Here is a 142,047-nt window from a genome sequence, read left to right as displayed (position 1 = left end):
TGAGCTCAAGCTTGGTGGGGAGTTGTGTGCTTCCTGTGAAAGGAGTTCCCAAAAACCAAGCTCTGCAGCAGGGACCGACCAGCTCCTGCCAGCTGGTGTCCTGTGCACAGGGACCTGCCACGGCCATGGCCAGCACACCTGGCCGTGGGGACAGAGCCAGCAGATCCAGCCGGGTGGATGGGCTTGGGGCTCCTGCAGCAGGTGGACAGGAGCTGGCAGGGACATGTCCCTGCAGGCAGCACTGCCAGTCCCCTCCCTGGCACAGCAGGGTGGTGCCCAGGGTGCCACAGGGCTGGGCACTGAGGATCCTCTGCCCCATCCCACAGGAGGCAGTTGGTCAATGGCAGGGTCCCCCGTGTGCCGCAGAGCTCTGGGGACCATCAGAGCCGCAGCTCCACCATGCAGAACATCAAGGCTTCTCCATATACAAGTGCAGAGCTGCAGCGTCTCCTGGTACTCCACAACAAGGTAGGCATGATGAAGGTGGGGACACAGAATGGCGACTGAGGCTTGATGGCATTGCTGACTATCCAGCGGCAATCTGTGCCTTCAGTTCCCAGGGAGACCTGGGCTGGGAGGTTCATTGGGGGATGCTGGATTGGGCCCTGCATTGCAGCCAGCTGCCCTCTCCTCCTCAGCCCAGTGTGACCCTGCTGCAGCCCAGTGACGGACACATCTCCAGGAGCCGTAATGACCAGCATCGTATGGCAATCAGGACAGAGGATGCATCAGGTATGGCCCCGTTAGGGCATGGGGGATAATGAACAGGGGGCTGATTATCTGCTGGGTACGGGCTGTAGAATGAATAAGGCTCTGTGTGCAGATCTGGCTAATGTGGCATGGGTATTTTGCGTCTGGGGTAAGAAAGAAGGGGCAGAATGGATTGGGAGGACTGGTACATGGGGTAACTGAGCTTGGAGCTGGAGTGAGGTGGGAAAATGGCCATGGCCAGTGTGGGACAAGTGCTTGAGTTCTGGTGGGTGGGGCCAGCACCTGTGGTAGCTCACCCTCACTTCACCCCCAGGCCCTGCCGCCTCACGAGAGCACCAGCCACGAACAGCTCCCCGACAGGTCTCACGGGCCCCAGGGCTCGACCAGCCTCTCCAGTCCTGCCGGACATCAACAGCCCCCAGCCACATGGACAGGACTCATCACCCAGTCCTCGACCTGGGACATCTTGTCCGAAGCGAGAAACACCTGTAACAACAGTCATCAGAAAGATGATATTTTAGTTGTATTAAGTTAGTATATAATTAGTTAAGTAGCGTTAAGTTATCTTGTTAATAAAAACCTTTAAAATTACAGGCCGGGCCTTGTCTCACCAGCCTCTCTCTTCCCCGCTCTCCCTGGTGCTCCTTCAGCTCCTTGCCCCTGCTGTGGCTCTGCCTCCGGGCCAGCCCTGCTGCTGCTGCTGGTCAGGGCAGAGAGTCTCCGTGGGTGAATCCCAATAGTAGTTAGAATGCATAGTAATGAAGAGAATTATGTGATTTAGAATGGATGACCATTGATACCTTTGTTTATAAAAAACAGATAACTAAGTCAAAATTTTTTCTGTGTGTGTGGCACGAACTATCCACTCCACTCGTCCTGAGAAGAATAAAGTAACGCCCAACTTGCCAAAACTAAAAGGATAGTGTTTGAGGATTTCATTTATCCTGGTTTTGGTGACAGTTGCTAATGACCCAGGTGGAACTTTCCTCCTTCTTTTGCTCCATGGATTGATGGGATCGAGAGGACTCCAGTGCACTCCAAAGATTTTTCCGGGAGATCCTCTGATGCCCTAATCCAGTGAGTTCAAGGCAAAGAGCCCTGGGATTATAGGAAGGACGTTCAGACACACTGTTAACTCCAGGTGGAGGAATTGTGGTAATGGCAAAAGTGGGGGAAGAGGCTGAGAGAGGGCATGCTCAGAATGTTCAGCAGGGAAGGCTGGACAAGTATTTCCCTCCTGCACATCCCTGGTGGGAGGAGGGGGAAAACACTGTCACTGTGTTGGTGTGCACCAATGGAATTCCAGGGAAATCAAGACACTGGAACCAGTAAGGATTCAGTTGGAGCCTGATGGAAGACTGGTCAGGCAGAACAATTATTCTTTGAAGTTAGAAGGTAGAAGAGGGTTAGAAGAATGAATTGCTAAATTTTGGAAGATGGATCACTAAGGGAATGTGAGTCACAATATAGCACTCCTCTCCTGCCAGTAAAGGAAGCACACACTAAGGAACACAGGCCAGTACAAGATGTCAGAGCTGTCAAGGAAATAGTGTGAGACTGGTGTGAGACCCAGTGGCAGCAAGGCCTTATGCACTCTTCACCTCAGTTATGGAAACTGATGAGTCCACTGTTGTGGATGTTAAGGATGATTCTTTCTGCATTGCCCTTGAAACTGAAAGTCAACTCGAATGGAAAGTTCCTTGATGGGCCATGAAAACCAATTGAGGTGGACTGTTCTTCCTCCAGGGTTCAAAAATCACCCCACATTATTTGAGAAATGTCTCAATTTGAGACAAGTTAGGAGGAAACATCTCCTCTAAAGAAAACAGGTTTTGGCACGCCTTGCCTCCCACAGCAAGGAATTTTTTTGGAGGAATTTGAAAAAAGCTGTTTATTTAACACACAGAGTGCAGGCAGGCATGGGAAAAAGAATGAATAATGTTAGATATTCAAGCCTTCTCATTGTGGGGTAGGATGGTGGATTCAGAGCTCTTTCTGTAGGCGTGGCTCGGCTCCTCCCGAGTCCCGAGCCGGGCTGTGCATCCCAGGGCCTCCCCTGCGGGCCAAGGCACAGGGCTGCCGGCGATGTTCTACTGCTTCAGACCAGGGAAAAGCAAAAACCGTTCCAGGAGAAGAAGCCACAGTCCTGGAAAAACTTCTGCCATTGTCAAAGAAACAAGAAGCCAGCTGAAAGCCGAGATGTACTCCCTCTGTGCTGCACAACACAGCTGAGGGAGCCTGGGGCAGGATGTTGGAAAACCACACCAAAAGAATTCCACTGGCTTTGCACCCCTCTCTCAGACCTAGCTTAAAGTTATAGGACCCATGTCTGGGCATAAAGCAGACAATAGGAGACACAGTATCATGCTGTCACCCTGTCATGGTTTGACTCTGCCACAGTGCCAGTGCCTCCATGAATATACACTTTCTCTGGTGGCTTCTGTGTGATGTGATCAGGAACAGAGCAAAGTAGGTTCCAACTCAGGAATAAAGGAAACTAATTTTATTAATTACAACATTTAAAAAGGAACAAACACAAAACTAAGAATGAAAACCCTCCAAATCCATTCCTCTTCCTCCTCCCCTCCATTTTCTCCACAGAATGAAATAACACCATAGATTTCCACCACATCACGATCTCTCACATAATCAGTCCATCATCACCCCTCAAGTAATCAACCCTCAAATCCATCAGAGAGAGAGGAGTCCCCCCTTGCACCATAGGCTTCCCCCAGAAACACAATTGAAACTTCTTGTGTTTCCGCGTCACTCGTGGCACCACCCAGAGAACATCGGCCCTCGTGACTTCTTCCCTCCATGTCCAGGGCTCTCACCACTGCACATGGGCCAGGACTGCTTTTAGGGTTCCCCGTTTAAGGATGCTCCACTCAGTTTCAAAAGCAGCAGTCTCTCAAATTCAGGACACCAGTCCCCCCCAGATTTAAACCCCTGGGGCCGAGGGGCCTCATGAACAGAGATCTTCCCCTCCTGGAGACAGAGGGCATCCCACACCCTCCTCAGCCATCTCTGTTCCCGCCACTGCTTCACTCTTGACTCCAAGGCATTGCCTCCCCCTAAATACAGTCTCTGAGTCACAGGAAGAACATGGGTCTGTCCATGGCCATACAAGAAAGAGTCCAGCTCAAGGCCAATTCATCATCTCTGCCCACCTAGGATTCTTCTCACCTCTTCTGACATCTCTCACGTGCACCAACTTTCCTCACACTTGCCCATTTCTTCATACTTCACCTTTCTCTCCTCATTCTGATTCAGGAGGATCAGTATTTGTAAGGTTTCCATTATTTTACAAAGGGGTTAAAATCTGGGCCTCTGCCTGCCCAGAACTCCCACAGCTGCCGGGCACCTTCTCTCGCCGCATCCCCCACTTCTGGCCGGCCGTGCTGCCAGTCCATGATATTGAATTCCAAGGCAGCACAGGCACTGGCTCTCTCTCTCTCTCTCTCTGTCTCCCGTGGGGTAGGAGGGGGGCCCGATGCTTCTCAGGCTCCTCCACCCTTCCATCTTGCAAGGCCTTCACTCCCCTCCTCTGCCCGAGGCTCCGGCCTACCTCACCCGGCCGCATGGCTTCCCTCCCCCAGCCAGCCCCGGCTGGGCAGGGGAGCTCTGAGCTCCTTTACAGACTGAAACTAAGAGAGAGTTCTCCTGGCAGTTCTTGCTTTTAACCCCCTGTGTTCTCAGAGGCGGTCCATACCTTCGGTGGCCAAACCAGGTGCCAATATTCAAATCCAAGCACTGATTGGTTTGACCACAACCTCCCAAAAAACTCACTTCCGTCTTAACCCACGACACACCCCAAGACAAAAACCAATTGACAAAAGAATTGGAGGTACGGTGTTGCGCTTTGAATTTATCTTATTGATTCCTTTTTACGTGCGTCGTTCTGTCCTCGTGCCCTCATGTTCTCCCTGAGATGGTTTACCCCTGGGTTTTACCCTCCCTCAAAGCTGCCCCTCATGTCATTCTCCACCCCTTGTTCCAGCTCTTTCCCTGCCTGTCAAGGCAACCGAGCCCCTTATTCCTGAACCTTCTCTGCCCCTTAACTCTCGGGCCAATCCCTGTTCGCAACATCCCATTGGAATCCCCCTACTCCTGGAAGCCCCATTGCACATGTGAGCCATCCTCTGCACCCTCCTACCCCAACTGGCTCCAGATGCTTGATGTAATCCCCTCACTCCTCCCCTGAGGATTCCCTATTGGTTTGCTGTTTGTATCCACCCCCTGATTTGTATCTGTACAAAGCCCCTTGCACAGGAGTGCCTGGAGCTCTTTGTGTGAGCTCCTTTCACCTGGAATAAGCTGTTCCTTGTGGAACATCTAGACAGACAGCTTTCTCCTCTGCCTGGTTCCTGATGTGGCTTCTATCTGGCATCTTAGAGCAAGTGGCTGTAAAGGTTCTGTCTCTGGTAAATCCCCATACCCAGGCAGATCCCTATTGCTGGTGGGGTGCTGGAGTTCTAAGAGCTGGCCAGGGCTCTGGCAGTCACTTCAGAATGGGAAAAGGAGAATGAAGATACCCCTTTGCTGCAGTATGCAGGTGATACTTTAATTGCTAATGGAACTCAAGCTGGATGCATTGAAATGACTCTTAAGTTTCCTGAACATTCTGAGACAAGCCAGTTACAGGGTATCCAAGAAGAAGGCCCAAAGTGTCAAAGAAGTGCCCTAATGCCAAACCTACCTGAGGCTCATTTCCCAGGGATAGCAAAGCCTTGCAACCAAAAGGGTGGAGGGGATTTGTGAAACTCCAGAGCCAAGGTCTGTTTGCAAGTTAGGAATATTTCTAGGAATGGGTGGTTGGTGTGGGCTCAGGATTTTTAATTCTGGCCTATGGGTAAGACCTTTATATGAGACCCTGAGAATCGCCCAAGGAGGTGCTACACCAAGGAGGTGCTACAGTGGACCCCAGAATGCCAGAGGCTTTCAGAGACCCCAAGAGAGCTCTAATGCCAGCCCAGCACAGGCATTACCTGACTTGAGCAAGCCTCTTGAGCAGATTGTTCATGAGCACTGACGTGTTGCACTACGGGTGTTAGCTCAGAGGTTATGCACATGGAAAAGGGCCATAAGATATTTTTCCAAACAAGTGGACAGTGTAAGTTAAGGGATGTCCCTTAACTGCCTTTGACTTGGAGCAGGAGCTGCGCTTTAATCCAAGAAGCCCAGAATGGACCATGGGCAGATAATGACTGCTCATGTTCCCCCCTTGGTCCTCTCTGTTCTAGGACAAAAAGGAGGCCACTGGTGACCCCCAAGTCGAATGCTGAAGTATCAAGTTGTCTTGTTGGAGCAGGATGATGGGGAACTGCAAACAACTCCTTTGCCTTGCACCCAGCCACGTTCCTGGAATCTGTACCAGAAAGTCAAGAAGCCTCACAACATGCCTGTGTTCCAACGACTGAGCAGCTTCACTCCAGCAGAGGAGATCCTCTGGTAGAAGATCCGGCCTGGGAATTGTCCACAGGTGGGAGCAGCTTTGTGAGCAAAGGAAAGCAGGAGTTTGGCTGTGCAGTAGGGCCCAATCCAAGCCGTCCCATTACCTCTTACCACCTCTGCACACAGGGCTGAGCTGCTCAGTCTATGGCAGCCTGGAATTGTCTCAGGGGAAGAATGGGAACACATGGGCTAATGCTAACCGTGCCTTTGGAGCAGTACCTGCCCACGGAGCTCTCTGGAACAAAGGAGGGCTCCTTTCAGCACAAGGATCCTCTGTCAAAGGTGGAGACATTACCAGACAATTACTAGAAAGTGTTCAGGCACCAGCCCAAGTGGCTCTCATGCATTGTAAAGATCATCCATTAGGAAATACATCAGTTAGGGTTGGAAACCGACTGGCAGATAAAGCTGCTGAAGGGCTGGCAGAGAAAAGCATCCCAATAGTTGCTGCAACAAAATGTGTGACCTTTCTAATGTAACCCCTGAATAACAAGCCCAAGATAAAATGCTGGTAAAATTGAATGGCCCTGGATCTAAAATAGTATAGGTTTTGCCAAAAAGTTTTACTTAGTAGTTTAATAGGAATTATTGCATTTTAGTGTCTTAAGTCTTTCTAAATATCCAATGATTTAAGTGGAAGTAATCCTAAAAGAAATAAGGTCACTTATAAAGGGGGGATGTGTTGGAAATGATATAACTTTCTGTCCTGGTTTAGGGCAAGTTTGGGAGATAACCCCCAAAGGGGCTTCTCTACAAAAGCAGATTCAATTGCCCCTCCCCCCTCCAACCGGTTCGGGAGAAAATATCTCCTTGGAGAAAAGTGGAAAGAAACCTGTTTATTAAACAATAGAAACCAAACAATATTAACAATAAAACTTCTCACTGCTCCAAAGAAAGCAAACTCAGAACAGTCCCCTCCCCAGGTTGCAGCTCGGCTCACTCAGTCTCTGATCAGTCTCTCTGGTGCTGGAAACGCCGTGGCCCAGGCCCGGCCAGGGGGGCCACAGGTGGAGCTGCCGGTGCTCTTCTGGGTGTTCAGTCCAGAGCAGGCTTGAACAGGTCCAAGAAAAAAGGAAAAAAATCACAATGCAGAGAACTTCTTTGCCTCAGCTAGCTAAAACTAACTAAAAGCAAGAAAAAGGGAAAAAAGGAGCTCTGTCCGGCTGTCTGTCCATCCGCAGACAACGCAGTCCAGGAGCAGGAATGTGGAGGAGTGAGAGCAGTCTGAAAACAAACTGCGCACTTCTTCCCTCCCCTCCTCACTGTCTGGAAGAGAGTCTTAAAGGTGTAAAACTTATTATTCAGTATAAACAGAACAAGACGATTGGGGATAAAAGCATCATATAGTCAACCCAGGACATTCCACCCCTTATCCCCATATCGTCACCTTACTACTAAAACTAATATATATATTCTAACTCTACAAACACATACATTATACATCTAATATACAGCTATACACAGACAATGGTGGCAACATTCAGCAAACAGTGATATTTATACATGGTTCTCACCCAACAATCAGATCTCCCTGAGGTACACATCGTGTTCTTCCATCTTTTTGCATTATCCACCATGTGCAACCTGGTCCCTGAGCAAAAACAACCCCGCGAATGGGTTTGTCTGTACTCGAGGCAGGATTGATCCAAACTGTCTTCCCTAACAAACCCCTGACATGTACCACTGGGACTTTGTCTCCATCTACTCTATGCAAAGGCTCTGATTGGGCAGGGCCCACTCGGTTAGTAGAGCCTCGGGTATTAACTAACCAGGTGGCCTTTGCCAGATGCTGCTCCCAATTTTTGAAAGATCCCCCACCTAAGGCTTTTAAGGTGGTTTTTAGCAGCCCATTGTACCTTTCTACTTTTCCCGCAGCTGGTGCATGGTAGGGGATATGGTACACCCACTCAATGCCATGTTCTCTGGCCCAGGTGCTGATAAGGCTGTTCTTGAAATGAGTCCCGTTGTCTGACTCAATCCTCTCCGGGGTACCATGTCTCCACAGGACTTGCTTTTCAAGGCCCAGGATGGTGTTACGGGCAGTAGCATGAGGCACAGGATAGGTCTCCAACCACCCTGTGGTGGCTTCTACCATTGTGAGCACGTAGCGCTTGCCTTGGCGTGTCTGGGGCAGTGTGATGTAGTCAATCTGCCAGGCCTCCCCATACTTGTACTTGGACCACCGCCCACCATACCATAGGGGCTTCACCCTCTTGGCCTGTTTGATGGCAGCACACGTCTCACAGTCGTGGATAACCTGAGAAATACTGTCCATGGTTAAATCCACCCCTCGGTCTCGTGCCCACTTATAGGTGGCATCTCTACCCTGATGGCCTGAGGCATCATGGGCCCATCGAGCTAGGAATAACTCTCCCTTGTGCTCCCAATCTAGGTCTATCTTGGACACCCCTATCTTTGCAGCCTGGTCTACCTGCTCATTGTTTTGGTGCTCCTCATTGGCTCTACTCTTGGGCACATGGGCATCTACATGGCGGACCTTCACAGGTAGCCTCCCTACCCTGGTAGCGATGTCTTTCCACTCTTCAACAGCCCAAATTGGTTTTCCTCTACGCTGCCAATTAGCCTCTTTCCACCTCTCCAGCCATCCCCACAGAGCATTGGCTACCATCCATGAATCAGTATAGAGGTAGAGCTTTGGCCACCTCTCTCTTTCAGCAATGTCCAAGGCCAGTTGAACAGCTTTGAGTTCGGCAAGTTGGCTTGATCCACCTTCTCCTTCAGTGGCCTCTGCAACCTGTCGTGTGGGGCTCCATACAGCTGCTTTCCACTTCCGATTCATTCCTACCATGCGACAGGAACCATCAGTAAAAAGAGCATATTGTGTTTCTTCCGCTGGCAGTTGGTTATATGGAGGAGCTTCTTCAGCACGTGTCACTTCTTGTTCCTCTTCATCAGTGAGACTGAAGTTTTCACCTTCTGGCCAGTTTGTAATTATTTCCAGAATCCCAGGGCGATTCAGCTTTCCAATACGGGCGCGCTGTGTTATGAGAGCAATCCACTTACTCCATGTAGCACTGGTGGCATGGTGGGTAGAGGGAATCTTTGCTTTGAACATCCACCCCAGTACTGGTAGTCGGGGTGCCAGGAGGAGTTGTGCTTCGGTGCCTATTACCTCTGAGGCAGCTTGGACTCCTTCATAGGCTGCTAAAATTTCCTTCTCTGTTGGAGTATAGTTGGCTTCAGACCCTCTGTAGCTTCGACTCCAAAATCCCAGTGGTCGGCCTCGAGTCTCCCCAGGCACCTTCTGCCACAGGCTCCAGGACAAACCATGGTTCCCGGCTGCAGAATAGAGCACATTCTTCACATCTGGTCCTGTCCTGACTGGGCCAAGGGCTACCGCATGAGCGATCTCCTGCTTAATCTGGACGAAGGCTTGTTGCTGTTCAGGGCCCCAGTGGAAAGTGTTCTTCTTACGGGTGACTAGATAGAGAGGGCTCACGATCTGGCTGTACTCAGGAATATGCATTCTCCAAAAACCTATGGCACCCAGGAAAGCTTGTGTTTCCTTCTTGTTGGATGGTGGAGACATTGCTGTTATCTTGTTGATGACATCAGTGGGAATCTGACGCCGTCCGTCTTGCCACTTCACTCCCAGAAACTGGATCTCTTGAGCAGGTCCCTTGACTTTGCTCTTCTTGATGGCAAAGCCGGCTTTCAGGAGAATCTGGATAATTTTCTCTCCTTTCTCAAACACTTCTGCTGCTGTCTTCCCCCATACAATGATGTCATCAATATATTGTAGATGTTCTGGAGCTTCACCCTTTTCTAGTGTACTCTGGATCAGTCCATGGCAGATGGTAGGACTGTGCTTCCACCCCTGGGGCAGCCGGTTCCAAGTGTACTGCACACCTCTCCAGGTGAAGGCAAACTGAGGCCTGCATTCTGCTGCCAGCGGAATGGAGAAAAATGCATTGGCAATATCGATAGTGGCATACCACTTCGCTGCCTTGGACTCAAGCTCATTCTGGAGCTCTAATATGTCTGGCACAGCAGCGCTCAGTGGTGGAGTCACTTCATTCAATGCACGGTAGTCCACCGTCAGTCTCCATTCTCCTTCAGATTTACGCACAGGCCAGATGGGGCTGTTGAAGGGTGAGTGGGTCTTGCTGACCACCCCTTGGCTCTCTAGCTCTCGGATCATCTTATGGATGGGAATCACAGCATCTCGAGTGGTTCTATACTGTCGACGATGCACTGTGGAAGTGGCAATTGGTACCTGTTGCTCTTCTCCCTTCAGAAGCCCTACTGTAGATGGATTCTCAGACAGTCCAGGCAAGGTATTCAATTGCTGGACGCCCTCTGTCACTACAGCTGCTATCCCAAATGCCCACCTCAGTCCTTTTGGGTCTTTGAAATACCCACTTCGCAGATAATCTATGCCCAGGATACATGGGGCCTCTGGGCCAGTCACAATAGGATGTTTCTTCCACTCATTCCCAGTCAAGCTCACATCAGCTTCCACCAAAGTGAAGTCTTGTGATCCCCCTGTCACACCAGCGATAGAAACGGATTCTGTCCCCACATGTCTTGATGGAATTATGGTACACTGTGCACCAGTGTCGACCAAAGCTTTATACTCTTGTGGTTCCGATGTGCCAGGCCAACGAATCCACACCGTCCAGAAAACACGATTTTCCCTAGCCTCTACCTGGCTAGAGGCAGGGCCCCTCTAAGCCTGGTTATCCTTCTTTCCTTGGGCATATGTCTTAGAGGTTCCTTCAAGGGGATCAGACATGTCATCATCATCATCATACCTGGCAGTTCGGCTATGGGCAACTGGAGCTGCTTTCCTTGTGGTGGAACTTCCTCTCTGAGCCCTGTTTTCCTTCAATTCACGCACCCTTCGGGCCAGAGCAGCGGTGGATTTTCCATCCCATAGCCTCATGTTTTCTCCACAATCACGCAGGAAGAACCACAGCTCAGCTCGTGGGGTGTACCTTCTCTCTCCATCTGGGGAACGTCTGCGTTGGGTACCAGAACCTCTGATCTGTACTGCCGAGATTTGGAGAAGGTTTTCTTTAATCTCCTCTCTGAGCTTCTTATGATTCTCCTCTATCTTATCTTCTAATCTCTGCAGACGTGTTTCCACTGCTGCGATTCTGGCATGTGTTGGGCCATGTACAGCATCTGCATAAGCTCGGAGCTTCCTTGCCATGTCAAGCACGGTCTCATCTGTGTCATCCCGCTTCATAATAGCTAGAGCAGAAGAATATTCATGTGGCCCAAGTCGTACCAGTTTTCGCCACATCACAGATGTGCATGGTACCAAGTCTGGGTTCCTAGTTGTTATGTCATCTGAGAATATAATCTCCGCCACTGCCATTTCCCTCAAGCGTTGAATCCCTTGTTCTATGGTTTTCCACTGTGTTTGCTGCATGTAGAGATCATCGGCACACAGGTATCTTTGTGCTACACTGTCCAAGACCCGTGCCCAGAGGCTGTGAGGGTTAGCCCCCCTCATCATGCCTTGGTCGATGACAGGATCATGTGACAGGGATCCCAAATGCCTCGCTTCTGTGCCGTCCAGAATTGTAGCCTCGCCTGCAGCATCCCAAAGACGGACTAACCAGCTAATTATGGATTCATCAGATCGTCGGGTGTAATCCTTCCTTAGGCCACGCAGGTCCTTCAGGGAGAAGGACTCAATATTGGCTTCTGATCTTGTGCCAGTTGCCTTGACTCCTGATTTTATGTCAGGAAATGTTGAGGGTCCTTCTCCTGCATCATCATCATCATCATCCACTGGTCGATCGGTCTTGTCTGTGCACTTCCCACTTCTAGTGCTAGTAGCAACAGCCATTGGTTGAGGCTTATTGTCTGGTTTAACTGCTGGCTTAGGCTCACTATGTGGTTTAGCTGCTGGCTTTGAGCCTGGGGTGTTGGCTGCAACCTGAGCGACTGGGATAGCTGATGATGTATCTCCCTGCCCCCCTTCCTCTGTCTGCTGCCCTACAGTATCTAGCAGTGTGCGATAAGCATATGCCAGGGCCCAGCTCACTGCAATGATCCTTTTCTCCTTAGGGTCATCATGATATTTCTCTTTCAGATATTTCCCCACCTCAGCTGGGTTCTGAATTTGTTCATGGGGAAAGTCCCAGACTATAGGGTCAGAGAATTCTTTCAGGATTTGGCCCATATTTTCCCATTTTCCACCCCACTCAGGATTCTCCACACGTGGGTCTACTTCTGGGTCAGGGGTCTCATCAGCTCTTCTAGACATCTCGGCCCTCATTCTAGAGAAGCTGCAGACCATATAGAGGAAGCTTACGAGATTAAATACCAGAAAGATGGTGTCTTTAACATTCAGGGGAAACTGAACATTCTCCAAAAGTGACATAACAGATTCAAAGGAGAAGAAGGAAAGGAAAGGCTGGAAAGCCTCATTCCCTGCTCCTCCTCTAACTAACTGGGTGTAATTACTAATAAATTCCCAAAACATACTGCTAGAACTGGGATGCAGGGTAGGACGAAGAAACCATAAACCATACATATCGTAAACAGACGCCAGTATCTTTGTAAACGCCCTATAAATCATTATCACCAAGGCCAGCACAATAGCTAATCCAATCCGTGCCCCTTTACCGCAAAAACTACGTGATAGGGACAATAATCCTAGTGACCAGAAAGGTATTGAAACCTCAAAAAGGTCTAGAGACCAGAGCCACATAAAAGCCTCCCCAAGAGACATTACAAATTCAAATAACATGGCTACTGGGTACTTTAACCTACTGCACAGCAAGCACAACCAATCTGCAATCAATAAAGGGTTTTTTTCCACTTTCTCAAGCCACGCGTTGGGCGCCACTAACTGTATTTGTCCTGGTTTAGGGCAAGTTTGGGAGATAACCCCCAAAGGGGCTTCTCTACAAAAGCAGATTCAATTGCCCCTCCCCCCTCCAACCGGTTCGGGAGAAAATATCTCCTTGGAGAAAAGTGGAAAGAAACCTGTTTATTAAACAATAGAAACCAAACAATATTAACAATAAAACTTCTCACTGCTCCAAAGAAAGCAAACTCAGAACAGTCCCCTCCCCAGGTTGCAGCTCGGCTCACTCAGTCTTTGATCAGTCTCTCTGGTGCTGGAAACGCCGTGGCCCAGGCCCGGCCAGGGGGGCCACAGGTGGAGCTGCCGGTGCTCTTCTGGGTGTTCAGTCCAGAGCAGGCTTGAACAGGTCCAAGAAAAAAGGAAAAAAATCACAATGCAGAGAACTTCTTTGCCTCAGCTAGCTAAAACTAACTAAAAGCAAGAAAAAGGGAAAAAAGGAGCTCTGTCCGGCTGTCTGTCCATCCGCAGACAACACAGTCCAGGAGCAGGAATGTGGAGGAGTGAGAGCAGTCTGAAAACAAACTGCGCACTTCTTCCCTCCCCTCCTCAATGTCTGGAAGAGAGTCTTAAAGGTGTAAAACTTATTATTCAGTATAAACAGAACAAGACGATTGGGGATAAAAGCATCATATAGTCAACCCAGGACACTTTCTAATTTGAGATTCCTATTATTTGTTTTCATTAAGTCTGTTAATAATGGTTTCACTTAATCATAAGCAGTGCAGTTTTCCACAGGAGCATGTAGCAAGACTTTATACAAACTGCTGTTAGTGGAACACCATTTGGGAAAATCACTGAACTTTTAAGTTTTGCTAGATAACCTTGACATGATTCAGTGAACAAAGATTGGGGTAGAGAAATGGGGCTAAGAACTGGACACCAGGAATGCAGAATTTGTAGAGTGTGAGGACAAGGTGTGGAAACCAGAGGTAAAGAAGAAATGAACAAGGAGAATTCTGCTCTTAGTGTCGTGTAAACAATATCTGGAAAAAAACTATACATAAGAAAAAGACTGAAAAGTGGACCAATTAACATTGTTATCACAACCAGAAAGAAATAAATGCTTTAATTTTCATATTAGGGATTTTTTTCATATTAGGAATTAGGCATTCTTTACTGCAAAGCCAGATGTATGGGGGTTGGCTGCACAGAGAGTACATGCTGTGAACACGAAAAGTATTTCAACATACATATTTCAAAGTATGTGGAAATACTGTATTTGTCATCATATTCATAACTATTCTCAGAAGAAACATACATATGGCAATAATTTCCCCCAAGACATGACTATACATTCCTCCCCTCAGCACATGCACACTTCTGCCCTGGGAGTCTCCTTGGCAGTCTCGGGTGGTCGGTGAACCCACAGTCATACCTGACCATGTGGTGAAATGGTGCTTCTTTGCAAATGAGGAGAAAAGTTGGTACAGCTGGCCAGTTATTTAATTAGTGAAAGCTTAGATCGATGGGCTGTAGATTGACTCCCCTCCTTGGTAAAAGTTTATCCTGCTTTTGATGGTGTGGTTCCATGGACTTGGCAAAATGAGCATAGTGTGGAGCCCGCCAGGAGCAAGCAATTGTTCATCTGGCAGCAGCATGAGAATTGAGAAACCAATAACAAATGGATGATAGGAGATTAATGAATGAAGAGAAATATGTAATTCATAGGCAATGCCCATTAATTTGTTTGCTGAAAATACATAGTGAAAAGTTTAGAGAGTGGGTGTGCATTCTGAGTGGAGCTATTCCTATGTACCCCAGTGCTGGGAATAAAGTAATGCCTGATAACTAATAGTAAAAATTGTGTAGGACACTTTGATTTATCCCAGTGTTTTCAGATGCAGTGGGAAAAGGCTCTGCGTGTCTTTCAGGAAGGTTTTTATTTGCCTAATAGAAGGAAAATGTTATTTCTCGGAAAACAATTGTCCCAGAGTTTACTCTCTGCTGAGACGACGTCCCTGGTGGAGCACTGGGTTCCCAGTCCTGTCCAGCTACTTGAGGGCTGTCGAAGTCTCCCGGGGCTGGAGTGGCTGGAGGAGCCCTGGTGCCCTGGAGACGTGTCGGGGGGCCGTGCCTGGCCGGTGATGCCGAGAGGTGGCAGGGCCTGGGGGGAGAGGCAAGGCTGAGCCCCCAGGCCCCGGGGCTGCCCCGTCTGGGTCAGCTCAGCCAGCTCAGAACGGGGCAGCAGGAGGGTCACCTGCTTGGCCAGAGACCCGCAGGGAGCAGGTGCAGACCCAGCAGACAGCCAGTCTCTTGTCCCCCTGCTCCCCGTGCCCTGACAGGGCCACACCTGGCTCATCCAGTGTCCTGGTCACCACAGGAAGCTGGTCATTGCGGCCCCTCGGCATGTGTCCACCCCTGCCGAGCAGCTGGGTCACTCTGGGCTGGGAAGGAGAGAGCAGCTGGCTGAAAGGCAGGGTCCAGTCCAGCATTCCCTAGCAACCCTCCCAAAGCAGCTGTGCCCAAGGAAACTGAAGGCACAAATTCACCCAGGATCCTCAGCATCGCCCGGCCCGCCCCCAGTACACGTGCCATGTCCTCACCTTCATCATCCCTACCTTGTTGGGGAGGGTCACGAGTCCCTGCAGAAATGCCTTGTTCCGCAGACAATCCTGAATTGGTGGCAGTTTGAAACTGCTGCTCTGATGGTCCCCAGAGCTCTGTGGCACATGGGAGCCACCGCCACGGACTACTGGCCTCCTGTGGGATGGGGCAGAGGATCCTCAGTGCCCAGCCCTGTGGCACCCTGGGCACCACCCTGCTGTGCCAGGGAGGGGACTGGCAGTGCTGCCTGCAGGGGCATGTCCCTGCCAGCTCCTGTCCACCTGCTGCAGGAGCCCCACGTCCATCCACCCGGTGGGATCTGCTGGCTCTGTCCCCACGGCCAGGTGTGCTGGCCATGGCCGTGGCAGGTCCCTGTGCACAGGACACCAGCTGGCAGGAGCTGGTCTGTCCCTGCTGCAGAGCTTCGTTTTGAGAACTCCTTTCACAGGAGGCACACAACTCCCCACCAAGCTTGAGCTCAAATTGAAAACAGACACAGCTCATCAGATGTGCTTTCAGCAGCCTTGGGACAGAGATGTGGGTGAGACAGGGCAGGGCAAGGCAAGGAATGCAAAACCCCCCAGGCCTGGGGCAAGCACTGGCCCTCCACAACTGCCTTCTGCTCCCCAGCTCTGCCCAGCCCCGCCAGGCTCCTCTGCCCCAGCCCAGGTGCAGAGCCCTCCTTGCTGTGGCAGGGCTACGCTGCACCCCAGGAGCCAGAGATGTGTCCTCAGGTGTTGTATTGTGTTTATCGGGTATGGTTTTGTTGAGCTGTACATTTGGTTTGCTCCACGTACCCCTACAGTTTCTATGGTTCTGCCCTGATCCCCTCTCTCCTTTTGATCGCCCCGTTTGTCTAGTATCTCTCCTCCCCATCTCCCCTGGCAACCTATGTATCCATCCCTTGTTCCCTCCCTGGTGCCCTGTCCGTCACTCGATGGCCCAGCCTTCCCATCTAGAATCTTCCACCCAGGGCATCGAGTGATTAGTTCAGGGACCAAGGCCCCTCCCTATGCTCTCTCCTATTGGTTTTCCCATTGTGTCTGTCACCCACACCTGACATCCCTCTGTTTCCCCATTGGTTGTTCACCCATCTTTAAAAACCATTGTCAAGCCCCAGTTCGGGGTCTTCAGTTGGTAGAATTCCCTGGTGACAATAAACCGGACTGAGCTACCTCTGAAGTCCGTCTCTTTACTCCTGCGGGTTGCAGCTCTCTTTCGCTACTGCGGGTCCTCATCATCCCAAGGCTGAAAGCCTTAGGCGCTCTCCAAACGCGACCCGGGAACAGGGCACTGCCCCAGTGCTGCAGGCAGTGCTGGCCGCAGCCTGCTGGGATTTGGCTTGAGGCCAGCCGCCGCTGCACTCAGGGCCCATACCTTTGGCTGTGCTGTGGCTCCTTGTTGGGGGGCATTGGCTGCAAATACGGCAGTGTCTCGGGGTACCTGGGGAGGGCAGGAGTCACAGGGGTGTGACAGGGGACCAAGAACCTGTTCCTGTTGGAGGCGGCACCCACAAACCCATGGGATTGTACCCCATGGCATCCCGCTGCCTGTAGCCCTTGGGATGAGTGCCCACAGCCCCTGCTGATGGGCAGGGCTGCAGAGGGGGCTCCCCACATCAGCCCCTCCCCAGCAGACACTGGCACCCCTGTGCCCAGCAGGGTCACTGCTGGCACCCATCTCCCCCATGCCAGCCCCGCTGCCCCATGCCCTGGTGCTACTCACTGGCCAGGAACCTGCACAGTGAGCATGCGGTCACAGGACAGGCACGTGAAAGGCACTGGCAGCTGCCTGAGGAGGGTGAGGGAAGAGGGCTGGCTGAGCTCCTGGGGCCACAGCCCTGCAGCACACAGGCAGCAGCTGGCGGGCAGCAGCCAGGCGCTGGGCAGCTCACGGCACAGGGTCACGGTGTTTGCAGGCTGAACCGTGGGTCTTGAGCCTCTTTCTCCTCATCCCCAAGGTGCTGGCTGAGGCCAGGGGAAGGCCACAGGCACCCATGTCACCATCCCAAGCAGCCCCTGCAGCGCTTGCAGCCCCTCTCGGGCACCAAAGTCCCCTGTGTGCGTGGCAGGAGGGCAGGGCATGATCCAGCTCTGGGACACGGCGTGTCACAGCCCTGCCTGGGAGGAGCAGTTGCCCTCTCCCAGCATGGCTTCTGGGAGCCTTTGCACCCACAGCCCCATTTTGCTTTGGGAGGGCTCTGTCCTGCAGGTGCCCTCTCCTTGTTCTTCCTTGCCTGTGTGCAACCTGCTGCTGGTGGAAGCAGAAGGTGCAGCTGCTTCATCTGCATCTCTGAGGTTCATTTAGCAGTGGAATTGGTGCCGTGGCAGGGGACCAGAGGGGCAGTGTGTGGGAGAGCTGGAGGGAATGGGACCATCACTGTCCCCAAAGCCATCAGTGTCTCCATCACACTCACTTCTTAATCCCAGCGGCGTTTTCACGCCTCAACCTATTCCCTAGAGCCTCCATGTTCCTGTTCCAGGAGCCAGCTGGAAAGGACTCGACCAGCCTCTCCAGCCACACCGGACATCAACAGCCCCCAGCCCGATGGACAGGACTCAGCACCCAGTGCTCGACCTGCCACATCTGGTCAGAAGCAAGAAACGCCGGAGACAGCAGTCATCAGAATGATGACTTTTTAGTTGTATTAAGTTAGTTAATAATTAGTGTTCAGTTATTTAGTCAATAAAAACCCTTAAAATTCCAGGCCGGGCCTTGTCTCACCAGCCTCTCTCCTCCCCGCTCTCCCTGGGGCTCCTTCAGCTCCTTGCCCCTGCTGTGGCTCTGCCTCCGGGCTGAGCAGGTCGAGCCCGGGCCAGCCCTGAGGCTGCTGCTGCTCCCGTGGCGGCTGCGGGGCAGCTCCGAGGCTCCGGGCCCGCTGCGGCAGCAGGAGCAGCGCTGCAGAGCCCGCGGCCCTGAGGGGCTGGCAAGCCACGGGCAGATGGCCATGGGGCCCGGCGGGCACTGCTGGCGCTGCTGCTCTCGGCTGCCGCCTGAAATCCTTACAGGCAGCCCTGACGCCGACTCAGGAGCCGCCTGGAGCCGTGCCCGAGGGCTGGCCCCGGCCCCCAAGTGCGCACTCGTCCCCTCATCTCTGCACTGGCACATCCCGAGCTCGTGTGGCAGCTTCCTCCTCCTCCTCCTCCTTTCTGAGGGACAGCGTCAGGGGCTGGCCCAGCGGCTTTCCTCCCGCACTGCGGCAGCCCCTTGCCCACAGCTCCTGTCAGCAGCCGGAGCTGCTTTCCTTTCCAGCCGGGCAGCCCCGCCGTGTCCCGCAGCCTGCGCCGGATCCTGCCCAGTGCCGGCGAGACCCGGCGGCTGGGCCCGGCCGTGCCGGGCAAGAGCAGCTCCCTAGGCGGGGGAGCACAGGGGGACATGGGGGGACACACGGGGGACGCACGGCGGGCAGCGCTTCCCCGTGTCCCCATTGCCGCAGAGCAGCGCCGTGTGCCGGGGCTGGCACGGAGCCCAGCACCCAGGAATGTCTGTGCTCTGACGGGAGAAAGGAGACACTGCAGGCATGCTTCTCACTCACCATGGCGTGCAGCAATAAAACCTTCGGCCAGTTCATGGCAGTTCATGGCAGTTCATGGCAGTTCATGGCAGTTCATGGCAGTTAATGTGGCAGTCAGTGGTACCTTGAGAGCGCAGTAACAAATCAAGGCGGCCCAAGGTATTGATGGGGCTCTGTGGACACCTAAAGTAGAACGTGTCATAAATGCTTATGGGTAATAAAGAAATAAATAAATGCCGTGGGTAATAAATACTTATACCATCTGGAACCATGCCTGCACTTTGGTGGAGCTCTCACCTCTGCATCCACAGCTGTAGTTGGGCTTCGCAATAAAGAAATGCCTGATTCTGAATACTGCATTTTTGTTAATTTTTATTCCTGAATTTCGGTGACAGGTGACCTGCACCACAGTCCATCCTGTAGCAGGGCCAGGGCGAGGGACAGTGCATGCTGCTGCCCTGCCCAGAGCTGGCTGGGTACTGTACATGTGCACATAACACCCGATGTCCTGGGATCCTACTATCATTTTCCTTCAGAACACTCTCTGAAGCACTAGAGGGAGATTTCTTGAAGATGTTTAGGCTTTGTGTGTGCACAAAACGGCCTGGTGAAGCCAAAATGAGCAGGAAAGCAAGGAGCAGAAGACACTGAGCTGGTAGAAAGGGACAAGAAGAAAAGAAGAAATGTGACCATCCCTCCCGTGGCACCAGCACCGCAGTTAACAGCAGCCTGTGAGCTGCAGGAGGGCACCGAGCATGCTGGGCAGCATCAGCCTGCTCCCTGCTTGCCAGAGGGGTCGACAACCTGCCCTTTCCCCCTGGATCTGCTGTGGACAAGTCAAACACGGGGTAGTTTTGGGCAGGGCAAAGCAGCCAACGACTGCGTGAGCCAAGTTTCACTCCTGGTCCCTGGGGCAGGGGCCTGGCTGGGCTGAGCCAGACGACAGGGCATGAGCAGCTGGTGCTCAGAGGTGGCAAGTGCCCCTGAAGGGCACCGGTGCCACTGCTCCCCATCAGCATGCAAGAACCAGAGCATGGAGCCTCTCCCTCTTGCCGAGCTGCTCCCCCTTTGCTCTCCCCGTTGCTGGCAAGGAGCCCACTCCCTGCCCTGTACTCACCCACTGCTCCCTGTGGAAATGCCCTCTGGAGCGCAGAGCTCTGCCCTGGCTGGTCACACAGAGGGATTTGTAGTGCCCTCTGTGCTGGGCGGGCTGAGTGGGTTCTCTGAATTAACTCCATCCTGTCCTTCTTTCACCCATACAGAAGACAACATCCACAGCCAAGGTCTCCAGCTGGAATGGAGCCTCCAAAGAAAAAAGTGAAGAAGGCAGACAAGCCAGCTTAATTCATGTTCTCCATTCTTAATTTATGTTCTGTATTAATGTTCTAAATTATCTTCTTTTTTATTCTAACTTCCTATTCCTATTTCATTGTTCTTTATTCATTGTTCTTATTTCATGTTCATGATTCATTGTTCACTTCTTGTTCTTGTTGTTCTTCACTGCTCTTATTTCATCTTCCTATGTCTCTTACAAGACATATTTGAGCAATAAACAACACAGCACTGAAATGAACTTACTTTGCTCTATTTTTCCCTAGATGTGCTGCTTATTACAAGCCTTGTCATGTCCCTGGAGATTAACTTCACTTGGTCACTACTGCAGACAGTGCCTTTGATACTGGTTTTCTTTCTCATACTGTATGCAATAAACAGCTCAAGAAATTAGGGACAAGAAAAAATCTTGAAAGGGGAAAAAAACAAACGAAGGCAATAGTGATTAGAGACCTTAAAGCTAAGAAGATGTGCCAGAGAGGATTTGCAGGCGTCTCCCATGTTCACATGTCGGACAAAGAAACAGCAGAAGGTGGCTGACAAGGTCAGGGTGCAGGAAATATATTCCCTTTCCATGTTGTCAGGTTTCCCAATGCTTGAAAGCCGATTTGAGAGTCCTCAATGGTTTATTTCCTCTGCTGGCTCATAAGTCAGCTCTGTATCCCCTCACCCAAAGGTTGCTGCTGTAGAGTTTTGAAGCAGGAAGGAGAAGGGGTGAACGGAGCGTGTTTTGGAAAGGGGCAGGTGGGGGTGGATGGCAGGTGTTCAAGGGAAGAACTTGGCTTGTCTTCCCACACAATCTTGGGGACATTGGCAGGAGAAATGATTTCATTGTCTTCTTTATGGACTGTCAAGCTGACATAAAACCTGATTTGGAGGAAATGGTACAAAGGCTTCAAAACCTGACTTGGAGGAAATGGTACAAAGGCTTCACCCACGGAGACTCTCTGCCCTGAACTCCTGAGGAGAAAGGAGTCTGTGCCCCAACAACCCTACAGCTCAGCCAGGGGCTCACGGGGCTCCTCCTGCACCCCCAGCATGAGGAACAGCACCCCACTGCTTCCCTGGCAAAGGCTGATCCCAATGGATGCTCCAAACCAGGCCCTGGCTTTGCAGCAGTGAAGCAACTGGCTTAGGTGTAACACACATCTTCAACGGATAAAAAAGAAAGACAATGAGGCTGTACTCTCCTGGGAGACCTTGGAGCATGTTTTGGCAAATAAAAGGACTACAAAAGGGCTGGAGGTGGACTTTGCACAAGGGCCTGGCATGGGAACAGCTTCACACTGAGAGAGGGGAGAGATCGGTGGGATATTGGGAAGAAATTCTTCCCTGTGAGCGTGGTGATGCCTTGCCACAGTCTGCACCATTCCTGGAAATGTCCAAGACCAGGTTAGGTGGCACTTGCAGCAACCTGGTCTAGCAGAAAATGTTCCTTGACCTGTCCCTGACCGGGGCTGAAACGAGATGATCTTTTAGGTCCCTTCAGCCCCAGCCATTCCAAGGCTCCATTAATCTATGACTTCATGAGTCTGGAACCCACTGTTCCCAGGAATGGAGTGGGGTGCGTTGCCTGGCAATGGAACTTGTGATGAGGTGGGCCATGAGCAGTACAGGCTCCAGTCCTGCAAGGGATGGGGAAGGAGCCTGCTGGCTACGCCACCTTTTCTTTATTGCTTTTGCTCATTGCTTCTATCACGCCTTTTGTTTAACCCATTTGTCACCAATTTTGCTCATCCCTGACAGACCCAACTAGGCAGGAAGGCTTGTGACAAATCAGGGACAGAGTGTGTGCAGTCATGGCAACATCCCTGGACACACTCAGCCTCTCCCAGATGCTGGATCTCGCCATTGGGACACCCCAGAAGGGATCTGTTCACTTTGCAGCCTTGAGAAAACTGCTGCAGGCTGTGCTGGAGCACCTGGACGTGCAGTACCTGACAAGTGAGGAGCCATGGCCAGGCCAGCTGAGTGGCCCCTCACTTGCTGATGTGGCCACTTACATAAAACAGATGAAGAAAGAGATGGAAGACTATAGGAAACACACGTCCAAGGTAGAGGCTCTTCCCCGCCCCTGGGCACTCCCCCAGCAGACAGCCCCTCTCTGCTTCCTCACACAGCCGTGCTTGGCTCTGCCCTCACTGCCCTGGCAGAGCCGCTGGCAGGGGCTCTTTGCTGTCTGGATGGGCTTCAGTGCTCTGGCACTGAGCCCGGCTGGGGCAGGTGGCACTGGGACTCTCCCTGCTCACCTGGCTGTGCCATGGGCTGCCCGTGGCAGGGTAGGGCTCTTTGGGGTGTTGCTTCCCAGGCCATCACCTCTGACATCCCTGATTCTTGAACTGCTTTACAGGTTCTTCGCGAGGAATTTGGTGGGATAAAGGCAGAACTCTCCCGCATATCAGAGGACATGAAGAAATTCCAGGAGGCACAGGTGTGTGGTTCTCAAGGTCATATTTCCAACATGTCTGAGACAGAGACTGTCTACAGACAAGTCTCTGACAATGCTTTCTCCTAGACCCTGATGGTTTCCCAGCATCAGGAGGAGATTGAAAAGTTAAAGGCTGGCCAGCGTCATGTGTCGGAGGAAATGAAGAAGGTCCTGATGTCGCGGGACCAGGTGAGCTGCTGCTGGGAGCAAGTTTTGGGTCTGAGACTGCAGCCCGTACCCTCTGCCCTGCTGGTTGGAAGCTCAGCACTCTTGGCCCTGCTAGATTCATGGACCGTGCTGCCTGCAGAGCCCTGCCAGCCTGGCTGAGCTTGGCCCTGCACTGTCCCTAGTGCTTGGCAAACCACAGCAGGGCTCGAGGGCTTGCGGGTCCCCACTGACCCTCCCAGAGGCTCACTGCCACCACTGCTCTCTCCTAGGACATGACTCTCATCCAGGATCTGCGTGAGGAGGTTGACAAGATAAAGACAACACAGCTCCTCATGGAAGGAGACATAAAGAAGCTTAAGGAGTCTCTTGCCTTAGTGAGCTGTTGGGTCATGTAATCTTTGGGCTCTCATGGGGAACTTCAATGTGGCTCCACAATCAGTTTTTGGTGTCAGGGCCTCAGGCCCAGGTGGAGGACCGTGGGGCTGCCCATGCAGCTAAAGGGCCCACACTCTGGGACAACATGATGGCTGGGCCCTGACTCTACTGTCACTGTCCTTTCCAGATGAAGAAGCTGGAGGAAGACCTTAAAAAGCTGAGGCAGGATATAGCCAAGTGGAAAGAAGAGAGCAGTAAGGAGATCTCTCAGCAAATTGAGTAAGAGGACAAGAGTGGGTTTCATACCCTGGGGGGCTGCAAGGGAGCCCAGATGGTCTGGCTGCATCCTGGTTTGTGGGCACAAGGTGCCCAGCAGCCCTGCAGGGGTAACCCTGCCCTTGCCCCCATCCCGCTGGCCAGGGCTTTGCGGCAGGAGACAAAGCGTGAGCTGCAGAAGATGGGAGAGCAGCAGGAGAGGAGGAATGCCATGCTGGAGCAGATGCTGAATGAGACAGCCGACCAGCTGAATGAGCAGGTGAGGTCCTGGGGGAGCACTCCCACCACTCCTGGCACGGTCCTGTTGCAGCTCCATGCCACATCTTCCTGCTCTGTTGTGCTGTGCTGTAATCTTATGGGAGAGCCAAACTGCCCAAATTGGCCTGGACCAGTCAGTGGCATGGACAGTAATTAAAGCCTTGATGCAAATGTCCTCTTGACATGGTGGGCTCATGGCCACTGAGTCGTGTGTGTTTACCCCTGTGGAGCAGACAGACCCCCCCTTGGGTCAGCACCTTATGTTCTTTCATCCTGGGAGCAGGATCAGGAGCTGAGACAGCAAATGGAAGCCAAGTTTTTGGAGATCCAAAAAGACTTTGAGAAACTCAACTTTACATCAAAGAGCCTCCAAAAGGACTCTCAACAAAAGCAGAGGGATATTGAGGTGTGTGGCTGAAACTCACCCCATTTAGGGTCAGAGCATCCACCAGGAAGACTCCAGGTGGGGGACCACAAGGAATCTCCTGCTGACGACCTCCTCTCAGCACTGTGCTTGTTCCAAGTGCATTTCCCCGATGTTTTCTGGGTACGGGGAGAGGGGTGTGCTCCCGGCTCCTGGGGTGTGCCTCAAGAGGCAGCTCCAACCTTGCTGTGTCATGAGTTCCTTTCTGTGCTGAAAGATGCTGTTCCAGTCTCTGGAGAAGCTGCAGAAGGAGAAGGCAGATCAGCAGGACATGCTGGCAGCAATGGACATGGTACAGTCTAGAGGGGCCTCTGTACCAGCCCAGGGGCTCCCGGGCAGGGTGACAAATGCCCCTTGCCCTTGGGGGATGGGGGGCAGAACTGGTGTGGGGAGGGAGAATTTCCTGAGCTCAGGGGGTCCCTCACCCTCCAGATGGTGGGACCAAGCTCACCAGGCTGACGGGGCAAATGGGGCCACAGCAGCCTGAAAGGGCCATGCTGGCCTGGGGGAAGCACTCCTCCCTCTCCCCTCACACACGCTGGCCCTGCCTGTCCTTCCTCATCCCTTTCCCCACCGCTCTCCTGCTCTTCCCTTCTGCTAGAAGGCGGACAAAGCTGCCTTGGGCAGCAAGGTCAATTGCAGCCAGTTTGAAGAGAACATGGAGGAGCTGGATGAGAGGATGGAGGAGTTGCAGAGCCAGATTTCAGGCCAGGAGCAGCACTGGAATAAGATGCAGCAGCAGTTCAGTGATTCAATGGAGGAGAAGGTGAGGGGTACCTCATCCCCACCTTGAGGAACTGGCACCTTTGGGACTTGGCAGCCTGAGGCAGCATCCCTCTGAGGATCCCCCTCCAGGCTTTTCCCGGGAGAGCTCCATGTCACCTCCTGGGGCAGCTGGCTGAGGCTGTGCACCTGTTCACAGCTGGATCGCCTGGAGCTGAAGACTTTCCGCAAACACCTGGAGGAGTCCTGGAACAGGAACATGGAGGCTCTCGAGAATAGGTTGAGGCGTGAAAACGCCGCTGGGATTAAGAAGTGAATGTGATGGAGACACTGATGGCTTTGGGGACAGTGATGGTCCCATTCCCTCCAGCTCTCCCACACACTGCCCCTCTGGTCCCCTGCCACGGCACCAATTCTGCTGCTAAATGAACCTCAGAGATGCAGATGAAGCAGCTGCACCTTCTGCTTCCACCAGCAGCAGGTTGCACACAGGCAAGGAAGAACAAGGAGAGGGCACCTGCAGGACAGAGCCCTCCCAAAGCAAAATGGGGCTGTGGGTGCAAAGGCTCCCAGAAGCCATGCTGGGAGAGGGCAACTGCTCCTCCCAGGCAGGGCTGTGACACGCCGTGTCCCAGAGCTGGATCATGCCCTGCCCTCCTGCCATGCGCACAGGGGACTTTGGTGCCCGAGAGGGGCTGCAAGCGCTGCAGGGGCTGATTGGGATGGTGACATGGGTGCCTGTGGCCTTCCCCTGGCCTCAGCCAGCACCCTGGGGATGGGGAGAAAGAGGCTCAAGAGCCCACGGTTCAGCCTGCAAACGCCGTGACCCTGTGCCGTGAGCTGCCCAGCGCCTGGCTGCTGCCCGCCAGCTGCTGCCTGAGTGCTGCAGGGCTGTGGCCCCAGGAGCTCAGCCAGCCCTCTTCCCTCACCCTCCTCAGGCAGCTGCCAGTGCCTTTCACGTGCCTGTCCTGTGACCGCATGCTCACCGTGCAGGTTCCTGGCCAGTGAGTAGCACCAGGGCATGGGGGCAGCGGGGCTGGCATGGGGGAGATGGGTGCCAGCAGTGACCCTGCTGGGCACAGGGGTGCCAGTGTCTGCTGGGGAGGGGCTGATGTGGGGAGCCCCCTCTGCAGCCCTGCCCATCAGCAGGGGCTGTGGGCACTCATCCCAAGGGCTACAGGCAGCGGGATGCCATGGGGTACAATCCCATGGGTTTGTGGGTGCCGCCTCTAACAGGAACAGGTTCTTGGTCCCCTGTCACACCCCTGTGACTCCTGCCCTCCCCAGGTATCCCGAGACACTGCCGTATTTGCAGCCAATGCCCCCCAGCAAGGAGCCACAGCACAGCCAAAGGTAAGGGCCCTGAGGACACATCCCTGGCTCCTGGGGTGCAGCGTAGCCCTGCCACAGCAAGGAGGGCTCTGCACCTGGGCTGGGGGAGAGGAGCCTGGTGGGGCTGGGCAGAGCCAGGGAGCAGAAGGCAGCTGTGGAGGGCCAGTGCTTGCCCCAGGCCTGGGGGGTATTGCATTCCTTGCCTTGCCTGCCCTGTCTCACCCACATCTCTGTCCCAAGGTTGCTGAAAGCACATCTGATGAGCTGTGTCTGTTTTCAATTTGAGCTCACGCTTGGTGGGGAGTTGTATGCCTCCTGTGAAAGGAGTTCCCAAAAACCAAGCTCTGCAGCAGGGACCGACCAGCTCCTGCCAGCTGGTGTCCTGTGCAAAGGGACCTGCCACGGCCATGGCCAGCACACCTGGCCGTGGGGACAGAGCCAGCAGATCCAGCCGGGTGGATGGGCTGGGGGGTCCTGCAGCAGGTGGACAGGAGCTGGCAGGGACATGCCCCTGCAGGCAGCACTGCCAGTCCCCTCCCTGGCACAGCAGGGTGGTGCCCAGAGTGCCACAGGGCTGGGCACTGAGGATCCTCTGCCCCATCCCACAGGAGGCCAGTGGTCCGTGGCGGTGGCTCCCATGTGCCACAGAGCTCTGGCAACCATCAGAGCAGCAGTTTCAAACTGCCACCTGTTCAGGATTCTCCCCGTACGAGTGCATTTCTGCAGGGACTCGTGACCCGCCCCAACAAGGTAGGGATGATGAAGGTGAGGACATGGCACGTGTACTGGGGGCGGGCCGGGCGATTCTGAGGATCCTGGGTGAATTTGTGCCTTCAGTTTCCTCGGGCACAGCTGCTTTGGGAGGGTTGCTAGGGAATGCTGGACTGGACCCTGCCTTTCAGCCAGCTGCTCTCTCCTTCCCAGCCCAGAGTGACCCAGCTGCTCGGCAGGGGTGGACACATGCCGAGGGGCCGCAATGACCAGCTTCCTGTGGTGACCAGGACACTGGATGAGCCAGGTGTGGCCCTGTCAGGGCACGGGGAGCAGGGGGACAAGAGACTGGCTGTCTGCTGGGTCTGCACCTGCTCCCTGCGGGTCTCTGGCCAAGCAGGTGACCCTCCTGCTGCCCCGTTCTGAGCTGGCTGAGCTGACCCAGACGGGGCAGCCCCGGGGCCTGGGGGCTCAGCCTTGCCTCTCCCCCCAGGCCCTGCCACCTCTCGGCATCACCGGCCAGGCACGGCCCCCCGACACGTCTCCAGGGCACCAGGGCTCCTCCAGCCACTTCAGCCCCGGGAGACTTCGACAGCCCTCAAGTAGCTGGACAGGACTGGGAACCCAGTGCTCCACCAGGGACGTCTCATCAGCAGAGAGTAAACTCTGGGACAATTGTTGTCTGAGAAATAACATTTTCATTGTATTACGTTAATAAAAAACCTTCTGAAAGACACACACAGCCTTTCCCCATTGCCTCTGAAAACACTGGGATAAATCAAAGTGTCCTACACTATTTTTACTATTAGTTATCAGGCATTACTTTATTCCCAGCTCTGGGGTACATAGGAATAGCTCCACTCAGAATGCACACCCACTCTCTAAATTTTTCACTATGTATTTTCAGCAAAACAAGTTAATGCTCATTGCCTGTAAATTACATATTTCTCTTCATTCATTAATCTCCTATCATCCATTTGTTATTGATTTCTCAGTTCTCATGCTGCTGCCAGATGAACAATTGCTTGCTCCTGGCGGGCTCCACACTATGCTCATTTTGCCAAGTCCATGGAACCACACCATCAAAAGCAGGATAAACTTTTACCAAGAGGGGAGTCAATCTACAGCCCATCGATCTAAGCTTTCACTAATTAAATACCCAGCCAGCTATACCAACTTTTCTCCTCATTTGCAAAGAAGCACCATTTCACCACATGGTCAGGTATGACTGTGGGTTCACCGACCACCCGAGACTGCCAAGGAGACTCCCAGGGCAGAAGAGTGCATGTGCTGAGGGGAGGGAATGTATAGTCATGTCTTGGGGGAAATTATTGCCATATGTATGTTTCTTCTGAGAATAGTTATGAATATGATGACAAATACAGTATTTCAACAGGGGCTTTTCCTGTACACAGCATGTACTCTCTGTGCAGCCATCCCCCATACATCTGGCTTTGCAGTAAAGAATGCCTAATCCCTAATATGAAATTCAAGTCTTTATTTCTTTCTGGTTGTGATAACAATGTTAATTGGTCCACTTTTAATTTAATTAGTCCAGATATTGTTTTCAGTACATGAAGAGTGGAATTCTCCTTGTTCGTTTCTTCTTTACCTCTGGTTTCCACACCTTGTCCTCACACTCTACAAATTCTGCATTCCTGGTGTCCAGTTCTTAGCCCCATTTCTCTATCCCAATCTTTTTTCACTGAATCACGTCAAGTTCATTTAGCAAAACTTAAAAGTTCAGTTATTTTCCCAAATAATGTTCCACTAACAGCAGTTTGAATAAAATCTTGCTACATGCTTCAGTGGAAAACTGCACTGCTTATGATTAAGTGAAGCCATTATTAACAGAGTTAACGAAAACAAATAACTGGAATAGCGAATTAAAAAGTTATATCATTTCCAACAATTCCCCCTTTTGAAACTACTCTTAATTATTTCATTTAGGATTACTTCCATTAAATCATTGGATATTTAGAAAGACTTAAGACACTAAAATGCAATAATTCCTATTAAAATACTTAGTAAAACTTTTTGGCAAAACTTATACTATTTTAGATCCAGGGCCATTCAATTTTGCCAGCATTTTGTCTTGGGCTTGTTATTCTGGGGTTACATTTGAAAGGTCACACATTTTGGTACAGCAACTATTGGGATGCTTTTCTCTGCCAGCCCTTTAGCAGCTTTATCTGCCAGTCGGTTTCCTACACTAACTGATGTATTTCCTAATGGATGAGCTTTACAATGCATGAGAGCCACTTGGGCTGGTACCTGAACACTTTCTAGTAATTGTCTGGTAATGTCTCCACCTTTGACAGAGGATCCTTGTGCTGAAAGGAGCCCTCCTTTGTTCCAGAGAGCTCCGTGGGCAGGTACTGCTCCAAAGGCACGGTTAGCATTAGCCCATGTGTTCCCATTCTTCCCCTGAGACAATTCCAGGCTGCCATAGACTGAGCAGCTCAGCCCTGTGTGCAGAGGTGGTAAGAGGTAATGGGACGGCTTGGATTGGGCCCTACTGCACAGCCAAACTTCTGCTTTCCTTTGCTCACAAAGCTGCTCCCACCTGTGGACAATTCCCAGGCCGGATCTTCTACCAGAGGATCTCCTCTGCTGGAGTGAAGCTGCTCAGTCGTTGGAACACAGGCATGTTGTGAGGCTTCTTGACTTTCTGGTACAGATTCCAGGAACGTGGCTGGGTGCAAGGCAAAGGAGTTGTTTGCAGTTCCCCATCATCCTGCTCCAACAAGACAACTTGATACTTCAGCATTCGACTTGGGGGTCACCAGTGGCCTCCTTTGTGTTCTAGAACAGAGAGGACCAAGGGGGGAACATGAGCAGTCATTATCTGGCCCATGGTCCATTCGGGGCTTCTTGGATTAAAGCGCAGCTCCTGCTCCAAGTCAAAGGCAGTTAAGGGACATCCCTTAACTTACACTGTCCACTTGTTTGGAAAAATATCTTATGGCCCTTTTCCATGTGCATAACCTCTGAGCTAACACCCGTAGTGCAACACGTCAGTGCTCATGAACGAACTGCTCAAGAGGCTTGCTCAAGTCAGGTAATGCCTGTGCTGGGCTGGCATTAGAGCTCTCTTGGGGTCTCTGAAAGCCTCAGGCATTCTGGGGTCCACTGTAGCACCTCCTTGGTGTAGCACCTCCTTGGGCGATTCTCAGGGTCTCATATAAAGGTCTTACCCATAGGCCAGAATTAAAAATCCTGAGCCCGCACCAACCACCCATTCCTAGAAATATTCCTAACTTGCAAACAGACCTTGGCTCTGGAGTTTCACAAATCTCCTCCACCCTTTTGGTTGCAAGGCTTTGCTGTCCCTGGGAAATGAGCCTCAGGTAGGTTTGGCATTAGGGCACTTCTTTGACACTTTGGGCCTTCTTCTTGGATACCCTGTAACTGGCTTGTCTCAGAATGTTCAGGAAACTTAAGAGTCATTTCAATGCATCCAGCATGAGTTCCATTAGCAATTAAAGTATCACCTGCATACTGCAGCAAAGGGGTATCTTCATTCTCCTTTTCCCATTCTGAAGTGACTGCCAGAGCCCTGGCCAGCTCTTAGAACTCCAGCACCCCACCAGCAATAGGGATCTTCCTGGGTATGGGGATTTACCAGAGACAGAACCTTTACAGCCACTTGCTCTAAGATGCCAGATAGAAGCCACATCAGGAACCAGGCAGAGGAGAAAGCTGTCTGTCTAGATGTTCCACAAGGAACAGCTTATTCCAGGAGAAAGGAGCTCACACAAAGAGCCCCAGGCACTCCTGTGCAAGGGGCTTTGTACAGATACAAATCAGGGGGTGGATACAAACAGCAAACCAATAGGGAATCCTCAGGGGAGGAGTGAGGGGATTACATCAAGCATCTGGGGCCAGTTGGGGTAGGAGGGTGCAGAGGATGGCTCACATGCGCCAATGGGGCTTCCAGGAGTAGGGGGATTCCAAAGGGATGTTGCGAACAGGGATTGGCCCGAGAGTTAAGGGGCAGAGAAGGTTCAGGAATAAGGGGCTCGGTTGCCTTGACAGGCAGGGAAAGAGCTGGAACAAGGGGTGGAGAATGACATGAGGGGCAGCTTTGAGGGAGGGTAAAACCCAGGAGTAAACCATCTCAGGGAGAACATGAGGGCACGAGGACAGAACGATGCACTTAAAAAGGAATCAATAAGATAAATTCAAAGCGCAACACCATCCCTCCAATTCTTTTGTCAATTGGTTTTTGTCTTGGGGTGTGTCGTGGGTTAAGACGGAAGTGAGTTTTTTGGGAGGTTGTGGTCAAACCAGTCAGTGCTTGGATTTGAATATTGGCACCTGGTTTGGCCACCGAAGGTATGGACTGCCTCTGAGAACACAGGGGGTTAAAAGCAAGAACTGCCAGGAGAACTCTCTCTTAGTTTCAGTCTGTAAAGGAGCTCAGAGCTCCCCTGCCCAGCCGGGGCTGGCTGGGGGAGGGAAGCCATGCGGCCGGGTGAGGTAGGCCGGAGCCTCGGGCAGAGGAGGGGAGTGAAGGCCTTGCAAGATGGAAGGGTGGAGGAGCCTGAGAAGCATCGGGCCCCCCTCCTACCCCACGGGAGACAGAGAGAGAGAGAGCCAGTGCCTGTGCTGCCTTGGAATTCAGTATCATGGACTGGCAGCACGGCCGGCCAGAAGTGGGGGGTGCGGCGAGAGAAGGTGCCCGGCAGCTGTGGGAGTTCTGGGCAGGCAGAGGCCCAGATTTTAACCCCTTTGTAAAATAATGGAAACCTTACAAATACTGATCCTCCTGAATCAGAATGAGGAGAGAAAGGTGAAGTATGAAGAAATGGGCAAGTGTGAGGAAAGTTGGTGCACGTGAGAGATGTCAGAAGAGGTGAGAAGAATCCTAGGTGGGAAGAGATGATGGATTGGCCTTGAGCTGGACTCTTTCTTGTATGGCCATGGACAGACCCATGTTCTTCCTGTGACTCAGAGACTGTATTTAGGGGGAGGCAATGCCTTGGAGTCAAGAGTGAAGCAGTGGCGGGAACAGAGATGGCTGAGGAGGGTGTGGGATGCCCTCTGTCTCCAGGAGGGGAAGATCTCTGTTCATGAGGCCCCTTGGCCCCAGGGGTTTAAATCTGGGGGGGACTGGTGTCCTGAATTTGAGAGACTGCTGCTTTTGGAACTGAGTGGAGCATCCTTAAACGGGGAGCCCTAAAAGCAGTCCTGGCCCATGTGCAGTGGTGAGAGCACTGGACATGGAGGGAAGAAGTCACGAGGGCCGATGTTCTCTGGGTGGTGCCACGAGTGACACGGAAACACAAGAAGTTTCAATTGTGTTTCTGGGGGAAGCCTATGGTGCAAGGGGGGACTCCTCTCTCTCTGATGGATTTGAGGGTTGATTACTTGAGGGGTGATGATGGACTGATTATGTGAGAGATCGTGATGTGGTGGAAATCTATGGTGTTATTTCATTCTGTGGAGAAAATGGAGTGGAGGAGGAGGAGGAATGGATTTGGAGGGTTTTCATTCTTAGTTTTTTGTTTGTTCCTTTTTAGATGTTGTAATTAATAAAATTAGTTTCCTTTATTCCTGAGTTGGAGCCTGCTTTGCTCTGTTCCTGATCACATCTCACAGAAGCCACCAGAGAAAGTGTATATTCATGGAGGCACTGGCACTGTGGCAGAGTCAAACCATGACAGGGTGACAGCATGATACTGTGTCTCCTATTGTCTGCTTTATGCCCAGACATGGGTCCTGTAACTTTAAGCTAGGTCTGAGAGAGGGGTGCAAAGCCAGTGGAATTCTTTTGGTGTGGTTTTCCAACATCCTCCCCCAGGCTCCCTCAGCTGTGTTGTGCAGCACAGACAGAGGGAGTACATCTCGGCTTTCAGCTGGCTTCTTGTTTCTTTGACAATGGCAGAAGTTTTTCCAGGACTGTGGCTTCTTCTCCTGGAACGCTTTTTGCTTTTCCCTGGTCTGAAGCACCAGAACATCGCCGGCAGCCTTGTGCCTTGTCCCGCAGGGGAGGCCCTGGGATGCACATCCCGGCTCTGGACTCGGGAGGAGCCGAGCCACGCCTACAGAAAGAGCTCTGAATCCACCAGCCTACCCCACAATGAGAAGGCTTGAATATCTAACATTATTCATTCTTTTTCCCATGCCTGCCTGCACACTGTGTGTTAAATAAACAGCTTTTTTCACTTTCTTCCAAAAATTTCCTTGCTGTGGGAGGGAAGGCGTGCCAAAACCTGTTTTCGTTAGAGGAGATGTTTCCTCCTAACTTGTCTCAAATTGAGACATTTCTCAAATAATGTGGGGTGATTTTTGAACCCTGGAGGAAGAACAGTGCACCTCAATTGGTTTTCATGGCCCATCAAGGAACGTTCCAGAAACAAGAGTTGACTTTCAGTTTCAAGGGCAATGCAGAAAGAATCATCCTTAACATCCACAACAGTGGACTCATCAGTTTCCTTAACTGAGGTGAAGAGTGCATAAGGCCTTGCTGCCACTGGGTCTCACACCAGTCTCACACTATTTCCTTGACAGCTCTGACATCTTGTACTGGCCTGTGTTCCTTAGTGTGTGCTTCCTTTACTGGCAGGAGAGGAGTGCTATATTGTGACTCACATTCCCTTAGTGACCCATCTTCCAAAATTTAGCAATTCATTCTTCTAACCCTCTTCTACCTTCTAACTTCAAAGAATAATTGTTCTGCCTGACCAGTCTTCCATCAGGCTCCAACTGAATCCTTACTGGTTCCAGTGTCTTGATTTCCCTGGAATTCCATTGGTGCACACCAACACAGTGACAGTGTTTTCCCCCTCCTCCCACCAGGGATGTGCAGGCGGGAAATACTTGTCCAGCCTTCCCTGCTGAACATTCTGAGCATGCCCTCTCTCAGCCTCTTCCCCCACTTTTGCCATTACCACAATTCCTCCACCAGGAGTTAATAGTGTGTCTGAATGACCTTCCTATAATCCCAGGGCTCTTTGCCTTGAACTCACTGGATTAGGGCATCAGAGGATCTCCCGGAAAAATCTTTGGAGTGCACTGGAGTCCTCTCGATCCCATCAATCCATGGAGCAAAAGAAGGAGGAAAGTTCCACCTGGGTCATTAGCAACTGTCACCAAAACCAGGATAGATGAAATCCTCAAAGACTATCCTTTTAGTTTTGGCAAGTTGGGCGTTACTTTATTCTCCTCAGGACGAGTGGAGCGGATAGTTCGAGCCACACACATAGAAAAAGCTTTTGACTTAGTTATCTGTTTTTTGCAAACAAAGGAATCAATGGTCATCCATTCTCAATGCCATCATTCTCTTCATTACTCTGCATCCTAACTGCTGTTGGGCTTCACCCATGGAGACTCTCTACCCTGAACTCCTGAGGAGAAAGGAGTCTGTGCCCCAACAACCCTACAGCTCAGCCAGGGGCTCACGGGGCTCCTCCTGCCCCCCCAGCAGGAGGAACAGCACCCCACTGCTTCCCTGGCAAAGGCTGATCCCAATGGATGCTCCAAACCAGGCCCTGGCTTTGCAGCAGTGAAGCAACTGGCTTAGGTGTAACACACATCTTCAACGGATAAAAAAGAAAGACAATGAGGCTGTACTCTCCTGGGAGACCTTGGAGCATGTTTTGGCAAATAAAAGGACTACAAAAGGGCTGGAGGTGGACTTTGCACAAGGGCCTGACATGGGAACAGCTTCACACTGAGAGAGGGGAGAGATCGGTGGGATATTGGGAAGAAATTCTTCCCTGTGAGCGTGGTGATGCCTTGCCACAGTCTGCACCATTCCTGGAAATGTCCAAGACCAGGTTAGGTGGCACTTGCAGCAACCTGGTCTAGCGGAAAATGTTCCTTGACCTGTCCCTGACCGGGGCTGAAACGAGATGATCTTTTAGGTCCCTTCCAGCCCCAGCCATTCCAAGGCTCCATTAATCTATGACTTCATGAGTCTGGAACCCAGTGGTTACCAGGAGCGGAGTGGTGCGTTGCCTGGCAACGGGTGTTGTGATGAGGAGGGCCACCAGCAACCCGGTTCCAGTCCTGCAAGGGACAAGGAGGGAGGAAGGAGCCTGCTGGCTACGCCACCTTTTCTTTATTGCTTTTGCTCATTGCTTCTATCACGCCTTTTGTTTAACCCATTTGTCACCAATTTTGCTCATCCCAGACAGGCCCAACTGGGCAGGAAGGCTTGTGACAAATCAGGGACAGAGTGTGTGCAGTCATGGCAACATCCCTGGACACACTCAGCCTCTCCCAGATGCTGGATCTCGCCATCGAGATGCCCCAGAAGGGATCTGTTCACTTTGCAGCCATGAAAAAACTGCTGCAGGCTGTGCTGGAGCACCTGGACGTGCAGTACCTGACAAGTGAGGAGCCATGGCCAGGCCAGCTGAGTGGCCCCTCACTTGCTGATGTGGCCACTCACATGGAAAAGATGAAGAAAGAGATGGAAGACTGCAAGAAACAGATGTCTGAGGTACAAGCTGTTCCCAGCCCTTGGGCACTCCCCCAGCAGACAGCCCCTCTCTGCTTCCTCACACAGCCGTGCTTGGCTCTGCCCTCACTGCCCTGGCAGAGCCGCTGGCAGGGGCTCTTTGCTGTCTGGATGGGCTTCAGTGCTCTGGCACTGAGCCCGGCTGGGGCAGGTGGCACTGGGACTCTCCCTGCTCACCTGGCTGTGCCATGGGCTGCGCGTGGCAGGGTGGGGCTCTTTGGGGTGTTGCTGCCCTGGCCATCACCTCTGATATCCCTGTTTTTCAAACTGTTTCATAGCTTGTTCATGAAGTGATTGTTGGGATACAGGCAGAGGTTTCCCACCTCTCAGAGGATGTTAGGAAGATGCAGAAGGCCCAGGTTTGTGCAGACCACGGTGGTGGCGAATGTCATGTTGCCTCCACTCCTTGTCTCTGATAGCACTTTCTCCTACAGTCCTGCATGTCAGAGGAAATTAAGAAGATCCAGGAGGAGGTGAGCTGCTGCTGGGAGCAAGTTTTGGGCCTGAGACTGCAGCCCATACCCTCTGGCCTGCTGGTTGGAAGCTCAGCACTCTTGGCCCTGCTAGATGCATGGACCGTGCTGCCTGCAGAGCCCTGCCAGCCTGGCTGAGCTTGGCCCTGCACTGTCCCCGGTGCTTGGCAAACCACAGCAGGGCTCGAGGGCTTGCGGGTCCCCAGTGACCCTCCCTGAGGCTCACTGCCACCACTGCTCTCTCCTAGGACATGGCTCTCATCCAGGATCTCCGTGAGGAGGTTGACAGGATAAAAACAACCCAGATCCGCATGGAAGGAGACGTAAAGAAGCTTAAGGAGACTCCTGCCTTAGTGAGCTGTTGGGTCATGTAATCTTTGGGCTCTCATGGGGAACTTCAATGAGACTCCAAGAGCAGGGTTTGGGGTCAGGGTCCCAGGACTGCGTTGGGGCCCTGGGGCTTTCTGTGTGTCTGAAGGGCCCCCACGCTGGGACAACATGATGGCTGTGCCCTGACTCTACTGTCACTGGTCTTCCCAGATTAAGAAGATGGGAGAGGACCTTCAAAAGCTGAGGGAGGATGCAGCCAAATGGAAAGAAGAGAGCAGCAAGGAGATCTCTCAGCAAATTGAGTAAGAGGACAGGAGTGGGTTTCATACCCTGGGGGGCTGCAAGGGAGCCCAGATGGTCTGGCTGCATCCTGGTTTGTGGGCACAAGGTGCCCAGCAGCCCTGCAGGGGTAACCCTGCCCTTGCCCCCATCCCGCTGGCCAGGGCTTTGCGGCAGGAGACAAAGCGTGAGCTGCAGATGATGGAAGAGCAGCAGGAGATGAGGTATACCATGCTGGAGCAGGTGGTGATTGAGACAATTAACAAAGTGAATGAGCAGGTGAGGTCCTGGGGGAGCATTCCCAGCCCTCCTGGCTTGGTGCAGTACTCCTGGTGGCGTTCCCAGCCATATTCCCTAACTGGGTGGGGCCACCTAGCACTGTTGATTCCATTCATCCCATTTCTTGAGCTAATTTCTTCTGCCTTTCCTGCAGCTTGGTGATACAGGCGAAACTGGGGACCTAGAGGATGAGCAGCAAGAGGGGAATGGAGACTGCTCCAGTTGCACCTTCAACATCAGAGCGTGCGTGGGGAAGCTCCTCCGGCGCTGTGAGAAACTCCAGGAGCAGGTGGAATCCATGGAGTCACGGCAGATGGCCATGGGAAAATGCAACAAAATGATGAGGAAATATGTCCAGGTAGGCAGCTGGCAGCATGGGGGACTGAGGACATCCCCTGGGGTAGACCCAGATTGGCCTGGACCAGTCAGTGGCATGGACCAAAATGAAAGCCTTGATGCAAATGTCCTGCTGACGCTGAGAGCTCATGGCCACTGGTTGAGTAATGCGGGTCTGCCTCTGTGGAGCAGCCGAGTCCCTTTTGCTCAGTACGTGGTTTTTCCTTTCAAGGAGCGGGAGCAAGACCAGAAGCGGCTGCACTACGTGGAGGCTACAGTTGTACAGATGAAGGGAGACTGTGAGAAGCTCAGCTTTGTTTCTGGGACCCTGCAGAAAGACTCTCAACAAAAGCAGAAAGAAATTGAGGTAGGTGGCTGACACTCCTTTGGTGTCAGAGCACCCCCCAGGCTCTCCCTGTGATTCCAGGCAGGGATTACAAGAATGTCTCCCTGCTGACCTTTTCAGCACTGTGCTTGTTCCAAGTGTATTACCTTGAGGCTTTTGGGCAGGGGGAGGGGTGAGTTCTCCTGCCCAAGAGGCAGCTGCAACCATGCGATGCAGTAATGAGTTCCTTTCTGTGCTGAAAGATGCTGTTCCAGTCTCTGGAGAAGCTGCAGAAGGAGAAGGCAGATCAGCAGGACATGCTGGCAGCAATGGACATGGTACAGTCTAGAGGGGCCTCTGTACCAGCCCAGGGGCTCCCGGGCAGGGTGACAAATGCCCCTTGCCCTTGGGGGCTGGGGGGCAGAACTGGTGTGGGGAGGGAGAATTTCCTGAGCTCAGGGGGTCCCTCACCCTCCAGATGGTGGGACCAAGCTCACCAGGCTGACGGGGCAAATGGGGCCACAGCAGCCTGAAAGGGCCATGCTGGCCTGGGGGAAGCACTCCTCCCTCTCCCCTCACACACGCTGTATCACCTGCCTGTCCTTCGTCATCCCTTTCCCCACTGCTCTCCTGCCCTTCCCCTCTGCTAGAAGGCGGACAAAGCTGCCTTGGGCAGCAAAGTCAATTGCAGCCAGTTTGATGTCACTATGGAGCGTCTGGATGAGAGGATGCAGGAGTTGCAGAGCCAGATTTCAGACCAGGAGCAGCACTGGAACAATACGCAGCAGCAGCTCAGCCTTCTGGAGGAAGAGAAGGTGAGGGGTACCTGGTCCCCACCATGAGGAACTGGCACCTTTGGGACTTGGCAGCCTGAGACAGCACCCCTCTGAGGATCCCCCTCCAGGCTTTTTCCTGGAGAGCTCCATGTCTCATCCTGGGGCAGCTGGCTGAGGCTGTGCACCTGTTCACAGCTGGATCGCCTGGAGCTGAAGACTTTCAGTAACCAGATGGAGGAGAACTGGAACAGGAACATGGATGAGCTTGAGAATAGGCTGAGGCGTGAAAATGCTGCTGGATATAAGAAGTGAGTGTGATGGAGATTCTGATGGCTTTGGGGACAGCAATGGTCCCATTCCCTCCAGCAACTGCTCCTCGCAGGCAGGGCTGTGACACGCTGTGTCCCAGAGCTGGATCATGCCCTGCCCTCCTGCCATGCGCACAGGGGACTTTGGTGCCCGAGAGGGGCTGCAAGCGCTGCAGGGGCTGCTTGGGATGGTGACATGGGTGCCTGTGGCCTTCCCCTGGCCTCAGCCAGCACCTTGGGGATGGGGAGAAAGAGGCTCAAGAGCCCACGGTTCAGCCTGCAAACGCCGTGACCCTGTGCCGTGAGCTGCCCAGCGCCTGGCTGCTGCCCGCCAGCTGCTGCCTGTGTGCTGCAGGGCTGTGGCCCCAGGAGCTCAGCCAGCCCTCTTCCCTCACCCTCCTCAGGCAGCTGCCAGTGCCTTTCACGTGCCTGTCCTGTGACCGCATGCTCACCGTGCAGGTTCCTGGCCAGTGAGTAGCAAGAGGGCATGGGGGCAGCGGGGCTGGCATGGGGGAGATGGGTGCCAGCAGTGACCCTGCTGGGCACAGGGGTGCCAGTGTCTGCTGGGGAGGGGCTGATGTGGGGAGCCCCCTCTGCAGCCCTGCCCATCAGCAGGGGCTGTGGGCACTCATCCCAAGGGCTACAGGCAGCGGGATGCCATGGGGTACAATCCCATGGGTTTGTGGGTGCCGCCTCCAACAGGAACAGGTTGTTTGTCCCCTGTCACACCCCTGTGACTCCTGCCCTCCCCAGGTATCCCGAGACACTGCCATATTTGCAGCCAATGCCCCCCAGCAAGGAGCCACAGCACAGCCAAAGGTAAGGGCCCTGAGGACACATCCCTGGCTCCTGGGGTGCAGCGTAGCCCTGCCACAGCAAGGAGGGCTCTGCACCTGGGCTGGGGGAGAGGAGCCTGGCGGGGCTGGGCAGAGCTGGGGAGCAGAAGGCAGCTGTGGAGGGCCAGTGCTTGCCCCAGGCCTGGGGGGTTTTGCATTCCTTGCCTTGCCCTGCCCTGTCTCACCCACATCTCTGTCCCAAGGTTGTTGAAAGCACATCTGATGAGCTGTGTCTGTTTTCAATTTGAAAACAAGCTTGGTGGGGATTTGTTTCCCTTCTTAGAAAGGAGTTCCCAAAAACCAAGCCCTGCAGCAGGGACAGACCAGCTCCTGCCAGCTGGTGTCCTGTGCACAGGGACCTGCCACGGCCATGGCCAGCACACCTGGCTCTGGGGACAGAGCCAGCAGATCCAGCCGGGTGGATGGGCTTGGGGCTCCTGCAGCAGGTGGACAGGAGCTGGCAGGGACATGCCCCTGCAGGCAGCACTGCCAGTCCCCTCCCTGGCACGGCAGGGTGGTGCCCAGGGTGCCACAGGGCTGGGCACTGAGGATCCTCTGCCCCATCCCACAGGAGGCAATTGGTCAATGGCAGGGTCCCTCGTGTGCCACAGAACTCTGGGGACCATCAGAGCAGCAGCTCCACCATGCAGAACATCCAGGCTTCTCCACAGAAAAGTAGTCAGCCACAGGCCTCCTTGACAGTCCAGAACAAGGTAGGCATGATGACGGTGGGGACACAGAATGGTGACTGAGGCTTGACTATCCAGCGTCAATGTGTGCCTTCAGTTCCCAGGGAGACCTGGGCTGGGAGGTTCATTGGGGGATGCTGGATTGGGCCCTGCATTGCAGCCAGCTGCCCTCTCCTCCTCAGCCCAGTGTGACCCTGCTGCAGCCCAGTGACGGACACATCCCGAGGGGCCATGATGTTCAGCTTCCTGTAGTGACCAGGACACAGGATGCGTCAGGTATGGTCCTGTTAGGGCACGGGGGTTAACGAGGACAGGGGGCTGATTGTCTGCTGGGAACAGGCCGGTGGATGAGTACGGCTGTGTGTGCAGATCTGGGCAAGTTGGGATGGGCATTGGGGCTCTGGACTGCTTTGGAAGGGGCAGAAGAATGGAGGAGAATGACTGAGTCGTGGGGATATCTCACAGTCTTTTACTAGGAAGGTGACACTCACGCTGGCCCCTCCTGGGCTGGCAGAGTTGCTCCATTGTTGCTTCCCCTGGGAAGTGGCAGCTCAGCCTCACTTCACCCCCAGGCCCTGCCGCCTCACAAGAGCCCCGGCCGCGCACAGCTCCCCGACTGTTCCCATGGGCACGAGGGCTCATCCAGCCTCTCCAGCCACGCCGGACATCAACAGCCCCCAGCCAGCTGGAAAGGACCCATCGCCCAGTGCTCGACCTGGGACATCTCGTGAGAAGCACGAAACGCGTGTGACGACAGTCATCAGAACGATGACTTTTTAGTTTTATTAGGTTAGTTAATGAGTAGTTAATAAGTTAGTTAAGTAGTGTTATTTAGTTAATAAAAACCTTTAAAATTACAGGCCGGGCCTTGTCTCACCAGCCTCTCTCTTCCCTGCTCTCCCTGGTGCTCCTTCAGCTCCTTGCCCCTGCTGTGGCTCTGCCTCCGGGCCAGCCCTGCTGCTGCTGCTGGTCAGGGCAGAGAGTCTCCATGGGTGAAGCCCAACAGCAGTTAGAATGCAAAGTAATGAAGAGAATGATGGAATTGAGAATGGATGACCATTGATTCCTTTGTTTGCAAAAAACAGATAACTAAGTCAAAAGCTTTTCTGTGTGTGTGGCTGGAACTATCCGCTCCACTTGTCCTGAGAAGAATAAAGTAACACCCAACTTGCCAAAACTAAAAGGATAGTCTTTGAGGATTTCATCTATCCTGGTTTTGGTGACAGTTGCTAATGACCCAGGTGGAACTTTCCTCCTTCTTTTGCTCCATGGATTGATGGGATCGAGAGGACTCCGGTGCACTCCAAAGATTTTTCCGGGAGATCCTCTGATGCCCTAATCCAGTGAGTTCAAGGCAAAGAGCCCTGGGATTATAGGAAGGTCATTCAGACACACTATTAACTCCTGGTGGAGGAATTGTGGTAATGGCAAAAGTGGGGGAAGAGGCTGAGAGAGGGCATGCTCAGAATGTTCAGCAGGGAAGGCTGGACAAGTATTTCCCGCCTGCACATCCCTGGTGGGAGGAGGGGGAAAACACTGTCACTGTGTTGGTGTGCACCAATGGAATTCCAGGGAAATCAAGACACTGGAACCAGTAAGGATTCAGTTGGAGCCTGATGGAAGACTGGTCAGGCAGAACAATTATTCTTTGAAGTTAGAAGGTAGAAGAGGGTTAGAAGAATGAATTGCTAAATTTTGGAAGATGGGTCACTAAGGGAATGTGAGTCACAATATAGCACTCCTCTCCTGCCAGTAAAGGAAGCACACACTAAGGAACACAGGCCAGTACAAGATGTCAGAGCTGTCAAGGAAATAGTGTGAGACTGGTGTGAGACCCAGGGGCAGCAAGGCCTTATACACTCTTCACCTCAGTTAAGGAAACTGATGAGTCCACTGTTGTGGATGTTAAGGATGATTCTTTCTGCATTGCCCTTGAAACTGAAAGTCAACTCTTGTTTCTGGAACGTTCCTTGATGGGCCATGAAAACCAATTGAGGTGGACTGTTCTTCCTCCAGGGTTCAAAAATCACCCCACATTATTTGAGAAATGTCTCAATTTGAGACAAGTTAGGAGGAAACATCTCCTCTAACGAAAACAGGTTTTGGCACGCCTTCCCTCCCACAGCAAGGAAATTTTTGGAAGAAAGTGAAAAAAGCTGTTTATTTAACACACAGTGTGCAGGCAGGCATGGGAAAAAGAATGAATAATGTTAGATATTCAAGCCTTCTCATTGTGGGGTAGGCTGGTGGATTCAGAGCTCTTTCTGTAGGCGTGGCTCGGCTCCTCCCGAGTCCAGAGCCGGGATGTGCATCCCAGGGCCTCCCCTGCGGGACAAGGCACAGGGCTGCCGGCGATGTTCTGGTGCTTCAGACCAGGGAAAAGCAAAAACCGTTCCAGGAGAAGAAGCCACAGTCCTGGAAAAACTTCTGCCATTGTCAAAGAAACAAGAAGCCAGCTGAAAGCCAAGATGTACTCCCTCTGTCTGTGCTGCACAACACAGCTGAGGGAGCCTGGGGGAGGATGTTGGAAAGCCACACCAAAAAAATTCCACTGGCTTTGCAACCCTCTCTCAGACCCAGCTTAAAGTTACAGGACCCATGTCTGGGCATAAAGCAGACAATAGGAGACACAGTATCATGCTGTCACCCTGTCATGGTTTGACTCTGCCACAGTGCCAGTGCCTCCATGAATATACACTTTCTCTGGTGGCTTCTGTGAGATGTGATCAGGAACAGAGCAAAGCAGGCTCCAACTCAGGAATAAAGGAAACTAATTTTATTAATTACAACATCTAAAAAGGAACAAACAAAAAACTAAGAATGAAAACCCTCCAAATCCATTCCTCTTCCTCCTCCCCTCCATTTTCTCCACAGAATGAAATAACACCCTAGATTTCCACCCCGTCACCATCTCTGACATAATCAATCCATCATCACCCCTCAAATAATCAACCCTCAAATCCATCAGGGAGAGAGGAGTCCCCCCTTGCACCATAGGCTTCCCCCAGAAACACAATTGAAACTTCTTGTGTTTCCGTGTCACTCGTGGCACCACCCAGAGAACATCGGCCCTCGTGACTTCTTCCCTCCATGTCCAGGGCTCTCACCACTGCACATGGGCCAGGACTGCTTTTAGGGCTCCCCGTTTAAGGATGCTCCACTCAGTTCCAAAAGCAGCAGTCTCTCAAATTCAGGAGACCAGGCCCCCCAAATTTAAACCCCTGGGGCCAAGGGGCCTCATGAACAGAGATCTTCCCCTCCTGGAGACAGAGGGCATCCCACACCCTCCTCAGCCATCTCTGTTCCCGCCACTGCTTCACTCTTGACTCCAAGGCATTGCCTCCCCCTAAATACAGTCTCTGAGTCACAGGAAGAACATGGGTCTGTCCATGGCCATACAAGAAAGAGTCCAGCTCAAGGCCAATCCATCATCTCTGCCCACCTAGGATTCTTCTCACCTCTTCTGACATCTCTCACATGCACCAACTTTCCTCACACTTGCCCATTTCTTCATACTTCACCTTTCTCTCCTCATTCTGATTCAGGAGGATCAGTATTTGTAAGGTTTCCATTATTTTACAAAGGGGTTAAAATCTGGGCCTCTGCCTGCCCAGAACTCCCACAGCTGCCGGGCACCTTCTCTCGCCGCATCCCCCACTTCTGGCCGGCCGTGCTGCCAGTCCATGATACTGAATTCCAAGGCAGCACAGGCACTGGCTCTCTCTCTCTCTCTGTCTCCCGGGGGGTAGGAGGGGGGCCCGATGCTTCTCAGGCTCCTCCACCCTTCCATCTTGCAAGGCCTTCACTCCCCTCCTCTGCCCGAGGCTCCGGCCTACCTCACCCGGCCGCATGGCTTCCCTCCCCCAGCCAGCCCCGGCTGGGCAGGGGAGCTCTGAGCTCCTTTACAGACTGAAACTAAGAGAGAGTTCTCCTGGCAGTTCTTGCTTTTAACCCCCTGTGTTCTCAGAGGCAGTCCATACCTTCGGTGGCCAAACCAGGTGCCAATATTCAAATCCAAGCACTGACTGGTTTGACCACAACCTCCCAAAAAACTCACTTCCGTCTTAACCCACGACACACCCCAAGACAAAAACCAATTGACAAAAGAATTGGAGGTACGGTGTTGCGCTTTGAATTTATCTTATTGATTCCTTTTTAAGTGCGTCGTTCTGTCCTCGTGCCCTCATGTTCTCCCTGAGATGGTTTACCCCTGGGTTTTACCCTCCCTCAAAGCTGCCCCTCATGTCATTCTCCACCCCTTGTTCCAGCTCTTTCCCTGTCTGTCAAGGCAACTGAGCCCCTTATTCCTGAACCTTCTCTGCCCCTTAACTCTCGGGCCAATCCCTGTTCGCAACATCCCTTTGGAATCCCCCTACTCCTGGAAGCCCCATTGGCGCATGTGAGCCATCCTCTGCACCCTCCTACCCCAACTGGCCCCAGATGCTTGATGTAATCCCCTCACTCCTCCCCTGAGGATTCCCTATTGGTTTGCTGTTTGTATCCACCCCCTGATTTGTATCTGTACAAAGCCCCTTGCACAGGAGTGCCTGGGGCTCTTTGTGTGAGCTCCTTTCTCCTGGAATAAGCTGTTCCTTGTGGAACATCTAGACAGACAGCTTTCTCCTCTGCCTGGTTCCTGATGTGGCTTCTATCTGGCATCTTAGAGCAAGTGGCTGTAAAGGTTCTGTCTCTGGTAAATCCCCATACCCAGGCAGATCCCTATTGCTGGTGGGGTGCTGGAGTTCTAAGAGCTGGCCAGGGCTCTGGCAGTCACTTCAGAATGGGAAAAGGAGAATGAAGATACCCCTTTGCTGCAGTATGCAGGTGATACTTTAATTGCTAATGGAACTCAAGCTGGATGCATTGAAATGACTCTTAAGTTTCCTGAACATTCTGAGACAAGCCAGTTACAGGGTATCCAAGAAGAAGGCCCAAAGTGTCAAAGAAATTCCCTCATGCCAAACCTACCTGAGGCTCATTTCCCAGGGACAGCAAAGCCTTGCAACCAAAAGGGTGGAGGGGATTTGTGAAACTCCAGAGCCAAGGTCTGTTTGCAAGTTAGGAATATTTCTAGGAATGGGTGGTTGGTGCGGGCTCAGGATTTTTAATTCTGGCCTATGGGTAAGACCTTTATATGAGACCCTGAGAATCGCCCAAGGAGGTGCTACACCAAGGAGGTGCTACAGTGGACCCCAGAATGCCAGAGGCTTTCAGAGACCCCAAGAGAGCTCTAATGCCAGCCCAGCACAGGCATTACCTGACTTGAGCAAGCCTCTTGAGCAGATTGTTCATGAGCACTGACGTGTTGCACTACGGGTGTTAGCTCAGAGGTTATGCACATGGAAAAGGGCCATAAGATATTTTTCCAAACAAGTGGACAGTGTAAGTTAAGGGATGTCCCTTAACTGCCTTTGACTTGGAGCAGGAGCTGCGCTTTAATCCAAGAAGCCCCGAATGGACCATGGGCCAGATAATGACTGCTCATGTTCCCCCCTTGGTCCTCTCTGTTCTAGGACAAAAAGGAGGCCACTGGTGACCCCCAAGTCGAATGCTGAAGTATCAAGTTGTCTTGTTGGAGCAGGATGATGGGGAACTGCAAACAACTCCTTTGCCTTGCACCCAGCCACGTTCCTGGAATCTGTACCAGAAAGTCAAGAAGCCTCACAACATGCCTGTGTTCCAACGACTGAGCAGCTTCACTCCAGCAGAGGAGATCCTCTGGTAGAAGATCCGGCCTGGGAATTGTCCACAGGTGGGAGCAGCTTTGTGAGCAAAGGAAAGCAGAAGTTTGGCTGTGCAGTAGGGCCCAATCCAAGCCGTCCCATTACCTCTTACCACCTCTGCACACAGGGCTGAGCTGCTCAGTCTATGGCAGCCTGGAATTGTCTCAGGGGAAGAATGGGAACACATGGGCTAATGCTAACCGTGCCTTTGGAGCAGTACCTGCCCACGGAGCTCTCTGGAACAAAGGAGGGCTCCTTTCAGCACAAGGATCCTCTGTCAAAGGTGGAGACATTACCAGACAATTACTAGAATGTGTTCAGGCACCAGCCCATGTGGCTCTCATGCATTGTAAAGCTCATCCATTAGGAAATACATCAGTTAGTGTAGGAAACCGACTGGCAGATAAAGCTGCTAAAGGGCTGGCAGAGAAAAGCATCCTAATAGTTGCTGCAGCAAAATGTATGACCTTTCAGAGGTAACCCCAGAATAACAAGCCCAAGATAAAATGCTGGCAAAATTGAATGGCCCTGGATCTAAAATAGTATAAGTTTTGCCAAAAAGTTTTACTAAGTATTTTAATAGGAATTATTGCATTTTAGTGTCTTAAGTCTTTATAAATATCCAATGATTTAAGTGGAAGTAATCCTAAAAGAAATAAGGTCACTTATAAAGGGGGGATGTGTTGGAAATGATATAACTTTCTAATCTGAGATTCCTATTATTTGTTTTCATTAAGTCTGTTAATAATGGACTCACTTAATCATTAGCAGTGCAGTTTTCCACTGGAGCATGTAGCAAGACTTTATACAAACTGCTGTTAGTGGAACACCATTTGGGAAAATCACTGAACTTTTAAGTTTTGCTAGATAACCTTGACATGATTCAGTGAACAAAGATTGGGGTAGAGAAATGGGGCTGAGAACTGGACACCAGGAATGCAGAATTTGTAGAGTGTGAGGACAAGGTGTGGAAACCAGAGGTAAAGAAGAAATGAACAAGGAGAATTCTGCTCTTAGTGTCGTGAAAACAATATCTGGAAAAACACTACACATAATAAAAAGACTGAAAAGTGGACCAATTAACATTGTTACCACAACCAGAAAGAAATAAATGCTTTAATTTTCATATTAGGGATTTTTTTCATATTAGGGATTAGGCATTCTTTACTGCAAAGCCAGATGTATGGGGGATGGCTGCACAGAGAGTACATGCTGTGTACAGGAAAAGCCCCTGTTGAAATACTGTATTTGTCATCATATTCATAACTATTCTCAGAAGAAACATACATATGGCAATAATTTCCCCCAAGACATGAATATACATTCCCTCCCCTCAGCACATGCACTCTTCTGCCCTGGGAGTCTCCTTGGCAGTCTCGGGTGGTCGGTGAACCCACAGTCATACCTGACCATGTGGTGAAATGGTGCTTCTTTGCAAATGAGGAGAAAAGTTGGTATAGCTGGCTGGGTATTTAATTAGTGAAAGCTTAGATCGATGGGCTGTAGATTGACTCCCCTCTTGGTAAAAGTTTATCCTGCTTTTGATGATGTGGTTCCATGGACTTGGCAAAATGAGCATAGTGTGGAGCCCGCCAGGAGCAAGCAATTGTTCATCTGGCAGCAGCATGAGAACTGAGAAATCAATAACAAATGGATGATAGGAGATTAATGAATGAAGAGAAATATGTAATTTACAGGCAATGAGCATTAACTTGTTTTGCTGAAAATACATAGTGAAAAATTTAGAGAGTGGGTGTGCATTCTGAGTGGAGCTATTCCTATGTACCCCAGAGCTGGGAATAAAGTAATGCCTGATAACTAATAGTAAAAATAGTGTAGGACACTTTGATTTATCCCAGTGTTTTCAGAGGCAATGGGGAAAGGCTGTGTGTGTCTTTCAGAAGGTTTTTTATTAACGTAATACAATGAAAATGTTATTTCTCAGACAACAATTGTCCCAGAGTTTACTCTCTGCTGAGACGACGTCCCTGGTGGAGCACTGGGTTCCCAGTCCTGTCCAGCTACTTGAGGGCTGTCGAAGTCTCCCGGGGCTGAAGTGGCTGGAGGAGCCCTGGTGCCCTGGAGACGTGTCGGGGGGCTGTGCCTGGCCGGTGATGCCGAGAGGTGGCAGGGCCTGGGGGGAGAGGCAAGGCTGAGCCCCCAGGCCCCGGGGCTGCCCCGTCTGGGTCAGCTCAGCCAGCTCAGAACGGGGCAGCAGGAGGGTCACCTGCTTGGCCAGAGACCCGCAGGGAGCAGGTGCAGACCCAGCAGACAGCCAGTCTCTTGTCCCCCTGCTCCCCGTGCCCTGACAGGGCCACACCTGGCTCATCCAGTGTCCTGGTCACCACAGGAAGCTGGTCATTGTGGCCCCTTGGCATGTGTCCACCCCTGCCCAGCAGCTGGGTCACTCTGGGCTGGGAAGGAGAGAGCAGCTGGCTGAAAGGCAGGGTCCAGTCCAGCATTCCCTAGCAACCCTCCCAAAGCAGCTGTGCCCGAGGAAACTGAAGGCACAAATTCACCCAGGATCCTCAGCATCGCCCGGCCCGCGCCCAGTACACGTGCCATGTCCTCACCTTCATCATCCCTACCTTGTTGGGGAGGGTCACGAGTCCCTGCAGAAATGCCTTGTTCCGCAGACAATCCTGAATTGGTGGCAGTTTGAAACTGCTGCTCTGATGATCGCCAGAGCTCTGTGGCACATGGGAGCCACCGCCACGGACCACTGGCCTCCTGTGGGATGGGGCAGAGGATCCTCAGTGCCCAGCCCTGTGGCACCCTGGGCACCACCCTGCTGTGCCAGGGAGGAGACTGGCAGTGCTGCCTGCAGGGGCCTGTCCCTGACAGCTCCTGTCCACCTGCTGCAGGAGCCGCAAGCAGGGAGCAATAGCCTGTCCCACACAAATGCAGAGCCCTCCTTGCTGTGGCAGGGCTACGCTGCACCCCAGGATCCAGGGATGTGTCCTCAGGGCCCTTACCTTTGGCTGTGCTGTGGCTCCTTGCCAGGGCGCAGTGGCTGGAAATATGGGAGTATCTTGGGGTACCTGGGGAGGGCAGGAGTCACAGGGGTGTGACAGGGGACAAACAACCTGTTCCTGTTAGAGGCGGCACCCACAAACCCATGGGATTGTACCCCATGGCATCCCGCTGCCTGTAGCCCTTGGGATGAGTGCCCACAGCCCCTGCTGATGGGCAGGGCTGCAGAGGGGGCTCCCCACATCAGCCCCTCCCCAGCAGACACTGGCACCCCTGTGCCCAGCAGGGTCACTGCTGGCACCCATCTCCCCCATGCCAGCCCCGCTGCCCCCATGCCCTCTTGCTACTCACTGGCCAGGAACCTGCACGGTGAGCATGCGGTCACAGGACAGGCACGTGAAAGGCACTGGCAGCTGCCTGAGGAGGGTGAGGGAAGAGGGCTGGCTGAGCTCCTGGGGCCACAGCCCTGCAGCACACAGGCAGCAGCTGGTGGGCAGCAGCCAGGCGCTGGGCAGCTCACGGCACAGGGTCACGGTGTTTGCAGGCTGAACCGTGGGCTCTTGAGCCTCTTTCTCCCCATCCCCAAGGTGCTGGCTGAGGCCAGGGGAAGGCCACAGGCACCCATGTCACCATCCCAAGCAGCCCCTGCAGCGCTTGCAGCCCCTCTCGGGCACCAAAGTCCCCTGTGTGCATGGCAGGAGGGCAGGGCATGATCCAGCTCTGGGACACAGCGTGTCACAGCCCTGCCTGGGAGGAGCAGTTGCCCTCTCCCAGCATGGCTTCTGGGAGCCTTTGCACCCACAGACCCATTTTGCTTTGGGAAGGCTCTGTCCTGCAGGTGCCCTCTCCTTGTTCTTCCTTGCCTGTGTGCAACCCGCTGCTGGTGGAAGGAGAAGGTGCAGCTGCTTCATCAGCTTCCCTGAGGTTCATTTAGCAGTGGAATTGGTGCCGTGGCAGGGGACCAGAGGGGCAGTGTGTGGGAGAGCTGGAGGGAATGGGACCATCACTCTCCCCAAAAAGCCATCAGTGTCTCCATCACACTCACTTCTTAATCCCAGCACCACTGTCACCCTGCTTCATCTCATTCCTGAGCTCCTCAATACTTCTCTTCCAGGTCTCCTCCATCTGGTTACGGAAAGTCTTCAGCTCCAGGCGATCCAGCTGTGAACAGGTGCACAGCCTCAGCCAGCTGCCCCAGGAGGTGACATGGAGCTCTCCAGGGAAAAGCCTGGAGGGGGATCCTCCGAGGGGTGCTGTCTCAGGCTGCCAAGTCCCAAAGGTGCCAGTTCCTCAAGGTGGGGACCAGGTACCCCTCACCTTCTCTTCCATTGCATCACTGAGCTGCTGCTGCGTATTGTTCCAGTGCTGCTCCTGGCCTGAAATCTGGCTCTGCAACTCCTCCATCCTCCCATCCAGACGCTCCATAGTGACATCAAACTGGCTGCAATTGACTTTGCTGCCCAAGGCAGCTTTGTCCGCCTTCTAGCAGAGGGGAAGGGCAGGAGAGCAGTGGGGAAAGGGATGAGGAAGGACAGGCAGGGCCAACGTGTGTGAGGGGAGAGGGAGGAGTGCTTCCCCCAGGCCAGCATGGCCCTTTCAGGCTGCTGTGGCCCCATTTGCCCCGTCAGCCTGGTGAGCTTGGTCCCACCATCTGGAGGGTGAGGGACCCCCTGAGCTCAGGAAATTCTCCCTCCCCACACCAGTTCTGCCCCCCATCCCCCAAGGGCAAGGGGCATTTGTCACCCTGCCCGGGAGCCCCTGGGCTGGTACAGAGGCCCCTCTAGACTGTACCATGTCCATTGCTGCCAGCATGTCCTGCTGATCTGCCTTCTCCTTCTGCAGCTTCTCCAGAGACTGGAACAGCATCTTTCAGCACAGAAAGGAACTGATCGTACCGCAGTAAGGTTGGAGCTGCATCCTGGCCAGGGGAACACACCCCTCTCCCCCTGCCCAAAAACCTTGAGGAAATGCACTTGGGACCAGCACAGTGCTGAAAAGGTCAGCAGGGAGACATTCTTGTGATCCTGCCTGGAATCACAAGGAGAGCCTGGGAGATTTTTTGATACCACAGGATTTTCAGCCACCTACTTTGATTTCTTTCTGCTTTTGTTCAGAGTCCTTCTGGAGGGTCCCAGATATGAAGCTGAGCTTCTCATAGTCCCTTTGCATCTGTACAGCTGTTGCATCCTCGGGCTGCATCTGCTGTGTGTTCTGCTCCAAGGAGGAAAAACATTTGTTGCTGAACAAAGGGGGTCTGGCTGCTCCACAGGGGCAGACCCACATTACTCAAACAGTGGCCAAGACCTCTCAGTGTCAACAGGACATTTGCATCAAGGCTTTCATTTCTGTCCATGCCACTGACTGGTCCAGGCCAGTTTGGGCAGTTTGGGTCTACCCCAGGGGATGTCCTCAGTCCCCCATGCTGCCAGCTGCCTACCTGGCCCCAATTCCTCATCATCTTTTCAAGCTTGCCCACAGCCATCTGCCGGGACTCCAGGGATTCCACCTGCTCCTGGAGGTTCTCACAGCGCCGGAGGAGCTCCCCCAAATGCTCATTGATGTCAAAGGTGCAGTTGGAGCACTCTGCCTTTGCCTTCTCCTTCTCCTCCTGCACACTCTTCACTATCTCCCCTATCTCAGCCAGCTGCAGGAAAGGCAAAAGGAATCAGCTCAAGAGATGGGATGAATGGAACCACCAGTCCTGCATGCTGTGGGCTTCAGTGGCCCCAGCCAGTTGGGGAATGTGGCTGGGAACCCCGCCAGGAGTACTGCACCAAGCCAGGAGGGCTGGGAATGCTCCCCCAGGACCTCATCTGCTCGTTCACCTTGTTAACTGTCTCAGTCACCAGCTGCTCCAGCATGGCCTTCCTCATCTCCTGCTGCTCTCCCATCTTCTGCAGCTCACGCTTTGTCTCCTCCAGCAAAGCCCTGGCCAGCGGGATGGGGGCAAGGGCAGGGTTACCCCTGCAGGGCTGCTGGGCACCTTGTGCCCACAAACCAGGATGCAGCCAGACCATCTGGGCTCCCTTGCAGCCCCCCAGGGTATGAAACCCACTCCTGTCCCCTTACTCGAGTTGCTGAGAGATCTCATTGCTGCTCTCTTCTTTCCACTTCGCTGCATCCTGCCTCAGCTTTTTAATGTCTTCCTCCAGCTTCTTAATCTGGAAAAACCAGTGACAGTAGAGTCAGGGCACAGCCATCATGTTGTCCCAGCGTGGAGGTCATTCAGCTGCACAGAAAGCCCCAGGGCCCCCAACACAGTCCTGAGACCCTGACCCCAAAACATGCTCTTGGAGTCACATTGAGGTTTTTCATGACAGCTCAAAGGTAACATCACCCCACAGCTTACTGAGGCAGCCAACTCCTTAATCTTCTGTGCTGTGTGGTTCTGTGCTTCCTTTATCCTGTCAATCTCCTCAGTGATATTCTCAGAGAGGGATGTGACCTAGGAGGGAGAGGTTGTGTTAGCCATCCCCTGGGATGGTTCTGAGGGGACCTGCAGGGCATTAACCTCTAACATGGTATGCTCAGCATGGGGGAACAGCTCAGGGACCAGCGCAGCCAGCCTGGCAGGGCTCTGCAAGCAGCGCGGTCCGTGCGTCCAGCCAGCAGAGCAGAGGATATGGGCTGCTGTCTCAGACCCAAAACTTGCTCCCAGCAGCAGCTCACCTCATCCCGTGCCTCCTGGATCTTCTTCATGTTTTCTGCCATGCCGGACTGTAGGAGAAAGTGGTATCAGATATGAGGAGTGGAGGCAAAACGACATTCACCACCTCAGTGGTCTGCACAGACCTGTGCCTCCTGGAACTTCTTCAGGTTCTCTGCTATGCGGGAATTTTCTGCCTTTATCCCACCAATCTCCTCGCGAAGAACCTGTGAAGCAGTTCAAGAATCAGGGATGTCAGAGGTGATGGCCAGGGCAGCAACACCCCAAAGAGCCCCACCCTGCCACGGGCAGCCCATGGCACAGCCAGGTGAGCAGGGAGAGTCCCAGTGCCACCTGCCCCAGCCGGGCTCAGTGCCAGAGCACTGAAGCCCATCCAGACAGCAAAGAGCCCCTGCCAGCGGCTCTGCCAGGGCAGTGAGGGCAGAGCCAAGCACGGCTGTGTGAGGAAGCAGAGAGGGGCTGTCTGCTGGGGGAGTGCCCAGGGGCGGGGAAGAGCCTCTACCTTGGACGTGTGTTTCTTATACTCTTTCATCTCCTTCTTAAATTCTTTCACTTCAGCAGCCACATCAGCAAGTGAGGGGCCACTCAGCTGGCCTGGCCACGGCTCCTGGCTGGTCAGGTACTGCACGTCCAGGTGCTCCAGCACAGCCTGCAGCAGTTTTCTCATGGCTGCAAAGTGAACAGATCCCTTCTGGGGTGTCCCAATGGCGAGATCCAGCATCTGGGAGAGGCTGAGTGTGTCCAGGGATGTTGCCATGACTGCACACACTCTGTCCCTGATTTGTCACAAGCCTTCCTGCCCAGTTGGGCCTGTCAGGGATGCTAAAACGTATAATGAAAGGAATGAGCAAAAGTGATGTTAAAAAGGTGGAGTAGCCAGCAGGCTCCTTCCTCATCCCTTGTCCATCACAGACTGGAGCTTGCTCTGCTCATGCCCCTTTTCATCACAACTCCTGTTGCCAGGCAGCACACCTCATCCCTGGCAGCCACTGGGTCACAGACTCATGGAGTCATGGAATGGAATGGAATGGAATGGCTTGGGCTGGAAGGGACCTCAAAGGCAGAAACACCTTCCACTGGCCAGGTTGCTCCAAGTCCCATCCAGTCTGGCCCTGGACACTTTCAGGAATGGGGCAGACACAGTTCCTTTGGGCAACCTGTGCCAAGGCATCACCACACTCACAGGGAAGAATTTCTTCCCAAAACCCAGTCTAACCCTCCTGTCTCACAGTGTGAAACCGCTCCCCCTTGTCCTGTCATTCCAGGCCCCTGTGCCAAGTCCCTCTCCAGCCCATTTGAAGCCCTTTAGTGACTGAAAGGTGCCTGAAAGTCTCACAGGACAGGAGAGGCCTCACTATATTTCTTTTAATCAGTTTAAGACTTGAGTTAGAGCGAAGCCACTTCTCCATCTGCTGTGTCAGTGTCCTGCTCTGTGGCACCTCATGTTCTCAGTCTCTTCCTGCATTGTGGAGCAGGCACTAAGCCTGGCTTTGCTGTGCAGTGAACTGTCAGTGTGAGTCACCACGGGCAGGGCACTGACACAACCACAAAGCCCCAGATGAAGCCCAGGGTACCTCAATGTTTGTTTCCTCAGCAAGAGAGGGATCCCCAGGCAGCTCCTGGGCAGAGGCTGCAGGGGGGCCAGCAGCCCCACAAAGCTGAGTCCCTGGGAGAGAATCACCAACCTGCTGCTTTCCCCTGGGTTTCAGACATGGCCATTGCTGCTTTGGCACAGCAAAGCCAGGGCCTGGTTTGGAGCATCCATTGGGATCAGCCTTTGCCAGGGAAGCAGTGGGGTGCTGTTCCTCATGCTGGGGGTGCAGGAGGAGCCCCGTGAGCCCCTGGCTGAGCTGTAGGGTTGTTGGGGCACAGACTCCTTTCTCCTCAGGAGTTCAGGGTAGAGAGTCTCCGTGGGTGAAGCCTTTGTACCATTTCCTCCAAGTCAGGTTTTGAAGCCTTTGTACCATTTCCTCCAAGTCAGGTTTTATGTCAGCTTGACAGTCCATAAAGAAGACAATGAAATCATTTCTCCTGCCAATGTCCCCAAGATTGTGTGGGAAGACAAGCCAAGTTCTTCCCTTGAACACCTGCCATCCACCCCCACCTGCCCCTTTCCAAAACACGCTCCGTTCACCCCTTCTCCTTCCTGCTTCAAAACTCTACAGCAGCAACCTTTGGGTGAGGGGATACAGAGCTGACTTATGAGCCGGCAGAGGAAATAAACCATTGAGGACTCCCAAATCGGCTTTCAAGCATTGGGAAACCTGACAACATGGAAAGGGAATATATTTCCTGCACCCTGACCTTGTCAGCCACCTTCTGCTGTTTCTTTGTCCGACATGTGAACATGGGAGACACCAGCAAATCCTCTCTGGCACATCTTCTTAGCTTTAAGGTCTCTAATCACTATTGCCTTCGTTTGTTTTTTTCAACTTTCAAGATTTTTTCTTGTCCCTAATTTCTTGAGCTGTTTATTGCATACAGTATGAGAAAGAAAACCAGCATCAAAGGCACTGTCTGCAGTAGTGACCAATGAAGTTAATTTCCAGGGACATGATAAGGCTTGTAATAAGCAGCACATCTAGGGAAAAGTAGAGCAAAGTAAGTTCCTTTCAGTGCTGTGTTGTTTATTGCTCAAATATGTCTTGTAAGAGACATAGGAAGATGAAATAAGAGCAGTGAAGAACAACAAGAACAAGAAGTGAACAATGAATCATGAACATGAAATAAGAACAATGAATAAAAAACAATGAAATAGGAATAGGAAGATAGAAGAAGAAAGAAGAACCAATAATTTAGAACATTAATACAGAACATAAATTAAGAGTGAAGAACATGAATTAAACTGGCTTGTCTGCCTTCTTCACTTTTTTCTTTGGAGGCTTCATTCCAGCTGGAGACCTTGGCTGTGGATGTTGTTTTCTGTATTGGTGAAAGAAGGACATAAAGAAATTAATTCAAACAGTTCCTCTCCCGACTTTTTTTCCTCCAAAATTTGGTTGGTGTGTTTTCTTTCCTCTCCATCTGCTCATGTGACAGCACCTCTCAGCTGCTGCCGTAGCACTGCTGCCCATGGAGGAACTTGGTGCCGTGGAAAAGTTCCTGCTGCCAGGGCTGAAGAGCTGCTACTGTGAGAGTGCAAAAGCATCCAGGAGGGTCCATCTCTCTCCAGTCTCCTGTGCCCAATGAACTTCCAGAGCTATGGATGGATTTTGGACCCTCCGCATTGCTGCCTCAGCACAATGGATTTTTTCTGTTCTTGTCCTGCAGTTGTTATTTCCTTGCTTACAGAATCTGGGATTTTTGGGTGACCTCTGGGATGGATCAGCTACAGTGGCAACACTTCCTGCCCTGAAGGACAGGTTGTGGCCAGTGTGGTGGCTTTGCCACTCAGACATTTCCCCATGGCTTCTCTCGGTCACTTTTGGTCAGTGCAATTAAATCCATACTTACAAATTAATAATTGGGATGGCATATTTCCCACTGGGAGTAAGCATTGCTCCCTTTGTGTTGGGGTCCTTCACCTCCACCATAAAACTCATGGGAATTCCTGAGCTCCTTTTAAGCCTGGGAACGGGGCTGGTAGATGATGATGGACCAGGACCCAAGGGTGGCTTCAGGTCACTGCAAGTTTTTGGGGGTAAAAAAAGAGGAAGGTAGGAATGTGTGTCCCTTGTCAGAACAGATCCCTTGTCAGAGATAAACGCGATTCTTCCATGTTCTTCCAAGAGCAGATTTGACCTTACCAACACTTACTTGAGGGGCTCATAGTAACAGCAGGACTGGATCATCATGGCTTTGATCTTGTCCTCCTCTGCAGCGTTGGCCTCAGCCAGATTTGGGGTCTGTGTGACAGGGGAGGGTTGGACATACACATGAAGAGCATCTTTGAGCCTCCACAGCCAAAGACAACCTCCATGCAGCCCAGGAGAGATCAACCTCTAAGGTTTTGCTTTCACAGATACTCCTTCACAAAAGCAACCAATTCAGAGATGTAATAAATGAGTGTTTCATTGACACAGTGTTTTTCTGTGCAGGAACAGTATCCAGATCCACCTCTCTGGAATCAGTCCCATCAGCATTTACAGAGAATTTTACAGACACTTCCCCAATGTGTTTGAACCCAAATGGTTTACAAAACACCATCAAACCCCACCAAAACATGTCTAGGAATAGACCCAGATTCAAATATGGCACTTTTTACAAAGTAATAATGATACCAAAATAATTTACACTGTCTGCAACCAAACAAAGGAGACTGTGTCCCCAGACCCCAATTTGTGAACAAGTGCAGCAACCAAAGAATAGATCGATAGCTGTCATGGCCAGAAATTCAAAATTCAAGCCTCACAAATGTTCTTGTTCCAGAAACCTTTGTTTTGGCTGCTGAAAACCTCCCTGAAGTGTCCATAACTTACAGCCAGTTCAGTTCTTCTGTACACATCTGTACAACACAAACTGTTAGTTTCCAATGCAAAACTGATGATACAAAATGGGAAACAGGTGCTGAAGTGCTGCTGCTTTGGGTCTTGAAAAGGACTAATGCTGCCACATTATGTTGGGGCCGATAAGGTGCTCCCTTTTCCTCTTCCCAACCTGGGAACTTCTCTTTCTGGGATAGCATCACAACATACATGCATTTTAAACTTGCAATAAACACCTTAAGTTATTAAAAAATACAGTTTTGATCACATTACCACAATTATCCAGCTGTAGATCACAGTATAAGATTTAAAAATACTAAGCAAAGGATTTTTTTTCAAGTATTTGACAGAGAATATATATACCTTATATATACCTATACCTTAATGAGCTGGGCCAGAGAAAGAGGGGCAGAAGAGTCAGAAATCTGTTCACAAAAGAATTAAACCATATTCAAGTTTGATGTCCAGAAAATGAATACAAGGTTGCACTGTTTAGAATGAAGTGCAGTGTGTAGGAAGAAGTGTGAGGATGGGGTTTTACGTACTGCCTTGGATGTTCCCCTCACTGGCTCATTGTGGTTCCTGGCAGAAGAAACAGAGGTGATCAGAACTTAAAATTAAGCACTTGGACCCAGCATCAAGCAGTGAAAACCAACAAGAACACCTGAACCTCAAACCATTATGTTCTGATAGTTGAATGAATGTGGGAATTTATTTGTCTTCATAAACTCTTCTCTCTTGGTACTTCCAGTGCAACTGAAGGCCCCAAAATCTCATATCTATTGTCACCAGTTGCACAGGAGTGAAGTTTCTTAGCCACAACAGTGACACTGTCAATGCTCAGGAGTGCAGGTTTCTTTCAGTGAAAAATGATCCCTCCTCTGCCAAAGCAATACCAGAACTGCCAGCAGCTCCATCTCCAGGATGATGTTTCTCTGTGGAAGCCCTGTGTTCAGATCTCTGCCATCCTTACACCACAGCAGGGCCAAAGTGCCCAGTGTGTTACAGATGCTACAGTGACTACAAATAGTGGGAGAAAAGTCACCTGTAAGCCTTTCCTAGGGGTTGGTGCAATTTAGGAGCTCTGTGGGGGGAAAAAAAAAAAGAGTCTTAATTGGCAGAATTTCCTTTCAGGTGATCTTGAATTTGCAACAATATTTTGGGAGCCATTTATTACATTTGCAAACTTGCTGAGATTCCCCACACACAGTGATCTGTGTCTGATTCAGGTGCTCAGGAATCAGACACACAACCCCTGTGACAGCAGATCCTCATCCCTCCCGCACATCAGCCAGATTTTCTGCCGTGTTTCCAGCTGGAGGGACAGAAAGCTCCTGTGCCTGGGTGACTGCAGCTCACAGCCGTTGTCTCGTGGCTGTCACACACAGGAGCTGATGGGATCTGAGCACTGCCAGCATCCATCCTCTCACTGCAGGGGAGGGCCATCCAGCCCCAAAGGGAGGATGCTGGGACAGGCCAGCACGGAGCATCCGTATTTGCATTAACCCCAAACCAAAGCCATGTTTAGAAGCAAAACACTGAGGCGTCCAGAATTCTTGGTCTCTATTCTACAGACAGGGTGTAAAAGCCCCAATTGTGGGTGCAAGATACTTGCCAGATACCCCACAGTCCCCAAACCCACCTTCCCCAGTGCAAGAAATAGTCAAATACTGACAACCAGACTCTTCTCAGATGGAAACACATTAAAAGTTTATTTCTAATAAGTAATTATTACAGAGTGTACCTGTCATTACTATAAAGCCACTAAAAGCAAACACATACAATCTGTAAACTCCTCGTGGAGGAAACAGGATCTGCAATTTGGCTCTCAACCCAATCATCCCAAGAACAAAACCAAGAGAATTACCTTAGGATTTACCAGTGTTGCAGTTTGAACCCCACATCCCCACAAACCTAACAGTGGGAGTCTGCTTTGAAGCAGATACATTAAAATCTACCCCATGAAAAAGGAAATTAACAGCAGCTTTGACCAGATGCAGTCCAAGTGCCTCTGCAAACCCATATCCAGAAGAGAAGTTCACACCCTGACATCCCTCACAGGGAATCCAGAGCTTCATGGATACTCACGGAGCTCGAGCTGGGACCCTCTTCACGATCACGGAGACGTTCTTTGGGATCTGTGCATCATCAGAGTATTCTGGGAACAGCACAAATGCAGGACAAGTATGAGTCAGTTGGGAAGAATGGATATGGACACGGAATTAGATGGTACATCACATAATCCCTTTAGAGCTGCAAAAGCCAGTTTTGTATGCACCACTGTGCTTTCCCGCCCTGGCTTTTGTCCCCAGGGCAGAGCAGGGCTCCCACAGCCTGTGGCACTGCCTGGCTGATCTGTGCCACTGCCCCTGGGTGCCCCGGGGCCCGGGCCCAGCCCCACTCACCTTCGCTGGTCTCAGCTTTGAGGATCTGCAGGTCACAGTTGGCCACCTTCAGCCTCTCGCGGGCCATGATCTGCCGCTTGAGGTCACCCAGGGAGATGCTGTGCCCGTGGAACGTGACCACGTCGTAGCCCAGCTTGGAGGAGAACTTGTAGTGGACACCCGACATGGCCCCGCAGTGCCAGCCCGGCCTCGGCTCCCTCGGCACTCGCTGGCTCCCAGCCCTGGCCTGGCTGGGGTGGCTCGGGCACCTCTGCCTCGGGTGCTGCCCAGGGCAGCAGGACAAACCCGCAGCTCTGGCAGAGCACCGAGCGCTGGGCACCCCCAGAGCTTTGTGACCTCGTGGCGTGGAGCCATGGAACCCCCGAGCTCTGCTCAGCAGGACCATCATCATCTTCAGCACACATGGAGGGCAGCCACGGAGCACCAGGGTGGTCATGCTGAGGAAGGCTCCACGTCTTCCTCTGTCAGCCTGTTCTTCTAAGCCTTTTGATGTTTACATTTTTGTAATGGAGTGTCTCACACGCTTTTCATGTAAATAATGATTGTTTTACATTCCTTTCTGAAGGAGAGGATTGATAGACTGTTAGTTTAACCAGTGTGGTTGGAGAGGTGGCAATTTCATCCTCCAATCCATGGTCACTTTTAGAATTCTGTAAATACTGAAGTCCAGAAATAAACATACCTTTTTCGTGTGAATATCGTTCATTTCGTGTCATATTGTGCCATTCCTCAATGGTCCTCTCTGATGAAGGCTGGCTGTCTTCATCGCTGTCCCCTTTCCCCCTCTCTCCTCTAGGCACTGCAGTCTCTTGTTGGCTGTTTCAGTGATTTTCTCACTGGTTTCAGCAAGCTCTACCCTTCATTTTTGCAAGTTCTGTTCCCTATTTCTTGCCAAGTTTCATCCTGGGTCTCTAGCCTGTGACTAAAATTTGGTTGCAGGGTATCTTGTGCTTTCCCAAGTGTGCCTAGGCACAGTGCTTTTAACCCTTTCAGTCCTGAGACCCTGCACTGCACAGGGTCAGGGAGCTGCTGGAGACACAAGAGCGCCTTCCCCACCTTGAAAAAATAAAATCAGGGGGTATCAAGGATATATGCACAGACTCTGTTACAGCTCTGGGATAAGGCTGCATGGACAGTTTCCATGGTGCTGTCATCAGGCACCTGTAATTTTCTTGGGGCTTTGCTCTGGAATAAAACCAGCACCTGCAAACCTCAGCTGCTGTTGAGAAGAATTTAAAGAATTTAAAACTTTCAGGTAATCTTGGTAGAGGAGAATTTTTAATCCAGGAAAAGCAAGAGGAAAATCATTCCAGTTTTTCCCTATATCTTAAGCAGTTGGCAATACTTTTCTATAAAGGAACTACAGCCCCTGGATGCAGGAAAACATGGCAGGAGGAGATGGATGTTCTCTTGCTATATAGGCAGTGCTGAGCCAGGGCACAGGCAGTCCAGGAAATTCCCAACTGAGAGGTTGTACCATGAAGAAACCACCAAGCCCTGGCAAAAATCCTCCCAGTCCTGCCTGATGGGTGACAGGGTAACTCCGTGATGCTCAGAGCATCCGCATGGACATGGTGGGAACAAGGGACAAGAGAGGCAGGGGCTGGCAGCTCCTCCTGGACTGATTCACTGCCATCCCCAGTTCCTTGTGCTCAGGAGGGCTGTGGTGGGTGACCTGGAAGGAATGAGGATGACCCAGGCACAGTCTGTGCACAATGAAGGTGGCGCTGCCCAAACATGCATGGATCAGTGCTGAGGTGCAGGGAGGTGGGTCTGGCACAGCAGCCTGCAACGCTCCTCACCTCAGGCCATGGTGGATATGTCAGTGAGGGACTGGGGAGACAATCAGATGGAAAATAATCATGGATTAATAAATAGCACAACCACTCTGAGGCTTGGGACGTACTCAACAGCAGGAGCTGCCCAGCCAGGAGATGGTGCTGGGCTTGGCTGTCCCCACCTCTGGCACGGGGTGCACAAGAGCAAATGCCACTGTGTCCAGCTCAGCTCCTCCCCAGGACAGCTCTGCAGCCTCCCAGGCACTTGCAGAGCCCAAACACAGACAGCTCAAGGTCACAGCTGGGGCCCAGGGGCACAGCCCCTTCCAGCTCACAACACTTTGTGCACTGCAGAACAGCCTGAACACGCCCCAGCAGCCCCAGGATGCCCAACTTCAGCCACAGAGTTTATTGTTTAGTAGGAGCTCACCACACCAGCAAGCCAGGACAAGGGGAATGGTACATGAATACAGATGTGGAGAAGTTACACAGACAGATTTGTACAGCTTTTGTACAGAGGAAGAAAATGAATCAAATAACAAAATAGACATTAGCAGTCAAACATTTTTTTTGTCTTTTTTTTTTTGTATCATACTAACAAAATCTGATAGCCAAAAAATGACTAAGCTACAAAATTGTAATACATACTGGATGGGTAAAAGGTTATCATCCATTTATACATCTAGTATCATCTTTTTTCTGGTAACTTACAGGAGGCCTATAGGATCTTAGTGTATTAATAACTCCCTACAGATAGTGCTGAGCTGCTAAAGCTGCTGAATAACGGAGTATTGGAATTTTCATTAAGACTTTTACAGTGCCATTTGCATAATTTTGTTTAATGAAACCCTTATGCATCTCTACTGCGAGTCAGAGGAGCTGCTGGTGGCTGGGGGGAGGCAGGAGCTGTAAGGCCTTGGCTGGCAGCTTGGCACCTGTCATTGCAGAGCTGTAACACCCAGGCAGGCTGGTGCCATCATTCCACAGGGCACCAGCATGGTGCTGCCCTTGCTCCAGCTCTCTGGATGCTGCAGGAGGGATATAGCTGACATTCCCAAGCAAGACTCATTCTTTTCCCCTTTGGTCTTGAGAAATAGAGAAGAAATCAGTCCATACTAAGTAGTCTCCATGCCAAAGGCTGTTTTTTCAGTGGATAAGGGCTCAGCTCTCAGCAGAAAAGCATCACTACCTGTCAGGGCAATGCCACTGGCTGTGGGGGCTGCTCCTTCCCTGGAGCCCAGCTGTGTGCCACCTCCTGCTCCCCACCCTGCTCCATCTGCAGATGGAAAACCAGCATGGCATCCTCAGGCTGGGAGAAAGGCTGGGGAAAGCACAGCCCTCCCTCAGCAGCTCTTGGGGATCGAGGTAAGAGCAAGGCTGAAGCCAAAGGGGGAGTGAAGGCACAAACAGGAACCAGCCCGGATAAACCACAGGACAAGGGGGCATCACCACTCCAGGGCCCCAGAGCTCTCCCAAAGAACCAAGCCAGAGGGACCAAGCATTGAGAAGTACTTTATACACCACCACATAGGTAAAAATAGCACTTAAACTTACAAATAAATAGAGGGGATGGGGAATCTCCCCCTTGCCCTTTCCAAGTTTGTCCCTAGTGTGGTCTCTGACCACCTCAGGAGGGCAGCCAGAGGCTGGTGCCCTGGGGAAGCCTGTGCTAATTTTGGAGAGGGAGGAAGTGAGTGAGTGCAACCCCTCCTGGCCCCTTACACAGGGCTGAGCTGAAGCCACATGAGCACACAAATATCCTGGTGGCATTGTGGATGGTCCAATTTGGGAGCAGCTCCCATGGACCTGCACCCCAGTGGGTGGGGGCTTCAACCCTCAGCCCTGCAACACAGTGACCACAGAGCCTGCACAGAGAGCCAAGCAGTGCCAAGAGCTCCTGGCTGATCCTCAGGGACCAGCACAGTCATTTACAGCCAGAGAAGACCATCAGCACTAACTGTGAGCCTGGTCTGAACCCCTCTGTTCCTGTGCTGCATTGTCTCCTGAGCTGAGCAGGAAAAGCCCCAGGTCTGAGCTGCTCTCAGGGATGGTCCCTGGGAAGAGGCAGGAGCCAGAGACTCTTCCAGCCTGGCAACTTTGGATCTGTTCAACAGAACCAAACACATGGTCCCCCATGGGCACTCCCAGGGGATCCCACTCTGTACAGAGCCAAAGGGAGGTGGAAAACAGACATATCTCTGCTGCAGGTGAAGGCAGTGGCCACAAGTCACTAGAAGACCCATACAGGAAAATAAGTTACAAACCAGAATGGGGCCTCCCCCTTGCATGTGCCCAGGGAAGCCCACAGGGTCTGCAGACACGACTTCAGAGACCATCCAGCCAACAGGAGCATTTTGGGAAACATCAGCCCTAAATTCCTAAAACCAGCAGTGAGGTATTCACTACTGAGGGCGGTAACAAACAAAAACTCCCTCTGGGACTTTCCAAAATCACTTAGAAGATGAATACTCAACCAGGAGGGTTTTGGAGGCCACTCCTACAATTCCTTGTGAAACTTCCAGAGCTAGGCAGAGATATGGCAATCTTCCTGGTGACTTGTAAGAGCTGAAGAAACACTTGTACAAGGCAGGATGGAATCCTACATTAATTATTTCCAGCCAGTTCAATCCCATGCTCTGCCTCCTGCTACCACAAGCAGATTTCTGCTGGGATTTCTGACCTGCTTTACTTGCCCTTCCTCGCCCATCCTCCTCTGAAGGACAGGAGATCACCAATCTTGCATCAGGTGAGAAGGGTCAAGTGTTCAATGTCATCCTCCTGATGGCAAAATCACAGTCCTGAAGCTCAAGTCTTTCCCAGGCTGCTTCTGGCTGTTCATCCTTCAAAGAAGCAGGAGTCTGGCAACCCACTAAGAAAAAGTGACAAAACTTTGTGGGAAATCAGGGCAAAAAGTAACAGAGCTGATGTGCCATCGTGTTCACCTGCTGGGGGTCTGGCTCAGGTCTCCTCTCCCATCTTGTCCTTTCACAGATGTCCCATCATAGCAGAAGGAGGAGGAGGTGGCACTAACTGGGAGAAGCCTGGAAAAATATTGCTGTGACTGTTCCCTGTGCTACTGAAGGGTGAACCTGAGCTGGGCTCCTTCACACCTTTAAGAGCATGTTGTCACCTTTCTCTGCCCTATTATCACTTGGCAGCTGTGGTGCAAAGGTAGAGTGAAGCCTTGGGAAGAAGGAACAAGATCCTCTGCTGGTGCAGACACAAGAGCTGCCTGGGCTCTGGTCTTGGATTGCTTCTGCTCCAAATACTCACAGCCAGGCCATGCACAGAGGATTGCTGAAGCCATCAAAGTCAGGCCCACAGCAGCACCTTCACCTCAGCCATCTCAATAGCAGGGGATGGGCATCACACTGAAGAGCTCTGGAGAGCACCAGGCAATCACAGTGAGCTCTTAAATTGAACAGGCAAGGAGGGAACCTTTTGTTCAATGCATCTGTCCCACACTGACTGCCCCCAGCATGGAGCTCCAAGGCCAGCAATGCTGAGATCCAGCACCTGTGGAGTCCTGAGCTCAAAACAGAGCCCATGAGCCCCCCAGGAGAGAGGGGCACTGAGCTGGACAGCTCAGGCACAGGACTCCAGCAGGCCTGCTCACAGATCCCACTGCAGGAAGAAGGGCCAGCTACACCCAGGCAAGGTGTGCCTGACCCCAGACTCAGAGCCACCACAGCTTCTTCCCCAAATTGCAGGGGAGAAGAAACAAAATAAATATCCCTCTGAAACTGGATTATTTCCCACAACATACTATAATACAAAAACTAAGTGCAGCCTCTGCTCTAAAACAATGATGTCTTCCAAAAGGGAGGAGGGAAACACATCCCCAAAGCTCACATCATCAGCCCAGCAGGTTTCACTCACTTGTGCAGGTTCTCAGGACACCAGGGTGTGTGGGAGGGAAGGGACAGACCCCGTGGGAAGGGTGCAGCCTACGGGCACATGCTTTGAACACCACAGGCAAATCCCTTGGCAGCTCCTGTGGGGTTGCTGGGACCCACTGACACTTCAGCCACAGGTCAGGGCAGCTGTCATCCAAACCACGTCAGCTGGTGGGACAAGGGCAGCTCAAACAATACAAATTCCACAGTCAAAACCAATACAAGTAAGAAACCAAACCCAGAGAGGTCTTTCTGCTCCCTCCTGGAACAATGGCTGTCTTGGAAAACTAGGCTCTGGGATTGTCCTGATTACATCAGTTAGTACATTATAAACATTGTCCTGCTTTAAAGTGAAAATACTGTGTGTGGTCTTTTGGAGGTGCTAAAGCCAGATGTGGTGTTGTTTTTCCTGACTGTGCAGAGGAGCTGATACTGGCGTGAAATGGTCCTTTCCATCTCTTCTCTATCAGAGCTTCTCCTAGAAAAAAACAAACAGATCTTGTTAGGCAAAAGCACTGAGGCTTGTTTTGGAAGAGGCATGGAGTAGAATGCCCACTGCTCTGCCTAGTATGGGTGGATGAAGTCTGCTGTGGGAGGCCAGGACAGCACATCCCACAAATGCCACCCATGCAGAGGGGACAGCAGAGAGCTGAGGCTGGGCAGGGTCTAGCAGGGGCTGCCAGAGAAGTGTGACACAGCACTGACCCAGGAGACTGTGGGGAAGCTCCCTTTGCACTGTGTTCCCCTCACCACCACCTTGCCCATGGCTTCAGGGGGTTTCTAGTGAGGTTCCACCACACCTGGGAGCTGGAGCTGTGCACAGCCTCTTGCTTTTGCTGTGGCAATGACACAGTCAGGCTGTGCTGGCAGAACTACCCCCAGCCAAGGGCTGTCCCCACCATAGCAGGCAAGAAATCACACAAAGCAGATACTTGTATTAAGTAACATACTGCTCAAAACTCACCTCTTGCTTGTGGGATTTATCCTGCTGGTGAATCCCATTAGCAGACCCAGAATTTCCAACAGTCTGCAATGGAAAACAGACAACACTTACTGAAGAGGGACACAGATGCTGGTGGTTTTGCTTACAAGCACTGAAATCTGGCAAGACTGCCCTGTGTTCCTTAGCTGCCCACTGCACACAAGGAAAGGAGGGTGCAAAACCCCCACCCCACTTCTGGCAAGAATCTTCCTGCCCTCTGCACCTGGCTCAATCCCCATGTGCCAGGCTGCATCCCTCCCAGCTACCAAACATCCCCCAGGCTCCTCAGGGACACAGAGCCACTATTTACCCCAGCTCCTAAATACCAAAAACCAAATCCAGCCAAGGGCAGTTACTGCAAAGCACAGCATGCTGAACATGCAGCACTGAAAAGGACATTTGCCATTCCCTATTTCCCATCTCCAGGGGCAAGTCTGGCAACCAGGACAGGCTGTTCTATCTTTAAAAAGCACAAGAACTTTTAAACATTTATAATGTTTCTCTAACAGAGTAGTATGGAGCCCTTCAGCTTCCCAATGACAGTACAGTCAGCACAAGCAAGAGAAGAAAGTTGCAGCCTGAAGCCAGCATTCCCAATAAAATGGGAATGGAATTCCCAATGGAATGGGTCTTGGCAATCAGAGTCACATTTGCTGGTGAACTGCTGATGGCATTATGGGGAGACAAGACTGCAGGGTCTGAGAACTCCAGTTTCCATCCTCACTGGACCACGAAGGTGCAGAATCAACCCTACAGGACAGAGGTTTAACTTGATCACAAAAACCAGGCAGAAATTCAAACTAAGCTCTGATAAGAGACTGAACTGTTTGCCAGGCAGTGAAGCCTACCTGGATGGCAAGAAGAGTGCTGCTGCCAGGGCTCAGCACCTCCCACCACAGGCAATTCCCTGCCTGCAGCTCACCCCATCTGGGCACTGACCAGACAGCTGATATCAAAAACCAGGCTTGAAGTTTGGTCTCAGAACATGGTCACAGTAATGAAAAAAGTGGTGCAATTTGCTTGAAAATAAATAAAAAGGTTCCCAGAGGAATCACTAAAACCCTTCAAGAAAACATCTGAGTGCCAAATCCTTGTTATTTCCTGCAAAGCTGTGGCTCAGGCATCTCCCAACACATGATGAAGGCAAAAATTTTCTTTCTGCCAAGGCAGGTATCTGGGCAACAGCTGCTTCCATCAGAGAGGAGACAGCAGGTTGGAAGGTGGTGCAGAGTGAGTTACAGTGGGCATGTGGCTTCTGGAGAAGAACCATCAATTCCCAAACTACTTCAGCAGGATTTGTTTGGACCAGCAATGTCCTCAGCCTGAAAGCCCCTGGTTAACAGTTCTCCTTCACAAGGGGAAGGGTGAACAGACTTCAAACTGAAACTAGGAAGCTTTGATCCAGACCTCCCTGTAAATAGCACTTTAAACACCTGACATCAACAGAAATTTGAAGCCAGCCTTCCTGCAGTAATCCTCTGCTTATTGCACCTTGGATTGTAGTTGAAGACATAATGCTATTCTGTCATGTCTCTACATTTTCTTAAGCATGAATATATCAAACTAATAGAGGGCTATCTTAGCTGACCTCATGAGGTGTGTTCCAACTGACTTCAGGTAAGATTAGTCATTTTCTAGAACTGGGGAAGAAATAATTACCACCTGCACAACTTCTGTAGATGGGAATGCAAAAGGGAAGCTTTGCCTTTCTCTGTGAATTAAAGCAAACAGAGTAACCTTCCCCTCCTGTAGCTGCCAGGAGATGAGGCTGTCACGATGCATTTGCATTTGACACACAGCAGTCACAGCAGAAGTCACTCTGGAGCTCCTGACAGGATTATGACACATCCTGGACTGCCCCAAACATGTCATCACGACTCCATCAGTGCTGCCTGCTGCTGGCAGATGCTGCACTGAGGATAGAGAGACTTGTGTGCAACACAGATCTCCAGTGAGCCAGCAGATCTTTAGGGTTGCAGTTTTTACCTTGCACCCTCCTGGCCACCTCCCTGCCCACAGCACTGCAATGCAAACAGTGTTTGGTGTATCCAAAAGAGACTGTTGTGGGAGGAGAAGGCTTGAAGCCCCCCAGATTACCTAACACAGCACATCTGCACCTGCATCAGTGGAAAAAAGCTCTCTGCCCATTCTGTGTCTAGTGGCCTTTCTCTACTACCCTAAGGTGTCTGCTTGAACACCAGTTGTAACTCATTGTTGCAAGAGAAAGACATTTTTCAGCTGAGAGTTTAAATGAGCAAGTACAAGAGAAATAACAGTGCTTGTGAGCTCCAAAAGTCACTGCCTAATTGCAGACCCAAGAGAAAATACAGCTACAAGAACATTCAAGGGCATGAAGCACAAAGCTTGGCACATGGGCCAGGTCACTTTGCAGGAGGAATCAGTCAGGGCTGAGACTCCACAGGTATGAGATGGAAAAGCCAAATGTAGAGAGTCAAGCTATTTCAGTCAGACAGGCAACAGAAGCAGCTTTTCTTTAGTCAGAAGAAACAAAGGGAGATCTGAGGAAGTTGTGGAGAGAAGACAGAAACTGGAGTGGGAAGATTCACAGTCCATCAGCGAACACATCTGACACCAAGGTGGTAAGAGAAATGGAAAGCATTTTCCCACAGTCACCTGCAACATTTCTGCTTAGGGACACACACGTAAACCTCTCAAAGAAGAGGGATGCCAGAAAAACCTCACCCCTGAGTCATGAACACCTGCAGCCAGACAATACTGTACACATAAAGAACAGTTACAGGGCAGCTCCCCAAAACCCATGTTTAGCAACCATTCTCTGGAGCACAGAGGGATCTGTGATGACCAGCTAGTATGGATTTTATACCATTAGGCTACAGCTGGCAGAACAAGGCCTTGTCAGGGGGACCCAGCTGACGGTGTCAGCCCTGAGCACAGGGCATGGTCCTGGGGATCAATGAGTATTGTAAATTCACAGCGAGCCCCGTGGCAGGGAAGAATGATGCATCTGACTCCATATTCTCAGAAGGCTAATTTATTCATTTATTATACTATATTATATTAAAGAATACTATACTATACTAAAGAATACAGAAAGGATACTTACACAATGCTAAAGAGATAATAATGAAAACTGGTGACTCTCTCCAGAGTCCCGACACAGCTTTGCCCTGATTGGCAAATGAGTCAAAACAACTCACAGCAGAACCCAATGAAACAATCACCTGTGGGTAAACAATCTCCCACCACATTCCACATGAGCACAACACAGGAGAAGCAAACAATATAAGAATTGTTTTCCTTTTCTCTGAGGCCTCTTGCTGCCTTTCAGGTTCCCAGGAGGAAAACCCTGGGAGAAGGAATTTTTCAGAGCATGTGAATGCCACAGATGAGGGCCAAGCAGCCCTGTTTGCTGATGCTGTACCTGTGTTTTCTCAGAGGAGAGCCTCATGGCTTCCATGAGCTTCTCCATCTGGTGCCCGTGCTCCAGCGCGTTGCGCAGCACGTCCTCGGTGCTGACGAGCCGGTGCTGCAGCCGGATCACCTCTGACTCCGAGGAGGGGTCGATCAGCGAGTACCGCCGCTGCTCCGGCGCCGCCTTCTCCCTGTCCTAAAGCACAAAGGGAAAAGGGGAGATGTTACAGCAAAACCAGGTATCACCAGCCAGGGGCTGTGTACAAGTAACAAACGGGATGGGACTGCTGGGGAACCCATCTCGAGCTGTTTTATTTTCCAGCATCAGCCTCATTCCATGGTTATGACAATGGGAAGGTGCCAGCAGCTCACTTCCCCAGCAGCAGACCAAGAACTGCATGTGACAACTCACTTTAAAAGTTTTTTGACCAATCACACAAAGCAAAAGCATATTGACAGTAGTTCTATCCAATCACTATAAGCACACGTACCTTTGGTTAAACCATTGCTTGCTTATTTGGAATACAATACCTGTAATACAATACCTGTAAGCCTTAAAACACAATCCACAGAGCTCCATTTTTAAGCTTAGAACCTCCTAAAATCTTGCTAGATAGACTTTTCTGCAGCTTAGGGAGTTATTCTAGACAATCATTAATAAACAGATCATTGTTCTATTTGTCCTTACTTTTCTACTTCTCACATAATTTTTCTGCTGACAAATCTTATGGCTACTGCTTATCTCCAATCACTCCAAGTTCTGCTGTCTCTGAGGCCTGCCTTTTACAGCTTTCCAAAACCCTCTGATTTTAAGGATTCCCACACCGAGAGCTGCAGAAAGTCAAGGCAGAAATCCACATAATGCCTAGAACCATGCTGCAATTTCAACAGCAGATGGGGGCAGAGCACAGCTCGATATCAAGTGACGAGGAGCAGCTCCAGTTTGCTCCCAGCAGTTCACATCCATTATTCACATCTCAGCCACTGGAGGACAGTGAAGTACATGGGAATTTGAGGACACTGCTTATTCTTGGATCAGAGAATCTGTAAAACACGTGGGGTAGCTGAACGACCTTCAGTTTCTCTCACAAACTGTAGCCCTATTCAGCCATGGATCTAAACCTGAGTGAACAGAAAAACACTGGAGGACACAGCAGGCTACAGCTTCCTCACGAGGGGAAGCAGAGAGGCACACGCTGACCTCTGCTCTCTGTGGCCAGGGACAGCACCCAGGGCATGGCTGGAGCTGTGTCAGGGAGGTCCAGGTTGGATATCAGGAAAAGGTTCTTCCCCCAGAGGGTGCTGGCACTGCCCAGGCTCCCCAGGGAATGGGAACGGCCCCGAGGCTGCCAGAGCTCCAGGAGCCTTGGACAGTGCTGCCAGGCAGATGTGATTGTTGGGGTGTCCTGAGCAGGGCCAGGAGCTGGACCTGATGATCCCTGTGGCCTTTCCAGCTCAGGATATGCTGTGATATATGCCATGGGGATATCTTTGCTGCATAATGAGGAACTGCTAAGCCAGGCCACAGCTCAGTCACTGCCAAGAGAAGTCCCATCAGATGCTCAGCAGCACAAAAGAGAACACAAAGACCTGGAGCAAGAGTGAAGGGCTCAGACCCCTCACCCCGCCCAGCAGTACAGAGCCCTCCAGCCCCTAGGCTGTGCCCAGGATTGTAGGAAATAAATTTATAAAAAGCTTTTAAAGGTTAATAGAAGGTTATATAAGGTTACACAGAAAGTATATAAGGTTATCTTATATACTTCACTATACACAACAAATAAAACCATCAAAAAGTTTTTTTCTATCCAAGAGAGAGGGGGAAATGTAGGAAATAAATACTACAAATAAAACTAATAAAACAAAATAAAAAACTAATAAAACAAACAACATATAAAACTAAACACTGTAGAAAAATGAAACTATAAAACATACGTTGTAGTGGGACCCACGAAAGATAGTTTTAAATAATTAACTTTAAGACATCTACAGCATGATGTAACAAAAAACTAATAAACAAAGAAACACAGTGTATTGTAATTAAAAAATAGTTAACTTCTAATTGTAATAACATAAACTATAATATCTATATTATCTCACCCGTTTCACGAAACTAAAAAAACAAAACTCTTTAAAAACACCTCTCAGTTACACCACCTCTGGCTCAGGAAAAGGGTACCATCCAACAGAGGATGGGTTTTAGTGCCCTCACCAGCACGACCAGCTTCTCTCGAAGGCCCTTGATGTCATCCTTGAGCTTCTGCTCCTTCAGGCGCCACTCGGCCTTGTGCACCTCGCGGCTGAGGTCGCGCTCGGGCCCCGGCGAGTGCCGGTTCGCCTCCAGCAGCAGCGCCCGCAGCTCGTTCAGGCTCCTGCGGGGACAAACGCCGCCCACTTGGGTTAGAATGCTGACAGCTTAACGTAATAAAATGGCTGTAACAATCGTAATAGTAATTGGGGCAGTAAGGATTTGGACAATCAGAGTTAGGGCATTAAAAGCAAAGAATTATGGAATTTCAGATGCTTTCCTCTTGAAATCCTCACTAACAAAGGATTAACTCAAAAGCAACAGCCTGTTGCATATTCATATGTCTCATACATGATTCAAAAATTATTTTCAAACAAAGGGTGTTTTCTGGTTACTGTCAACATCCTCCCCTTCATCTTGTAAACTGTGGTCAGACTCCATGGAGTCTGCAAGGAGACCAGTTCCTCACCACAAGGAGGCAATAATTCTTCTCTCTGGGATTTTAGTGTCTTGTTGTTGTTATCTCTGTGTGAAGAATTTCTTGATTATCTCATCCCTTTCTTGAGCTAGTTAAGAAGTATCTTGCATAGCATAGTTTCTATTTTAACATTATATTATAACCTAAAACTCTATTTAACACACTACTTAAGAGAATTAATACAGCATAACTTTCTAACATAACACATATAATATTCATTTTAATATTTGCAAAAAGCCAATCACATAATATGCATTTTTCACATGCAAGCAGCAGCAGGAAGAGATGAAGACATTCCCAGAGCCCACACACCACTGGAGCCCTGCTGTGCTCCCTCCCACCTTTGCTACAGATCCAAACAAAGGCCAGTGAGCAAATCTGACCCAGCTCCCACCACTCTTTTCTTGCCCCACTTTGCCAGCTCTGAGACTGGGACCTGCACAGGCACTGCCGGCTTGGCTGGCCTGTAGGTGACTTCATTCAGCATCTCCTCTGAGCTGCCTTGCAGCTCCTGGCAAGCAGTGAAAGGGCAGTGCCTTTTGAGAATTCAATCTCTAATTCCAACCAAATTCACACATCAGCATCTCTGAAGAACGGGAAAGCTTTGGGCTGGATTGCAACAGTGCAACCCTGCATTTCCTCTGGTGGTCATTACAGTGCCTGAAGGAACATGAATATCCACAGAGCCCCTCTGTCTGCAGCTCAGGAACATGAATATACACAGAGCCCCTCTGTCTTCAGCTCAGGAACATGAATATCCACAGAGCCCCTCTGTCTGCAGCTCAGGAACATGAATATCCCCAGAGCCCCTCTGTCTGCAGCTCAGGAACATGAACATCCACAGAGCCCCTCTGTCTGCAGCTCAGGAACATGAACATCCACAGAGCCCCTCTGTCTGCAGCTCAGGAACATGAATATCCACAGAGCCCCTCTGTCTGCAGCTCAGGAACATGAACATCCACAGACCCCCTCTGTCTCCTGCTCAGGAACATGAACATCCACAGAGCCCCTCTGCTGCAGCTCTGTCCTCCAGACCTGCACACCCACCTTTCCTTCTTGAGCAGCTCCTGGCTGATCAGGACCAGCTGCCCTGAGGCATCATGTGTTTTCCTGGTCAAGGCTTCCAGTTCTCCTTCCAACCTCTTCTTTTCTTTGAGCACTGAATCAGCCTTCTTTTCTGCTGTTTTGCATTTGTTTTCCAAAGCTATGACAAGCAGACAATTCAGAGGAAGAAATGTCACTTAGTCCTTTGCTTATATCCTTACTTTTTGCCTTTTCTCAATTCCTACTCCTTAAAGCACAGACCTCATTAGCTCTTGACTGGCTGTAGTTAAGTGGAGATCTTGGAAACAACACACCCAGCTTGACTGACTTTTGTTCATTAGCTTTACTCATTAACAAGCCCAAGCCCTCCCTCACAGGACACTAATATCTGCTGCAGTTTGTCTTCAATTCCTGAATTAACTTCTACCAGCAGCATCATGTTTTACATCAGCCTATTTCAGCTCTGGGCTCTTGTTCAACCCCAGGCTGTAGGACAAGAAGGGAAACATTTCATTCCCACCAACACTGGATTAGGGAACTTACCACTTACTTGGGCCCTTAGAGTTTCAGTCTGGGTCACTAGGGATGACACCTCTTTGTCTCTTTTACTCAGCTTGTCCTGGAGGTCTGTGGGGGAGTGAAAAGACAAGGATGAGAGGGTTGGAAAATGCTTTGTGCAAACTGGGAAGGTGTCAGGTGCACAGCATGGGCCAGGGTGCAGTGGGCACCATGGTGGGACACTGCTGGTGGCACAGAGACACTGCAGTGTCTAACATAACACACACCCCTGGAGCTGGGATCACTCTGGGAAGTTGTACCAGACAGGGTTAGGAAAGCAACCTCAAAGGATGAGGGGGAAAAGGCAGTAAAACATGAATTAAAAAAACCCAAAATGAACTTTCAGCACATTTCTTTGTGCCACCTCCTACAGTGAAGGCAGAGATTGTTTCAAAGACATGTTTGCTGGAACTGATGCATTTCCATGCTCAGAACTGTGGATCTGAAAAATCTGATGCTTTTTGGCTCAAGTCTGACCTGGTTGTTTTCAGAACATCTTTCTGGGGTTTATTCAGTGTGGAAACAACGCACACATGGTCTGAGTGGCTGCTGGATCTAGTTAAGGCACTAGGCAGGAATTACCTGTCAATCAGCAAACAATTTGGTGCAGAAACAGAAGAGTTTGGAAAGGAACTTAAAGATCATCTTGTTCCACACCCCTGCTTTGTCCAGGGACACCTTCCACTATCCCAGACTGCTTCCAGCCCTGTCCAACCTGGCCTTGGGCACTGCCAGGGATGGGGTATGACCTGAATGTGTTCTACAGAATCCCTTATCTGCAAAGACAGACAAGCCTTGTGGGCAATGCCTGCCTTGAACCGAGGGCAACGGAAATAGGACAAAATATCTCTGAATCCAGCTCTGCTATTGCTCAGACTCAATGCTGCAGCTCACCCTCTGTGAGGGGGCTGAGTGCAGTTCAGGTTGAAATACACTTTACACAAGTTTCCTTAGAGTGTAAGTCTTACATTTTGTTAAAAGGATGGATTTGATTTATAGTAAGCTTAATAAAAAGTAACTATCATTATTTGAAGCCAGTCACATTAGTATCTACCATTATCACTCCTCTCCTGTGAGCAAATAACATTTAATGTCTGAATTTTACCTGCTGTAAAAATCAGTGATGGGATGGAAATGCTCCTATTTCCCCAGATTTGCCTCCAGCCTGCACCATCTGCATGGAGAGGATCTAACACAGGTAAAAACATCCATCCCTGCATATGCTCAGCTTGATTAGAAGGAAAAAACAAATCCAGACAACAAAAGCCATTGGGCAAATTTTGACAGATGAAATGTCTTCCTAAACCCCTGCCATGCAGCCATCCCTCAAGAGCAGGAAGTCAGAGGAAGAGAAAGTGTACAAGTCACTAGAATTGGGTAAAAATAATAGTTTCATACCTTCCATAGTCTGCTTCATATTTATCTTTTCTTCTGAAATATCATTAGTCTCAATCATCTGGAATAAATGTAAAATGTGAGATATAAACTAACCCTTTACCCAAAGATAGGCAAAAGTTAACAAGCACAAAGCCCCATCCAAAGCAGAAGGTATCCCATGTCAATCCTTCCCAAGAGGGAAATAAAGGCTTTTTTGAGGAGCCACTTGTCCAGCTGGGTACTGCTGAGGCTGACCAGAGTGCCCACACACAACCCAGAGGTGAGGACACCAGCAGGATTCACCAGGAGGGAACAGAACCCCCCAGGTTCTGGGTCAGCCCTGCACACTCCGAGGGGTGGAGGAGCTGCTGCCCCTCAGACCAGGCACCTCTGGGCAATCCCAGCAATCACCCAGCTGCAGATGCTCTCCAGCATGCAGCTTGACACCCACCAGTCAACAAGCTCCTCAGCTTCTGTAGAGCCTAGCTGTGCCCAAAGTTATAAAAACATTGATAAAATAGTAATTTATTACACAACTAATGCATTCATAAAAATAATAACAAGCAAATGCCATGCCCATACAGGGGATTCTGCATTTTCCCCACCCTCTTTTCTATATTGCAATGAAAATCCAGAGCCTACAGAGCTTCCAATGCCAAGTTTTCTGTGGCAGAGGCCGCACCTGAGCCCTTCACACCCCTTTCCACCCAGCAGCCGTTGTTGGCACTGCAGCACATGCCCAGACCCAGCAGCTGCTGTGACCGCCCCAGTGAAGAGCCCCAAGATCAGTTCTCTGAACTCTGGGCTGTGGGACAAGTCAGACAGAAGCAGGAGAACTCCCAGAGAAGAAATGTGCTTCCTGTTGTACTTTTGGTATGGAAAAAAAATATTTAACTACTGCTGGGAAGCAGTTGTGGCTCTCCCTTGAGGGTCTAGGAAAGACTGTCACGAGATACCGTTGCTTGTTTAAAATAACTTGGGCAGTGATTACTCCACTTACTTTAAATTAACTAAGAAAATTTTAACTAGAACTTGCCCCATGATACTCAAAGGCTTTCACCCATGCATTTCTTCCCATATTCTCCTGATTTTAACTGATACATAGTTGAAATAATTACTTCAAGACTTCCCTGGTTGTAATCCAGCATCAATATCCCCCCGAGCCCTCCCATTTATCTAAAGGGCTCTGGGACAAGCCTCCAGCTTCTTCTTTTCCATTCATTCCTGATTGAATATTGGCTATAATGTGTTACATGTTGTAATAACAACCCCTTTTTCCCAGAGTCCTGGCTGTACTTATTGTTCCCAACTGTCCTGACTAGACGGAACATCCTGGAGCAACCTTCAAACACTGTTCATGCCGGAGATTCCTCCTTGGCGTTTGCCTCTATTATCCTATTTCCAAGGTGTGGAGTTCTGACTTAGACAATGTGGAATTCGTGGCCTTGACTTTGCTCCCTGGAGGTGCAACTGCTTTCAGTGGGGCTGCTCATGTTGGGAAATTAAATTCATTGAATTCATGTCATTGGCATCTCTGTCTGGAACAGAAACTACATCACCAGTGAAATTTCAACACAGTATTCTTTAAAATGTGCACATTTTACAGCTTATTTTCATTTTCTGCATCCCCACAGGATGTAAACTGGGTTATTTCTCATGCAAAATCCAAACACAGATAGGGGCCCAGCCCCCCATGAGTAGCAATCTCCCTGCTCACTACAGTGCAGAACCAGCCACGATTCCTTGTGCCACATACAATGGCAGGATGAGGCATCCTGTGGCAAAGACTCAAACTAAAACCAAAAAACAAAAGATGAATTAGACACAAAGGCCACAGTAAATTAACCCCTTCATATTACTGCTCTTATTTCAGCCCTCCCTGGTCTCATATTCAATCAGGCATTTTACTTCCCCAGCCTGGTGCCATTCTGACCCTTGCTGGCAGCTTTCCCCCTACAACCCTCAACACCAGCATTTCCCTGTCTCCCAGATGTGCTGTGGAGCCCCTGCCCTGCTGCTGACACAGCCCCACCCCATCCCACAGTGCAGCCATTCACTGCACCTCTCCTGCTCCAGGTGCTGAGCAAGGTTGACTCTTTTTCCACCCTGTGCTCCTAGCACCCCCAAAGAGGCTTGCACTGTAACACCCCAAGGCTGCTGCAGCTCCTTGGAGAAGCACATTCCAGGAATGATGGTTTTCCAGCTCAGAACACTACTGGCTCAGCACGAGAGCTGACAAACCAGGACAGCCCTAGTCTGCTGCCACAGCAGCCTCCAGACCCAGGTGTGGCCCACTTGCTCCTAATTGCCTAATTGCTCCTTTTTTCTAATTGTCTAATTGGCTTTCTAGACACCTTCAGTCTGGAGATGCAGTGCAGAAAGAACACTGTTAGTGGAAGAAAAAAACATCCAGATACTTGAAGCCTCAGAAAACTGCACAGGGCAGTGGCTGAGGAGTTACCAACAGTGATAATAAACAGCAAAATGACCCCAAAGTCATACATTTGCATGCTGAGAAGGATGCAGGGCCTCCATGGACTGCAGCTTGTTCTCTAAGACAAGCACTTTTTCCTGCAATCTTTGGATTTCCTGTTTGCTGTGGGCTTCTGTTTTCTGTAATGTTTCATAGTCCAACATCTTCTTTTCAGCCAAAGATATCTGCTCTTTCAAGAAAGCTATTGCTTGTGTCTGGTCTGTGTATTCACCATGAAGTTTCTCCAGTTCATGCACCCTCAGCTCAGCATCTCGACACTTGTCCTTCACATCCTGGAGCTCGAGAAGGTGCTGACTGCTTTTGCTTTCCAGTTGGATTTTCCAGTTGCTGTTGCTTTTTTCCACTTCATCCAAAGCCTCTTGCAGCTTCAGCTTGAGGCTCTCTTTCTCCTTTATATGGACAGCTGTCTCAATGTCATGCTTTGCTTTCAGGTTCTCCAGCTCAAGCTGGTGCTCCAGCTTTATACTCTCCACCACTGCCTTCAGCTCCACAATCTCCTTGTGCTGGCTGTCAGGGCCTGAGTTGAGCGTGGCTTTCAGGTCCTCCAGAGACTTCTGGTGGTCAGAAGCTAACGTGTCCAACTTGGACTTCCAGTTGTCCATGAGCCCCATGTTCTCGTTAGTGGCTTGCTGAACTTTATGCTTTAGGTCAACAATCTCCTGCGAGTACTTCTCATTGACAGACTTCAGCTTCTCCATCTCCTGCTGGTACTTCTTTAGCGTCTTCTCATACTTCTCCTTCAGCTGGCTGCTCTCCTTCTGGTGCTCCTTGTTGACAGACAGCAGCTGGTCGCGCAGCCGGAGAGCCTCGGAGTGCAGGCCCAGGCTGTGCTCGGGGCTCTCTGCCTGCTGGGAGCTCTGCAGGCACTGCCGGAGCTCGTCCACCTCGCTGCGCCTCAGGCTCAGCTCCTCCTCCAGCTGCAGGATCCTGGACTGCTCTGCCACCGTGGTCAGCTGCAACACGACACAACACAAGGTCAGTGCACCCCTCATCGCCACGTCTTCCCCTTAGCAAGCGTTCTCCAGTGGAAATTAACCCAAAGCACACCAGTCAAAGGTCAAATGGAGAGGTAAAGAACACCTGGTACCCTCCAACCTGAGCACAGTTTTGCACCAGGGTAACCAGCACAGACAGCTCACAGTTATGTCTGTGCCAATTGCAATTTATTTTTCCTAATACAAACCTCTTGGTTTCCACAGAAAAACACCTTGGAAATAACCCTTGAAATTCACTAGGTAGCAACAGTGGTTTATGAAAAATAATGTCCTGGAAGGGCATTATGTTTCCAGACCAGGCATCTTGCCAGATGATGCATAGAGGAGATGTGACTGCACATGCAGGAATTTCACAAGCATCAAACCCAGCATTAAGCATATCATGTTTCCTTTATTGCTCAGCAATCCTCAGCCTGCAGACCTCTCTTTTGTAATGGAATTTGTTTACCCTGGTGTAAAAAGGAAAAGGGATTTTTACGTATGAGTACTTGTTAGAGTTTATTAGAAAAGTCAAAATAACAAAGGAGGCTAGAGGATGCAAGACAATAAATCTGGCCATGGCACACATTGAGCTTAAGGGCTATGGATCCATGTTTTGCCATCTGAATGTAACCTGGCAGGGCTGAACTCCCTGCGAGTCACAGGGAGTACAGGGTGCTGCCACTATGGATGGAGAAGAGGATGAAACATTAGAAAAAGGCAAAAGAAAGAAGGAAACTGAGCCAAACTCCAAGAATCAATTTCACTCCATTTCAATTGCCATTTGCCCAGGAGGCTGGTGGTCATTATTTTAGATGGACACAGGGGGCTTCAGACCATCCAGACTTTTTGGAGACCTTTCCATTTGTGTTTTCTACATCTCTCAAACCCATTACTGCTCACTTCAGCAAGTTTGTTGCTTCTCACACCACACCAGCATGAGAAAGCCCTTTCCACATCTGGCTGCTTTTAGGATTCCTCTGGGCAATCTGTCCTGTTGCAGGCACGGCCAGGGATCAGAGTGGGTCCACCTGCATCCACCAGCACCTTCCACTTCAGATGGCAGCTCCCACACCTGGCAGGGGACACTGGAATGTTGATTGCAATGTAATCTCCTCTTACAGCCTGGGGGGGGAGGCTTGAGGCAGAATGAATTGTGCAGGGTGGGGGATTACCGGGATATGTTAATTGAAAAATGAATTGTAGGAGCTCATGTGTCAGATGGTGGCGTGGGGCAGAAAGGCAAACTCAGTCTGAGAAACAAGTTCCCAACAAGAGAAGCAAAGCTAGAAATCATATCATACTACTATTTCTGGGAAAGAGAGCAAATTAAAAAAAAAAACAAAATCAAGGAAGCTTAATTTCAAGCCAAAATCAATCAACCCCACAAAAACCAAAAGAAAGAAACCCAAAGCAAGGCATCATGAGCACCAGGGCAGTGCAAGCGCTGTCTGCAGGCAGGGCAAGCAAGGGTGCATTACCCTGGTGTCCTCTAATTCTCTGAGGAGTTTTTCAGCCTGTGCCTTCTCAAACAGCAGGCTCTGCTCGAGCTCCCGAATTCGGGCATGCTCCAACTGCGTCTGAGTCTGGTCACACAGAGAGAAAAAAGAACAGTGGAGAGGGGAGCAGGGGAAGGGGGAGAGAGAGAAGGAGAGAGAGAAGGCTGCAACATCATCTCCAGAGAACAAGACAAGGAAAGGCCGTTCACAACAGGAAGAGAATAAAAACCCAGACAGGGAGGAAAAATCCAACCAAACAGAAAAGGTCCCTGCAGGATTTTACTTGGTACTCATAGTGGCTCTTCACAAGAAAAGTGAATCTGTGATGGGAAAACATCCTTCTGCATGAGACACCTGCTCCAGTGCCTTCCCGCATCAACTGAAGACAGTTCCTAAAAGGCAAAGCTCCCACCAGTACCAGGCCCTTGTACACACAGACAGTGCAAAGACATTGCAATGAGTCTCCACATCTTTCCTCAAGAAGAGTCACAAGGTAGACTGGAAAGAGTTGGAAGTTCCCATCCTCTTTTTGCTCTGGAGGTGTGAATCCTACACTAAGTGGGGAAAAAACCCCAGGTCATACTGTACATGGCTTGTTGTAAAACAAAAAAATGCACTGCACTGAAGAGATCAGGGAACTGAGATCCCAATCTGTTCTGTAAGTCAGTGCTTTGAGTTTGGGCAGCCCTGACATGAATTTCAAAGTGACTTTTGGACAGTAGGACTCTATTAATTTTGGCACAAGAAAACAGAACTTTTTTGGTTGGTTGGTTGGTTGGTTGGTTTGGGATTTTTGGTTGGTGGTTTGTTTTCAAGGTTGGTTTTGGTTTTTTTTTGACAAATGATTCAGTTAAGCACAAGAAGCTCATGTTATCTACCCAAATCCAGGAGCACTGGCTCTGGGCATTGCTTCAGTGCCCTTCACTTTTAAAGCTGAAGAACCACAAAGCTGCACCTGGTGGCAAAGCTCAGCACTCCACAACCACCACTGTAATATCATGTAAAACTCCCTATAAATAAAAGAGGAGAGGAGACACAGGAAGGTGCATGCACACTCTGGCCTTCACATTTTTTTAGCTTACAAAACCCACATTCTCCTTAGAATTAAGCTTAATTAACCTATCAAGTAAAAAAATTCATCTAGCAAAAAGCAAAAAAACCTGCTCAGAACCAATTTTCCCCCATTTTTTGCCATTCATTTTCCATATAATTATTTGCTTCCCCTCTCTTTCTATTTGAGCCAGTTTTAAGGATTTTTTGCTCTTCCTACAATAAAGCAAGGCTTGGCAAGTTGTGTACAAATTATACAAACAAGTTTTTTTAAAAACCCATGTTTTATGTTTGCAAAATATCATTGTACATTTATTCATAGATGGAGACATAAGTGCCATTTATATTCAGATGGCTCTGTATTTTATTTGCCTTATTTAAACCCTGAAGGAGGGGAGAAAAAGATATGGATTCGACTGTCCAAATACCACCAAAACCCCAAATTATATAACTTAGGTGTAAAAGTTGGCTTATTGCATCCTAATAAAAAAAAAGGCATTTAATAAATGAAATAAAATTAATTCTGCTCCCTGTAAAGCCCAAAGAGTCACATCTCGAGAGGGAGCTCCAGGACTGATTTTACTAAAAAGAATAAATATTTCATTGATACCAATGAATTAACTGGTGGCAGCACATCAGATATTTGCTACATGAAGATGCTGACTTATTACAAAACTCATCTCTGGACTTCTCAAAGAGATTCCCTCCACGCTCCTGAGATTAACACAAGGGCCCAGTCAAGCTCTCAGTCCCACCTGATATTCTTGCCCAGTATCTATTTATCCTGGTATTTTCCAGCTCTGGAAAAACATATGAAAATAGAGGGGGAAAAACCAACCAAAAAAAACATGGAAAAAATTAGATTAACTGTTTTACAGTCCTTGAATCTTAGGTTTACATTCAATCCTGTATTATTTGATGTAAATTGGCTTGCTAGTACTAGCCAGTATGAGTCAGAACCTCAAATCCAAAGTTTTCTTGCACTTTGAGGAAGCCCAGATATGAATTTCAGATTTATTTGTAGCTATTAGCCTTAAATTACCGCTCACAAATTATAAACTGACTTGCCACTGGCATTCAAGGCATGCTGCAGGATCCAGGAGATGAGCATGAGAGAGCTCCTTGATGAGGATAATATTTCCTGTAAACCTGAAAAATGGTTTTCCACCACAAAAAGTCTTTCCTGAAAGCTTTTCCTACATTAGCTCTTTAACTTTCAAAGCTCTTGAAAGCTTTTCCTGCATTTGTTTTTCATCTCCCAAATCACTACAGCATCAGCTGCCAAGCAGGATCAAAACTGGGCTGAATTCATAACTGCATTTCAAGGCTAAATCCACAGCTGCTCTATCAGAGGTACAAAACCTTGATCTCTCTGTACCTTCAGGCCCCCAACATATTTTTTCTCTAAGTTAATTACTTGCTTCTGGAAAGCTTAACTGTCTCCACAAAAAAAAAGCAGAAAGGTGAGAATTAACTCTAGTGTTAATCATTCAGTCTGAACATGCAAATCAGGCAGACAAGATGTAAAACCTGGCCCCAGCTAAGCCCTCTGCCAGTGCCTGTGCTGGGACTGATGCTGGACTCATGGACAGCGTGCCAGTTCCCTGGTCACGGGAAATCAAACATTCCTGAATTATCTGTCCTTTTGTACAGACAAGCATGGAAGTGAGGACAGGACCATAATGTCCTGCTGAAAGCATGCCCACATCCCCATTGCAAAACAATTCCTTCCCAGCCCAAAGGAAAATGAAATCCAAGACTTAGAGTCCCAAACTGAGAATCAGAGCTTATCCATAGCAGCTTATCATCTTGCTAAGCATGGTGGCTTTTTGAAAAGAAAAATATCCAAATATTCCATCTGGCCAGTCATGGTCCCATTGCCATAACTACACAGCCAGGCTTAAACACTTGGAGCTTACAAAGGGACAATTCACTGCTCTCAAAGGGAATGATGCATGCACCAACCACCCTTCCCTAGAGCACTGTGGGAAAGCTGTCAGCTCAGGGATGAACAGAAATCTGATTTTGCTCCCACACAACAGGCAGAAACTGCACTTGCTGTGCTCCCACAAAGGTCTGCTATCAGTGCACTGCTCATTTACACCCTGTCAAACATCTCCTTCAGCTTCTGGATGAAGAAGAGAGGTTTATGCCAGCAGGATCACAGCCACAGCAACATATCCATTTCCTAGTTTTCCCATTTTCCTGGGCTTTTATTGCTATGGGTGACAGTGAAGCACAGGAGCAGGGCCCTTGACATTTCTGGCTGTTACTAACCTGGCACTCCAGCTAAAAGAGACAGAAAACTCCCTTGATTCAGATTTGGAGAGCAGAGCCTTGCTTCCACAGAAAGATTTTCTGTTCCCTTTTTCCCATGGAAGGGCCAACATCACTGAAGGGCCAACATCACTTCATCCCAACATCCCTTCCAGTCTGCACAATATTCACTGCAGCAGCATCTCTGAGCAACAGCCCTTCCCAGTGACAGGGTGACAATCCTCGTGCCAACCCCACACTCCAGGCAGTGAGGATACCTCAGCATTTTGGCTGGAATTAAACAGCATCCAGTCAGGATGTGCCCATTAGCTGCTGAGAGCAGGACACCACAGGGTCAGGAGCTGAACTGTCAATTCATTTCTAGGGTGGAGAAATGTATGTTCAACACATTCAGACACAGATTTTCACATGGCTTGGCAACTCAGAGTGACAGATGAACTCCAGGCAGCCCCAGATGTGAGCAGTCCTTGGGCCCCACACCAAAGAACAATCCTCAGAGATCACAGCAGGTCCAAAGCCATCAGTAAAGTATTGTTAGAAGGGAGCAAAAGGTGGCAGAAGTCACTCAAGTGAGGCCCCACATGCAACTCTGGATCCCACATTTTGGCAAGATCATAAGGAATTACCTCCAGATCCCCTTTTGTAATGGATTCTTCCTCCACACGGAACTGCAAGTCCTCCACTTTCCTGGGGAAGGGAAGGGACACACAGAGCAATCAGGAACTCTCAGCTCAGCACCCTCTGTCTCAGCAGCATTGCACATCAGCCTTTCCACTGTTTACCAAATTCTATGGACTATTGCAACCATCAATGGAGAGGTCACTGCCAACAAATGCAAAAGCTGCCCAAAAACTACTGTTAAGCTTTTAGTGCTCTAAAACTACCCACCCATGATGTGATATTAAAAAATCACATAATGGCCTGCAGAATCAAAGCCTGAGAGGGGTACAGACCACCTCTGGATACAAAAGCCCAGCAGAAACAGAGCAGCAAGCCCCATGGAGCAGGACAGTTACAAGCAGCTTTCACACACAGGTGTGGCCTTTTTGCAAGGTACATCCCCTCAGACACACAGCTACTGTTCTGACACAGGATGCTGAAAACAAGCAAAGCAAGGTTTCACTGGATTATTTAAACCTTGTTATCCAAGTACTGGGCAATTCCTGTACCAAATGCACAGGGTCCATACAAAATATCCCAAGGGAATGGGATCCTCTGCCGTCTGGCAGAGGATGGGGAACTGTGAGCTACCCTGGCAGACAGAGGAGCCTTCCCCACAGAGTTTACAGGCCAGTCATGCATAAATGCAATAAAACCACACACATTAATACAGACATGCTGTGGAAACTCCTCTTTTGGAAGAGAGAAGCCAGTAACATTAGAAAATAATGCAGTTTTCTGCTGGACTCATCCCTCTTTTTCTCTTGACTGATTAAAAAGGGCTAAGGATGTTTAGTTAGTAGCCAGATGTAAGGACTATGATTCTGTTAGAGATAAAAATAGCTGTGAGTGTACATAACTAGCTTCATAAACAAACTTCCTTGTCTGAACCTCCTCCAATTAGAGGAGGAAGGCATCTGTTGATATTTGGAGGAAAACTCAGCTGCCTTGGGTTAAAGGTCCTCCTGGAGCTGGGAAAGTCAGCTGCCTACCAGGAGTATGGGGAAACTTATACAGGAGAGAACATTTCATCCTCAGGGGGGGCATCAGTAATTGAGATCAACACTGTTTCCAGTTATTTAATACACAGAAATGTTTTTCTATTCCCACTGAAGAGTTTAATTATACACATGGAGCACCTGGACTCCAAGAATGACACGGAGATCTTCACTGTGATCCAGAGAGGAAATGCATGCACCAGGAGAAATGCATGGAGGGGAGCCTCTGGCATGTGAATCACACTGCAGTGAGGCTGCACTCCAGTCTGGCTTCCCTTCCTCACAAAGAACATCCTCAAGATCAGCCCATCACAACAGAGTGGAGGATTCAGCAAATCCAGGTTGTACAGGAGGGTCTGTGATGGCCCAGGGTGCACATGCCTGTTTATGACCCAGTTTTTATTTCACACTGTATCCTTAAGTCAAAAGCACCTAAAGGTTTCAACACTGTCCACACAACTTCACCTCCCTCACACCCATCGAGTCCTGCTTTACCTCTTCTCCTCTTCCAGCTGGTTCAGCAGCTCAATCTTCTCCTTCTGCATGCCATCCACCAAGGCTCGTGCTCGCTGCAGGTTTCCTTCTGCCTCTGTGACATACTGGAGCAAAAAACAAGCCCGAGACACAAAGTTAGCCATGCCTCAAGCAGTACAAAGCTGTTCAAGAGGGAGCAGAACCAGGAAACAAAGTTTTGATGATCTGTTTCAGTGGATGCTGTGGTAAGAGCACATTTTCCAAAGAGCTCGGGATGTAAGGATCAAGACAACAAAAACTGCCCCTTCTCCAGGAGCTGTAAGTGATCCATGCTTCAGTGCCTCTCTGACCTGACCCTTTTGGAGACCCCAGCTCTGATTAGAGTTAAGAACTTGAAGCCTGAAAAGTTCTGAAATCTGGTCAGAGGTTGCCAGTGCAATTCAGCCCCAGGCATGAAGCAAAAGAGATATTTCAGACTTCTGATAATTTATTTGTTACTGATAATTACTGGGAAACACAATGCACAGGAAGAATGTCAGCTTGCAGTTGATTTCCCAATTTCTCCTGCATTTCTGACAGGCAGGTGTGACCCACCACTCAAACATACAGTGCCAACCCTGCTCCCAGGTAGCTCACTTGGCTTTAAAAGCATGAGTAAAGAATTTAGAACAACAGCAGACAATGAAGAACCACATACTGACAAACAGCACAGACACAACTCTCTTTAAGCATGTTAATACATAAAGTAGCCTCTGTACAAATGCTTGTGCAAAAAAACAAACACCACCCTGTTTTCCTTCCAGATATGATATTATATATATATCATCAGCCTGTTTTTCTTCCAGATTTCCTCCCTTTATTAATGTTATAAAAGCATCCTCTCTGGTGGGAAAGCAGTGGCGTATGAACTGAGCTGATCCTTCAGCACCATAAAATCACTGCAATGCAGTCCCAGCCACAGCCAGATTCATTTGCCTTGCACTTGCATTTCAGCATTGAAATGTATTGATCCAGCAGACACAAACTATCTGCTGCCTCAGATCTGGCACAGTCCTTTCCCTGCTCCTGGCTCAGGGCAGAGTTAGCACATGTGACACTGGGAGGGAGGAGAAACATCCTCAGCTTAACTCACCAGATAAAAGGCAGAAATTCAGAGCCCCAGTTTCCCACACAGCGGTAATGATCTGACACTTTCAGGGAATATCAAACATTCAGACATCTGAGAGCTAGTGATAAAAGCCCTACCACCTCCTACCTGCTCGTGCTGGGCCTTCATGATGGCAATCTCCTTCTCCACCTCGCAGATGTGGCTGGTGGCTTTGGCCACCTCTGCCCGCTCCAGGTCCCGCTCTGCCAGCAGCTGCTCAATGTGCTGCTGCTTCTCCTTCAGGGCCTCCTGCAGAGCTGTGGTGCCAGAGATCTTCCTGGCATAGCGGGACGAGGTCTCTGTCAGCTGGGAAAGAGTTCAAAAGAGATGGGGTAAAGCTGTGTCCTGTTCAGAACAGCTCAAGTCCCCTGTTAAATCTGGAATGCTGCTCACCTAATGATCATTTATTATGAAGAGAGCTGCAGCTCCAGCTCTGGGCCCTACAGGGGCGGTGAAGTCTGAGAAACATCTGGACAATGCTCACGAGCTCAATTGCTCTTCAGCACTGCAGTGAACACAACATTTCCCAAAGGGCACAACATGGGGTGGGAACTGGGTCAGGGAAATTATCATGCATTCTATCATCCACCTTCTTAGATACATTTTATTGCTGGCCTGCACTGATGAAATCCCAAAGAGTGAGCTCAGCTGGGTAGACTGATCTCAAGTGGAGACCAGTATGGAGTTATTTGATCCACTCCCAGGAATGACACTGCACCCTTGTTCCCAGCCAAGAGGGCTGTGGGTGTTCTGCAGCAGCACCACAGCAGAGCTAGAACTTTTAACAGTATCACTGCCTGCTCTGCTTTCTGCCTGCCTGAGCACCTGCCAAAACCCCAGGCATGTGACCCAGGACATTGTCACCCTCCACAGCAAGACAGCCACAGCAGGAGCTCTGCAGTGGCTGTCTGTGGAGCAGACAGTGGAGCAGCATGACCACGTGAGACTGGAAAGAGTGTCCTTTTTCTGCAGGCATCTTTATAAACCTGCTCTTGACAGCAGAACTGAGATTCATCCCACTGCAAAGTGCACTTCAGGCTCTTCCATGGGCACAGCTGCTTGGTGTCCATTACTTGGAGGGAGACTGTGAGGTGTGTAACACAGTCCCACACTCCACCCCCCTCACCTCGGGAATGCTGGAGGAGCAGCTGCACTGGAAGAAAACCCCAGCCCTCCTGCTTGGGGCAGTTGGGTCACAAAGGTGGACTGAGGAGCAGAGACCAGGGAAATTATCATGCAATACTCACCAGCCCACTGCGGCTGGGCCTGCCCCCGACCGAGGAGGCCACGGAGCTGACGGAGCTGATGGAGGAGCTGCTGGGGCTGTGGGTCAGGGCTGACACCCCCATGGCCATCCTCTTGCTCTTCTTTGCCTTGGCAGGGCTGGTTGATGGGAACCCGATGCGGATCACCTTGTGGATGGGAGCAAAGAGGCCAAACTTGGGTGGGCACTGAAAGTACCTGGAATGCAGGAGATGCACCTGGTGAGAAGTGGCAGAGCAGCCATCTCACCCAAGCCTTGCAGAATGGCACTGCCAAGCAGTACAAAACCCACAGCTCATCTCTGGGTGCTTTGCTGTGGCATTGTTTCACAGAATTCACAGAACCACTGGGTTGGAAGAGACTTTAAAGAGCATGGAGTCCAACCCAGCCCCAACACCTCAACTAAACCCTGGCACCCAGTGCCACACCCAGGCTTTGTTTAAACACACCCAGGGATGGTGACTCCACCTCCTCCCCAGGCAGCCATTCCAGAACTTTATCACCCTTTCTGTGAAAAGAGTTTTCCTAATGCAGCCTGAGTCTGTCCTCTGGTTCTGTCAGTGCTGCCTGGACAAAGAGCCCAACCCCACCTGAGCACAGCCACCTTCCAGGGAGCTGTAGAGTGTAAGGTCACCCCTGAGTCTCCTTTTCCCCAGAATAAACAACTACTTTCCTGTGTACAAGCAGTCAGATTATTCTCCTTTCCTACTTGCAGTACTGGCAATCTCCCTGTTTGCATTTGTGGTAATTTAGCAGGGGGACCTGAGGTAATTGCCAAGCACCAGCTGCTGTGCACTTTGGTAAGATGCCAGGAAAGACACAGCTGGCAGCCTGAACATAAACACAGCCACAGCACAAGCACTCCTTCCTCACCACCAACCTTCCCAAAACTTGGGTGTGCTCTTCACCCTGCTTTGAGGACAGTGATGTAGTTAAGTGTGTCTGCAGGAGATGTCAAAGATGGACAAGGCTCTACTCTGTGAGCTCAGCAATGAGACAAGAGGCCACGGGCAGGAAGTTCCAGCTAAAAATGAGGAAGAACTTCTTCCCTGTACAGTGACCAAGCCCTGAACAGGCTGCTCAGAGAAGCTGTGGGGATATTCCAGAACCTTCTGGACACAATACCATGCCATGCGCTCTGGGATAACCCTTCCTGAGCAGGAAGGTTGGACTAGATGAGCAACTGTGGTCCCTTCCAACCTAACCCACCCCGTGACTCTGTCAAATAAAAAGATTTGAATCACACAGTTCTGTACAAATGTTCCACAGGGTAAAAATCTTTCCTACCAAAACAGCAGCTCAAACCTTTGAAGCTAAAAATACCATTACAGCAAACTCCAGCGTGTGCCACCTCCTTTGGGTGGCAGAGAAACTGTTTCCTATGCCAACAAACTTGGAAAGATGAAAGCATGGAAAAGGGAGGACCAGATAATTACACTGCATGGTCTTTTCCACAACTGCACTGAGCCCGATGATTCTGCCTCTCCAGAGCCCTCTTCCAGAACAAAAATGAGCCACAAGTCAGTGTCAAACCCTGGAAACACCTTGAGGGCCTTGGCTGACCAGCAGAAGCCAAGGTTCATTTGCTGCTGGCCAGCTGCATTGCAGCAAGAAAAACCAGATCACCTCCAGCACTGTGTCCCCGAGTTCAGGGCAGCAGCCAACACAAAAAGCTCCTCTAAGAGCTTTCTCACAGGCCTCCCAGCAAGAACAGGACTAAATACTGGGCCATAAAACAATCTGTCCTATGTTAATATAAAAAAGCAGGTTCTAATGACTAAATTACACAAATCCAGTTTTATTAGAACAAGTTTTCTCACTCTCCAGATGTGAGCAGCTGTTTCCCCAACTCCCTTTTATTTTTAAGAGCTGGCAGCCATACAGCTGTGTCACAGGCAGACCCCTGTGTGCTTGGGAGGCCAGGGAACAGCCTGATCTCCAGCCAGATGAGAATAAAATTAAATGTTAAACATCAGCTCAGATCCATGTTTTTTCTATAACAAACTTTAAACAACCCCTCTACAACCCCAGATCTCTCAGCCTCCTCAGCTTCCTGCCAACACAGGCCCTTGGGTTTTAAAAACCAGCCACACCACAGGCTGACCTCTTGAAAACCTGCCAAAGCCCTGCTCAGCATCATCTTCCCAAATTCCAGTAGGCACAGGCAGGCCAACAGCCCCTTCCACAGCTCTGCCTGCTGTAAGCACAGCCTGGTACTCGTGGCTGCTCAACAATTCCAAATGTTAATTCCCTTAAAAGCCTCTGACAGCTCTTAGCAAGTTCAAACTTGCATCACTATGTCTGCCCATTTTCTTTCAGTCCAGATTGAAAGTGGTTGCAATTAACTTTTATAATTCAGAAGCAGGAATTGGGTCCAAACCACTTGGCAGAAAAAAAAAATCTACATGGAAACCAAGAGCTGCTCTCACTGAGTGTGGAGGAGCTCTGTACTCACGTTGCAGAGAGGAAACAGGGCAGAAAAGTGATGGCAATGCAAACTGCAGGTGGAAAACAGCACAGGAAATGTTGATATAGATGGAAAAATCTTCAGTGTCCAAGGCTGACAAACAATGCAAAAGTAAAAGGTCTGGGCAGTTTAGTGAGCAAGGACTGTGACCGGAGCAGAGAGAGAAGGGAGAACAGTAAAATAAGCAGGTCACATTTAAATTACTAGAGATGAGTCCATGGAACTTGCTTGGCTTTGTGGAACTGACACCAAACCACACCACACCAGCACCTCTGCAGTCTCTGTGCAGACAAGAAAGCAGATGCAGCAAAGCTCAGTGCAGATCAGCACCACCTGATGCACAGAGGGCTGCCCACAGTGACACCCTGTCCCCTGGGCCACTGCTCCTGACCCACAGCTGCTGGGAAAGCCCAGCCCTGGGCCTTCCCTTGCTGCACACCCACACCTGAACCTGCAGGAACACCAGTGACCCACCATGGGAAGTGAATTTATGGAGAATTCCCAAAGCCTGACAGAAGGCTCACACAGTGAGCATCTGTATGCAAACCTTGAGATAAGAAATGCTGACTTAGAGATGCCATGGAATGGGACAGATATTGCTGAGAGAGAAATGGAGCAAGAAACAAGTTTCAAAAGATGGCCTTGCAAATAGGACTGGATACTTTAGAGAAATAAAACTATAAAAGATGCATTGTAGTAAGACCCACTAGGGGTAATTTTAGATGATTTGCTTTAAGGCACTTACAGCATGGTGTGGCTAAAGCTGATAGACCAAGAAACCCTTATAATATATTGTAATTAAGAAATAGTTGGCTTCTGATTATAACAGCATTAATTATAACATCTGTATTGTCATGAGACTGAAAATGGAATAAAAGTTTTTAAAACACCTCTCAGTTACCCTATCTCTGGGCCAGACAAAGACATAATCTGACAAGCCACCCCAAATTTCAGCCAGCTCACCACCAGCCCAAGTGGAGCTGCCTGTGGACAATGTCACCAAAGGCTCCTCTGCTGCTTCCACCAGCCTCAGGGCCCTGAGCTGCAGTTTTGGCCTCACTCTCCTGCTGCAGCTGCAGCAGGCAGTGCTGGGCTTGCTGGCCAATGCTCACTAGATGGCAACCACCACCAAAGCACAGCCTGCAGAGTCCTGACAGCCCTGCCCAGGCTGATCCTGGCAGGACAAGAGCAGCCCAGCCCCAAGAACTGCATGCTGCCACAGCAAGCAGGGAGGGCTGACTCAGGGGGGCCTGCCTGCCCCAGGGGAGTTGGTTGGACTGGGTTAGCTTCTCCAAAGCACTGCTGCTAAATGGGCACCTGCTACAAGGAAATCAAAGGCTGGAGGAAGGACAGACATGGACAATGCTGCAGCCTTGCCCTGAACAGTGTGAAGCAAAGGAGAAGCCTCTGCGGACAGGGCACACACCAGAACAGCCCCAGCCAAGATGCAGCAGTTTCAGAAGACAGATGACTTCCAAAAGTTGGATTTCCAAACCACAGCCACAGAGGTACAAGGATGAGAGGCAGACAGCACCACACTCACATCTGCCTTTCACACCTTCCACGTGCACAGAGACAATAAATGCTTTCTGAGCACCATGAAGATTAATCTTCCAGATAGTTTGAATGGTATGATAAAGAAAGCAGGGACTTGCATTCACTCCATGATTTATTCTCTGCCATCCTGGCTCTTTTATTTTGAGAACAGGCAGAAACTCAGCCATCTGCTGCCAATCATTTACTGCTTTCTTGCCCTGACATTGAACAAGACAGCTTTTCTCCTCCATTTAAATGAAAGCACATGGCTGCTGGACAAAAAAAAAGGCTCACCCAACATAAGAAACCTTTATTACAGAACCTGAGATCTAACAAGGCAGGAACTTGTAGCTCCTTAGTTTCAAAGCTATAGGTTGGTCTTGATGATATCAAAGGTCTTTTCCAACCTAGTTAATTCAGTGAAAGATAAATCTCACCTCTAAAGCCAGTCTGCCTTCAGAAGTTCCAAGAAACCAACAGTATTTCCCACTTAAGGAACTTGTGTAGGACAAGGAATCAGTTGCCCCTGTATTTGAAGCATGGTGAAAGAGCTACTGTATAATTCAGATTTGAGCATCACCAATTTCAAGATCCAAGGCCTGGGTCATTCCATTAACTAAACTCCACAAGAACAGAAAGAGCTTCCCAGCAAGCCTGTGAGATGTCCTTGCCTAGTTTTATAGGTACAAGGTCTTTTTTGGAAAAGAAAAGAGTGGAGGGGCTTAGGGAGTCAGAGGTGATAAGATCCATCAGCAGACACCTATCCCACTACAGAATTAATACAAGGACACAAAACAACCAGCAACTGTTCTTTCAGTTCTCTGGAAATCTGTTCCCAGAATGAACAGAATAAAACATTAAGCTGAGGAGAAAAGAAAGTAAAATCTTTGTCTTTTGTAGTTCTGACAGGGTAACATAGCACAAGAAGTTTATGACAGGAATGTGTGGTAGAAAGCAGAGCTAATACAATCAACAGAATCAGTTTCTAGCAAAAATTAAATCCCACTGTAAGTTATCTTTTCTCCCTACTTTCTCCTGTTTCCTCAAGCCATTCAGGTTCCTCCTTCACAGAAGTTATCTGATCCTGCTTTAAAGTGGCCCAGTGATGAGGTTTGTATTGATCTCCCTGCAAGGCTATCCAAAAACCTAGAACACTCAAAATGAGACTCTTCCTCCCAGCCCACAACAGTCAACCAACACAGCTCTAACTCTCTGTAGGAATGTTGACAGAGTAACCAAATTATCCTTTGTGTCCTTAATAAAAGAAAAAAGCCCAGAAGTTTCTCTCCTCAATTTGGTAAAAAGACACCTCATAAGACCTTTGAGACTTCACCTCAAACCTAAGGTTACCTGATTAGACAGAAGCCAAAAAGTCCACCTAAGTAATTCACTAGAAAAAGAACAAAATAAATAATCGTTTTTGTAGAGTGTTTGTAGCAAGAACCTCTTGCCCCTTGGCTCAGTTTTTCTCTGAGAGCTTTGTTATTTTACCTTTGATTAAAACTTCTCTGTTTCCAACACCATCTCAGAAGCCATCCTACTAATTTTATGCCACTCCAAGTAGCTGAGCCATCTCAAGTATGATAGATTCCTCTAAGAGCCCATAAGAACTCAGAAAAACCCACCAACTCTCCTCCTGGGGCTGATGGCATTTGCCCCCCGGGCACCCAGGAGGTGTGCAGGGGTTCAGAGCACCCAGTACCTTGTGCCAGCAACTGCCCCATCGTTCTTGCCCAGGGGCTCATCCAGCTCCACTCCACACCACTCTCCTTTGGCAAAATCCGTCTCTCCCACGTAGCGCACCACTCCTGTCTTTGTGCCACCGACCTGCCAGGGAGAAGAGGGGCAGAGAGAAGAGGTTTAGAGGAGATGTTCAGAGAGAAGAGGTTTGGAGAAGATGTTCAGAGAAGAGGTTTAGATAAGAGGATTAGAGATAGCAGCAGTGTGTAGTAATAGCCCCCAGCTGGGTAATAATTATTATAGACTCTATGAGTCACAGAAAGCTGCTCAATCTCTATTTTTATTAAGAAAGCCATTGTTTTTATAGACATTTATGATACAGCTGGATTGGTCCTTTAATTAAAACACTATCACTATTGGTTAATTAAGAAACCACCCTTTGGTAAACAAATCTCTGTCACACATTCCATGTGTTCACAGTAGCAGGTGCAGCAAGTGGAGATAGGAATTGTTTCTCTTTTTTTTCTCTGATCTCACAGCCTTTCCCAGCACAATGCCTGGGAAAGTTGTGTTTTTCTCTGTGGTCACAGAGCTGCTGCCACACAGCACTTCCACTGACACGAGGGGGCTGAAGCTGGGACAGGTATACAGGGGGACAGACATCTGTATTTTCTGTCTCAGATCTGATGCAATCAGCAGATGCTTCTCACACCAAGTTCTATTTAATTGTTATAAAAGCAATAACATCTTCGATTTTACCAAATATAAAATGTTATTGCTTTTGTAGTTGTTTTGGGAAAAACAACAAAAACCAAGCATAAAGCAGCTAAAAGGAGCTCTTTCCGGAAGTTCCAAAAAATGGGAACAATATTGAACAGCTCTCACACCAAGCTCTCCCAGCACTAAAGTTGTCTTTCCAAAGACTGCAAAGTGATTTTGGGACTGCCTGCCTGGAAGATATCTGAGTAAATATAATGAAAACATATTTCAAGGTGTCAACTAATTACACCAAGTTACTTGTGAGGCCACAGAGGAGTTTAAGCCCTGCAGGCACAGCTCATTCCTGCCTTCCTGAGGAACCATCACCTGCACTGACAGGTTTTCAGCCCTGTTCTGGGCAGTACTGGGACATGACAGCAAGAGCACAGCTGAGCCAGGAAAGCATTCACTGCTCCTCAGCTTGCTCCCAGGATGTAGAAACTGCTCAAAATAGAGGTGTTCCACTTTTATCTTCACTTCCCACAGCAACAGTGCTGACAAACTGCGTGGGAGTGGGGCTCAGCTCACTGCCAGGCATCCTCCAGCACAGGTTTCTTTCCCCACCATGGAGAAATAAGAATAAATCACACCTTTTTCTTCTGAATTTATACTTAAAGTTCTTAAAGTTTGCAGCTTACTGAGGAGACTTAAGGAGTTGGTAAGTCAGGTAGCTGTGCTTTGATCATTGCTTGAGAGTGTGTGGCACTGAGCAGCAGCTGCCTCTGCTCTGAACACTCCCACTTAGACACTTGGCTGAGAAAAGGAAAATAGAAAAGGAGGAGGGTGGTTCTAAAGGTTCATACTTCAAGCAAATCAGCATAATTTTAAAATTCATCATTTATGACCTAAACCTTTTTAGCCTATCTCTGCTAACGCCTAAATTCAAGGAAGAAAGCTTAAAAATAAGTTTAATTTTAAACTTGCAGGTTCATCCTGAATGACTTGCAGTTATTAATTTTCTTAATATTAAATTGAACATTAAAAAGTATCAACAGAGTGGTTTTTTCCTACAGAAAACAGTGAGAGCCAGAAATCTCTGGGTTTGTGTATTTTAGAGTAGCAATGTTAAGATTTACCAATTCTAAATCCGTAAAAAATTGCTTATGTAAAGGAAAAAAGAGTTTTCCTAGACTAAAAATAACTGCACCTTTATGGACTAAACAGCACAGCTCTGAAGTCTGGGTGCTACCTCAAATCCTGGGAGGCTGCAGCACACAGCTTGAGTTAGCTCTCTGGAATTTCTCTCACTAGGGATTCAAAGCACTGCTGCTTATGGGAGAAAATCTTTGGGGATGTTGCTCTCTTTGCTACAGGATAGAGTAAAATACTTGCCAGCAGGAAAAGGATCATAAGAAAACTTTCTGGTACTACATTATGCCCAGGAGTAAAAAGACAAATCAAATGCAGTATTGGTACTTGGCAAGTTACTGATTTGAACACTCACAGGGAATTCTTTACCTTACACTCACAGTTAAATGCTGGTCCCTATTTTGATTGATTTAATATAAATTTAGCATTTTAATATTAATGCTATGATTTAATATAATTCAAATACATTTCTTTAGCTGCAAGTTGAACTCTGTAAAAGTGCAATTAATCTTAATGTCATTCATAGGAACTTACCATTGCTGATGTGCCCCCTCAATTTTATTTTTATTGACTTTTAATTCTAGATGTTGAGTCAGATATTTCTTTTACCAAGCCATATGACCCTGGCAGAGTCTCATGGAAGCCTTAAAAACCCAAAGAGCTCCCTCCATCAGTGTGGCATCTACTGCAGGGCCCCTCTCTCCCATCCACACAAAGAACCACTCAGGTACGTCCCCATCAGTATTATTTATTTGAGAAAGCTGTTTCCAACCAAGAGAGTAAAAAACTAGCCCCACTGACTCCTACATACCTTATTTGTGCCAACACTAAAATTGTGCAGTAGGAGTGTAGGTCATGCTCCCACCCAAAGCCCCACTCAGAGGACTCTAAGCACAGACCAGCTCCAAAACTCCCCTGCTTAGCCACCATTCCCTCCTTCCAGAGCAGTGTGTGCTATTTTCACTCTGGAGCTTTCATTATTCTGCTCTCCTCTCTGTAGAACACACCCTGCCGTGCAGCACCTCGTTCTCCCCAAGCCAAGGCAGACACATTTGCTCTGCAGAGCCTGGGCTCCCCAGTCCAGCTGCAGGGCAGCCAGAAGCAGGATCAGCTGGCACACCTGCATGCCAGTGCTTGAGCTCCTTGCTGAACTCCCCACCTTTTGGTAGGCATGCAAAAACTCTGAGGGATGGAGAGTCCAGAAAATTCTCCTGTCTCAGACATGCAGATTTGTTCAGCTAAGGCTGCTAAAATAAATAAAGCTTTGAGGAAGCCAGTCAGCAGGTTGTGCCTATGTGTGGCATTCACATTCTCTGAACGTGGTTCCTTCACCCAGGGTTTTCCTCCTGGGAACCTGAAAGGCAGTGAGAGAGGCCTCAGAGAAAAGGAAAACAATTCTTATCTCATTTGCTTCTCCTGTGTTGTGCTCATGTGGAATGTGGTTGGGGATTGTTTCATTGGATTCTGCTGTGAGTTGTTTTCACTCTTTGGCCAATCAGGGCCAAGCTATGTCAGACTCTGGAGAGAGTCACCAGTCTTCAATATTATCTTTTTAGCATTCAGCAAGTATCCTTCCTGTATTCTTTAGTATAGTATTCATATAGTATAATAAAGTAATAAATTAGCCTTCTGAGAACATGGAGTCCTCCTCATCATTCCTCCCGGACGTCGTGAAAAAATATTTACAATACCTGTGGATGAAATGGTCTCATCAGAACAGAATGTTTGATTCCATCAGACTCTTCAATAAATCAGAGGTGTCACCTTGGCAGAGGAGGCTAGTAAAGGCTTGGCTGTACTCATGGGAGCTCAGAGCCTTGGACAGCACTGTGTGTAACCCAGGTGTGAACAGCAGCTGAGCAGGGTGGTTCCTGTGGCATGGAGACCAGAGGATTTCACCCCAGAACACCCCAGCCCAGTGCTGGCATCAGTGCCACTCCAAGCCATGAATGTCTCTACAGGGAACTCGTTTGCATGTCTCAGCCTGGCCTGGTCAGTCACAGCCACATCTCCAGCATGTCCAGGGTCTGCAGTGAAGCAAGGACAAAGTGGAGAGGGCACACCTCTCTTTGCTAAGGCCTGAGACAGCACAGAATTAACAAAGCTTAATTAACCACCAGCCTCAGTTCAGACATGTCATGGCTTTTGGAGTTGAAAAGTTTCACTCAAAAATAATAAAATTCCAAAAGCTTTTCTGAGAAGCCTTTAACAGTCACCTTACCCAACTATTGCTGAGATTATTCATGCCCAAGAAAATGGGATTTCACCAAATATAAAGTGTTAATGCTTTTATAGTTGTTTTGGGGAAAATAACAACAACAAAAAACCAAGCATAAAGCAGCTAAAAAGAGCTCTTTGTGGAAATTCCAAGGAATGGAAACAATATTGACACAGTGATACTAGATTTTTTTAGTTTACAGATTATTTTGTCAACACTCCAAGTTTCTCCAGGTAAAAACACTTATGGTTAAGTTTAAACAAGCTTGTGGTAACCCCTCCTCTTCAGCTGGAGTTGAGCAGCCTCTGAGCCACACACCTTGGAGCTCCTGGAAAATCCAGCTCCAGAGCTTTCTGCTCCCTTTTCCATGCCTTTAATCAATTATTATCTTGCTGGCTCATCCCTTCCCCAGTGAAACATCCCCAGTAGTTTCAAGGGACAGTCTAGGGCCTGATCTCCACAACAAAATGAAGCCAAGGATATTTAGAGGCTATTCAGCAGGTCTGTATCCACTGGTGAGTCAGAGCAGCACCATGCAGTCATGGAAGGACAGCCACACACCTTCCCTGCTAATTACAGTACCATTGACATCCCATTTTGCTGTGCTTATCCCATCAAAATGACAAAATGGGATGCAGACCAGTATCCCAGGGCTGAAAAGACAATGATGCTAATCCTTCCTGACACAGTCTTCAACAGAGCTAACATATCATTTAAACCATTTACCAGATCTCAGGCTGGCTGCTGGGAGTGACACCCCCTGCAGCCTGTGTCTGCTCTCTGCTCCTCGTGGCCCTGCTCATCCCACAGCAGTTTCTTGCTCTAAGCAAGAACCTCTTGGGAGCTGCCCTCACCCTATGGCCTCTGGGCATTGCTCTGCTTGCAATACACTCCCAATACTTCTCAGGAAGAAGAGAAAAATGCAATTCTCTGTGCCTTCCAGGCCATCAGGGACTGTCCCCAGCCATGTCACGCACACTCAGGGGTCAGCAATGGCTGAGGCACCTGCTTGATCATACTCCCATGCAGAAATCCAGAGATAACACTGTCCTTTCTGTTTAACATCCAAATTTACCCATTTAAATTGATTTTCAAAGTGTTTCCACAAGACAGGGCTGCTGAGCAGAGGGTGAGGTGGGAACACAAAGTGCCCGGCACATGGACAAGTCTCCTCTGCAGAGCTCCTGTGTCCTGTGCTGGGCCCCAGCAGAGCTGAGACTCTCCTGCTGCTCATCTCTGGGAAGAGGAAGGAGGGGGTGGGGAAAAGAGCACACACAGGACACTTGCTTCACACTCTGAGGACCTTCAAGTACTTTCTGTGTGCAGCACATCAGCTTATTCCACTCTGCTACTGAGGGATGCCAACAAGAACTGGGAAATCACCTTTACTGGACACGTGCCTTGCTCTGGTTAGACTTGTACCTGGAGGCTCTGTCCAGCCTGCAAACTGGAGCAACCATCCTTTCCTGTGGGATGAATGGCTGGGTTTATTTCCCCCTCCCCATACTCATCCACCCACTAAAGGATCCTATTTCCACCCCAGCTGAGAGGCAGGAGCTGTGATTTCCCATCATAGACAGTTTAGCTCTTCTAGCACTGCAAATCACTGTACAATAACTTGATTTACAGAAGGTGCTTTTGGCAAAGGCACAGGCTGTGAGTCCAGCTGCTACAGACCACCTGAAATAATGCAAGGGGGTAAACGTGGCCATCACATACTGGGGCTGTGTCCCAGCTACAGCCAGGGTCAGCAGCTGGTGAAAGGTGAGAACTGGCTTGTGGTCAGGTTTATCCGTAAATACAACTTACCTCTATGTGCAGTCTGGCCATCAGCTTCATCTGATTTAATAAATCTGAGAATGCCAGAACTGGCTTTTAAGGTAAGGGGAGAAACAGACAGCCAGGAATTACAGGCCAGCCCTCTGTATGTGAAGCTACAGGAATTTTTATAGTTTCTTTTCATCCAACCACTCATCTTTGTGCCTACCCATCCCCACAGCACAAGTCAGCTTTGCACAGCAATGAGTCTGACAGCACTGCTGGATGCAAGACATTTCTGTGCATTTATCTGTCAGGCACCAGTGAGAAAATAATATCCTAGGGAGGTGGTGTAAGAGGAAAGCCTGGAATTACAGCATCTCCTCCTGGGGCTGTCTCCAATACTAAGTCTGCCTGTGTTATTAACACAGGTTGCTCCACCACAGTCCACTTACAGCTCCCATTTAACTACAGATACTGCACCCAGCAGACAAGGGCCAGGCAGGGGCTCAGCCCAAATGAATGCTTAGGAGGGTGTGCACAAAGAGCCTCTAAGGGTTAGTGTGGCAGCAGAGCAGGGCACTTGCTTTGGGCTATTTATTTCCCTCTTTGTTTCACTGCATAGAAACAGGATGGTTTAGGTTAGAAAGGACCTTGAAGTTCATCTTGTTCCACCCCTGCCAAGGGCAAGGACACCTTCCACTACACCAGGTTGCTCCAAGCCCCATCCAACCTTGTCCTGAACATTTCCAGGGATGGGGCAGCCACAACTCCCCTGGCCAGGGCCTCAGCACCCTCACCAAGAAGAATATTTCCTAATATCAAACCTAGCACTACTCTGTCAGTTTGAAGCCTTTCCCCCTTATCCTGACACTCCACACTCCTGTAAAAAGCCCCTTTACAGCAACAACCTCATACAGTGAGGAAGGAGCTCTAACCAGGAGTCCCAGATGTTTTCTTTTCTCTTAAATCCTGCAAACAGCTGGAACACTGCACTTCCCACTGCCTGTTACAAACTTCCACAGGGACAGGGATCCATCATCCCCACAGTGCCTTCTGCTGCATTCTCTAGCCATGACATAGCAATTGCTGGAGCTCCAAGCAGGCAGTGGAATACTAAGAATCCTGCCTTGGTACAGCTACAGAATGGGATCCTTCCTTCTTTTCTGCCTGGTTAGCAATAAGTGAATATTCCTGGTGATTGTCTGAGAAAGGAGCATTATTGTATTTGCTGGGAATGTCCCAAAGAAGGCAGGAATTATGAAACTGATTCCATGTTCTCAGAAGGCTAATTTATTACTTTATTATACTATATTATATTAAAGAATACTATACTATACTAAAGAATACAGAAAGGATACTTACACAATGCTAAAAAGATAATAATGAAAACTCATTACTCTTTCCAGAGCCCCAACACAGCTTGGCCCTGATTGGCCAAAGAGTGAAAACAATTGACACCAGAATGCAATGAAACAATCACCTCTGGGTAAACAATCTCCAACCACATTCCACATGAGCACAACACAGGAGAAGCAAATGGGATAAGAATTGTTTTCCTTTTCTCTGAGGCTTCTCAGCTTCCCAGGAGGAAAATCCTGGGTGAAGGGATATTTTCAGAGAATGTGAATGCCACAGAGCATTGCTGCACCTCTAGGACTCCACAAGCTGGGAGAGCTCCAATGGTTACCCAGGAGAATAAAGAGCAGGAATCCTTCCTTCAGGACACCTTGCATGCCTTTCCAGCAGCAAGGCTTCAGTCTCAGGCACTGAAACAGCTCAGGGATTTTGGCAGCAGAGCAGTGAGTTGTCTCTGCCCAAGGAGAAGGGCTTAGGCTGCAATTCTCCTGCCCAGGCAGCTTCTCAGGAAATTATTTCTCACTCAGGAGGTTCAATGCTTTCTGCAGCTCTGGGCTGGCCAAACAGGGCTGTGGCAGGGACAGATTCTTTCTGAAGAAAGAACTTGATTTGTTTATTCATGAGTGCTTTCCATCATTGGCCAGGAGCTTCAACACACTGCAGGCAAAAGCAGTTTGCAGCAGACAGACAAGGTGATTAAAAGCACACGCTCGGGGGGAAGGCCAGGATCCATTCCCAGCAGCCCAGGCTCCAGCCCTGCCCAGTGTCAGCTGAAGTGCTGCTGGTCCAGCATTTGCAATTTGCACTGGCTTTGAAGACCTGCAAGTTCCAGCAAAATCACAAACCCGGCATCCTTCCAAAAGGTACCTGGGGCAATACCCCTCAACAACTGAACCAGCCACTGGGATATACCCTGGCCCTTAAACAGCCTTATTTATCACTCCAGTTCAATGCTGAGCTGCACAATTCCAGTTAGGAAATACAAGCATGGCTGAAGGGCAGAATACCTATTCTAAGAGGAATTTTTTTAGTTTAAATTATTTTTTATTTAGGCTGACATATAATAAAACCACCTACTTCACCCACTTCAGAAAGCAATGGCATTTAAGAGGGAATGAGTTCAGCTGCTAAGAAGGCCTCTCCACAAAGAATGAAAAACACATTTTCTTAGGCAAAAAACCAAGCAGAAATTCCTCCCAGGCAGAAAATGCTCCACTGCTCTGTTGCAGCCCTTCTTTCCCTGCAGAAAGGCAAGAAGCCAACCTCACATTAACAGAACTTCAGCAATTATCCCATTTCAGGAAGCTCAGCTGTCACTAAAGCAAAGGTTAATTGTCCCACATTTATTTGCCAGACTTCAAGAGATGAGTTCTACAACATTAGGGTGGATTTTTCATCTCTTTAATGCAATTTTTACATCTCTGGGAAAAAGTCTGAGTGCCAAAGGCAAATATTATCTAACTCTTCTAATGGAAAGCTTCTAATGGAAAGCTGAAAGTCACTTTCTGCAGCTGCTGGAGAGTCAGAGAGGGTCTTGGAACAAAGTAACTGAAAAGCAAAAATGTCTTCAAGCTATAATGGACTTTAATGAAGTCAAAGAAAGGCACATCAGACTGCAGAGAGCCAGGTGTCCATCTGGCTGACCTGGAGGGGTCTCCTGCAACCTTGTGCTCCATCACAGGCACTCAATGAAAACATGTCCTGAAAAGCCTGTGGTGGATCCCATACATCCAAATGCCACTCTCAGATAAAATGACACTCTTTCAGAAAAGGAAACACTGAGAGTAAAAAAGACAGCTAAAACTGTACCAATCCATACAGGATGAGCAAAGATTGGCTCAAGGAATTTGAGGCAACTAACGTTTATTCAGAATTATTGTTTATGTATTCCAATACCCAACATGATTAACTGACTCCTCCCATAAGTAAAATAAAAGCTGCCAAGCCAAGCAGATGTGAATGAACCATAACAGCAAATTATTTATTCTTGTTATTATCTGTTCTTTTCTTGGATCTCTATGACTGTGTGAAACAATTCCTCATGTTTCTGTAAGCTGAGCATCCCTGCTAGAACCAGGGAGAGACTAAGCTTCTTCCAGGCTCCCTCTTCTGCAGCTATTTATTACACTAACAAGTCACAGCATAAACTTTACCTAGTAACATCTGACGTGGATGAATTAGCAGGCAGGGAGGGCAGGCTTTTAAGGATGCACTCTCATTAAAAATAAACTAAAAAACCAAACCATTCCCAAAACATAACTCAACAGAAACCCAGGGGAAAGATGCTCCCAGGCTGTATTCTGTGGCTATGCCAAAATTCACTCTGTGTGGGCCCACTGAGGTGAGCAGAGTGTTCAGGGAACAGGTCCTGTATCAGAGAACTTATGGTCAGGAGAAAAAAGGGGAAGCACAAATCTGGAGAACATAATTCCATTGCTTGCCTGGTTCAGAAAGAACAGAGTCAGGTTTACCATAGATTTTATATTTTGCAGTTTGCCTTCTATGGCTGCTGCTTATAAAATCATAAGTTCTCACCTGAACACTTCCCTGCAAGAAGGAGAAAATGGGAGCAAATAAACCCATCAAAAGAGGGCAGATGCTCAGGTTCATTCCCCCATGTGTGGCTGCTGTACCACACCCACAGGAAGCACCAATGCTTGTGCAAACAGAGAACAGGGCTGCCACCTCTCCCTGCCCTCCCTGTCCTGGGGCTGCAGGGACAGCAGCAGCTTTGCTGCCAGCAGGGATGGGGAGGGATGAGAGCTGACTCTACTGAAATCAGGAAGCAGACAGACCTTTGAGCAAGTGTCAGCTCCTGTGCACATTTTGGGGAAAATATGAGAAAATACAACTCTCAACTCTACAAACCTACATATTCACACTAGGTTTACTAAGCATCATCCAGTGCGCACAAGCAGAACCAACCTTCACTTTCCCTCCCCTGAAAATCACCAACTTTACATTGTTTATATTTTATATAACTGAAATAAAAACTACTGGAGGACCCAACACTAGTCCCAAAAGGACATTTGAGACTGGCTCTGGCAATCCCTGCACACACTCCTGATTCACATGGACTGTGGAGCCAGTTCTACCAAGCAGCTGTCATTAACCATGTCCAGTCTGTCTGTCCTTCCCCACACCCACTGCTGGCTCTGGAACCAGCTGCAACACTGCATGGATAACTTCAACTGGATTCAGGTTATCCAGGGTGTGCAAAGACTGACCCCTCTGCAACCTGTCATGGCTGTTGGTCAGAGTCACCTTCACCTTCCAGATGCAGAGATATTACTGGGGATACACTCACAACAGATCTGTGCTCAAGGCCTGGCTCTTCCAGTATTTGATATCACAGTATGTATCACACACACTAACTAAACTAAACTCTCTTACACAGCTGCAGGACAGAACTCAGTCTTCCTGTCCTTGATATCATTCTTTCCCCTCTCCATCTCCTCTGCTAGGACACAAATGATGACAAACTAGGTGGCAAACTTCCAGTAACCCATTCCTAGTACAAGTGTGGCATCTTGGCATAGTCATCAGGTAGTCTATTCCAAATAATGAAAATAACAACAGGAATCAGATGTGGAGAACTCAACCACCACAACAATTTCTCCCCAAGTCCTGCCATCTTCTAAAAATTACTGGAGGTTCCTTTCTGTACAGGAAAGGAGTTTGTGTCATCATCTGACATAAGAAAATTGAACCACCAGAAAGACTGACCAAGAGGAGAGATTCTTTCAAGTCCTTTCAGACCGTGTGCAGCCATGTGCAACAAGACACTGCTGCAAATTCCTTGAAAGCCCAAATAATACAGTCATTATGGAGTATCACTAGATTAGAACCTAATAAATGATGTCGCTTCTATTTCCCTCATATTTCAGTTGTTCTCTCTCTGACATCTTTCTACAGTTCAGGACTTGTCCAATACAAGAAGTATTTTAGAACATGCTCTCCTGCACCAGTGTAAAAGATAGATGTGTCCAGAAGACACAGCATCCCAAAGATGTTTGATGCCTACTTGGCCCAGGTGTCTCCCAAGACCCTGCACCATCCCAAACCTCACCACCAACCCTGCTCTCCTTTTGTCCCAAGCTGACCAGGAACACTCAGCACGGGGACAAATCCTTTGCCATTCCAGGGGGACCCCACTGTCAGAACCCTGGATGCTGAGAATTTTAAACTTTCTGTGCTGAAAGGCACAGACTCGCAAGAGAGCACTGCATTTCACCTGAGGCTGTGGAGAACACTTCCAAAATTGATTGATAGCACTGGGATTACAGGTGCGTAGTTGGTTAGAAGTGTGTAATATCACAGGGTGGAAAACTTAGAATTTGGGGTTTTAGCATATAGAAATACATATGAAGCAAGATGGAGGTTTTAGGGTGGAGGCTGGTTGTTCTACTTTACCTTCTTCTTCCTTCTTCTTCACCTTCTTTCTTCTTCTCCATGGGTTTGGGTGATGTTTTGTAATTGGACAGGAAAGTCCACATTGCGGGCTTCCAGGAATCAGTTATTGGGTTAAAAGGGAAAATAATCTAGGTGTCATGTCTTAATTGGATAGTTTAGCCTTAAAAGACCTTGTACCAAGAGACAGCCATTTTGTGCCTTGCTCATGAAAGTCTGCCAAACTCATGGTTGTGAGGCTGTTTCACTGATAAGAAACAATAAACACATGAGTGCCAACATGAACTTCCATCTCAAGTGCCTTCAATCCCAACCTCGAAGGATCGATACCCGGATTGATATCGAGAAACCAACACCCCAGAGCCAACTCACCAGCACACGATCCCCAAGCCTCAGGTCCTTCTCCCCTTTTTTCACCGACCCGCTGTCCGACAGGTTGGATCCGGACTCGTTGCCCGTTTTCATGGCGCTGTTGAGGACGCTCTCCCTCAGCGGGATCACGCGAGTGGACAGAGGCGGCGTGGCCGTCCCCGAGTGCAGTGACAAGTTCTGAGCTGTCAGGGAGTCCACGGAGGGGGCGTCACTCCCTGAGCCCTCGGCCACCGGCTGCCGCGTCAGCTTGGATGGTCGCGTAAAAATCCCCTGCAGCGGCTGGCACTCAAAGTAGCGCACTCCTCCCACAGAGCCGTCATTCTTACCCACCGGGTCATCCAGAACAACCCCTGCCCACTGGCCTGGAGCAAACTGCGTTTCCCCAAGGTACTGGATCACTCCTGGCTTCACTCCATTCACCCAGACACGTTCGCCCACCACGAAGTCTCCCAGGAAATCATCGCCCACCTCGGCGACCTTCGATGCCGACTTCTCGGTGCTGTTGGTGGATGTGGTACCCTGCTTGTGTAAAGGTGAGCCTGTGGATCAAGGAAAAAGAGGTTTTGGTATAAGGAGAAGTCCTAGAAGGAAGCCAAAACATCAAGAAAAGGCATTTACAGAAAGAAAACATCTGGGACAGCAACCTAGATTGCAGGTGTACGCCCTGTGAAGATTAAACCTGAGTGCTGCCTTACTTACACACCTTCTTAAGTGTTAATCTGCACAGATCCTCCATCTACTGCCCAGTTTCTCCAGGTCTCACACAGAACTTTAAAAAATGACCCCATGTTTTCTTCCCCTTTACAATACCTCAGCCCCCTCACAGCCCCTGAATGTGGATGAGCTCAAAAGCACAGGAGTGGTGATAAGTGCTTAAGGATGAAAGGGAGCCCAATGAACTGCTGCTTTGCAGAAAGAAGCCAAAGTCATCCTTTTACCCAAAAAAATAAATCAAAATATATATCTTTAGGGGGGGAAAAAAAAGTGTGAGGCACTGATGTTTTAGTACTCGGCACTATGAGAACCCCATTGTGTGTCCCACTAACAGCTCCTGTGGGATGACACAAATTCCCCATTTTCCCCAGCTGCTGCTGTGTCCTTTACTGGAGCAAATGCAGCAGCAAGCAGACACCTGGGCTATGTTCAATATAAACTGCATCTCTTTAAACAGGAAGCATCCACAAAGCTTCATGCACAGCCTTGCAGGGTTGCACAATGTGCATGGAACTCAATAAACTGGCAATAAAGAGTGCCCTTTTTCCAGCATCAGCCTTCCAGCAATTCTCTGCTGCCTGGGGAAGGAAAACTGCAGGTGATGCTGGTATTCAGTGATCTGCTCACTCTCTCCAGCAGAATCTTGATTGGCCAAACTCTCCATAATACAAAAGGGGACCCTTAAACACATGACAGGTACCTGAATGGGAACAGAGTCAACCCAAGCAAATGAGACAGCAGTGACCCAACTCTTGCTGACCCCATTGTCAAACCCTCCTGTCATGAATTTTGGGCTTTCAGCCTGGGCTCCAGGCAACAAATGACAAGGACATGTGAACTTCATTAAAACTCTCTGAGGGTTAAAGGGGGAAGTTGAGTAAAGCCCTAGAAGAAACCACAACAGAAACTGAGGAAATAAGCTTGCAAAATAAGACCCAGCAAGTCGCATACCATGGACCTTCAGCCATCCTCAGCTCTCAACAGCCCTGAGGTCCCAAATGTGGTTCTCCCACACAGCTGGAGTAGGGGGGGTTTGCAGAAGGCTTGGTCCCACATATCCTCTGCTCAATGAAACACCCTGGACTCTTCAGCCCCACTTTCAGCTGAAGTTTCTGGGTACCACCAACCAGAAAATTCTAAAGCACAGCCAGGAAAAAATTTTTATTTGCTACCAGAGAAGGCTGGCAGAGGAACCCTGAGCAGCTGCAGAGACAAGCCAAACTTGAGTGCTTATGTGTAATGAGCTGTGAAACTCGTTCAGCCTCAGCCATCACTGTGGCTCAGTCTGCAACACTTCCACAGCTCTTTCACAAGTAATGGGCCTGACAGATCAGGCTCAGCTCCTAGAAAGAGTGAAAAACATAAAAGCTCCCAAAGCAAGATACTTGAAAGCTTTGCTAGAGGTCTAGGAAAGAGGAAAGAAAAGAGCAGTATGGCAATAGCAGGAAGATCTTAGTTTCTGCTAAATCATGTGTTACAAGGGAACAATTTTGACACTCGGGTTTTTATTAGACTACAGAGTCGACACCTGACAAATTTCTATGGCCACCAGTTTGGGGTCCCTGGAAGCAGTACCTCTGCCTGGTGTGAGCCTTGTCTGAACAAGAAGAGAGCAGCAATTAAGGTGTGACTGTACAAACTCCTCTCACAAACAGGAGTATCTCCAACCAGCTCACTGGGCTCAGCAGGCTGGGGCTGGAACAGCTGTTGAGAAGATCAGCCAAAAGGGGCATGCACAGCATAACACATGGGGAATGTTCAGGAAAATCCCATGATGGGCACAGGAAGGACAGTAAATACTGTAAATACTGTCCCCAGCTGTGTGAATACTGTTCCCAGCTGAAAATATTGGTGGCAAGAGAGACCATGGAGCTCCCAGCAGAGCTCAGCCAGCTCCCAGTGAGAGCCTTCTCCTGGCTTCTGAACCCTGCCTTGGAAGTTTCCTCAACCTCATATGTTCATCAAGAAGTTTTGGGGGCTTTTGGGCAAATTTCTGGCATTTGAGCTTGTGTCACTCTCAATTTTGTAGGACAGTACACCAAGATGAGCTCCATCAGATGGACAGCATTACATCCAAGAACCACTTTCACCTTAAAAAATTAAACCCAAAGACTATAAGGATGTTTAGAGCTTTTATCCTTACAAAAGACTTTAAATAAAAAGAAGCATGAAGGAAACATGGCTCCATCCATCTGAATTATAAAAAAAATCACAGGTAAAAAATAAGGCCACTATTGTGATTTCAATTCTTAATAACACAAGATACTAAAGCAGTCAGATTAGCAAGTTACATTTTAAGAAGGCTCTAAGTTAAATAGCCAAAGCTGGCTACAGGGGTTTATCACCAACAAGGTCTGTGATGGGTAGGAGGATAAATTAAATTAGAAACACAATTTACACCTTGGTTTTGTGCTTGGCAGAGCACCCCAACACACAAAGATCATGCCACTGACATGTCTGTGCACACGCATCCACCATGCCAACGACAGCCAAACTCAGCCTACTGTACAGGGAACTACAAGCACAAAAAATCTGGGGGGCTCTGCCACTACATTGAGAAGAGATCAGAACTGGTTTTTTACACTTACTGACCCCAAGTTTCAGCCCAATAGTTCCTGATTTCAGGTGTTAGTTAATGGTCAAGACACAGGTCACATTAACTCTCACAAGCACCTCTGTAACGTGGCTGGGATAAGCAAACCCTTCAGCAGCAAAGCTCAAGCAAAGAAAGGCAGGAAGGCTGCCCAAGGCTGAACAAACAATGCAGCAGGATTTAAATTGCATTTAGACTCACTGTAATTCACTGCAAGAGCAAACACCTTCAAAACTGACTTGGACCAGCAAAAAAATAAAGAACAGTTCACTGGATTACTGGTGCAACATTGTCCTCCCACAAAAGCCAAAATTTCAGTGGAACTTTACACACTCTTGTTCATTTTAGGTGCCTGTCTGATGAGCAGGTATGCTGAACTACAGTAATTACATCTCAGGGAAACAATCTCATCCCAGGCTCCTGAGCAGTGCAGGCAGAAATATCATTATTCTTGAGCATGAGGTGAATTATTCAAAAGTACAGGATGTAAATAAGGAACTGCCTGAAGGTTCACCTTGTTTATTATGGCCACAGTGTAGAAACTTGTGTTTTACATGGCTTTCATTACCCACATATGAAATAATAACCACAGAGCAGCAAATGGGCTTTGGTGCAGCAGGTTTTCAGAGAAGCCAAGAGTAACCATGATCAAGTGGAACTCATTTCTCTTGGCTTTTACTAACCCACTAGCTAGATGGCCAGACAGCATCCCAAGTAGTCCAAGCAGACTAAGCTGTGACCCTCCCAGGTAGGTATCTGGTCACCAGCCTTCCAGAGGCAAATGGCAGCAATGAGTAACTTGACTTCAGTCCCTCATGACAGCCCAAAAGTGAGAGCAGCTGGTGGCACTGCTCCCAGAGACCTGACACTGGCATTACCACTCTCCAGGTACCTCTTACAGCTGAAGGGAAAGCCACCCAAAAGGATTGCCATGAAAGAGTCCTGAGCTTTTCCAGCCTACAGGCACCTCAAGAGTTGGTCTATTGGTGTGTGTCACTTGGATTTGCTGTTTTGAAAAGTCTTCCTGTTCTAGGCAGACTCCCCAGATAAATGCCAAGTTCCAAAAAATTCACTAAGAAAAAAGTTCCAAGAAACAGCAAACCAAGGGTGCAGATCTCAAGTATGAAATTGAGAAGATTTACACAAGAGAAACCCACCCAACATAACAAACTGGGTTCTTTCTATTCCAACCCTGCCAGTACCTGCTGATGCCAACCAAGAAGCCACAGGAACTCTCTGAAGTCACTACTGGGTCTCCAACTCAGCAGCTCACCTGGAAGCCAGCGATGAGGAAGGCTCTTCCTGCTCAGCCCAAGAGGATCTCCCTGTGCTGCTCTGTCCAGAACTGACCTCACCTGCTGGTCTGGACTGCCACAGCAGCAGCTGCCCTCCTCCTCTCACTGGGACCAGGCTCCAAGACACAGCAAGCAGTGAGCAGGATCTCCTCCGCTCAGGCTCTCCAACTTTACAGCCCTATTGTGTTCATTAGCTGGCTCATTCTTTTCAGATTAAATGGGCTTCCTGTAGGTCACAGCTTCCAGGGCTGAGCAACAACTTGTAAATCAGAGTCATACAGAGCATCCAGTGCATGCACATCTTATCCAGCTCCAAATCTCTGCTTTCCCTTTGCCCTTCACAAAGCCTACACATTAGCCACAACTACAGCAAACCTGATGGTTAGAGCCCTTCCTGCAAACTCACCCCACCAGTTTCAGGGACCCACACTGACAGGGCACCCGTACTTCAGGAGCCAAATTCCTACCAGCCAAGAGCTGGAGAGGTTAAAAGTTTAACTGAAGTCTCAGCCTGTTCACAGGGCTCTTGTTACAGTGTCAATGAAAGCCATGTGTCCAAAATCCCTTGAAGCACAAGGGCTTCTGCAGAAAGGGCATGGATTCTTCCAGCTCTTGGAAACTGCTGTAGGAAGGAGTGAACAGAAGCTTTGTATAATACAGAAGCAAGAAACGCCCCCTCAAAAAAGCTCTGGAAACTGAAGTGGGAGGAAGAGAGCACTTGCTCTGCAGCACCAGCAGTGGCAGCTTTCCCTGCAGGATCCCCGACATTATGCTCAGCTTCGTGCTATGTTTAAGTCACATCCACTGAACCCATCCATCCCCTCACTCCCTCCACACCCTTCGACCTCCCACAGCACTCCAGTTGCTCATTTCTTAACACCAAGCAATTGAAACAAAGAGGGAAGGAAACTTGTATCTGAAGGGGAGGAGGGAGAGGAAGGGAAGAGCAGTGCAGCGTGAGATCAGTGCTCAGGGAGTGCTGCCCGTGGATTTCCTACTCCCTGCAGAACCCTTTTGTGGTCTGACTGCTCCCAAGACACATGCCAGGCACCACAACTGCCAAAGGACTCAGAAATGCAACAGCCTGTTGTGTTGCCATGGGAATCAGGAGACAAGTAGTTAATTAATGAAATGGAGGCACACTAGATTTAAAAGAAAGAGGAAAGAAAAACCAACAACAAAAAACCCCCCAAAAAAAACCAACAACAAAAAAAACCAACAACAAAAAAAACCAACACAAAACCACACAAACAAAAAATCCCAACCAACCAAACAACAAAAAAAAAAACTAAAACCACAACCAAACAGAAAAAAGAAGAGAGATTCCAAAGTAGTGTCTCATGTCAGAAAGGAGGGGGAAATAAGCACAAACATTACACTTACAGAAGAGCTTTACACTGCCACTAAAAGAGGTCTTTTTCTTTTCTATTTTAATTTTCAGAGGTTTTTACCCACAAACATCACCACATCACAAGGCAACATGACATGCAGCACAGAGTTGCCCACCCAATCCTGGCTGCATTCCCTTTCCATGGTAAATCAATAAACTTCTCATCCACCACCTGGCAACAAAAAGTGCCCCAGCCTGGCTGAACTGCCACTGGCACGAGACTGAAGACACTTCACCCTCCTGTCACTGGCCCCTGCTGTAGATGCCACTGACCTGGGATGGGGCAGCAAGTTGTGCAGTCTGTGAGCATCTCAAAGTGCAGCCTTGCCACCAGACTGGTCAAAAAAAACTTTTGGTACCAGCTCTGCTCCTCCCAGCCCGGGCAGGGCTTCAGGACAGGCCTGAGACCAGGGGACTGTAATGCCCATTTGAAGCCAAGATTTTGTCAGCTGGAAAACCCTACTGCTGGCCACAGGGGTGCCAGCTCAAAGGAATAAGGTCTGGTTTTACTGCCACAGGGATTATACAAGAGCCTTGGAGCACTAGAGCAGCCTGGCTCACTGCTTGGTTCAGTGCTGAGATGATGAGGTGGGGATGACAGTCAGACCCTGTCCCTGCTCAGGGCACCAAAGATGTGTGGTGGATGGTAATACCCCATCTGGGGTATTCACATGCCCTCTGAGCAGAGAGAAGCATGATCAAAACAATTCTTATCTCATTTGCTGCTCATGTGGATTGTGTTCTGGAGATTGTTTACCCAAGGTGATTGCTTGCTTGGATTCTGGTGGAATTGTTTATGTTGATTCCCCATCCAACAGCCCACCACCCTGCACTGTGGGCTGGAGGACAGCCTGCTCTTGTCCTTACAGCTGTCAGCTCCTGTGCAGGGGTTTTACTCACCTCTTTACACTGCAGTCACTGTGAGCTCTCTGGGTCTGCAAGGCCATTTCATCTCCAGGCACAACCTGCAGAACTGCACTGAGGGAGAACAGAGCTCATCAGAGCTTCCCCTCAGAGGAGGCCAGTGCAGAGCATCTGCCCCCCACCACCTACAGCAGCTTGTCTGCTGGGCAAGAGAGAAGGATGCACAGCCTGCTGCACCTCCAGGAGCTGCCACCTGTGCAGGGCTCAGGGATTCTTCCCTTGGCAGCATCAGCAGCAGCCACACAGGCACAGACTCCTGTGGGAGAAGGGCTGGTGCCTGCTGCCTCCACAGCTCTCACTGAGCCCGTGCCACATGGAATTTCTAGGTTACCACATGGGGATTTGAGCTTCTCAAGGCAACCTGGATTGCATAAACATGATGCTGTTAGCAATCAGATGAAAGCCAGCCCACTGTCACATGGAAATTCAAGTTATGGAGCACAGCAATGAAGCAGCTGTTTTCTGCAGGATTTATCACAGCCCTTTCATACTACAGGATGAGGCATAAACAGAGAGGGAAGGGGTACCTGTGAGAAAAAGCAACACTTTGCAGACAATAGCCAACTGCCTGGCAGCACACTGTGGGAGGAAGGAGCCCCAGAGATTTATGGCTGACTTGGAAACAAGGGCTGAAAGCTCTGCAAGTTCAAAGCTGAAAAGCTGGGGCTGTGATCTGGCACAGAGGCAAGCTCTGCATCTGGCACCCTGAAAATCTCCTGCCCTGCTGCTCCCAGGAATAACCCCAATGGTGTGGGTATTAAGATCTGATACAACCTCAGCATCCCCATGTTTTAGTTCCTCTGAAGAGAGGAGGAGTATCCAGAAATAAAACTGCAGTGAGGAGGAAGACAGTAAGAATGAGAATTATGAATGAGAAGTAAAACCCAGTAAGGACCACTGCAAGGATGTCTTGCACTGAATGGAAGGGAATGCCCATTGAGACAAATATTTGCCTCCAGAGAGGCAGCTGGGAAGGGCAGTGAGCCTCACACAGACACCCCAAACAAAGGCTTTCTTATACAGTCTCATTCAAGATGCTGACTGGCACAAAATCTGCCCTGCCACTGGTGAGAGGCACATTCCTGGTGCCTGCTAGAGATGGGAGGGAGGGATGGAGGAGCTGGGGGCTCCTCATGCTGGATCAAATCCACTATAATTCTGAAAAGAAATAAACAGCAAAGCTATATATTTATGTATGAGGATTTAAATTTTTTTTTTTTTTTTTTTCAAATAAACAACGGTATTCAACAAAATATGCAAAGCAGATTGGTCTTGGCAGTACAAGGGAGGCAAGTGACTAGTAGAAAATGCACAAGGTTTCTTTCACTGAGGGATAATTACCTTGCAAGCATATGGATCGATCTATTCATCTCAAAATTGCAGTCTTAATTTTTATGTAATTATTATTTTTAAAACCATATTCTTTCAACATTCACTATTCAACACTCTATTCAACATTTTTCAGTCTTAAAACGGGGTGTATATATCACACCTCTGGAGAAGCACCCTGTTTTTACCAGAAATAATGAAAACAAAAATCCCACAACTTTAATAGCTTTGCAAGTTTAACAAAGACTGGAGCACCCATATCTTCTTCCTCAGTGTGTGTCACCCCTCATCTCTAGAAATAACATACAGACACATTTGCAAAACTAGAATTTAACAACTAGGTTAGTATGTTAAAGGAAAGGGTGTATTACAAAATAACAGTTTCCATTCTTCCTTAAACAAACAATAAAATCACTTCAACTAGACAATAATCCACATAGAAGCATTACTCACTTTATTCACTATAACTTATTCTGACAAGAAAATACAGTTTTCTATTCAAGCAAGCCCTTAGCTCTAAAGACTCACTAAGTTTTGTCCCACTAGCCCCACAGCCAAACTGGGTTACCAGTTTGACCATTGACCCATAGCAGGGTTACCACTGACCACTGCAAGTACTGAAAGACTTAGGGGCAGAAAGGAGCATTAGAAAGCAGCCCAGGGTAACCTGTGAGAACAAAAGCAGCAGCTGGGGAGGGGATACTTACAGGAAAGGCTCCTGCCCTGCCCGGGGAGCCTCCTTGCAGCAGCCCGAGGGGACGCCCAGCTCACACGCGGCAGAGCTGCAGTCTCACCGTGTGCTCACTTCTCCACAAAACTAGCACAAAGCTGATTTCTTGGAGTCCTTTCTTTTCAAAGAAGCATGGAGAAGCTCGAGGAGCTCAGCCTGAACTCCCATGCCCACAAAGCCCAGCACACACACGCATGCACAGCTGTCTGCTGCTCTTTGGCTGTGGGAATCTGCACGGCACAAGTGTGGTTTGGGGGCTGCTGTGGTGGAAGTGAAGACAGCTGCTCTCACTGAGCTGATCCAATGACAAAAAGAAAGAAAAGGAGGCAGACACAGGTCTTTAATAAGACATTTATAAACGATTTCCCAGGCAGAACACTGGCACTAGCACAGAGAGAGCAAATTTCTCCAGCTCACAACAGTCCCAAGACTGTTATCTTGAGCACCAAACACTGTAAAAAGCAGCCAAGTAAAGCACAGTGCTTCCCCCAACCAGAAAAACTAACTGGGTTTTGAAATTTCACAGCCTTTTTACGTATTGGAATTTTTCTCAGGCATCATTCCCACACAAAAACCCACTTGGATGGACTCTGGGACCATTCCTACAGCACCAACTGAGATGAGCAGCCAAGCAGTACATTGCTCAAGCAGGTGCACACAGAAAGGCCACTGACTTAGTCATTCAGAAATGATAGCATTAGCTCAGTCCCAGTCAAATGGAGAAGAGAAGGCACCAAAAAAAGAGCCTGGCTTTGGCTGGAAGGCAATTATTACTGTCTGATCAGACTGGAGCCAGTACAGGGGATCCTAGCAGCTCCCTGTACTGGGAACAAGATGCAGGAGAAGTTGCTGTGTGTGCCTAACTCAGGGTATTTACTCACAGGGCATCACCTGAGCAGCCATGCACAAGCAGACTGACTGTACCTCTAACAATCCATGGGAAAGAAAGGCTAAGTGACAGGAGACAGTCCAGTTTGACTCCAATTTTGGCACAGACTGCCTGGGGTCACAGTATTGACTCCAGCCATGGAACAATCCTGGTACAGCCTCAGAGTGCTCAGTGACCTGCTCACCCCAGCCAGGTCAGGTTAGCTCAGTGCAGAGCAGTATTTTCCCTGGTGTGACAGGTGATGAGCTGTGCCACTCATACCTTGCTCCCACTGCACTCTGAGCACTGCAGAGGCCCTCACTCCCCCAGCTCAGGCTCAAAGCATCCTTTACTTGGTACATTTCTGCAAATAGAAGCTCAGGCAGAGAGTGTTCTGCTGGCACCATGGAATCTCCCCATCAGAAGGGCTCCACATGTAGCAGTACAGCACAGCAGTAAGATCTTCCTCACTCCTCTTCCCTTGACAGATAACCACTTCTCATCTACCTGCTGAATCTCAGAAATATTTCTTTGCTACAGGCACAAGCTTTTCTCTCACTTTCTGATTTTACTTTGCTCTTCTTCCCTCTGGCAGGAGTTGGGATCATTTTCACAGCAATTGATCTTTACAAGAGCTGCCAGCCTGCAGCCACATTTCCTCATGCCCTGTCTGCAGCTACTCTTAGAGAAGTAGAAAAACTTAACAGCTGACATACAAGAAAGAAGGAGGATGCTTTGTTGGCTCCTTATCTGCATGCTGAGAGGCTGGGTTTCAGTGTGACCAGCTGAGCTGAGGAACAGCAGAGTCTGAGCCACTGGGATGGTACCAGCAGACAGACAAGCACATTCTTTCTCCCTTGTATGTAGTTTTTTCCCCCCTCCTCAGTAGAAACATGACATCAATACCACTGCACCATCTCTTTGAGTCATCCACCTGAAAGAGGGAGATTCCTGGAGCACCCCAGGATCCCAGAGGAACTATAGCAGAGGTAAAATGACCACTCACAACTGCCAAGCAAACTTGGGCACAATCCTGGGGCTGCAGTGTGCTAAACACAGCTTTGATTCATCCCTCCTTCAGCCATTTATTCCTACAGCCATACATCCATGCACAGAGCAGGCTGCCCAGCACACAATGGGCTGATTGTACACAGCTACCCAGAGTGCAGAGTGTGCTGGGCTGGCTTTGCTTTGCCTAATCGAATAAAAAGGATATTTGAGAGCAGATTAACACTGACTCATCTACTTCTTTCCAAATACCTGGCTTTAACAGCTAAGTATCCAATTCAAAAGGCAATGAGCTGTACATGAACAGGCATCATTTGCAGAAAAGTCACCTATTTGCAGTGGATGTCTTTTTTTTTTTTTTTTTTGAAAGTAAACATGACCATGATGCAGATCTGATCCTAAAACACGTGAGCTATGATACAAACACAGCAAGTGTTCTCAAACCCAACAGATCTAAGCCTCAGTGACCACCAGAAATGACATCTTACACCATTCCAGGAGTGGTGCTGGGGAAATTGATGATGTGAAGTGAGAGATCACAGACAAAGTTTGGGAATTGACAAGTTGAGCTGCACTGAACACTGAGCACAGGCCCCACCGGGCACGCTGAGCACACACTCTGCTCCCATTCCCAGTGCACCTTACTCACATGTGGACCATGACTCTCTCTCATGCCACTTCTTCATCACTTTATTAGATGATCAGTTTTAGGCTTTTATCTTCTGAACACCCAGCCAGGACAGAGTCAGTCACTGAGGATGATATCCCCAAGCCCTTTTGAGGGTTCAGAATTTTCCCAACATCATATCATCTTCACCTGAAATTCTTCTGTTCAAATCTCCATCAAACCCTTCTAATTTCTGGCAATTTTTTTTTTTTCTGAGCAAATACCTCCAAATAAAATATTCTGTAGAAAGCATTTCTGTGAAATAAGTGATACAGCAACACAAAAGGCTCCTGAGTTCTTCAGGGATGTGAATCCTAAAGAACTGTGCAGATTTAAGTGTGAAATAAGACAAGCATGTGCAGGGCAGAAAGTTACCCTACAGCTCCACGACTGCACACCCTCAGCCAAATTCCAAAGGCACTAAAGTGTACAGCCACAACACTGCAGTCACTGGAAAGGATGAGGGGAAGCTGCATCAGAGAGGGAGCTGCTGCTCCTGTGCCAGGACTGGGAGGACAAAAGGTCAGAAAAATCCACTGGCCAAAATAACTTCCACTTTCACCTCTGACTCACAGGATGACACGGGCAAGACCTACTTCTTGAAGTTGTCTTTGGTGTTAAGACATAGGTAATACTTGTAATAGTTTGTCACAGCCTTCAAGCTTCACAGGAGATGGTGAGACAGAGTCTAGTACAGAGAGGTTTCATGTGTGCACAGGAGCTGATAGTTACAGAAAGTGAGAGTGACTTACAGCTCCTGCTTAGTAGGAATTCCTCAAGCAGAATGGGAACAGTCCTGCAGCAGAGTTAACTCCTGCTGTCCTACAGCTGGAGCACTGGCAGTGCACTACCTCACACAAACTAACTCCTGAACCTTGGGCAGGTTCAGCTTTTAAGAGGCACTCATGGCTAAGTTCATCACTGCCTTCCTCTGAGACCATTTAAAAATCCCCCTTCACAAACATTTCCTTTCTCACAAAGAATTCTGCAGACACATGCATGGAGTGCAGTGCTCTGCTGCATCCTCTGGTCCACAGTGCAGATGTAGCACACAGGACACACATTTACTGTGCTGGAAAACAGCAGTGCCAAATACATTTTGTAGCAGAGAGACCAGCAACTGTATTTTGAATAGAGCTGCTGAAGTCACAGGCAGCTCAGTTCTGACAACTCTTATTATTTTAATGTGAGTGTTGTGATAAACAGTGTTTTCCTACAATTCTCACTCCTGCATAAAAACCAGTTTATCTCTTTTATGGGAACAGGATATTAATTTACTTACTAGCACCTTCATTAAAAAATAAATATCCTATTGAACTGGAAATAAATAGAGAATAGTATTTGTATTCTAAATGTTTCAAGTCACCTACTAGACTGCTTGCAAGGAAGATGCTCACATGCAGGGTCAGTGTGTCCTGGTTAATTCCAACCTATGGCAAATATTATGCACCAACAGTCTGATGCCAGTTTAATTCTGCAGATTCTTATCCCAAATCCATCTATGCCAAAGGGAATCTTTCCTTTAATTTCAATGAATATTGGCTCAGGCCTTTAATAATTAATCTGCTCTAGCTGGATTAGTGCAATTGTTGGAGGCAGAGCATGCAGGAGCAGATCCCACCCCAAAGCTGCATCCCTACTCTGATGGGCACAAGCACAACCACAGTGATGCCACTGCAGGCTTACCCTGCCCAGCTGAATAGGATTCAGTTCATTATATTCCAACCTCCATAAGCTGAACATCTGTGGGAAGCAGATTTTCTTTCCCTGCTGTTCTGTGAAGAGCTACAGACAGAGAGAGCAGGAGGGGTCTGACCTCCATATGTCTTTGGTGTGTGCTCATGCCTCACTCACAATGAATGGGCTGAACATTAAGGATTAACTACATCAAATCCTTCTAAGAGTATCTAATCATTAAGACAATTAAAATCAGACTCACAGTTATCTCTATATGTTACCTGTAAAGCTGATAAAACTAAGATTGATTCAATGCCCTTTTATATTGCTTGGAATGCACTGAATCACTTCTTGGGAGAGGAATGCCATCAAAGGTACTTCTTCCCTTCAGGAGGGGAATCAGAAAAGGGGGAGGAACCACCACCCTCAAAAACCCCAGTACAAAAGGTATTTCAGAGTGCAGGATGGCAGGCAGGGCAGCTCATGAGAGGCTCCTGTGAGCTGAATAAAAGCCCGATGCAAATATCCAAGGGGCTGGTCCACAATTAAGCCAGAAAACTTTGGCACAGGACATGCCATGAGGATGAGAACAAATACGCAGGGTCTCATGACAGCATCTGTGTCCATGAGTGACTGATTTGGATGGAGGGACCCCCACACAGGGCACTTCAGGCACACCCCAGCAGTGATGAGGGGATGCACTCAGGCTCTAACGATCCCTCAGCAGGGCTGCTCCCCTGCCTGCTGCAGCTCCCCCTCCTCAGCTGTACCTCAGCCCTGGATCAGCAAAACAGCAACTCTCAGCTGCAGTTTTTCCTGTTCAGCCCCTGAAAACAATCTTGTTTTCTTTCAGACACCTGTTAACTCCCTGACCAGGTGACTGCCTGGTCATCCTGTTACGAGAAGGATGACCAGGGATCCTGCAGCTCTGGCTACTGATGCAGTGCTGATCTGCTGACACTGTCACAGAGGCACTTGATCCTCAGACACCTCACTGGCACCTCAACCTCCTAATTCCCCAAGGAACTGAGGACACTGTGTATACAGAGCCATTAACATAAATCACAGAATAACAGAATAACCAGGATGGAAGAGACCTTCAAGATCATCAAGTCCAACCCAGCCCCAAAAACTCAACTAAACCCTGGCACCCAGTGCCACATCCAGGCTTTGTTAAACACACCCAGGGATGGCAACTCCACCACCTCCCCAGGCAGTCCATTCTAATATTTTATCACTCTTCCTGTGAAAAACTTCTTCCTAATGTCCAACCTCTATTTCCTCTGGCACAGCTTAAGACTGTGACCTTTCATTCTGACAGCTGTTGTCTGGAGAAAGAGACCAACCCTCACCTGAGCACAGCCACCTTTCAGGGAGCTGTAGAGAGAGCCTAATCAAACTTCACCACCACCAATGACACATTTCCAGCAGGATCACTAATCCCACCCCAGGCTTGCAGCGTGGATTTAATTGAGGACAGCACTCAGCTGGGAGCTGACAACACCAATCACTCCATGAGGCCTGATGCAAAACAGCAAAACCAAATGTTTGCTGGAAATAATAGCAGCCTCTGGCCCTGTGATGTGGGGTCTTCTCTCTCAATTCACCAGCACACAACACCCCAAGTTAATATTAATCAAGAGGCACAAAGCCTTTGAACAGACAAGAATTAGGTCCCTATGGCTGTGCCAGTCAATCAGCTGCTCTGGACATTACAATTCCATTTCTTTTGTTGCAGGCAAAACAGTAGTTTAGTGTCTTTAATATTTATTTGGGAATTAGAATTAATAGAGTGATACAAAATCAGAGAGGCTCATCAGTTTCTTGCAGCTTTATAAAAAAAGCCTGTGCTAAGATGCCACCAAACCATCAGTAATTACCTGAGAACAACCTCCCCAAGTTCTCTCTTGACACTGAGGCATAAATTCCCCAGGAAGTACAACATCCCTCCCTCTGTTTTTTACCACAGAAAATACTAGAAGCAACAGAAATTGCTTCCTACTGCTATGCATCCAGCCAATTTAACCTAAAAAACATTCTGAGAAACTCGAGGGGCGAACAACTGATTTCCAAGTTAATTTACCAAGATGCTGCTTGTTACACTGTGGGCAGATAAATAAAAAGGAATGAAGATTTTCCACTGCGAAAGGCAAGAGCAAGGCAGTAGATGCTCAGGAGAGCTAAGGTGGTGTTGAGATTGAGTATCCTCCAGCAGAACTGAGGCAGGCACAGATCAAAAGAGACTTGGCCACAGAATTGCTGAGTGTCACACTAGAAGCAGCCCTCAAGAATATAAACACATTTCTAGAAAAGAAATTTTGAAAGAAAAGTTAACCCCCTCATGCAAACTCAGCCCTGGGACAGCAGTAACCAGGAGGGCCCAGCCTCAGCCCATCAGTACCCAAACCCCAAATGCAGCTAACCAGGACCCAACTCCCAGCTCAGGCTTATCAAACCCTCATTACAGCATATTTTAGTTTAATTACCCTATGGAGCCAGTCATCCCATTCTCTTTAATGGCCCTGGGAACGTTCCAGTCTGCTTCACTCTTATTTTTAGTGAACAAAAGCAACACAGAGTGTTTGCAGAAGCAGACACTATGCCAGCATTATTAGCCTTGTGCATTTATTCTTCATGAAAAATAATGCATGTACACTTACATGAAAACAAGAAGGCATTGCCAGGCTCCCAGCAGTATGCTGTATAGTTTAGCTCTCAAAGCATAGTTTTTGGCAATAAAACTAGGTAACTGCTGAAAAACAGTTTTGATATTGTTAGCATGCCTAAATATGAAATTAATGGGACAGATACTTGCACTTGCCCATCCAGAAAGACAGGATCCATCTGTAAAACCCAACTCTAGATTCTGACTGGATGCACATCAGTCTCACAGAAAACTTGGGCTTTTTTTGCCTCCAGCACTGAAGTCTCAGTGTTGCCCAGCCTCATCTGTAAATACAACTATTTCTTTTGTCCTCTGTCTTTTGCTAGATTTTTTAAAATTGAACAAGAGATTTAAGAACCATAAACAAACACTAGAGCCAGCTGACAGCCAAATGAAGTATGAAAGGCAAATTTCTCCCCCAACCACGTCACTCCAACACTGCTCTGGGCAGACAAAACCCACTCTGAAATGTGAATGCTTCTTTTCCCAGCAGCTTTCACCTGTTCCACCAGCTGGGAGGGCTCTGTGGGCCCATTCATCACAGCTTCCATTCTCTTTCCATCTTGCAAAAGCATGGTTTTCCACGAGGAGGGTGGGAAAGGAACTGGGACATATGAGCTTTGTAACAAGAAATCCAAATATTATATTGAGTCCTTTACCCATGACCCACACCTTTAGCACAGAAGTCCCTCCTGAATGTGGGGTCAAGAGCAGTGACTTTCTGCACTTGAAACATGGGAAATAAGCCAACACATTTGTGGGAAATGCTCTCCTAAGGCAGCTAGAGATGAATTTTCAGTCTGGTTAAGGAAAATAGTTACTGCAAAGCAGCAGAACTTATTTTTTCCATTGTTCCAGTTTTACAGGAGAGAAGGGAGGGGGATAGCCAGCATGGACATTACTCAAGGCTAATTTCTTCCAGGGTCCATGTCAGCTGCCAGTTCCCCACTGACTTCCAGTGGAAATGGCAATTTCTGGTTTTTTTTAAAAAAGCCCACAACCACAGCAAGCCACTGTACCTAAGCCAGAGCACCCCCACAAAAGCTCTTATTCCTAATGGCTCTGTGAAAGCACCAGCTCAGGTAAGGAGACACAACAACTCCCCACTCAAGGAAAGTTCAAACAGGATACTGGACATTCCATGAGCAGAACTGATTCTCAATGTTTTCAGGAGAAATAACTCTGATACAGCATGTGTGACAAGCTGGCTCAGTGTGACTCCATTTGGTCTCTGCAGAAACCTCCAGGGTTGAATTGTGAATTCTAGAGACATGCATTCACATTCTCCCATCTGCACTGACCCTCTTTCTGGTACATAAAATGTGAGCTGCCAGGAGTACATGGAGAGGTTGAAGAGGAATCTCCACGCCTGGGAAAGGAAGAGAGAAATGAGAGACAGATAAGAGACACTTGAGTTTCTACAAAAGAATATGAAGAGGACACTGGGGAAAGGAGAAATCAAAGCAACTTTGTGTATTCCAGAGTAAGAATAAAGGGAAGTACCTCCACTTGCACTTGTGCAGACAAGACTGATAAACTTATTGGAGGGGAAGAGGATCAAAGTATAAGCTTTTAAAAATTCATTTGCAGCTCTGACATATCTTGGGTACAACTGGAGAACAGGCATCTTCTCTTAACAGGCAATCTGAAAGAGATAATCCCCTTTTGGGGTCTTCTGAGCCAGCCCCAAGCTCCCAGAGCCAAGGAACTTCTCAGAGGCAACAGACTGGGCACTGCTGCAGTTTAATTCTGGGCTTTAAAATATTTATGGTTCTCTTCTGCAACTACATTTTGAGGTTTCTATCCTCCACCAAGGTAGCAATTCATATAGATGAGTGCTGCAGCTCAGCATTTTGTAACCCAAACCACTCTGATTTTCTTCCATCAAGCTCCAGAAAATGCAGACATCTCCTTGGCTTTTCTGACAAGAGGAGGCTAAGTGCAGAGGCAAGGAGTAAGGCAGGAGTTCAGGGGCATGTAATGAATTTTTGTGCAGTCAGGAAAACCTTGTCAGCCTCCCAGGAAGCACTTTCAGTGACAGACACAGGTCATGGAGCTCATGGTTTCTGCAGGGCTTCCCAAACACCTCACACAGAGACTCCTTCTTACAACTTCAAGACCTCATGTAAAGTCTCATGGCCCAGATCTGACCAATCCCAGGAAATGTAATGAAATCCAGCCTCCACAGCCATCTACCACCAGATTCTTTGGCTGCCGGCTTCCCCAAAATTACATCAGTGCCTGCTATGGTTAAGGTTTCAGTGATGTGGACACTTGGCTCTGGAATAGATTTAAACCACTTGATCATAAAAAAGAGTCTTTTCTCTTGTAGTTTTCCCCTACCAAAGGCTGAATCCCTGTCTGTGCTGTGGCTGGGCCCCACAGCAGCACAGATGCTGCTGCTCTCAGGGCACACAGAATTTGGGGATGCACACTTTGCTCACAGGTTATCTTTGGAAAGGAGAGCAGCAAGAGACAGCTGGCCAGACTTCTGGAGAGATCTGCAGGAGGACAGAGCTCCTGAGCAGACACTGAGTGAGAAGGTGCCACAGAAAACACTACAGCCCAACCACTACTACACACCCAGCCCACATTGTTTAAGCAACCCCACTGTGCTCTGTTCTCACCTTCAGGTGGGAATGGCTCAGGAATGGCTCAGGAATGGCTCCACAATTTCCAAAAGCCTCCTGCACTATCCTGACAGGCAGAGGAGCAGCAGTACATCACAGTCACACAGCACCAACCCACCATCACAAGACTTCTCCCCTTCTCCATGCACACTTTTTTTCCAGAAGTAAACCTCAGAACTCCTGAAACAAAGGTCAGACCCCATTTGAAGCCACACAGGGTACTTGGCTGCCCATCCCTTGGTGACAGATGGCTGGAGCTGAACAAGGCACAAAGGAACTCCAGCAAACAGGAGCTGCATTCAGCCCAGAGGTTGCCTTGACCCTGCCACTGCCTGACCCTTTCACAGCAAAGACACACACCAACTGTGCCTGCTGAGATGCCACTGCAAAGCCTCTGGGGGAAGACAGGCCTCAGATCTTTTGCCTCATTTTGATGTTTTTCATGTGATTAAAATCAACTGAAAGCAACTCCAGGACACACTGCCAATTGTAAATCCAGACCAAAGCACCTTAAGAGAGTCACAACAGGGAGTTAGAGAGGCACACACTTGGAGTTCAGGTTCATTCCTCAATCACAGTTGAGAGCATGGAGAAACAAGGGTGAAATTCAGAAATACAGGGTCAGAAGAAAAACTTCAAAATACACAGCCAAACCTATCAAGCTTTTCCTTTGTCAATTTATGCTTTCCTCTAGCAAACTAATAAAAAGATATGTCAGTATCTTTGGACACAAAATAAAGAAATCAGGCTTTATAATATTAACCCATTCACACAAAACTGCAATGCAAACATTTGTTAATATCCACACACAAGGCCAAGTCCTCAGCAAAGGAAGAGCAGCTCCTTTGCAATCCCTGCAGGGCTGTGTCACACCAAAGGATCTGGAACTCTGCCCGTGACCCCAGGCAGTGACTGGCCCCTCAAACCAGACCCTGCAGATGTGCAAAAAGCCAAGTTAGAGCTGTGGCTTTTACAAAACTGTTTGGGGAAAGAATTTACAGTGGCAGAGGTTATACATACACTATTGGTCACTGGAAGAAGAGAGCACAGCACAGCCCCTGATGTGTAATCAGGGAGCAGAGTCAGAGGCTCAGCAGCAAGTAGAGCCTGTGTGAACATCCTGTGCAGAGGCTGTGCCTGAATCACCATCCCAGTGTGCCCAGGAACCTCAGAGATGGGTATATTTTTGTTTTGATTAAATAATTAACACTTCTGCATTACTCTGACAAGGGACAGCATTGCCTGGTGACCCTCATCTTGCAGCTTTATTACCCCAAACTAATTTGTCCAAGCATGCTAAAGCAAATTTTGACCAATATTATCCCCTTAACTAAAAATGCTGTCTGAAAGGTAAAAGGCTTTCCTCATTCTGCTAAATGTTCTATATTTTGGAGACTGAAATACACAGCAAAGTAACCAGGCATGTAGGAAGTAGCCTGAATTATAAGGACAAGAGAGTGACAGATCTAAAGAAGCAACCAGTGACCTTCTCAAGTGAAAGTGTAATATAGTGAAAGTACAAGCTTTGACAGGATATACATCATCCTGATGTGTTCCCCCAGAAGCAAGAACAAAGCCTTTTTTAACAAAGTGAAATGAAAAACATGACATACAAAACTCCCACCTTGAATATTTACTAAATTATATATAATTTTAAAGAAACTCACCAGCCAATAAGCCAAAAAAATGAATCCTAAGCAAAACACACCCTCAACTGCTTTTGAAGTGTTAATTATGCTGATAATGGCAGTCATCACAGCTTATGCATACACTGGATATAGATCTACAACAGCAAGATGTGTAGGTATGTGAAGGTAAGTCATTATTCAAATACTAGGGCTTCAAGTGCTTTTGTTTAAACAAAGGCACTAATTTGACATAAACAGCACATTTGATATAAAATCACCTGAAGTGCTCAGTTATTACTCCTACACCCTCACGGGACAACGGCAATAGCTACAGGCAGTGTTTAAGGCCATGGGGGAGGTTCCCATCTTCCCCATTAACAGCCCTTCCCATGCCAGTGTCTGTACAGGTGCCCCTGTCAGCCCTGAACACCAGGGGACCCACCTGCCTCCCACCCACTGCACAACTTGCAGTTCTGTGCATTACCTGGGAGAGGGAGCCCATTTATCCACCCTGCTACACCTGTTTTGATCCCTCAGCCCACACAGAGAAGGGGAATTTCACATCCCACAGCACACTGGCTGCCCTAGTCCCTGTCCCCAGGCCAGGCAGTGCCCTGGGGCAGCTGGTGGCCCTGCATGGAGCCCTCACCTTCTTTGGAGCCAGTGGTGGCAGCAGCTGTGCTGGTCCCTGCTGCCCGTCCCACAGGGCTGGAGTGCTTCCCAGCCCTGCCTGGGATTTTAAGTCCACTTGGTTTCAGCATGATTCCTCTCCTGTGTCTCAGGCTGCTGCTGCCAGTGTCTGCAGAGCTGTCCCAGTGTCACTGCTCAGGCTTCTTGATGGTGCACCTCTTCTTCCATGGTCACACACCTGGGGGAGAAGAGCAAAGAAATCAGATCAAGAATGAGCAGGAGAGCGTGGACAGGCTCCCAAAAAGCAGTGTCCAGCTCTGCCCTCACAGCCCTACAGGAGTCAGAACATTTCATTTCTTCTCCTATAAAACCATGGTGGTCTTTTCCCTCCTCTCTCATCTTCATGTTACTCTTTTTTTGGTCAATCTCAAAGTCCTGGGCCAAAGCCGAAACCTCCTGGACCCATTCAACAGGAATTTAAATACAGAACAAGAATTTAAATACAGTTTGGGATTTGAGTAACTGAAATGGTTTTGACTGGTTTTAAATCTTAAAGCCTCAGCAGAGCACCTACCAATCCTCAGTTGTACTGTCAGAACCCTGACAAAGGCACCACCTTCTTGCACAGCCCTGAGTGCCAGCAGCCTTCAGGGCAGCCTCTCCAAACTGGCAGAGAAAGGAAGGATGGTGCCAGTGTCTGAGATGGGATTTTCAGCTCCTTTCCTTAAAAACAATCCAAAAACTTATCACAGTAAAAAGGGCATTTGACCCTATGGTCAAATGGATTTACAAGAAAATTTAAAAAAAAAAAAAAAAAAAAACAAAAAAAAAACAACAACCAACTCAAATTTCCTGAAAGTTAAGCATAACTCTAGCAACTATTCATTAGTGAAGTCACAACCCTTCCTTATGTCATTCCCTTCCCAGTAGGCAAATGAAATAAAACCTCCAAATTCCTTGCGAGGATGTTGCATCAACAAGCAAATTTTCTGACAAGAAAAGAAAAATAAAGGAAATTACTAAGTTGTTAAAAAAAAGCAGTAACATTCCTAATGGATAAAGAAAAATAATTTTAAAAATGAGCCTATCAGCCAAAAGGAATCTTGAGGCTGGGAGTCAGCAGGCTAGGATGTGGAGGAAAAAAGGTGGCAGCAGAGTAAACCAGGGCCAATGCCAACCTAACAGCAAGGAGAGCAATCCAAGGAGCAGCCAGAAACTGAGGACACTGCTTCCTGGGCAAAGGAAAGAGGCAGCACCCCCTGAGAATCAAAGATTTACAGATGCTGCAAAGAGGAACTGCAATAATGGGATGGGAAATGATTAAGGCATGAGTAAGGACTTGAACACAGGCTGGGTCAGAGCAAGCAGAGGGCTGGCAGGGCTCCAGGAAAAGCTGCAGGCAGACACAGAGGAGGGAAAACCACAAGGAGAATTCCAAAGATGTAATCCTGAGGGCTCACGAATATCTAAAACACCAAAGTGCAGTAAGAGTCAGTCATCCTGCATCAGCTTAAAGAGCCAGAGAAAGGAGGGATCACAGGGACATCCTGGGAAGGGAGCCTGAGCAAAAACCTGAGGGGTCAAGGCCTTTTCCCCATGTGCCCACAAAGGTGTTCAGTACCTGGGCTGGATTCAGACACCTGCAGATGCTCAGCACTGGATGCTCCAATCACATCACCCACAGCAGGAATAACAGACAAGAGCAAGAAACTCTTCTTAGGGAAGAGAAAAAAACAACCTTTCTGCAGCAGAGCTGGGAGGAACAGCTGTCAGAGCTGGACAGGAGGCTGCAGCCTCCAGCTCTGCTCAGCATAAAACAGGGAGACAAGGAACTGAACGTGGAGGTGAGAAACATGGATCAGCCAGGTTCCTGTTATCTGCCAAGCCATCAGATGTGGCATCTCCCACCCACTCCATCTCATAGTACACATACTGCCCAGGGCTGGCTTTGATTTTACAGCCAAAGTTGATTTCTAACTCTTCTGCTGGCAGGTGACGTGCTCCACCTAGAGATCTCCATCATCACCTCCAGCCTGAAAGTTTGCCCTCTCCACAACATGACCTTACTCCTGAATTTACTCATTATTTGGTCCCACATTTTGGTTACAAGGTTGGATGGTGTATTCAGGATTAAGCAACTGGGCTACTGGTGCTTCCACACAGCTGGCTGAATCAACCAGGAATGTGGACAAGAAAATAAAAACACACAGGGTAGGAAAAAACAGCAGTAGAGAAGAATTTCAGTAGGAAAAGGTGCCAGAAAAATAAAAGGATTTTACAGTTTTTCAATCTTCTGTTAGAGAGCTTCTCTGGATCCTTAACTTTGCAGCCAGAACCATATAAACTTTGGGGAACAGTGAATTTAGCGTGTTCCTCTATTTTGCTGCTCATCTTTGAGGAAACAGGAACTTCAGTTCCTCCTCTCTCCACATCTCATTATCCCTAAAGATCAGCTGTCCACTCCCATCACAGGATATTGTGATTTTCTGCTTTTTCTCAGGACAACTGGATATTTTTACACTGGGGACAGAAACAACAGGAAGTGTATTCCCACCACAAAAATATTTCTGCCAGGAATCTTTACACAAACACATTTGCTTTCAACACACTGATGCTAAAACCAAATGAACTCCACAGGCTGCTAATGATGCTCCCCTTGGAACAGACAGATGCTTTTATCCTGAAACACAGCCAGTTCATGGCCACGCTCACTGGGGTCACAGACTCAAAAACTTCTCAAATGCCACTGGGAGTCAGAGCCTGGCTGTGCCCACTGCATGCCAGCTTGTGGGGAGGCTCTGATGGGCAAACTCCTCCATCTGAGGTGTCACTGTCACAAGCTGCAGGCTGGCCACAGCCAGGGACAGCTCCTCAGCACACCCCTGCACATCCACCACCACACGGGGAAATAAGCATGAAGTGGAGTAAATTTTACTATAACTGCAGTTTGTCAGTACTGCACAGATAAAAATAAACGCCTGGGATGCTTTTAAAGAAGTCTGTGCATGCTGCTAGGGACAGACACTCCTTCTCTGCCACCAGCTTCTCCCCCACTTCTACACAAATATACATGAGCAGATTTTTAGGAAGCTCTGAACACTGAGCTCTTCCAAATGACCATTAGGTCATCCTCACACCCAGAGCAATGCTGCCTGAGCCATCCTAGTCCCACATTAGCTCCTGGCCAAGTGATGCAGCTTTTATGCTGCAGAAATATCCCTGGCCTGGGACACAGGCCAGCATCTCCACAGGGCACTGCCCTGCTCCATTAGAGATAACAGCATGCTCTGAGCTCCCATACAGAACCCTCAGCATCCCAACGGGCTCTATTAGCACAGCCCTCCTGAAAAACTTGTTCCAGATCTTCCAAAAAGTCTGCTTCCAGCAGCAGAGGCTGAACACAGGCAGATATGTGGTGTAAGAAACACATGAGCCATCCCTCTTCGCTGGTACTGAAATCAGCCAGAACAGTCTTTAAGCTCTATCCAGAAACTTCAGGGAACAGAAAATTTCTATCCTCTATGTGATTTATCATTCCTGTATTCCACCCCATACTACCTGTACAAGCTGCATGCTTTGCCTTCCTGCAAAACCTCATGGAAATGTGACTTTCTCCAGATACACTGTAAAGAAAACCCCATCTGCTCCTATTCTTTATGTTATTTATCATTCCTACTCCCCATATTACCTGCACAAGCTGTACATTTACCTTCCTGCAAAACTTCAAGGGAATGTGACTTTCTCCAGATACACTGTAAAGAAAACCCCATCTGCTCCTCTGGGTACTCCAGTGCCACCAGCTCTGCTTATTTTGTATTTATTTCTTTTACAAGATATGACAGACAACAAGCATTTTCTAGATCTCTGTAGATTCCTCCTGCAGTCTTTCCATGCCGGGATGAATGATTCTGTCTGTTCCCACAACCAAGAAAAGCATCCCAGGAATGCACAACATCAAACCCTGCTTCAAACGACCAAAATATTCTCTTCTCCATCTTTCCACCAGAAAAGGGGACAGCTGAATGTGAGTCACATTGGCTCAGATTCAGAAAGGGGAATTGTCTGGGGGTGATTTTGTGATGACATTTTATTTACTCGTCTGCTTTATGGCCAGAATATCTTTAAAAGGAGCCGGGGAGGGGTCGCAGCCTGGGATGGCTCCGTTCAATCTCTCCCCAGTGTGCTCTGGGTGGTGTAAGCCAGGGAATGAGAGTCTCACATAGGCTCAGATTCAAAAGGGGAACTGTCTTGGGGTGACTTTATGATGATATTTTATGTACTCTGTTAAAAACAGGTTAGAAACTGTTGTAAAATAGCTGATAGATTGTTAAGCACGTACTGTTAGTTTGGTTATGGTAAAAGGGTCGTTATAAGAAATGCAGCACTCATTGCACCCTATCACAGCTCAGTACAGAGCAGCACCCCAGTTTTTAACACACTTGTCTGCTTTATGCCCAGAATTTTGGGGGTATCTTAAGAGGAGCTGGGGGGGGGTCACAGCCTGGGACCACTCTGTTCAATCTCTCTCCAGTGTGCTCCGGATGGCGTGAGCCAGGGAATGAGAGTCTCATAGGTTCAGATTAAAAAGGGTAACTCTCTTAGGGTGCTTTATGATGATGCTTTCTGTACCCATCTGCTTTATGCCCAGAATTTTGGGAGTATCTTCAAGGGGAGCCGGGGCGGGCTCACAGCCTGGGATGGCTCTGTCCAATCTCTCTCCAGTGTGCTCCTGGGGACTCTGCCTTGTTCCTCTTCCTAGACTGGGTTTTTTGCTAGCTTGAAGCAAGAGTTTTCTTCTCTTTCCATCCCCTAGACTGCAGGCTGTACCGAGAATCCTCCTTTTTGCTTTTTTGTTCCCTTGAACTGTTTCTGCCTTGGCTTATCTTTTCAGCCCAGTTATCATGGCTCAATCTACACAAAGACCCTTGCATTATCCTCAAAGAGATTTCTGGGTTTCATCCCCTGATCTCTGTCATTCTCTTCACAATCACTGGGATTCATCCCCTGACTTCTGTCAGAGCCTCTGGGACTGTGGGTGAGAGCAAACCCTCCTTAGAACATCCCTGGAGCCACTCCTGCTTTCCCTCTGAAAACACCACCACTGAGGGCAGAAACCTTCAGGCACTGTAAATGTTCAGAACAGTTGATGAAGCTCAACATCTCCCTGAAAATAAAATGCTAGAGAAGAATGTGATCCCCTGATCACTGGAGGAGTTCTGCACTCACCTCAATAAGCACAAAGAATAAAGGCAAAAAGCTTTCAGAGCCAAATCTGGTGTTCCTTTATTAGGCCACATATAAAACTTTTACTGGCCTAAAGATACTGATTTTTTTTAAGTTATTTTATGTCTGGTTTCTGAGCATTTGGTTGCATCCACTCTGTATTTCCAAGCCTTTGTGCACCTTCCCCACTCCCAGGAAAAAAGAGATTTTCAGGCAGCAAAGCCCCATCTCCTGGAGTTCTTACTCCTCGATATATTACTGCCAATGTCCCACTCCAGGGACAGCAGCAAATAAAGACTTGGTGCCCCAAGCTCCCAACCTCACAACACTGACCACGCTGCAAAGGTGGGTTAGGGATTTCAGGAACAGAATGTTGCCTTGAAATCCAAATCCAAGGGGCAGACTGGATTCAGTGTTGTGTGAAAGGGACAGGAAATGAATCCCATCAGAGACAGGATATGATAACGCCAAACTGCAGCTTTGCTGATAGAGACACAGATTATGCTGAGAAGAAAAGGCCATTTTATCTTTTAATTCCTTAAGATGCTCCATCTCATCCTAGGTAATTGTGCCATTCCCTTCTCACTTCTCTGATTAGTTACTCCTGACAAGTCACCAGAAACCCATTTCTGAAGCAGATTAGGAGCAAATCCTTGCACTTAACTGAAGTATAGAGGAAATGAGACACACTAATTTTTAATTAAGGTCAGACTCCTCTTCCAAGAAAACCTTTCCTTCTCCCATAGAGGGAATGGAGACAGAGCCCTGCAGGACTGAAAGGAGCATACTGCTCATACATGTAGGGAAAACCAGGGAATCCTGTCAGCCATCTGGTTTTTTGTCTCTTGCAGTTGGAGAATTCAAATAGGTTTTCAGCCATAAAGCTCCATTGTCACTACATAATTTCCCTGACAAGTCTGAAGTGTTGTTAACCTCTAGAGAAGGTGTGTTTAGTCTTCTTGCTCACTCAAGTTCTGTAGTAATTAGCACAGAATGTGAAGAGAAAGCCTAGAAGACTTTTATTTAAAAGCTCAGGTATTTTTAAAACTAATTCTAACCTCTCTCATAGACCAAACCTGTGATTTACTTCTAAACCAAGTTTTTTTAAAGGAACAATGTGCAAACCCCTCCTATTGCACTCTAAAAACCACAATGCAAATCCTAAGGCAAAGTGCAGAGAGAAGAAGCCAAAGTACATTCAAGGAAGTCATCTCATAACCTGAGGAGTAATTTATGGGCTGGATGAGCTTGTGCTCCTCACACTGGCAAAATGCCCACTGATACAGCAGATACAACAATTCTGTACTAATTGCAGAGCACAGCTCTCTAATTTGTGGGAAAAATCCTGGACATGGTGCTGGTTCTGCACGAGTTTGTGCTCCCTAGAGTTCATCCCTGGGGGCAGGGGACAGTGTCCCTGCAGAGATTCATTAGGGGCACGACACCAAAGTTGCAGGCTCACAGGGGAAGGGAACAGAATGTACACAGAGGTTTCACAGCTGCTGTCCTGCAGGTCAGTTCAGACTTGATTTATCGCCACTCTATTCCATTAGAGAAGGAGGCTTTGATAAAATCCAAGTTCCCTATTCACAGAAAGTCTTATTTGTCAAAAACAGCATCTGGAAGAGAAACATGAGGAGAGCAAGCCAAGTGCAGGGAACACAATGATACATGACACATATATTCCATTATAATGGCTTGGTATTTTTCTACTGAAGAAACAATTTCTTTAATTAAATATGAGCTGTACAATAACCCAGCCATACTATGCATGCTGTGCAGAGCTGCAAAAGGAGCTGAACTTTTGGAATTTCCTAGCTTTTGACTGCTGATTTAGCACAGCACTAAAGTTCACTCTGCCACTTTACCTACTACTAAATGGAGTTCAGAGGAATACATATATTTTAACTTGTGCACTTCTATAATCTAACCTCTGTCCTGAACTTTGATTATGAAACAAAACCAGGACCTGGGTCCCTTCTGCCCTGATTTTTTCCCCCTTTTACAAGGCAGGCTCTGCAGACCAGACTGTCTGATGGCACTGCAGTTGCACCACTTTCAACTTGCAGATGATTTGGTTAATAAAACTGGGATGCAACAAGTTTCTGGTGTACCTTGGGATACACTGGGCTTGCCCCTGAAGTCCTCACTGTGCTCCACTAATGCTATCAAGTGTCTACACACACTCTCAAGTCCACCAGGAAAAGGCAGCATGTTAATGCAATTCTTTTTGTGATGGAGACCTGGTCATGCCAGCAGGAAACAGAAGCCTTGCCCTGGGCCACTGCAGGTGTAACATCTACTACAGAATCTCCTCAGAACAACCCTGGTGCAAACACCAAGGGAGGCCTGGCCCTGCCCCTCCACAAGCTGCCAAAACCTCAGGCAGGGATGCAGGACAGGAATACACAGCCCTGTCCCTGCTGCAGCTCCTTTCCATGAGTTCTGAAACCACTGTATATTTCATTCCAGTTTCAGCCTTTGCTGCCCAGGAAACCCCCCAGCAGTTGCCATTCCTGATTTATCCAAGCCAACCTTCTGCCCACGTACCTCCTGTGCCCTTTGCACAACTCTGGCACCTCCCAGGAGACAGCTTTGCCCTTTGCCTGCTTCTCTGTGCCACTGTGAGCAAGCAGTGCTCTCCTCTGAGGAGTCCTGGGATATGAGACTCACCACTTCTGGGTCATCTCACTGACCTTCTCCAAGCCTCCTCACTTGAACTCAGTCTGTTCTAGACATGGGCATCCCACAGTGCCTGCTGCATCCCCGGAACCTCACCAGGCCAGGGACAAACTTTATGCCAAATACTGTGAGCTGCCATAATCTCATTCCTTCAAACAAAGCAACTGTTCACAAAAGTTTAAAGAATAATTAACCACCTTCACATTCTGGGTGTTAAGATACAACAGCAGGGAAGTAAATAGTAAAAAGTAAACACAGACTTTGGTAGAACCAGTTGGGTTGGAAGGGGCCTCTAAAGATCCAACCTCTAATGACCCCTAGCTGAGATACAGCACTGACAGCCAGGACTCTGCTTCCTTCTGCCACAGGGTCACTGATGTCCTGGCACACAGAGGGATGGTAACAGTACCAGTCTGTCAGCTGAGGGGGCAGAGCAGGGGGCTACACCACTGCTACCTCTGGAAAGAGCTGAGGTCACCAAAGCAAAGACACTCAGCAGCAGCAAACCCCTCTCCCTCTGGGACACCAAGAGCAAACCCATCCCCTGCACCCACACAGGCATCCTGCTTGCTGTGCTGATGGCAGCAGAGCAATGCTGGACACAGTTGTTCCCAGAAGCACCCTCCTCCTCCTCCCTGCTGATTCACCAGCCCAAACTCAGCCTTCCATTTAAGCAGCTGACCTCTGGGCTATGTGCATTAATTGCTGCTTTCTCCTGAGCCTCTCTACAAACACCACCAGCCCTCACTGACACTGACATATCCACACAGCTCTGACCACAACCAGTGGTGCAGACAAGGAGAACAGTAACCTGGAGAGTTTGCTTTCAGTCATTTTGTGTTAATCATGGCGTTTGTTAATTTACCACCTGTAACCTCATTGATGTCACACAGTCCTCACACAACAGGAGCTTGCACAGCTCATGGACCTTAAACTACAAGAAGGAACATGTCTTATTCAAATTACACCCCTACCATATTCAAATTACATCCCTATCAATCATAATTTTGGCAAGTTATAATACTGACAGATAAGGTCCAATTTGATATGTTATCTCCTCCTGTCACACAGATCCTTTATCTGCACACCTCACACCCTGCCTTGCAAAAGCCAATGTTTACTGTGGATTGCACCACATGGAGGCAAGATCCCAGCTCACAGCCTTAGGCACTAAGCCACACCAGCAGCAGAGGATGGCTGCCTAGTTTGGAATACATGGGGAGGCTGGGATTCAGTTTCTAGGGGTGAGAAGATAAATCCCCACCCTAAGCAGTCAGACTGCACAGCACGTGTGGAGACTCAGTATGCCCACCCCAGCAGGACCTGGCAGGAGAGGCTGCCACATCTGGGCCAGGCTGTCAGTCTGTCAGTCCCAGCCTCCTTCCACAGCAGCAGAGTGCCAGCAGGAGCTGGGTGCTCCACAGCCTGGTTTCAACCAGCAGCTCTGCCCAGACACTGCCATGCCATTGAGCAGCACACACAGCAGTCCATGATGTGTAGATGCCAAAAGGAAAGGGTCTGCATAGACAGATCCATGCTAAAAATGAGATTTAGTTGTTCACATCTCTGGAGATAAGAGTGATGCACTCAGCCTGCAAGCAGGTAGGCAGGAGAGATGGACCAGCCCACCACACTCCTGGAGTACCACAGCTGTTCCAGCTGGAGCTTCAGAGTCACCACGTGGCCCTGGCTGCTCCTTCGCTTCTCACAGAAACAGGCTCTTTCTGTACCACTGATGCAGGCAAGGCCACAAGCATGATTTTGTACAGAGATCAAGATATAATCTCATCTAGCCAAGCAAGTACAGTGCCCTTACAACAAGCAGCCTCCCTACATCAATGCAGAGCAGTGCCACAAGATCTCTAACTCAAATTGGTCATGTTTCAGCCAAAAAGGAAGAGCAAAAACTGAGCTGTCACTTCTAACAATGGCAATCAAATCTGCTGGCACCCTAAGGCAGAGTGCATCACAGCACTCCATAAACCTGAATCATATGATCACCAAAAAGCAGCATTTGACTTTGACATTTCCATGAAAGTGTGCTGGAAGTTCTCCCACACCTTCCCAGCACCTAACCAATGTGCTTTGGGGAGACTCAGAGATAAAAAAGGAATAGTGGTTGCAGATGCTTCAGAGACATCCAGATTAAGCTTGCAGGAGGCATTGATATTGCCAGCATAGTTTACTAGAAATATACATAAATGTACACATATAAACAAAGTTTTCCTATGAGTGAGACTCAGCAAGTTCAAAAAGCTACTCCAGAGGCCCCAGTAAAAGCCCACATAAACAGACAGATAAAAGAGTGAAAGGCAAGACATCCTTCCTCCAGCAGGCATCCTCTGTCCCAGCAGCATTTCCACACAAGCCTGCATTCTGTGCCATACTGTCCATCATTAAATCTCCATTAGGGATGCCTGGTGGATGGGTCACCAGATAAACATGCCAAACTTACCAGCTGGGAAACAAAAGTCCAGAGGGGAAAAAGGAAAAAAAACAGGCACTTATGCAAGGTTGCAGACTGACCTGCTCCAATTTGCATAGTAAGGATTTCAGTTATAAAACAAATAGCTAAATGTTAAATATAGCCAAGGAGGAGGCTTTATTCACCAGGGCCAGCTTCATGCTGATAAGAGCCACAGAGGTAGCACAGTACATGACATAAAACAGCCAAATATGAGGCTACAAAGCCCATTGAACACAACTGGAGGGGCCTCTTTCTCTAGGGAGGTTTGTTCTGCAGCCAGGACAGGAGAGGCACTTGCAGGTCATGAATGTGAGTGTTCACAAAGGATGGGAAAGTGTTGTTTGCTTCAACAGGCAGCTGTTTTCTGTGCCTGTCAGGCTACTGAAGAGTTTCCAGTACTAATTACAGGACACAGAAGTTGTCAAAGCATGATGCAACTGAGAAATAGGGGAGGAATATGCCAAAGGAAGAAAAAGAGAAAAAGAACAGATCAGCCAGAGAAATCCTTTGTCACAGACTATGTCAGAAGCTGGTGCCTCAGGCTGGGAGGCTTCCCTGCCCCAGCAGAGGATGTGCTGCAAAAGAAGTTCATGATGCAAAAGAAATTGTGTTGCTTGTTGTCAGTGAAACACCTTTGTCCTTTGCACAGAAACAGGCAAAGTGACAATGACAACAACAAAACAAAGGGGAAGACATGCACTACAGAAAACAGTTCACACTGAGCCAGACTGCCCAGAGAGGCTCTGAAAATTCCTGCACTGCTACGTTATTCTTTGAAAAATAAAAATCTTCCAACCTCTGTCTTGAATGACAGGTGAAGACAGATCCAATCTGGAACAGACAGATGGATCCGATGATTTCTTGAAGTTTCTGTGAAATCTTCCCAGTGTAACCAATACCCACACGGTCTTTACTACACTATGCAAGTTATTCAGTAAAATAAAACAGAATTAATTTTGACCAAGAGCTCTGGCACAGGCAATACAATTTAATTTGCATTACCTTTTTAAAGGAAGCATGTGTGAAAGCACAGGAATGGGATTTATAAGAAGCAAAAAGGGATTTAAGAGTTCCAGGACCCACATACCCAACATCCCCAGAGCATTTCATTCACAAACCTCAAAGGAGGTCAGAATTACAACACTCTTTTTGGACCTGGGAGCAACCAATAGAAAGAAGATATTTTTCTCAAGACTTCTGAATAAACAGTGGCAGAGATGGCACCACTATCTCCCTGAATATCTAACCCATCAAAGCACTTGGGAAGTCCTTCTGGAGGGTTTGTTTTGTAGACACACAGTATAAATATTTTCAAAAATAATCATTTGGCTTTCACAGACACAAATGGAATTATCAAGGGAATCAACAGCAGAATTCAGAGCATAAACTCTCAAAATAAACCAAAGTTTAGAGTCCCTTTGTGCTTCAGCAGACTGGGATGAGGAGATGGAGACTCCATGACAGGCTCAGAAACTGCAACATGGAATTTTGCCAGTCTGTGCCACATTCCTCTGCAACTATGCAGGTGATGAAACATTAGCTCAATACAAATAAATAACTGAAATGAAAATATCACTTAATTTCAGTGCCAGTTCAAGTCAGCATCATATTTAATTCCATCATTCAGAAGCAAAAAAGCCAAAAAAACAAAAAACATTAAAATGTTGGCTTTATTTCTTCACACATCTTTCTTTGCTTATGCTGAATCTGAGCCAGCCATGGCTGTTTTATAGACACAGTTTCACTTATTTAGAATGGGATAATAAAAACTGTACCAGTGTATGGGAATGATTTCCAAAAGGTCTGATGCAGAAACATTATAGTTTGCTGTAGGTTTTATTAAAAAGGGGTTTCAAAAGGATTTTTTTTTCAGGAATAGCAGAAAGTATCAGTCACATGCACAGAAGTAATTTTTCCACAACAAGAGCTACTGCACAATCATATAAAAGCCAGAAATTCAATCCAGCTATGAGGGAAGTGCATTTGCTTTGTCCTGTTCAGCATCAACACTCCACAGAGCACACAGACTGCTCTCAGCAGAGCAGGGAAAGGCTCCAAGAGCACGGGGGTGCTGCAGAAAGAGACTCTGTACAACGGCACACTGAGAATTCTGTGTGTCCCCATCAGTGTCAGCCACGGAGAAAGAGCTTCCACGTGGGATAAGACAGAGAGGACCCACAGGAAGAAAACAGGAATGGAGTAGGGCACAAAAAAGACCAAGCCCAATTCCTTACTCTAACCTCAGATCCTGGAGTGAGCATGGACAGTTCATCTTTACTGAGCAACTTAATGGGGTTGTTTTAAAAAACTGACCAGTAAAACAAAGCCCAAGTCATGCTGGAGTCTGACATCACCAGCACTCATCCAAGGTGCTCTCCCTGGCCAACAAGACATTAAATTCTACCATAAACACCACAAGAACAGTGATAAAAGAATAACAGCCAGAGACTGATTATTGGGGGCATTTAAATCACAACAGAGGAAAAAATAGTGCTCTCAACCCATGTCAGCAACTTCCTTGGTCATTCTTGAGCCCTTGGGAGATGGAGAGGAAAAGAGTCACAAGGTATTTATAAAAGGCATCCATGAAAAAAGAGATCTCTCCATAAATATCTACAGATATCTCTATAGATAAGTGCACACCAGGGTCTAACACAGGCTAGCAACAAGTCACATTCAGGCCTAGCTACCCATACCTGGCCTTTCCCAGAGCTTTAAAAGTATCTAAACCTTGCCAGGCATTGTACTCTCTGCAAAGTGGTACCAACGCCATGTACCTGGGGTATGGAACTCGCTTTATGTATTGTCTCCTGTCCTCTCCAGAATTATAAAACACCCTCTCAAAAAAAGAAAAAAAATTCCCAAGTTTCATAGAGGCATCATTTTGATAAATAAACCAAACAGCCTCAGTCAGGAGGTGGAACACACACCTTGACCCATTTTAACCACCCAATAACACAATGGAAGAAGAAATCAACCTGGATGTCCTTAGAGGGCCACATCCATTCGTACAAAAACCCACCACCTGGGTTCTCCATCACTTCTTCTGCCAAACCAAAAAGCACAAGTGGGATGAAGAGGAAACACACCAGGAACTGCTCCTTGCTAGACAGATGATGGCAGCCTCCAAGGCTAGAGGAGCCCACACCAACCTTGGCCTATAATCCCATCCACACTGATTCTAAGAGCATCTCCTGAAAAAACACATGAGGTTTCCCTTAACTGAAGGCAGCCCCACACCTCTGCTGCTGAGCTGACAGACTCCAGCACAGCCTCTCCCTGCTGTGCTGCAGTGGCTGGTGCTAACGTTGTCACTTGTGCCATGTCTCAGAGCTGAGCCTTTGAAGTCCTGTACTCCCAGAGATTTCTGGCAGGCAGTGACAACTGTGTTCTTTCGCGAGAACACAGCTGTTTGATGCAGACTCCCTCCTTCCTAATCCCTGGCAGGCTCTAACAGCAGGCAGGTAATTTCTTAAAATGCTGTATCTCACACCAGCTGTAAGACCAGGAGCTGCACCATGTTCAAAGGCATCACCACACCAGCAGAGACAGACCAGTGCTGATTACCGGGGCTCTCTCGGAGCACTGATGGGGACAGGAACACTCTTACCAGGCAGCTGGGCAGAGGCTAAGGCCAACAATCCTAGCCAGGTGCCCCAAATATATCTCTGTCCACATGCAGACCAGTTCTTGAGTTGCAAGTCACCCTCAAGGAAACACTTCCAGCCATCAGTAATGAATGGACAGGTAAAACTTAATCCATTCCAGCAGGATGAGTTTCTGAGACAAGGTTTGTAGGCCTGTGAGACTGATGCTCAGCAGAGCAGCAAATAACACTCGGTGCTGACACAGTGCTTTGTCTCCCAGCGCTTCCAAAACGCCGCGGCAGCCTCTCTGGATGCTGTGGAGACAACAACTCGTGCCTCTGCCTCCATCCCTGGGTGCTGCCCCAAACAGCCTGTGCTGTTTTGGGTCAGGAGATGCAGGGGCAGAGCCCTCCTGCCTCTGCCTGGCTGCTCATGCCGATGTCAGCAGCTCAGCCTGGGCCTTCCTCAAAGCACATCTCGCCCAGACAAAAACCCCCCATCAGATCCTGCAGGGTGTGCTTCATGTCAATATCTGAACCGTTAAATAAGAAAAACCGAGCGAGTACACTGAGCCCAGCAAGCAGCCAAGCCTCCCAAAGACAAAAGACAAATTTCCCCCCATTACAGACCCAAAACCCGCTCGGCACCGAGGCATGGATGCTGACACCCACTCCCACCTCCATCTCCATGGCATCGGGCCGCTCCAGGCGCGCCTTTGCCGTGACCCAGGCGCGGGGAGCGCGCACCGCACCCGCCGGGGCTCTCTGTGGGTGCGCGCCCCCGCGGCCCCGCACCCGCCGGGGCTCTCTGTGGGTGCGCGCCCCCGCGGCCCCGCACCCGCCGGGGCTCTCTGTGGGTGCGCGCCCTCGCGGCCCCGCGGTGCCGGGGAAGCCGGCCGGGATGCCCGGTGCCTTTCCCAGCCCAAGGACAATGCCGCCCATGGGTTCCGAGCGGCGCATCCCCGCTGCCCGGGCTCCTCCGCACCCTCTCCATCCATCCCTCCCTCCTTTGTTGTGCCGCGCTGGCCGGGCGCTGCCCGCTGTCCCACTTACCCTGGGCTGCCCGGCGGAGCGGGGCAGGGCGCTCGGTGTCCCCGCCGGATCCAGCGCGGCCGGCAGCCGCCCTGCCACTCCCTGCGCGGCCGAGCCGGGAGCCGGAGGAGGGATCTGGGCGGCGGCTCGGGGCGCGGGGGCGGAGGAGGCTGCGGGGCCGGCACCGCCGCTCGCTGCCGGCTCACGGCCGGGCCCACACGAACAAAGGGGCCGGTCCGGGGCCGCCCCGCGCCGAGATCCTGCTGGTTGCCGGGCCCTGGCGCCTCCCGGAATCGGGTGGAAGGGTGGAAAGGCAGCGCGGAGGCTCCTCCTGGCCGCCCGCAGCCCCGAGCGCCGCTGCCCTAAAATCCGGAATAATGGTAAAATCGCCTTCTGCTCGCTGGAGCCGCCGCCTCCCTCCCCGCGGCTCTGGGAAGGAAGAGCTCTCCAGGCACACCTGGATTTTTTGATTGATACAAGAAGGGAAGGGCAGGAAGAGCTGGTGGTTCTTCCCGTGAAAAATAAAGCAGACACCCCTAATTAGCCAGAATTTAACGGGGAACGCAGCAAAGAGAACACACCTGCAGCCTTGGGAACTCGTTGATGCAAAAGCAAGGACGGCCGGGCTGAGGTGGTGACCATCACTTGCTCTTCACCACCTCCTGCTGCTCCCTCCCAGAGCCA

General features: G+C 48.9%; 3 protein-coding genes across 8 annotated transcripts; 1 reads left to right on the top strand and 2 right to left on the bottom strand.

Moving 5' to 3' along the window:
- Window positions 1-35,104: 35,104 nt before the first annotated feature.
- Window positions 35,105-37,660, top strand: LOC135283640 (glutamine-rich protein 2-like). The gene is made up of 8 exons (XM_064394645.1): window positions 35,105-35,549; window positions 35,846-35,926; window positions 36,002-36,040; window positions 36,289-36,393; window positions 36,581-36,672; window positions 36,814-36,928; window positions 37,083-37,286; window positions 37,497-37,660. The coding sequence occupies exons 1-8, from the start codon at window positions 35,295-35,297 to the stop codon at window positions 37,641-37,643; spliced, it is 1,038 nt and encodes a 345-aa protein (XP_064250715.1). The 5' UTR covers window positions 35,105-35,294; the 3' UTR covers window positions 37,644-37,660.
- Window positions 37,661-55,167: 17,507 nt separating this feature from the next.
- On the bottom strand, window positions 55,168-61,415 carry LOC135283894 (E3 ubiquitin-protein ligase RBBP6-like). Of its 4 annotated transcripts, XM_064395039.1 has the most exons (8): window positions 59,391-61,415; window positions 59,074-59,143; window positions 58,031-58,069; window positions 57,531-57,567; window positions 57,366-57,410; window positions 56,318-56,406; window positions 56,015-56,185; window positions 55,168-55,483 (listed from the first exon to the last, which is right to left on the bottom strand). In XM_064395039.1, exons 1-8 carry the CDS (start codon window positions 59,824-59,826, stop codon window positions 55,402-55,404), a joined length of 969 nt encoding a protein of 322 aa, XP_064251109.1. In that variant the 5' UTR covers window positions 59,827-61,415; the 3' UTR covers window positions 55,168-55,401. The 4 variants fall into 4 exon arrangements, with proteins under 4 accessions (XP_064251109.1, XP_064251112.1, XP_064251110.1 ...); XM_064395042.1 differs by lacking the exon at window positions 56,015-56,185; XM_064395040.1 differs by lacking the exon at window positions 57,366-57,410.
- Window positions 61,416-61,562: 147 nt separating this feature from the next.
- On the bottom strand, window positions 61,563-141,803 carry CLIP2 (CAP-Gly domain containing linker protein 2). Of its 3 annotated transcripts, none has more exons than XM_064395036.1 (17): window positions 141,385-141,803; window positions 126,393-126,611; window positions 105,626-106,164; window positions 93,683-93,807; window positions 87,962-88,175; window positions 86,823-87,020; window positions 85,589-85,692; window positions 84,062-84,122; window positions 80,091-80,195; window positions 77,644-78,588; window positions 75,163-75,220; window positions 73,750-73,833; window positions 73,210-73,366; window positions 71,649-71,808; window positions 69,450-69,635; window positions 66,029-66,091; window positions 61,563-65,542 (listed from the first exon to the last, which is right to left on the bottom strand). In XM_064395036.1, the coding sequence occupies exons 2-17, from the start codon at window positions 126,502-126,504 to the stop codon at window positions 65,531-65,533; spliced, it is 3,123 nt and encodes a 1,040-aa protein (XP_064251106.1). In that variant the 5' UTR covers window positions 126,505-126,611; window positions 141,385-141,803; the 3' UTR covers window positions 61,563-65,530. The 3 variants fall into 3 exon arrangements, with proteins under 3 accessions (XP_064251106.1, XP_064251107.1, XP_064251108.1); XM_064395037.1 differs by lacking the exon at window positions 141,385-141,803 and adding an exon at window positions 141,010-141,109; XM_064395038.1 differs by lacking the exon at window positions 80,091-80,195 and having other exon boundaries at window positions 141,385-141,802.
- Between the last annotated feature and the right edge of the window lie 244 nt (window positions 141,804-142,047).

The sequence above is a fragment of the Passer domesticus genome, chromosome 19, assembly GCF_036417665.1.
Source record: "Passer domesticus isolate bPasDom1 chromosome 19, bPasDom1.hap1, whole genome shotgun sequence".
Classification (NCBI taxonomy): Eukaryota; Metazoa; Chordata; class Aves; order Passeriformes; family Passeridae; genus Passer; species Passer domesticus.
This window is presented reverse-complemented; position numbering and strand designations above follow the sequence as displayed.

Excerpts from the sequence above, each read along its gene's own strand:
- LOC135283640 (XM_064394645.1), top strand. The coding sequence starts at position 35,295 with ATGGCAACATCCCTGGACACACTCAGCCTCTCCCAGATGCTGGATCTC. Across the intron at positions 36,041-36,288 it reads TTAAGAAGATCCAGGAGGAG|GACATGGCTCTCATCCAGGA; the intron begins GTGAGCTGCTGC and ends GCTCTCTCCTAG. Across the intron at positions 37,287-37,496 it reads TGATGAGGAAATATGTCCAG|GAGCGGGAGCAAGACCAGAA; the intron begins GTAGGCAGCTGG and ends TTTCCTTTCAAG.
- LOC135283894 (XM_064395039.1), bottom strand. The coding sequence starts at position 59,826 with ATGACCACCCTGGTGCTCCGTGGCTGCCCTCCATGTGTGCTGAAGATG. Across the intron at positions 56,186-56,317 it reads TGTTACTATGAGCCCCTCAA|TGACCTGAAGCCACCCTTGG; the intron begins GTAAGTGTTGGT and ends AAAAACTTGCAG. Across the intron at positions 55,484-56,014 it reads GCCATCCCAATTATTAATTT|AAAACAACATCCACAGCCAA; the intron begins GTAAGTATGGAT and ends TCACCAATACAG.
- CLIP2 (XM_064395036.1), bottom strand. The coding sequence starts at position 126,504 with ATGCTGAAACCAAGTGGACTTAAAATCCCAGGCAGGGCTGGGAAGCAC. Across the intron at positions 87,021-87,961 it reads GGCCCAGCCGCAGTGGGCTG|CTGACAGAGACCTCGTCCCG; the intron begins GTGAGTATTGCA and ends ACTCTTTCCCAG. Across the intron at positions 85,693-86,822 it reads TGAAGGCCCAGCACGAGCAG|TATGTCACAGAGGCAGAAGG; the intron begins GTAGGAGGTGGT and ends TTTTTGCTCCAG.